Genomic DNA, 144,179 nt, shown 5'->3' with positions numbered 1-144,179 from the left:
ATTATCATTTGACACAATTTTCAGTGAGGAGTCTATGAATTAGAGAGGTGAATGCATTGAAGGGAACTACAAATCCTATCATATAGCCCTTACCAATGATGTTATAGAGGGAACTACAAATCCTATCATATAGCCCTTACCAATGATGTTATAGAGGGAGAGCCTTAATTTATTTTGATATAAAGAGCATGAAGACTTGGAGCTAAGGGAGGATGCTATTTCAAGAGACCTTAAGATATAACCAAGAGGAGGAGCCTCTGGGGGAGAACTGTCACCTTTAACTTTGAGCCTACGCAATAGAATTGAGTTGCAACCTCTCATTAGCCAACAACCATAGAGAAGAAGTTCTACTGACACTAGAAGGATTCACAAAACAAGATCTTCTAGAGCATCAATAATTAATGACATAGAAAGAGTTTAAAGAAAGTGTTCGTCGACACTATCTTAGTCAAATGTAACTTGGTAGAGGTAGTCAAACTGTAATGCAAAGAAATGCAACATGTTTGGAAAAAGTCAAATTGCAATGCAGAGATGCCTGGGAAGTATATATTTGCTGCTGGTAGTAGCCAAAAGGTAGGGCAAAAAAGAAAATTTAACTCTACGGGACCGTAAAGGCTTCAACAAGCAAAGCAAGAAAGTAGAAGTCACCTAAGCTGAAGCTGTTGGGTTAAGCTTGATCCTAATGTGCACCCTGTCACCCAATTTCTAGTGTTTGATCCTTTTCTCATTTTTGAAAGCACCCGTAAGCTTGAGTCCACCTTGCCACCCACTTTCGAGTGTGATCCTTTTCTACTTAGTGCCATAGAATCACGCCCATCCAGTCCCATGGGTCCAGTCTGCCACCAACCCATTGGGCCTATAAAGCTAAACTCACACGCCCATAATTAAATTGCCATTTGACTTGCACACTACACTTAACAGAGTTCGCACACAAACTCCTCTTAAAACATGTCTTTTTATGATAACAAAACATACTATTTTTTTTAACATAATATCTATAAGTTTCATGTGTTGAGACAACATAGTATTTTTTCACATAATATCTATAAGTTTCATGTGTTGAGACAACATACTATATTTTCACATAACCTTTGTAAGTTTCATGTGTTGAGACAATAATCATGATATATCACTGAGAGTAATAGATCATAGTGTCACATTATAATATATCCATGACCATGATCCTTAGACCAGATGATACACATTGTTGAGCCCGACCATTCTTAGATTTTTGTTCAGACCAGTGCTTGCATGGACAAGCCCACATGTCTCAAATCCATCGCTTCACCCATGGCCACTTTGAAACAGAGCCACTTTCTTGTCCACACACCAATCGTGCCAAGAGCACGCCTAGTTTGGTCAAAAAGGTCAAGGTCTTGGATGTGATTGCCTTCATGTGATGAACCTGCGTAATGTAAGATCCCTCTTATAGGTATTTCTAGTATTTGTAAATAAACTTTAGTTTAAAAAAATATTATAGTGAGAGAGTGTTTAAAATATGTCTAGAATTCTCTAAACTTGAGTTGAAAAATTTATTTGGTGAGGTAGATAAATAAGTTTGTGAAAATTGACCTTAGAAGAAAAAATAAATTAAATAACCATGGATTTTAGATAAAAAATTATGTGTGAAGGAGAAAAATGTGCACATGTGCAAAATATGCACATATTCACATTGGTGGCACATGTATCTATGCCAAATGTGCATAAAATTATGTGTCAAGGAGAAGACCTAAATGTGTAAAGATGTGCAAAAGATACACATGTACAGTGACATATGTATCTATGCCACATTGTGCACATTGGTGATGACACATGTATCTATGCCAAAATGTGCATAAAAATTATGTAAACTTGTAGCACTTTTATTATTATAAAAAAGAAAATTAATATGAGGTAAAATCAAGGTGCAAAACGTGCATATTGTATTTTATTAAGAAATTGACCCATGTGAATTTTGCCATGCATGTGCGTGTGTATAAATATTTATACATATAAACATGGGCTAAAAATTAATAAATAAATAAAGCCTATAAAATAAATTAAAATGGGTATGGTCAAGTAGAAAATATTTAATGTGTAAACTTTGGTAAAAAATTGCTAAGGTTGAAGCCTAGAAACATGAGAAATTAAAAGATGTGTTGGGAATGGTTAAAAAGGGGCTAAAGGTCAATTTATTAAAATATTAAATTAATTCATGTAGAGATAATAAAGAAAGGGGCTAAAGATGTGTTGGGACTAGTTAAAAAGGGAATGAAGTTCAATTTCTTCAAATATTAAATTAATGCATGGAGAGATTATAAGGAAAGCTTCAAGTAGCTCAACTATGCTTACATCATGAGATAAAATTTGGGCTAAATAACTAAAGAATGGTCTATAACAAAAGCCATGCAACTGTATGCTTTTTTTAAAACGTGAATGAAGGAGGTAGTTAAGCTAAATTTTTATATAAATAGGACTCTTCCTCCTTTGAATTTCCTATGCCTACTAGTAGAGAGTTTAGGACGCCTTTATTATGCTACTTTGCCTAGTTTTTGTCAAAATGAAGTACATGCATAGTACAAGTACATAATGTAAGTGCCTCTTTACGAGTCTACATCATATTTAGCTATTTCCAAGGATTTGTTTCCAAGAAAAAAAACTCATGCAAAAGAAGAGGAGAAGAGAGTACCCTACATCACTACTGCAACAAGTCATATTCAAATTGGAGCCCTCTTACAAGTAAGAATTGGTTTATGCTTTCAAATTATTATAAATTTACACAATTTGTACCTTTTCTTCTTGTTTTCTATTATTTTCAAATAAATTCTATTGTCTTGAAATTTTGACCCTCTATAATTATTTACAGGAAAATAAATTAATGCATTTGTGGAATTGGGGTCTCATATCACAATGTCATGGTGTTGGCTATTTCGTTTGCTCTCCCCTCACTCTGACTAGAACAATCCTTATGTAAGGAAAGGTGAATGATTTCTCAAGCTGTTTTTCCTTAATAATTCTCACAAGTAGGGCACATTAAGCAGCTCCCTGAGGTTCAACAAGATGTCCTGACTCCTCAATTACTAAGGCAACTTCTCTAGCCTTTGCGACTACTAATCTTAACTACTCATTCAAAGTTTCTTGTTATAAAATATTTGATCTCGTTAGTTGTTTTAGAAAGTACCGCGAGCTCGGGTCCACACCCTACCAACCACTTTCTAGTATTTGACCATTTTTTTTTACTTAAACCAGTTCCATAGGCTTAGCCTAATCATATGGGTCTATTGACCATTGGACTATGGAGCCGATGAACTCACGCATCCATAAAATTGAAATTTCCTTTCTTCTCACATGCACTATTTAAACAAAGTTCAGACATGCACTCCTTTGAAAATAGTCCTTTCATAAAAAACATAATATCATACAAATCTTTTCATATCATGCATAATTCCATATTTTTAATCACATATCATGCATGATTCCATATGTTTAATCACATAACTCAAGGTAACACATCAGTGTCACACCATCAACATAAATCTCTTTGCACCATGATTGTGATCCTTAATAAGATGACATATACTGCTGAGCACAATCACTCTTGGATCTTGGCGAGACTAGTGCATGGAGGAGCTCACATATGTCTCACATACACCAAAACCATGAAATCCCATCTAGCATCTATCTAGGGTGAAATGTCTTAATTTTATAGAGGATAATTTATTCAAATAATTGACCCAATAGAAAAGAATATTAAAACTATCCACATGCAAAAATAGATAAGGAAAATCCATAAATTGACTAATTGTTCATGATGTACCTTGTCAACCTAGCTTGGCTATAACTACTCTACACAAGAAGCACCATTGGGGAGTAGAACTAGTGCTAGAGTGTAATAGAGACACTCTATTGATCCATTATTTGTTTTTTCTTACCCATGGGTTGCAAAACTTGTGGTGGAGTGATTGTGTGTTGAGTTTAGGGTGTGATTGAGTGATTAAGAGTGAAGCATGTGTGATTTGATTGAGCTTTTCCTAACCCATAACCCTTCTTTTGTATTTTTTGTTGTTTTTGCTTCATTGGTGGAGATGGATGGTTGAGTTGAGCTCCCTCTTGCAAGATTGAGGTTAGCAATCTCGCTTGTTAGGACTTTTTGTTGACATCATAAGCATTAAATTAGGTTAAATAGGCTAAACTAAGACTTTTTCCATTATGTTCAAAGGGTAAAAATTGGCCCATCCTTTCAATTGATTCACGGATGTTTACATGCTAGAATAACTATCTTGGAACCATTGCTAAGCTAGGTACCAACTATTTTTTTAAAAAAATCTAGGAAAATAACTCGATGTAGTGTGGAGTTCGTTTTTTGGAATTGTTTCAACTAGAATCATTTCTAGTGGGATCCTTTTTATTTTCAAGGATAATCATTTTCTAATGAAATCGTTTTGAGGAGAATCGTCGATCCTATTGAGATAAAATTCCATAGGCATTAAAAAATAAAAAAACTAGCCTATGCCAGATATCCTTAGACTTTGACCTGCAAAATCTTGAAGAAAAATCATAAAAATATAAAACCTTCTAAAAATAACAAAAACATTAGAAAATCAAGGAAAATTATAAAAAATACCAAAAATTACTAAAAAAGCCATAAAAATAAAAAAACACAAAAACCCAAAACATTAAAAAAACTAAGAAAAATCATAAAAAGAATCCCTGTAAGTGATTTACAAGTTGAGTTGCTTATACTAAGACAAGCATAAGACTTTAGTTTAGTTGCCTATGTGAGATGCAATAGGCATAAGAGTCAAGTCCAACTGAGTCAAGAGGAGCGATGGAGAAAATACATAAAAGTTGCAGTTGAACACTTTTAGTGAACCTCGACATTTGAAGCCCAAGACCCTCTACTCCATAGCTTTTCTTGCACTGCATGCTTGTTTGGAACTTCTTTTCAAAGAATTTAGGTGTCACACCTAACTTACACAAGCATTAGGCACTCTTATATCCTTTGATCTCCCAAGCACTTGTAAAAAAATGCCACATCACTCATGCACTGAACACGCAGGCTACAAAACCTCAACATTGAAAGCCCATGGACCCTCATTGAGTGTCTTGCACAGCATGACAGAATTATATGGGGCATAACTAGGGCACTAACATTACATGGTGCGGTATTAGGCACAAAAACTTGGAGACCCAAGCATCAACACTTTAAAAAATCCCAAAGGTAAATTCTTGGATCGTACGATCCAACTCTGAAACAATCCTACTTCATGAATTGTCGATCCAACTTTGAAATGATCCTACTTCATGAATTGCTGATCCACCTCTAGGATCACTAACTTTTAAGATCACTCGCTTCGTAGGATTTTTGAAAGTCTAGAATTATCATCACGGATTGACAATCCTATCCCTCAGATTGCCAACAATCCCAACTTCTTGAATCGCTTCTTGGATTGGATGACCCAATCGGTGTGATCGTTTGATTTAGCTCCAAGGATCACTAATCTGACCTTATCCCATGTCATCACTTGTGTATAAAAGGTAGCCTACAATGACCCAACCTTATATTTTAATACTCAGAGTTCTTGAAGCATGAACAACCTTGTTGTCTACCTAGGGTACATAACCACAAACAACCACCATGCATCCCAACTGTAATTCGTGTACTCAAGGTAGACAAAGAGCGATGTCATTGCTTTACTATTGTTAGGGTATTCTTTTGTTCACACGGTGCACCTAGAAGTCTTGTTGGGAAAGCGTAGATATTTATAGGATTTGTGTGTGCAAACATTGAGGTCCCCTGAGCTATTATGGTGGTAAGAAATATTACTTTGCACATAATCTTAACAATAGGGCAACACAAAAAAGGCCTTATTTCCCTTAGTGGCTATATGAACAGATGACTACACAGAGTTGAATCGTCTACCTCAAGGATTAGTGGTGTGTAGGATTATCGTGTGATGGATCGGTCCGATACTTGGATCGCCTACACAATGGGATCACTGACAGAGTAGAATCGCTCTGAAAAATAGAATCGTGGACAGAGTGGAATTGTTAAGTTGGGTAGGATTGCCATGATCCTAGTGCACAATTGTTAGCAATTCCAGAAAATAGAACATTGATTAAGCAAGTGTAGCCACATTTTTGAAGACTGGGGGGGGATGCATCAATTGTGGGGGGGATGCATGATGCTCACATTGAGGCAACAATTTTTGTGCATGAAAAGTGTGATGCCTTGCAATAACTGGTGAATGCAAGTATTATATGCCATTGCTTACACTTGATTCAGTAAAGCTCTACAGAGCTAAGTGCAATGCAAATACTTTTGAGGAGTCAAGATATCTTATTGAGCCTTGGGGAGTTGCTCGATGTGACTTGCTTGTGAGAATTATTAAGGGAACACCTAATGGAATTATGCAATTTTTTATTGCTCACAATAGGCTAGGGTGGATGAAAGACACCCACTGTGCGAATATCTGCATAGATAATTAGATGAGAGAGAGAGAGAGAGAGAGAGAGAGAGAGAGAGAGAGAGAGAGAGAGAGAGAGAGAGAGATGACAAAGCTCAGTATTGGGTTATGTTCTGCTATAAGATGGGCATAATGCTTTTCTTCTTCCATTTTCTCTACTGGGTTATCTTTTGCTACAAGATAGGCATGATACTTTTCTTTTTCATGTTCCATTTTCTTGAAGCATTAAGCTTCTTTATACTTGAGTCTCTTTCATTTACAAATTAAAGCTTTGTCAAGATCAAGACTAATACCACTGTTGATATCTTCTTCATTCAATCTTTTATCTAATTCAATAAGCATAGCCACTGTATCTTCATAAGATGTGTCACGAGGCTAGTTAGAAGAACAGATAAAATTTGAGAAAAAATATGATACCTTTTGTATGCTCTTAAGAAGCACAACCACCTTGTCATCATCAATAACAACTCCTAAGCTAGAGAGTTATTGTGTGACTGATCCAATATTGCCCAGGTGTTCACCGAGTTCATCACTCTCATGTATTGTCATCAACAATAACTCCTAACCTAGAGAGGAGTTGTGTGACTGATCCAATATTACCGAGGTGTTTATTGAGTTCATCACTCTCATGCATCTTTATATCAAAGAAATTTTAATTCAAAAATACTTTTGGATTGACAATCCTATTCCCAAATAGATTTTCCATTTTTACCCATACCTCATGTTGATTTTGTAAGATTGAGGTGATGTATCAAATTGTTAGCAAGATTGAGGCCAATAAGAGTAGTCACACGATTGTTACAATCTTCCCATGGAGGGTTGTTAATGAGGGAGCTTGGGGGAGGGAGCTTTTCTTGGCTACCTCTCTCTCTCTCTCTACTTTGAACAAACTCTCTCTAGCTCCTCCCTTTCTCTCTCTATCTATTACCATCTCTCTCTCTCTCTTTTATCACACTCCCTTCTCTCTCTCTCTTTCTCTCTCTTCTCTCACACTCTCATCTCTCTCTTCTCTCTATCTCCTGCATCTCTTTCTCTTAATCTTCTCTCTTCTCTCACTCTCTTTGTCTACTACCATCTCTATCTCTCTCTTCCTCTCTCTCCCCAACCATCTCTCACTATATCTCTCTCTCTTTTCTCTCTCTCCTTCTATCTCTTTCTCTCTCTCCTACCATTTCTCTACCTTCTCTATATTTCTCTTGTCTCATTATCCCTTTTGTCTCTCTCTCTCTCTCTCTCTCTCTCTCTCTCTCTCTCTCTCTCTCTCTCTCTCTCTCTCTCTCTCTCTCTCTCTCTCCTATCTTCTACCATCTCTCTCTCTCTCTCACTCGCTCTACCTCCTACCATCTCTCTCTTCTCTCTCTATCTCTCTTCTCTCACTCTCCCTTCTCTCTTTTCTATCTCTCTTCTCTTAATATCTCTCTCTTGCTAACTCTCTCCCTTCTACCATCTCTCTCTTTCTCTCTCCCTCCTACCATCGCTCTCTTTATCTCTCCCTCCTACCATCTCTCTCTCTCTCTCTCTCTCTCTCTCTCTCTCTCTCTCTCTCTCTCTCTCTCTCTCCTCTCTCACTCACTCCCTCTCTTACTCTCTCAGCTCTATAGCTTTCTTCTTCTTCTTCTCTCTCTCTTCTCTCTCTACCTCTCTCTATCTCTATCTCATCCCTATATCAGTATTCTCTCTCTCACTCTCTTCCTCGCTCTTCCTTCTCTATCCCTCTCTCTCTATGTCCTACCATCTCTCTCTCTCTCTCTCTCTCTCTCTCTCTCTCTCTCTCTCTCTCTCTCTCTCTCTTTTCTTGTCTCACTCTCCCTTCTATCTTTTTTCTCTCTCAGCCTCTTTCTTCTCTCACTCTCCCTTCTATCTTTTTTTCTCTCTCAGCCTCTTTCTTCTCTTACTTTCCCTTCTCTCCTCTCTCTCTCTCTTTTTCTCTCCCCTTACCATCTCTCTCCCGCTTCTATATCTATGTTCTCTCACTCTCCCTTCTCTATATATATATTCTCTCTCTCTCTCTCTCTCTCTCTCTCTCTCTCTCTCTCTCTCTCTCTCTCTCTCTCGTATAACTTTCCCTTCTCTATATCTATCTTCTCTCTCTCTCTCTCTCTCTCTCTCTCTCTCTCTCTCTCTCTCTCCCTCTCTCTCTCTCTCTCTCTCTCTCTCTCTCTCTCTCACCCTCCTTCTCTATATCTCTCTCTCTCTCTCTCTCTCTCTCTCTCTCTCTCTCTCTCTCTCTCTCTCTCTCTCTCTCTCTCTCTCTCTCTCTCTCTTCTTTGTCTCTCCTACCATCTCTTCTCTCACTCTCACTCTCTCTTCTTTATCTCTCCTACCATCTCTCTCTCTCTCTCTCTCTCTCTCTCTCTCTCTCTCTCTCTCTCACACACACACACACACACACACACACACACACACACACACACACACAAATCAACATATTATACTCGTTTATGCAAACAAGTTATGTATGACATTTTCTCTTGCAATTTTACTTTTTTACCCTCACCTCAAGAGACTGCATTATCTTGGCAAAGCAAATTCATTTAAATGATTTTCACATGAAAGAGGAAAAAGATAGAGTGAGTGTTCAAGAGTGGTCAATACTATTATTACAAAAACCACATGAATTGACAATGATTGTTACCCCCCCTCCTCCCGCATCCATAGAAGGAAGGAGTAGAGTCACCATGTCCACAATTATGAATGACCTTTTTACACTTGCCTTCTTTTCTACTACACCATGCAGAGAGACATAGAGATACTGTTCTATGATACCACTAAATTGGAGAGAGATCAAGACAAAGGAAGTTCACTTATGCAATAAAAAACATGAAACTTTTGAATGCTGCCAAATTTCAATTAAGTAAAAACTATCTTATAAACTCAATTTATCTAGAGCAAATTTAACTATTTCTTCATCTGAATCTACACATATTACATGCAATCCTCTTAAACGAGCCTCCTCTACAAATCTCCACCACTAGCATATAGGTCTACTAAAGCTCCTCTTGTCCAAAATCTCCACCACACCAACGTATAGGTCAAGCACTAAGTTTCCTCCTGTGCAAAATCTCCACCACCAACATATAGTTCAAGCACTAAATTCGTCTTTGTTATATGAAGGTATTTAAAATCAATGTCCATGTCTCTTTATCTCGTTACATCCCTCCTACAAATATCACCATCATGTTAGTGTGAATATAGTGCAATCAAATAAATACAGTGCCATCAAATGATATATTCCTATAATGGGTACTTTTAAATTCCTTTCATACCTCGCAAAACCCTTTCATATATTGACTTTTTCAAAAGGGTAGGATGTCTAGTATTATACACATAATCTAGCTTAGGATGCTCAAATTTGTGTTCTCTTAGGAGCTTGTAAAATGGACACACATGAGAGTGTAGGCCTGCTCAAGTGACACATGGTTGTAGTGGCTACAACATCGATTATTAAAGCATGCAAACAACATGAAAATATTATAGATCCACAAATTCTCCCCACTTCACTATTGCAATGTACACTAAGGAGGCTCCCTAGTTTGTATCTTTTTGCATTTTCCTTGGAGCACAGGTTTGGCACTTGATACATTGACCCAATGACAACAAGTGCATCATTGCCATCAAGTATAGTGGATGCAAGGTTAAATAAATACTGCTCGTCTCTCTCTCTATAATGTAATTTGTAAACACTTGTAATTAAGGTGAAATGATGCAATCTATTACCTTTAAAAGTACTCATCACTAATCTCGTTCCATGTAGGGGTTGCGTTTGTATTAATATTAAACACGGGCCCACTAGTGGGTAGCTATGTTTGAATCAATTCCCCAAATTATGTAGGTGTCTGTGATAGTAACAATACCTTAAAGGGGTTCATGGAGGTTAATGTATTACTATTTACTTCCGTATTTCTAATGGCCCGTCCCATTTTTACAGGGTTGCTAACCAGTGTCTTTATATAATCTTAAAGTAAAGAAAAGCCACTTTATATTGCTTAAAACTCAATTATTATTAAAATAGATATTATTGTGTGTATTTAGAAGCAAGTTTACTATTTATTTCTCAGAATGGATTAAGAGATGGATGTTGCTATACCATCCTAGCAACAATTTCACTACCAATGTATAGTGTATACTAGCCTTCCTCTGTGAACACTTAACTTTTAGTGGATTTCCTAACATTATATGAAACCATTGTACATTAATAAACATTCTCAATTGTACCTAGTTGGTTCGACATGCACACACCTACCTCTACATCGATGGGTATATTTTGTAGATGAGAGGCTGGGACACTTGGAATGTAGATTAGACATCATATAAAAAATTTAGAGAAAAAATTATCAATTATCAAGATCTTACTTGTTGAGATTGATTACCTTCTACAATATCAAGAACTTACTTGTTGAGATTGATTACCTTCTACAATATCAAGAACTATTGATTCCTTTACTTCGCTCGTTTTGTGCCTCTTCCTAGACTTGTTGTTTGGGGTCTTCTTTCTTGGCCTCCGCATAATTTTCTCTTCCTCGTCCTCTTTTTTGTGGGTGGTTTATTTTTTAGGCCTTACTTCTTGGTGTCATTGCGAAGGCACACAATCTTTATCTTCATCATCGACCTTGCTCTTTATATGTGTGTGCTTATCTTCATCATCGACCTTGCTCTTTATATGTGTCTACTTACTTGATACTTCTATGCTACTTTTGGATGTCTTTGAAGTGACTTTTTCTTGAGGCAAAATAGGTGCGTTCTTTATCCCATCCTTTAATAATTGAAGAATTTTTTGATCCTTGTATTATTCCCTAAGAAAAACTTATAAAATGTCACCTTTTCATAATTTTTCCATAAAATAGTATAGTAAATGAGATGAAATCTTAACAGATCTTTTATAGGCCAAATGATAAAGCTTTTCATTGCATCATAAAGATACACAATCTCTTTCTTTATTGGAAACAAAAGTGGCACATTTTTTTCCTCACAGAAAGTCAAGAACAACCACATGATCGTGAGAAATTGCAACACCATGAACCAATCCCTTCTTGCCTTTGTTTGTAGAACCATGCTTTTGTCCACTTCTACTTTATTATGAATAAAACCCACAACACAATCCCTTTCTAACATTTGACGCATTTGTGTAATTGACATCATTGAAAAAACTTATCATTTCATATTCTTAATAAAAAACCCTTATCTAAAAAGGAAACCTTTAAAACGTTTTTTTAAAAACAATCAACCATGTGATAACAATATATTATTATAATGTAATATATTTATTATATTATCAATATAAACATATACCAACTTTTAATAAATACTAATCATACATATTAAATTTTATAATATATTTAGTATATTATTAATATAAACATATACCAACTTTTAATAAATACTAATCATAAAAATATACTCTTGACTAAAAGCGTATAAATATATACCACCTTTTATAATCAACCATGTGATAAAAAATATATTGTTATAAATATAATAAATTTAATAATTTAATAAATATGTTAATGTTTCATATTTATCATATTATTAATATAAAAATACATCAGCTTTTAATAATTACTAATTATAAAAGTACACTCTTGATTAAAAGAGTATAAATATATAACAACTTTTAATAAGTACTAATCATAAAAGTATACTCTTGATTAATTACTTTTTATATGAATCTATTTCTTATTTAAATAATTACTTAACATATATTTAATACATATATTTATGCTATATATATAATATTTATATCAATGATATATATATATATATATATATGCATGTATGTATATATGTGTATATATATATATATATATGTATATATATATATATGTATGTATATATATATATATATATGTATGTATGTATATATATATATATATGTATGTATGTATCTATATATATATATATATGTATGTATGTATGTATATATATGTATGTATGTATGTATGTATGTATATGTATATATATGTATGTATGTATGTATATATATATATATATGTATGTTTGTATGTATATATATATATATATATATATATATATATATATATATATGTCTATATGTATATATATATATATATATGTCTATATGTATATATATATATATATATGTATGTATGTATATATATATGTATGTATATATATATCTATATATGTATGTATATATATATATATATATTATTAAATAATAATAATAATATATAAACTTAAATAAGAAATATATAAATAAAATGGGAGAGGCCGAGGGGTAGCAACGAGTAGTGGGATAGCCACAAGAGGGACTGAAGGAGGGGGGGTAGCCCTAACCCCTTCGAATATGATCGTCGGTACCATATTCAGGGCCCCCCAAAACGACCATATTCAAAGGGAGTATGGTTGTTGGGGCGACGACCATACTCGGGGGTATGGTCGTTGGTGATCATATGTAAGGCCTGCGAATAAGGTTGCCACAATGAGCATATTAGGAGGGGTTAGGGCTAGGCCCTAACCCTAAATCTATCCCTCTCCCCTCCCTCTCCCTTGTCCCCTCTGTTGCCTCGCCTATCCCTCCCCCCCTCCACCTTGCCTATCGCCCCTCCCTCTCGGTCGGTCGCCTCTCCCTTCGTCATCACCCCTCCCTCTTGGCCACCCCTCCCTCTTAGTCGGTCGCCCCCCACCCCTCACCCCTCTCTTGACTGGTCGTCCCTCCCTCTTGGACACCCCTCCTGCCCCTCGCCCTTCCCTCTTGATTGTCGGTCATCCCTCCCTCTAGGGCCTCTCTCTTGTCGCCCTTCCCTCTCGATTGTCCCTCCCTCCCGTTGCCCCTCCCTTGTAACTGCCCCTCATGTTGCCTCTCCCTCTCTCCCTTCCTTCCTCCTTACTCTTCTCGTCCTTGAAGGAAGAGATGGAGGGAGGAGGGAAGAGAGAGATAGAGGGAGAGAGTGTAGTTTTTCCAAATTCAATACACTCTAAAATCTAGGTCTCTCTCTCTCTCTCTCTCTCTCTCTCTCTCTCTCTCTCTCTCTCTCTCTCTCTCCTTCCTCCCTCCATCTCTTCCCTCCCCCTCTCTCTCTCTCTTTCTAAATTTTTTAAAAGTTATATTAAAAATAAATAATAATTTATATTTATAATTAAAATAATAAATACACCAAAGTTATCTATGCATTTAATATTAAATATTTGTATTAAAAATAATTTTTAGACTCTTATAACGATGACACCACTTATAATGATTGAAAAGATGTTTATGTTATATATTGTCAGTTATATTATATTATTTTATACATCTCAAATTTTTTTCCTCTTTCTTACTTTCTTTCTATATTTGTTTAGATCCATTTTTTTAAACTTACATTATTTTTCTATTTTTCACTCTGCACTTCTAAGTCGTATGTTACTTTACAAACATACACATCTCTTTCTGTCCTTTTTAAAATTTGTTCTTTTGTTTATTAGTTCGTATGGTACTTTACAAATATACACATCTCCTCTCCTCTTTTTTTTGATTTGTGCTTTTGTTTATTGAGATGGAGAACACAATATTTCAAATTTTTTTTATGCAAGTTTAGAATATGATCCTATTGTTAGGACTATGTAAGGGCGTTTTTATATTCCCAAACTTGACCATTATGTTAGAATTTTATCTAACCAATCTAGTTTATAGTTAAAGGTATTTGCAATCAAATCGAAAGGAGGATGGTGTAGATCATCTTACACTAATCCAATTAGTGAGACCTATTAAGAGAGGAGCTATACTATATCTTTGACAAGGATATAATAGAATACCTTATGATTCCATTAGTAGGGGAGTCAAGTAGCAATACAATGTGCATGCCAAAGTAACCGATTATTGATCTCATAATAGAAGAATCTCCTATATTCTCTAACACATATATAGAGACACCCTATCAAAAGAGTGTGGTGAAATACTTACTCTTTATGGAATCTCAAGCAGGTGTTCTTCATAAAATGTTATTAGCGTGCACACTTATTGAACAAGTGGATGAGATTTTACAAATTTACAATGGTAATATAGCTTTTGAGTTACCTAGGATACTTGATCCTTCATCCTTGCTAGGATACTTGCTCCATTCCTTGCTAATGCAAGGAATGGAGCAAGCACACGATTTGCATTGTTGGCTGAAACTTGTGGGAGAGTCATGTAAAGTTGCTTGGAATAGTTTGAAAGAGGAGTTGTGGCGGTTTGTTTGAGTGCACTTATGCCTTGTGTGGAAGCAAGACTATGAACCACACACCCATTAGAATATCATGGATTGGTAAGCTTTATACCTTAGTTCAATTTTAATAAATATTGATTGATAAGAGTAGTTTATTGGAACTTTATATTTTTTAAAATAATAGGAAAGCTCACACAAAAGCTTTCCTTGCTTGGCTTAACATTAGATGGATATTGCTCTCTAGCTTGCTTCTACTCTGTAAAGTGAGTGAGATCTGTATGCAGGAGCATGTGTGATGCTATAATGTACTATTGTATGCCTGATGACCTATATATGGGCAGACTAATGATACATCAAGGGGAACATTTGCATGAGGTGTGAAGAGGCACATCAAGTCAAGCACTACAAAAGATAAGAATACTTGTATAGGCAATGTCAGAGGTTGCTACAATTGGTCTAAGGAAGATTCAAATAGATATCACAAAACAACTAATATTGGATGTAGATGTTAGAAATCATATGATTGTTGGGTTAAATATTAACATGGAGTTGTCACAATTATAGAGACACATGCATCCCCTGGTTCAATATCAAAGGTAAGTTTAACTCCATATGCATTTTAATTTCATGATTGTGATTCTCAATACAATTTTAAATAAATTTATAAGTTATCCATTTCTCTTAGATTTAAAAGGATGGTATGTGCTTCTAGAAACAACGGTAGAATGTAAGATCCATAGTTTAGTATTTTAGATTTGAAGAGATGACAATACACTTTGAGTTCTTCCATGGTAGCCATTTTTTAAGCCATAAGTCAAAGAGGTGTTAACCATAGGGCCCACCTTAGATTTAGACTTAGTGAACCGTATGCGTCAAACAAGAGATGGTGATTTAAAAAAAGGCTTAGGTTTGCTTTAATCACGTCAGGCATGTGCAATGATAGATAGCAATGGCTGCTCATGTGTGTGATCCCAAGGTACACTATGATCTTGTAGAACTCCTATATTTTGTTCACTTTCTTATAATTGTTATTTGATGGCATGTAGCTTGTAAGAGATTTTGACAATTGCTTCTTGTAAAATGAAAGAAGTAAATATAGATGCACAAGTTTTATTTTGGGAGATGAACAATGATGTTGTGGTACACAAAGGTTTTCCCAAACCGGTTTTTGATGACTTTATAGCCGATGGTGGTAGGAGCTCATTGGAGGGCAATAAGGATAGTCTACAACAATGGACTAGAAAATAAATTGGAAGGTTATGCGCGATCATGTCTTTTTCATTGGGAACAAAGCTTAAATATCCATACAATTTAATAAATAGTCAAGAATTTTCAAGATGAGCACAAGCAACTTTGTCTTCAATGCATTATATTGAGTGAAGAAGAGGCACTTTCATAGTATAGGTAGTATAGATAGTACAAGTACATTAGATCATGGTGGTGAACGTGAAAGCCATTCGATGGACTTTTTTATAATACAATTATCTTTTAACTATAATTGTGTATGTTTATTCACCTTGTCAATTGTACATTGTTCACTATTTTTAGGAAAGTGGAATTTTTAATTTTAAGCTTTATAAATGTTTAATGACATGCAAGTGCATACAAAGAGTAAAAAGGATATACAATCACATGAAAATACATGCAATCACTATCAAAGGCATGCAATCATCACTTGTTGCAAGGGTATGAAATGACATGCAACACTATACAAATGTTGCAAAGAGTATTAAAGAGCATGCAATCACATGCAAAGGCATATGACATGCAACACTAGGATATGCAATCACATGTAAGGCTATCAAGCACATGCAAAGATAAAGAAAGGGGAGAAACATCCATGCAAGGATATGTAAGCGCATCCAAGGGATAATAATGGGCAAGCAATGCCATGTAATGTAATGCAATGACATTAAAAGGATAATAAAGGTCAAGTAATGTCATGTAAATGCAAAGGACATGCAAGCGCATGCAAAGAGTATTAAAGGGCATATAATCACATGTAAAGGCATGCAATGACATGCGATGCTATATGTAATCATGTGCAAATATTAAAAAAGGAGAAAAACAGTCACGCATGCAAAGGATAATAAAGAGTATGCAATACCATGCATGGAAATGCAAGTGCATGTGCAAAGGATAATAAAGAGTATGCAATACCATGCATGGAAATGCAAGTGCATGTGCAAAGGATAATAAAGAATATGCATTACCATGCATGAAAAGGACATGTAGAACATGTAAGCACATGCAAAGGAATACAATTGAGTGCCTAAGGTCTTGAGAATGGGGAATGAAATGAGAGAGAGAGAGAGAGAGAGAGAGAGAGAGAGAGAGAATGACATGCAAATACATGTAAAGGAATAATAAAAGCAAACATAGTAAGAGAGGGAGATAGAGATGGTAGACGATATATATATATATATACATATATATATATAGTAAGAGAGAGAGAATTACATGCAAATACATGTAAAGGAATAATAAAAGCAAACATAGTAATAGAGGGAGATAGAGATGGTAGACAATATATATATATATATATATATATATATATATATATATATATATATATATATATATATAGAGAGAGAGAGAGAGAGAGAGAGAGAGAGAGAGAGAGAGAGAGAGAGAGAGAGAGAGAGATATGCAAGGAGAGGGAGGAAGAGAGAGAAACCTTTGACAAGGTGGGGCAGAGAGAAATAGAGGGAGAGTAAGATGACACACAATACTCATATTATTTCCCAACTTTGTAAATTGGTAGGCATTTGGGTCATCTTAGGAAAGATACTAGGCAAATAAATTTTCCTTTGGATGCTTGGTGTGGTAAGAAAATGCAAAACCACATGTCAGCTCATGTATAATGTAAACATTTAAGGCAATGAAAAGTGGTGGTAATAATAAGACATAGAAAATGATCTTATCCACAAATAGGTGAAGATAAAAAAGGAAGTCTTAGAGTTAAGGACCAAAAATGTGAAGATGAAAAAGGAAGAGTGAAGTATAGCATATGCATGAAATAGGTAAAGATGAAAAAAAAAGAGTTAAGTGTAGTACATACACTAAATGGCAATTGAAAAAGAAAGGGTTAAGTGTAATATATACAGAGAATGTCAAATGAAAAAGAAAGATTTGAGTGTAGTATATACACAAAATAGGTGAAGATGAAAAAGAAAGAGTTTAGTGTAGTATATACATGGAATGTCAAATGAAAATAGTTTTTGCCCATGAAGATGGTATATGTAGTACAACCATCCAAAAAGAAGCTTTGTTATTTCATGTATCATTATAAGAACATAAGCAAGATATTTTAAAGAAAAAGTGTTTAAAAAAGGAACAAAAAATTGTTGAGAAACATGTTAACTTCATAATTGATGGGAAGAGAAACATAATTATAAGTGTGATGCAAACATTGTACCAACGTAACAAAGAAAAGACATGTCATTAGAGGCTTTTTGAAGATGAATGTTCATTTAACATAATTATGAGTGTGATGCAAATATTGTACCAATGTAACAAAGAAAAGACATGTCATTAGAGGCTTTTGAAGATGAATGTTCATTTAACATGTATATATGCAAACACCACATATGCCCCTCACTAATGACTACTCTTCTTACATAAACCCTAAAGTTAGTAAATAATTTCTTGAAGCTTAGCATATAGGTTATATTAAAAGACATTCAAGGAGAAAATCAATGCAAGCCCTTGTACTTAATTTTATTAGATGAAAGCTCAGATAGGAGACATGAATAACTTTTAATTCCATATATTTCCTTTTTAATATATAGTGAAAAAGGAAAATGTACAATAAAATTTGTGAAATTAATAGGTGTAGAAGATGGAAAAGTAGATACATTGTTTAAAGCGGTGAAAGAAATATTGCTTAATATGCAACTATTACTTCAAAAGTTGGTATCAAATAGTCCATGGTTGGAGTCAAATATTTTAGTTTAAAGTTTATGCTGTGAAATAGATTTCTTCTTATGAGTGTTGCATGCTCTTCAAGTCAAGAGCTTACCTTAGTCATTCATTACTTTGCCGTAGAGCCATAAATGCAACTTCCTGTATGGATACGCTAGCTTGTCCCCGTCACCTCCTCACTTTGTTGTCACATTGGAATGCTACTTTACTAAGGGGGTGAAGATAGAGCTTAATTTTCCTAGATGGAGGTAAGAAGGAGATAGCCTTTGTGGTGGTTCTCTCTGATAAAAAGGTGCATGGAGAAGAAGTTAATGAGAGGGAGAATCCTACAAACAAACAAGCTAATGAGAGGGAGAAGCCTACAAACAAACCTATCCAGCAAGCATCCATCAAATAAACAAGATTTGATCGAAACACAAGCAAGAGCATAGGGAGGATAATGAGAGATGACAAGTATTCTATTGTAAGGGAATGGATGTGTAATGCTCAGTGTAAAAATGACTTATATACAAGTGACTAGCTTTCATGCTCTGCTAGGAAAAACTTAAAAATAGTCTGAGTTCACTAGTCTTAGTCAAAAGCAAGTACGTACTTGAAGTTAATGGCTTCCCTATTTGGCATTAAGGTCATGGCAAAGAACGACTACTTTATAAACATGCCCGTTCGAGTGAGTAGATGGTGGCAAAGCACCTTATGGTAGGTCGGGCGAGTGAAATCATGTTAACCTATGAAGTGGTTATTAACATAGCCACCTTCCTAATGGTGATGATAGTGTCCTTGTATCCTCATATAACCTAGGTCAGTGTGATGAAGCTACTACCAATAGGAGAGGTGTAGGTGGTCTAGGATATGCTATGAAGTTGGCATGCAAGGATAAATGGTTGGTTTGGGACTGATCCACAACCTTAGATTTAGGGCATGTTGGTGATAATTTTGGGGTAGTAGCCTTGGTGGTAGGCAACTTGTTGAGATGACATGAAAGGTATATGCAATGAAAAATTTCATCATGCCTATTGGTGATAATCTTTGGGTAGTAGGCAGCTTGTCGAGGTGGCATGAAAGGTATATACAATGTAGAAGTTCTTCATGCAAGGCCTCCATGGGTTGTGGAAGTAGCTAGGACCCTTCAAAATCAAGCGGTTAGTAGAAAAAACCCACGCCTTTTAATTGTTAGTGAAATTAGTGTTAGCACCAATAAATTATTTCATAATTAGTACCTTTTGATTATTGACAGAATTAGCGCGCTAGGAGCACCATTGAATGATTTACATGGTTCGAACCTTCTTGGTGTGACAATAAATTATTTCTAGAACTCACATCTTGATGCTTAGAAATTGGGTTTCTTCATGACTAATACCTTAGCCAGGGTGAGGTTGTATTTGTGTTGCATTAAAGTCAAAGTAGATCTTGTATTCTTTGATACTCAAGTGTTTATCCAGGCGATGGGTTATACCATGGTGTAACCACTGTTGAAATTTGAGCAAAATGATGAGCTATGGTGGATCAAACACTAGAATCAGCATAATTAACAAAGTGATTAGCAAGTGATTAAGACGTAATTAGTGAATAATTAGCACATAGATTAATGTAGGCATGGATACTCAAAAACCAGCAAATTCTCATTAGGGCTATGCCTCAATTTATAGTGTTTACATCAAGCATCAAATCCCCTTGATTTCTCCATGATTTATTCCCTGAATTTCTCCACCTTTTGCCTGATTCTCTCCACCTCTTCTCTTTTCCCTGAATATCTCCCAGAATATCTCCACACTCCTAAATTCCCTCATGCTACCCATTATTCTCTCCCAGTAGATTCTTCTAACCTTTTCACAGGTTCTTTCACAATTACATCTTCTCTTTTACAGCCTCTATCCAAGAGCTTGTTCCCACACACACCCTATTCACTTGTATATTTCAACACCTCCCCTCAAGTGAATAATCCTAACACACCTGGACCCTGTATCAAGTTTCCCTCTTACTTGATAGCCCGCGACCAGTGCCTCAAGTCCCTAAACTCCATAGTCCTTGACACTCTCTCTCTCTATGTGTCCAAGGCTACTATAAGTGCCCGTGACCTTGACTAAAGTGTTCACACATACATCTACCACTTGGCCTACATCATCGGTGGCTCAGAGGTGGTTTTACTTTATTGGGGCAGGTTACATTGGGTTGTGGGTTCTCTCTCTCTCTCTCTCTCAGAAAAGATGATCCGACTCCACTTCTCTTGGAGCCTCCATGAAGTTTGCCGATGTCGTTCCTTCTTCACTGGGTTTGCTGTAGCAGTCTCTCGCCATGTGTCCTGGCTTTCCACATTTGTGGCAAGTGAAGGTCCTCCCTCCTACTCTGCCTCTTCCTCGTCCTCGTCCTCGAGAGAATCCTCCTCGTGTGAAGAATGCTTTTTCCTCTCCTGCTGTTGAGTCGAGCTCTTTCTTCTCTTTGCCTCTGCTCTCTTGCTCCAGTAGAGCTGCTTCTATCTTGTGTATCTTCAGTTCAGGCACATTCTTTAGTGTTGCTACAATGTTTTCATAATCTCCTTTATCCACACTCTTCAAAAGTACAGCTAATGCTTCATCATCTTCTACCTTTTTGCCAATAGCTGCCAGCTGTTGCTTAATGCTTTTATATTTGTTCAAGTGTGTGATTAAGGGTTCACTTTCCTTCATGTCCAATTTGTAAAACTGCATTAATAGATTTATCTTGGAATTTTTTGCTTGTGTACCAAATAATTTATTGAGTTCATCCCATGCATCTTTTGCCCACTGTATCCCTGTGATATGGTGAATGATCTCATCATTTAAACTGAGTGCAATAAGCCCCAATGCTTTTTCATTCCTACACTTCCACTCATTTTCCCCTCTCTCTGGGCATTCATCTCTCCCTTCAACTAATCCCCACAGATTTTTCCTCATCAGCAAATACATGGTTTTTGTTTGCCATGTATAAAACTGTTCTCCATTAAATTTGGCTATTTCCTGTGCTGAGTTCATGGTGATGTGAAGGGGGTCTTACCTCTTGATCCAAATTCAAGATTCAAGGGCAGTGTCTACCCTTTTACAACTCAATCTGGTGTTTAATAGACGATTACAATAATTTTATCAGCATAAAATCACCAGAAATTACATTAAATTGAGAGTAACCAATTTGTACGGGATGGTTGGAGTATCAAACCAACTCCGATTTGCAATCTGAAGCTTTAGGGATCTGTATCAGATACCTAATGGTTAATTTGAACCCTCAATTGCACCAAAGTACAGTGATTAGCACTGATTAATCACTGATTAGCAAATTAATGCTCTGGTTTATGTGCAGAAAACAGAGTATGCGGGGAGCCCAGATCTGGTGCCTTCCACTTCAAATGAGCTCAAATGCTTTGAAAGGCATCAATAGCAATGAGTCTAGTAGAGGATTAAGCCAAGAAACACAAGATTTGACCAAATAATGAAAGCTTAATCTCTGTTTTACCAAAGTCACCTGCAGATTTGATGAAGAGCTTTGATCTCTCTGTAGACTTGATGAAATTGATTTCTGTCTTCACCAGCTTGTAGAGCATGCTTGATTACCCCTTGGGCTAGGAGGAATTAGCTCAATTTGATTGGAGGAGCTCAAGATCTGCAAAATACCCAGAAAATGCAGCGCTGGAAAAAACGCGTAGATCTCCTGAATGCGCCGGCGGTTTGCTACGATTTCTTGATAGGCTTGAAGCCAAAGACCTTAGCTAGCTTGTGTAAGAATCTTATGCCCTAATTTTGAGTGTGCTAGATGCTAGAGACCCTCCACTGGCTGGGGGTGAAGGGGAAGAGTGAAAACTCACTAAAAACTGATTTTTTTTGCTAATTATCTTACTAATCCTGATTAATTCACTAATGGGCTCATAAATCTGGTTGATTCTAGGCATGGCTCTGATACCATGTTGAAATTTGAGCAAAATGATGAGCTATGGTGGATCAAACACTAGAATCAGCATAATTAACAAAGTGATTAGCAAGTGATTAAGACGTAATTAGTGAATAATTAGCACATAGATTAATGTAGGCATGGATACTCAAAAACCAGCAAATTCTCATTAGGGCTATGCCTCAATTTATAGTGTTTACATCAAGCATCAAATCCCCTTGATTTCTCCATGATTTATTCCCTGAATTTCTCCACCTTTTGCTTGATTCTCTCCACCTCTTCTCTTTTCCCTGAATATCTCCCAGAATATCTCCACACTCCTAAATTCCCTCATGCTACCCATTATTCTCTCCCAGTAGATTCTTCTAACCTTTTCACAGGTTCTTTCACAATTACATCTTCTCTTTTACAGCCTCTATCCAAGAGCTTGTTCCCACACACACCCTATTCACTTGTATATTTCAACAACCACTTCATGTTTCACCTGCCTAACTATCGTATAAGAGGGCACTTTTTGCCATCATACCTACTCAAACGGATACTTATCTTTTTTAAGAATATGCTAGAATATTTAAAATAGCCTTACCTTAATCTTAATGTCAAATAAGGAAAGTCTAAGGACTTTGTGTACATACTTGCTTAATATTAGTAATAGTAGCTGAACCATTTTGAAGTTTGGGCGACCTAGTGTGAAAACTAGTCACTTATATATAAGTCACTTTTGACACTAAACAATATACATCCATTCCCTTGCAATAAAATATTTGTGAGCTCTTCTCTCCTCTACTCTTGCTTGCATGTATGCTATTGAATGGATGCATACTACATAGGTTTGTTTGTAGGTTGCTCCCTCATTAGCTTCTTCTTTCCCACTTTTCTTGTGAGAGAGAACCACCACAAAGGCCAAACTCCATTTGCTGCCATCTAGACAAAGAGAGATCTTACTTTACCCCCTTAGGAAAGGAGCATTTTGGTGTGACAATGGAGGACAAATGAACTGGGGAGTTGCATTTTGGCTCGAAGGCAAGACTTAATGACACATGATTTGGTAAGACTAAGGTAAGCCCTTGACTTGAACATATTTAGTGTCATCGAGAGGGACTAGCCTAGGGAAAGAGGCAAGATTCAAGCCACTATAGAGCATCATGGATTGTTAATCCTATTTTGGATTAACAAAGATTCTCCTCCATTTGAGGACATTAATAAGTGTTATGTAAAGGCACTATAAAGGTTGTACATTATGAGATACTGGCCAGCCTAGGCTTTAGTTAGTAAGTTTTGGGCGCCCAAGTGTGAATACGGGCCAGTTGTATATAAGGCAATTTCTCATAATGGCCTTTGTGCTCTGATGAGAGCTCTTATCTTGTCTTGTGTATGAGAGAGAGAGAGAGAGAGAGAGAGAGAGAGAGAGAGAGTGAGTGAGAGAGTGTACTCTAGTGCATGTGCCTCTTCCATGCTTGTGTGTGGGAGAGTGAGAGGACAATTGCCTTGCATTGTGGTGTAAGTGACTTCGCGGTGATAGAGTGGAGGATTGGAGCTTCTACAAGCAAGCTTAGAGAGCCTTAAGGGACATGATCTTGGAACATTGGTAAGTACCCTACGACAACGGTTGTTGTCTATTACTTCTTCCATTTGTGAGAATGTGTGGAGTTCTTTTGGGAGCTGCAGTAGGCTATAACATTTTTGGCATTGCTGTGCTGGAAACCACCATTGTTTCTTCCATCTTCTTAGAGCTCCAGCTCCTACTATGCAAGATTCAATATTGCCTTTGCATTCTAGAAGTGCATTGTGAAAAACTGTGTGGATAAGGTGTGTGTGGAAGTGAACGAATTAGCTTAGTTGTGAAAATTTGTGTGTATTGAAGTGTGTGTGAGTACTTAGTAATGCTTGGAGGAAAGCTACACTTGGAATTTCTTTCAATTTTGTTGTTTTCATCACCAATTTCACTATCGTGAGTTAGTAGTTGGTGAGAGCCTTTGGTTGTGTTAGTAATTTGCATTACATTCCTTTTGCTAAGACACAATCATTTTGGATACATTGGGCAGGGAAAACACAATCTAAATCACTGGAAAAATCATTCTATTGGCTTGACTAGAAAATGCGTGAAAGTGCAGGAAGACATTTCACGACGTGAAACTCATTGAATTTCATGACGTGAAACTCTACCCACCATTAGTGCCAGAAATCTCGGGATTGCCTTACTAAAGTTAGTGCAACTTATCCTGACACAAGGAAATAGAAAAGTCTTATCTCATGAAAGTGCAAGAAATATTTTCATGACGTGAAACACAGTCTGCTATATCACAAAAAATTGCCATTTCATGACATGAAAAGGGTTGTTCACACAGATTGAAGAATTGTCATACCAAAGGTAAAAGAGGGCCATACGTGTACTATAGTAGGCATCCTGACTCAGATTGATGCAATTCTAAATGGGAATTTTGAAGAAGCGTGAAACACAAGTTGTTCACGACGTGAAATACATTTCATGATGTGAGACATAGCCTGCTATTTCACGACGTGAAACCCAGTCTGTTGTTTCACGACATGAAACGTTAGTCTGACAGAAGCTCGAGCAAAAGAGTTGGAGTAGGGAGTTTGCCTGTCTGAACTTTTTTCTCTCATGCACTTGAGGTTAGGAAAACTTATTGGAGATAATCCTACCCCTGACGACAGTGCATCTAACCACCCAGGATCTTCCTAGTAGAAAAGAGTTGGTTCAGGTCTCTCGGCAAAAGCACTCAATTGAGTGTTGCAGCTTGGAGAAATCTGATCACTGTAGAGACCAGTAGTGAAGAATCCATGGAAGAAGGGCTAAGGTTCTCCGAAATTGGAGAGGAAGTGAATCCCACTATTACTGCCATCTGTTCTACCACCATAAGCACCACAGGCCAAGATCAACCCGGTGTTGATTAAAGAACCCTTGGAAGAGGGGGAAGCTATGCGCAAAGCAGAAGTGAATAACAACTACTACGAGGAACCAACTGAGATTACATCGGAGTATTATGTCTTACAAAATAGCACGCCAGTACCAGTGTTTCAAACCACGGTATAGTGGAAGGGAAAAGACATAAACTTGACTATGAGAAGGGGACCCATGCAATGTTATCATTGTAATGGACCTCATCAAGTAGCAAAGTGTCCTCTAAAAAATGTGGCTAATGCTGGTCAAACTCAGCCGATAGTAGTGTAGACCAACACCATGCCAATTCTTTCATGTGTTAAGTGTGGTGTTGATTATCTGATCAAGGACTGCCCATATTGCACCAATGTCAATGCTTCTACATCTAACCATGCCACCATCAGAACTATAAGTGTGCAGCCTAGAAATATCACAGTAGTAAATGTCCTGACATGTGCACAATCTAAACAAGTGGACAAAGGAAAATATTATGGAACCCAGGCTCAAGAAATGCTCGCACAAGAGCATTTTATGAAACAAAAAAAGATCTAGAAAAAAAATTCAGACAAGCTCAAGAGAAAGTCAAGGCTAGGGAAGCCAAAACAAAACAGAGACTCCAAGGGAGAACGCTACATGTAAACATGGCATCACTCATTTTGCTTGAAGAGGATGACTAGGACATTGAACTTGCATGCCTGAGTGTACATGTGGGTTGTTTTAGGGTGTCCAGTTTATGCTGGGGACTGGGACAATGCTTGGAGAGAAAATTTGGGTGGGCAAGGTATTTCAAACAAGATCAAGCAGCTAATAAAAAATACACATGCACTCAAATTAACCTAGTATAACTTAAATTAATATAAATTAGTCTTATTAATCAAAATCAATAAAAAATATGATGAAATGATTAAAAATAATCTTTCCATACTTAGAGTGATCCAATTTTTTTTTCCATAGATGCACCATTACAAGTACACTAGTCCCTATAGGTTTTAAATGATTTACATCAAAAATGCAATTTTACTAATTAGATTCTTAATATTTGTAGGCCTTCTAATAGCCTGGAAGAATTTTAGGAAAAAGATCATTAAAAATCTAACCATTGGATTTGCAATTTTCACTAACCACCACAGTCTACTAGTGTTACCACTCTTTTGATCTATGAGATTAAGCATTTTAAGTGGTAGTTATTGTGGGTACAAAAGTGGCATATATTATAACACTTTAAAGACCTTGAATATTTAAAGAAAATAAACAAATAGCTTAAAATTTTCTCAAAAAATCAATTTAAGCTCTATATTATGTGAAGATCTAAGGTCCAAAGTGAGAATCTCATATGAGTTCATATGAGTTTATATGTAAAAGATATTAGCATTTTATGGAATCAGTCCAAATTTGGGACATGGCATATACATTGACTTTATACCTAAGGAAATGAGGACTTATGACTATCTAAAGATTAATCAAATTATGCAACTATATTCCCAACTTTGCATGTGATGTTCCAACAAAAAAACTTGAAAGGAAATTCCTTCGTTAGCTAGGAGAGATTAGCCACTAAAGGTAAACAAATGCCTATTTTTTTTATTGTTTGCAGGGTGCCTAAGTGGAAAACCCTAATCCTGCAACAACCACCCATATCTCTACCAAGAATAATCAAACAAAGAGCATTGCATTGATTGATATACGGGATCAAGTCATAACTCGATTTCCTATGAAACTTGGGTAGCTCTAAACAGACCAACCCTAATGCCCAGGTTCACAGTGTGCATCTATCTATTACGCAAACCATGGGGTTTTTTGATGTTAACATCTCCATCATCATAAATAATCCCTTGGTTGGGAAGGTATTTGTTATGTCTGCACACGAACAATGGAAGAGGAGACAATTCTGGGAAGATCCTGGATTTACGGCACCAATTGTATCATCCAATGGGAGAAACGGATAGCATAACTCAACGATGGCACAATGACACCATGAACGTCCCGTTATAGAGTTACTTGAATAAGAAAAAGCAAGAAATTACATGCGACAAGCAGCCGCCAATGCCTAGAAAAGCGAAAGGATCCACAGAACCTGCAACCACCTCTAACCAACATCACCACTCACGGACTGCATCAAAAACACTATATGTATCCAGCAAGACAATAGTGGGATCCCAAATCCCAGCTTGAAGCCTAAGGATACTATGATTATGACAACACCTCAGGGGTGTTAGGGTAGAGAAACACTGATACATGTAAGAGCCAAGGGAACCAAACTATAGAGAGAAAGAAGCAACCCAACCAAGCCCGAGCACAATTGAACATTCACAAGAGATGGGTAAGAAAGGACTTACTAGCAGCACATGGATACTATCAAGGACCCATGAAAGTATGGGTATCAAAAAACAATAGGAGATTCAATGAGGTGTTTACCTCCAAAAAAAAGAAAGATAGCCAATCAGGGCCCAGATAGATCAAGTGTCAAGGTTACACCAAAATTGGTTTGGAGGAAGAAAACCAATCACCCCAGTAAACAAGAGAGTGCAACACTTCCACTGTCGCCCTACAAAAGATCAAGCATAGCCAAGTTTTGGACAAAGGTATTGCTGAAGTAAATGCACATCCACACGAAACACAATATGTTAATAAAGACTTGGTAGATGTACTCCTCCACTGGATGAAAGAGTTCTCACTCAGAACTAAAGCGTCTACAACAACACATATCCACAAGCTCCAAAGTACCAACTTGGTTCCCATGGAAATAAGAAATAGCAGGGAAGGTGACAACAAGTACCTAGATACCAAGAAAATTACTTCAATTTTCAAAAGGTACAAGGTCAAGGGTTAATAATTTCATGCCGTGAAATGTCTAACCCATTCCACGCCGTGAAACAGGTTCATACGTTTCACGTGCTCAATTCTCCCCCCTCAATGCATATTTTTTTGGCTTTGGAATGTTTGAGCATATAGGACTATTTAGGGTATCCCCATTTGTATGCATAAGGGGAAATAAAAGTTTCATGATGTGAAAACCTAACCTGCACTTTCACGCCGTGAAAGGCTTCACAGTGTTTCACGTTGTGAAAATGATAGGATTTCACAAAGTGAAACGGTAAAAAACATACACCGTGAAATGGTAAAAAACATACAATGAATCGTCGATTACCACATGGCATGCCCAATTAAAAAACATACACCATGAAACGGTAAAAAACATACACCGTGAAATGGTAAAAAACATACAATGAATTGTCGATTGCCACATGGCATGCCCAATTAAGAGGGCCGTCGAGCCGACGACTGGGGCATAAATACGTTTTACTTTCCCTTTTCATGCATTTCACTCCTCACTCTCTTCTCCGAGAATCTTCTACTATCGGTTGAGTCCATCGATTGTGCTCTGTCAACCCAACACTTTGCCGCATTCACTTCTTAGGTAGGAGCGCAGTGCTCTCCTCTGTGTATGCTTCACTCGTCTATTGTCATGCTTCCCCTCTATGAATGATTGAAATCCTATTACTTGTTTTTCGATGTTAAATGCTTGAATTTTCTTCTCTTCTTTCTTCTTTTTTACCTTTTTTTAAAAATCTTAACTTGCATTACCTAATATCATACTTCATCTCATAAACAAAAAAAAAACATAAGAGATTTCATGACGCTAAATAACAGCTTGCTATTTCACGACCTGAAATTCAAATCTTGCACATTCACAGAAAAAACCAATTTCACGGCAAAAATCAATTTCATGGAATAAACCAATCCACCTAATATTAAGACACACTAAAACTAACAAACAAGCACCACTTTTACGTCGCGAATTGCATTTTGCAAGTTCACATGCATAACTTTCACACCGTGAACTGCATTCTGCTGGTTCACGGACTAACACTTTCACGGACTAACACTTTCACGAACTAACACTTTCATGCAAAAAACTTTCACGACGTGAATTGCATTCTGCGGACTCACAATTTCACGACGTGAGCACCAAGAGCTCCCAACAGTCAGCAGGATTGATGATCTCTTGATAATGTTACAGATGGCTACAACAGAAGACTTTGACCTAGAATTTGAAGTGACCCCAACAAATACTCAAGCCAGCGCCACCAGGTCACCAGCGAGCGAAGAAAAAGAGAGGAAATAGGGGCACAAAGCTCACATATCTTGGCCCTTATGCCAAGGATCTAAAAGGAACCATGCTCCAAGAGCACATCCACACTAATCTAGGCAAGATTCTCTTACAATAACACAACCCAGAGTTCCTGAAAATCTTGGAAGACATAGATGTCTAGTATAAGCTAGAGAAGGTGGGATTGGGCAAGATGGCAGAGGTACTGCCCAAGAGTTTCAACCAATAACTTTGTGCGGAAACCTCAAGTACTATAAAAAGAATACCAAATGCGGGACAATAATAAAGCCCGATGGAAGCACATAGTAGGTGCATATCATAGAGGATATGATTAGAGAGGCACAACAATTGCCACCCCCCAGAGAAATCACATATCCTTCACATTGATCAGCTCCCATTAGAGGATATGTTGAAGAAAATTTCATACAACTCTAACGGGGCAGAATATGAGAATATCTAGGAAGAGGTTGATGAAAGATCGTGTCAAGCAATGTCTATCATACTGTAGGTAAAGCCAGTGGACAAGTACAGCCATATACCACTCCACAGAATAGCAAGGTGTATGAGGAAAAAGCTGAAGATTGGGCATGGTTCATCCATAAAGAAATGGAGCACTATCTCAAGTCCCATCAGTCAAAGGTGTGCAACCCCTTTGACCTCCTAACAAAAATTCTTAGCCATGCTGGCAACATTCCAATTCCTACGAGCCATTAGGAAAAGGCTGCCCCCCACAAGCCCAACAACAATAGGAGGTAATGGCGGTTCCAGAGCACAACTAGCAGAGGATCTGTAGATGGGGCAAGCTGTACTTAAAGATATTGAAGAACTCCTTAAAGAATTGTCCAAAGATGTCATAGAAGGCATGCAACCAAATAGGCCAAAGCATATGCGAGGGCGCATGAAAGAAACCAAGTGGAAGCCAGTCACCAAGAAATAGATTGAGGAGGAAGCCCGAAGCCTAGGAGAAGAGGTTGTAAAGGACATAGCATCATATCAAGTAGCTCTGGAAGAACATCAAGCACAAGTAAAGGTAACCACCCCACTTGAACCAGAAGAGTTATAATCGAAAAAAGAGGCCAAAGAATCTCTAGTTCAAACACTGCCTTCTAGCCCATCAACCTTGGTAATTTATCCCCTTTACAAGATACAATCATTTCAGATCAACCGAAATGGGTGTACCACAAGAATCGTAGGGGCATACTTTACCACAAGAAGATGTAGGCAAGGCTAACTAAGAAGCAACATCAGTACCTTCATAACCTGCTTAGGAAGAATAGGACAAAGAAGCTCACAAGCATAAATGGCATGAGGAAAGTCCCAGCCCCAACAAGCAAAGAAGACTGGACTTTGAAAGTAACCAAGGAGCCAGATCCTTCCTAAAATATTTGGATATGCCAGAAGATGCAGGTACATTCCTTGAAGAAAGCATGGAAGGTATGGACAAGCTACTACAGCTACAGTTTCAAGAAACAGATGGCTTAGCTTCTACCAGCACAGATGTGTGGTCACACGAACAAAAGGTGTGGCATTGCCATCTCATGAGACTACGCATTTGCTACACGACCGTCATGCAAAATTATGGAAGTAGGTCAGAGACAAAACAAACCAAGTGCAAGCTCTAAAAGACCAACTAGCTGTAGTAGAATACACCCACAAAGAAGTCATTATTGGAAGTTTGAAGATTGTTAAGGATCAAGAAGAAAGGTTGACAACATTGGAGGAACATAACAAGTTCCTAAGCAAGACAATAGTTAGGAGAACCAAAGAGAACAATGAGCTCACGACTCAGGTAGAGAAAGCTCAAGAATAGATTCAGAAGGAGGTGGCACACAACAAAGAGAAAGAAGAGCAGCACACACGGCAGTTGAGGGACGCTCATGCCACCTTCCAAGCCAAAACAGAGGGGTACACCGGGCAAATCAATGAACAAAAGGCTGCTTCTGAACATAAGGTGTCTAGCCTCCAAAAGAACGTGAACAGCTCAACAAAGCACACACCGAAAAGCTAAAAGACCTCAATGAAGCTATCAGTACCAAGACAAAGAAAATGGAGTAGATGCTGGTTAGCCACCAACAAGTTCTTGAGCATTCCAACTAACAATCACCAACAGCTAGACACTAGCATAGGAACAACCAGACATTAGCACAGGAATTCCTAAAGCAATTTGAGGAGGCTCAAGCTCAAGCCATCGCCCACCACTGGATTGCCAAAGAAGAAGCCGACATAAGATACACAGAGCTAGCAACTGCTTGGGAAGTACGCGAAGCAACAATTTCCACACTCTCCTCTCAACAATGACAAAGACACTAGAATCTAGGAACTGGAATGAAGGCTCACCATCCAAGAACACCCTCAAAGGAGTGACCAAACCAACGAGCTACATCAACTCATCAAGTGTGCTTCAGAGATAGGCTCTTTACCAGTGACTCCTCGGGCCCCTCCTCAAACTCTTACTTTGTTTTCATCTACACTAACACTCTCTCTTCTTCAATATGAACTTAATCTAACAGACTCAGTTTAGGAGATTTATCCCTCATACATCAGAATACGGAGAGGGGCGCTGACCCTACATTAGTAATGGGAATATTAGAAGGTGATGTAGTTCCTACTACTAACTCGGGCTGACATCTTTTTTTTCCAATTACACCCCATCGTGCTCAACCTTTGTAGTTGGTGTCGGGTGTTACAACATTCTGCCATTCTGGATGATAGTGTCGACAAACTCAACCTGTTCATGCCAAATGACATGCCATCCACACCAGCCAACTACGAGGTTGTTGTTTGCAGCTACCAGTGGACAATTAACCAGGGGTGGGTTGAGGTTTATGATACCCATCAAGATCTAAATCTATCTAGATCTACCTTATATCCCACCATGGGTATTATAAAACTATATAAAAAGATACATAAACATCTGGAGGCAATACTCACTAATGTCATCTATGATTTTGAGCGTGAACATATGGAATATCCAAATATAGCCCCAGAAAAGCTCACAGACCTCCATGAGTTCATGACAACTGTGAAATCCCCCCACCAACCTCCACCCAGTTCAAGAGAAGGTCAAGAGGAAACTCCAAGATCCTCAACTTGTGTCACTTACCACGTGTTTACAGCCATCTTAAGTAAACTACTAAATCCTTATCCTAGTATATCTCATACTAACAAAACTGAGGGAGACTGTGTATTCTATGGATACTCTTTTTCCTCTGTTGATTTTCCCACTAACACTCTCAACCCCGAGGATTTTCTGGCAACAAATCTATCTCTACCCAGGCAGGCAGCTTGACGAGGTACGTAATCTACCCACGCAGGCAGCTCGACTCACGAGGTATGTAATCTACCCCCTCGAGATGATTTACAAGATTTCACTAATGAAAATGTCTTGGAGTCTTTATCACCTGCAGAATACGAGGGCCTCATACGAGCCATGAACCCCCTCTTAAATCCCAAGCTGATGTTTAAGGTGCTGATGCAGATTACACCATTGAGCCTACAAGAAGAATTTTTCTAGAAGCCTACTCTAATATAGAATCAAGGCGGCAACCAAATGTTCCATACCCTCTCTGAGCCTCGATGCCAGACTTAGAAGAGTTTCTACCAATGAGAGGAGAGGGCACAAAATTGGATACATGCATGTTAAATTCGAAGATATGATAGACACCGGGTTCTAGACATCACACTTAACATTCCGAAGAACCCTCAAAAACTTTAATCATGCCATAACTTCTACAGACATGAGTTTGGTGACTAGGTCTTTTGACCTAGGTAAGAGGTTATGAGGGCAAAACCTACATCAGGTAGGGGGGATGTTAATCGCATTTTGGATTAACAAAGATGCTCCTCCATTTGAGGACATTAACAAGTGTTATGTAAAGGCACTATAAAGGTTGTACATTATGAGATACTAGCCAGCCTAGGCTTTAGTTATGGGTGCCTAAGTGTGAATAAGGGCCAGTTGTATATAAGGAAATTTCTTAATGGAAAGACAGAATCCCCCTTTGTGCTATGAGAGCTCTTATCTTGTCTTGTGTATGAGAGAGAGAGAGAGAGAGAGAGAGAGAGAGAGAGAGAGAGAGAGTGTACTCTAGTGCATGTGCCTCTTCCATGCTTGTGTGTGGGAGAGTGAGAGGACGATTGCCTTGCATTGTGGTGTGAGTGACTCTGCACAAAGTGAAGGTGGAGACTCGAGGATTGGAGCTTCTACAAGCGAGCTTGGAGAGCCTCAAGGGACGTGAGCTCGGAACATTGTAAAGTACCCTATGACGGTTGTTGTCTATTGCTTCTTCCATTTGTGTGTGGGACTGTTTTTTTTGGAGGTGTAGATAGGTTGCATGTATTAGAATCAAGGATCAAAATACACCAAAAAAAACTTTTAATACTTGATATGGGCATTTTGAGTACATTATGATGCCATTTAGCTTACAAATGCTCTTGCTATATTCAATTGCCTCGTGGAAGAGATCTTGAGAGGACACTTGGATGAATTTTTCTTGGTCTTCTTTGATGATATTATAGTATATAAGTAGTGCTTTTGATCAATCATGAGATGCATGTATGCAAAGTCCTAGAGATTTTAAGGAAGCATATTCTCTTTGCTAAAAAGAGTAAATGTACCTTTTCACAAACCATGTTGAGTACTTGGGGTTAGTGATACCAAAATATGGAATATCTTTAGATCCTCAAGATCTAAGCAGTAATGGAATTAACTAACCTTGTTCTTAAGTTACTAGACTTTGGTAAGCCTTTTAAAGTGGTTATATTGATGCTAGTAGGGGGAGTTCTTTTGTAAGAAAGTCATGCAATAGCGTACGAGTCTAGTAAGCTCAAACCACATGAACGAAATTATGATATTCATGATTTGGAGCTGCAGTAGTAGTCTATGCCTTGAGATTACGGAGACACTATCTCCTAGGGTTGAGATTCACCTTGATGTGCCAATTATAAGAGCTTGAAAGGGATCTTTACATAGGATAGCCTCAATGAATCCAGAGAAGATGGATGTAGAATCTTTAAGAGTTTGACTTTGAGATCAAGCATAGGCTAGGGATAGAAAATGTGGTTGCATATGCTCTCATCCCACAAATAAAATGGAAATGCATAAGCATAGATTTCATTACTAGGTTACCTCCAATAAGTTTAGGAGATGACTCTATCTTTATAGCAATAGATAAATTGACCAAAGTTACCCATCTTATTTCCACGAAGAAGACTTACACTACACTAGATGTTGCCAAGGTCTTCTTATAAGAGATATTCAGGTTACATGGGTTACCTAGAAGAATTTTAAGTGATAGAGATACATAGCTCACTTCTAGTTTTTGAGCTACTTTCTTTGAGGTAATAGAGGGACTTCTTGAGGTATCAACTTTACCTATCACCCAGAGACTAGAAGCTAAATAGTAAAACCAAGTGATTGAAGATATACTTTGATCCTATTGTGAACAGGAGACCAAAAGATGGATGAGTGACTTGCATCTAATAGAGCTTACATATAATGCCTCTTATCAGGGATGAGCCATTTCAAGGTGCTCTCTGGACATGATTTCCTCACACTATTGACTTGGTTAGACTTTTTGTGATTATGGTTGAGGTATCAAAACAAATGCTAGATGAGATGTATCATCAGATATAAATCATCAAAGGCTACCCAAGATAGACAAAAATGGTATGATTACCCCATAAAGTCTAACCGGATATATGAAGAGGGAGACATGATATTTTTCCATGTAAAACCTAAGAGGAGATCAATATCCTTAGGAAAATACAAAAAGCTATCTCCCAGATATTGTGGACCATATGTTTGATAGTGAAATTACACTCACATGCATTAAATTTATACAATTGTACACCATCAATGCACCCTATTCCCATGCACCCCTAGGTCTCATATGCAACACTGGTGTGTAAGAAACCTTAGCATGGTCATGTGTAGAACCCACCAACTGTAGTTGAAAGGAGTTTTGGAAATAATAAGGGTAATATGCATTAGGCAATTCCTTGCTCAAAACCTTAACAAAAATTAAAAGGATGAGACCTTAGCTTGAGTAGCCTTTGAATAAATGAGCTTTGAGAATTTGGGATGCATAAAGAAGGTGAAAGGCTGAGGGAGGACATGACTCAAAGTTGCATGAGCGAGGCCATGTGAATATTATATTCACATGTATGGGACACTTTAACGTAAGGCTATAAATTAATCCATTGGACTTAAGCTTCTTCACTTTTTCACCTTGCAAAATTTGTGAGCTTCTTCCTACATGCTTGTGAGCTTGCTTTGCCTCAAGCTTGAGAGTTTTCTCTTCCTCTACTCCACACAAGGTAATCACTATGCCCTTCTCCCAAGCAATGCTAAATTTATAGAAGTTTAATCAGGAATCAAGATTTTGCTTAGTTGCCTAATTTTCTTCTTAATTCTTGCCAAAAAAGGTGGAAATTTAATTCTCTCCATTCTCTTGTTTTTGAGTTGATTTTAGTCCACAAATGTCTTGTACATGAACTCACTAGTCTAGCAAAAGTACCAATTTGATTAATCTAATCATTTGAATGATGTAATTAGCATTTCTAAGCTCCCATGGGCTATTTGTTTCTAGTGCTAGCTTTCCCCTTCCTTGGTTACCTTATTCACTTGATTTTATGGCTATGTGATGGTATACGAGTCTTGTACTAACCTAACGTTAGTGTATAGGCTTGATAAACACATCAAATGGTGCATTATTGGAGTAATTTGAGCATCACAAAATAAGCTTTTCTCTTCAAAAATTAGTAAGTACCCATTAAATCCGAACGTGTTTAGTAAAGACTTAGTACTTGCTTACATAGGTTAATGATAAGCTTAGACATTGGATTAATGTGAGTTTGAATGCTTGAATGCTTGGATTAATACAAGCTTGAATGCTTGGGTTATGAAAAGCTTGAATGCTTGAATTAAGAAAAGCTTGGCATCGTAACATGGTTTACCTACCTATTGAGTGTCATTGGTATGGTAACATGGTTTACCTACCCATTGGATGCAATTGTTGAGAATGGTAACATGGTTTACCTATCCATTGGATGCAAGTGTTGAGAGTCATTGGTATTGTAACACCGTTGGATGCAAATCTTAAGTGTTATTGGTATGGTAACATGGTTTATCCATTGGATGTAATGTGTTGTGAATCATTAGTATAATGATATAGCTCACCTAACAGTTACAACTGTTGAGAGTCCATGGAGCAAAGGCAAGGTTTGTCTAATGGTTCCATTTTGTGTTAAGGAAGGATGTCTCACAAGACAAGCTTTAGAAGGTAACATAGCTAAATTTCCTTTCTTTAAGGTTATACATTAAGTAGAAGTAGGTATACCTCTTATTGCTTAAGGATGGATTAATGTTTGTCAAGGTCTCTAGTGTTTGTGATTGAAAGGTAAGGGTTGTCTCTCTCATCTTCTTAAATATGCTCTCTCTCCATAAAGCAATGCTTGCCAACTGATTTAGAGAAACAAGCAAGAGGTTTGATGGTAGGTTTTGCTTCTCATAAAAGCATGCACTTTTGAAACTTTATGGTTAAGATGAGTAAACATAGAGTAATTAGGAAAAAAGACCATAGCAATTAGGGAAATAAGTAACCCTAGAGAATTAGGGAAAAAGAGAGTGTGACATTGGGGGGTACTAGCATAAATTCCAAGGAATGAATTTAAAGTTCCAATAGTCCCACAAATGAAAGTACAATTGGATGATGCTCAATAGTGCCCAAATGCTCAAGGGATAGCATGAAAGTTGAAGCCTAAAACAAAAAATTCAAAGTACTTAATAATATAAGGGCAAAAAGTGAAGGATTCATACAACTGTCAAGTCTAGAAACTCAAACAACGATGGATACCTAGGCAATTTTCGGATGCACAAAGGCCTCAAGATGGGGGTCAAATGAATTTCAAAAGAATATCATGTGCTTGAGTACCCCCTCAATTCAAACTTCATGGCTACAAGCAAATCAAATCAAGGAGTAAAAACAAGAAATAACAATAGCTTGTTGACCCTAAGGCAAATGTGGGTGCCAAGGGTGGTGCCAACATTAAAAAAAGGAAGTAGTCAAGGACACATTAGTAAGCCCAATGGAGGAATCAAAGCATCGACTCTCTCAAAATGCAATGGAAAATAAGTGTTCCGAACACTTTAAAGCTAGCCTCGTAAGATCAATTACTATCTTGAACCTCAACAGTCTTGCTTGACATAAGGTCTAAATTGTAGGGGTGGATTCAAGTTCCACAAGAAGCGACACTCTAAATTTCTCCTAGCAATAAACCAATTTGAGCCCCATATTTTGCATTTGAATCAAATTGGCAAGCAAGGATGTAGGGATGAAAACTTACCAATGGCCTAGAGACTCAATAGAAAGATATTCCAGTAGTTATTAAGGAAAAAAAAAACAAACCCAATCGCCCGTCAAGAAAAAAGAAAAACAGAGAGCCATTGACGCCGGTTTGGCGATGGTGTGCTGCTCGACGGCCTGAGCTCCTTCTCTCTCGCCCCTCTGCAAACTGCTACCCTGCCCAGAGGCTTGCAGCCCCTGTGTGCTTTCTTCCTTACTTTCCACAGCCCCCCCCTCAGGTGCATGGGCACCGAGTGGAGGGGAGCCCCTACACTGCTCAGAGAACAGGGATCCAGCTTTGGGAGTAAGGCTTCTCAGCCTGCAAAGTTCACTCAAGCTGCCTTTCAGCAGTTCTTACAGTGGCCCCCGGCCATGGATGGCGACAGAGAAACCATGCTGAAGTATGAGCAGGTGTTAGAAGACTTCATGGACACCAAAAAATAGCTGGAAGATTCCAGAGCCCGAGTGGAAGAGCTAAATCTGATGTTGCTGCAAAAACAAGTCAAAGAAGGGGCTCAAATCAACAAGCAAGTTCCAGCTAAGGTAATGGACACATCAGGTAAACCCCCTTCCACTAATCCTGTGGTTTGTCTTCCTCCTGAGCTGGTTCATTCGTTGGAAATTGATTACACAGCCCGTTGTTTAGTTGGGTTAATGTTTGGGCCAAGACCACCAGTAGATTTCCTTAGGGGGTGGGTCAAAGATAACTGGATTTCCATTGGTATCGAGATTGAGATCATCCAAGCCCTCCCAAATGGATACTACCTCTTTCTATTCAAGGACCCAAATATGGCCCTTAAGGTCCTAGGTTCAGGGCAATGGATGTACAGGAACATCCCATTCTATTTTTTCAGTTGGTCAAAGAACTTTAACCCTCAAGGTCCTAAACCCTCAGCTTGCCCAGTGTGGGTGGAGCTTCCTAACCTGCCCTTTTACTTGTACCCGTGGGCTAAAAAAAATTGTCTCCCCTATAGGAAAAGTGCTAGGCATGAGACCCAAGAATGATTACAACCCGGCTTGGCATCCTCAGGTCCTTGTGGAAGTGGATCTAGATAGGCCCCTTATTAGTGATGAGATTGAAATCAATTGCGGTGAGTACAACATCCAGCAAAGCATTCTATACAAACACCTACCCAACGCATGCTTCCATTGTGGAAGTGGATCTAGATAGGCCCCTTATTGGTGATGAGATTGAAATCAATTGCGGTGAGTACAACATCCAGCAAAGCATTCTATACAAACACCTACCCAACGCATGCTTCCATTGTGGAAAGCAAGGACATGTTATCAGAGAGTGTCCTTCAAAATATCCCAATTTGAATGCCACTAGTGCCCCTAATCTTCCCCTAGCCATCAACCAAGCTCAGCATACTGGAATGAATAAAAATACTACGGTGCCTTCTCCCCTTGTTCCCTCTACATCAAAAGAAAAGGGAGAAAAGTTTACTGTGCCCAATAGGAAGAAGACCTTTAGATAGAATAGGGCGGGAAACCAGAGGGCATTTGCCAACTCCTTTGCCTTATTAGATAGCATATCTGACCCGGATGATTCGGTTGGCTCCCAAGAGATCAGTCAATCCACGTCGTTGGATAGATCTAGAATTCTGGCCGAAACTAATCAAATGGACCATGACCAAGTGCTCCTGCCCTGCACTATGACAGCTGGCCCGTTGGGAGATGAGCAAGATAGGGTTGAGCAGTCTCTGTTTGATACAGAAAATGGCTTGCCTAAAGAAATGGAGATAGTCAAGGAATTGAAAAGAATGCATGCTCAGGTGGGTTCCACCACACCTCAAGCTACATCCAAAGTGGGACCTAAAAAGGTCAACTCCCAGAAAAAGAGCAAATGAGATGCACCACTTTGAATGTCAACTGACCTGTCAAAAGTCCAACTTGTGAAACAATGGCTAAGGAAACAAGGAAGATTTGACTTTATAGCTCTAACGGAAGTCAAAGTTAGCAGAGATGAGCTTGAAAAAAGGCTGCTCAACATCTCTAAAGAGCACATCTAGATCTACACAGCACACTGTCAGGGATCTGGAGGAGTGGCTGTGGGGATGCATGTGGACCATCAGAATGATCTGAAAGACGTGAGGATTGATACATTTGATCAATGGGCTGCATTTGAAATGACAACCTTCTCCTTCATTGGGATTTATGCTGGAGGTCCTCAGGTGAGCAAAATCAGAACTTGGGGTACACTGAGAAGTGTCCCGGATCCTATCATTCTAATGGGAGACTTCAATATGGTAGAATCCAGAAATGACAGATTAAGAGGGCTGGGACAAGTCATTAAAGGGGCAGAGCTCCTAGCTTGGCAGCGCACTGCGGATCACTTTGAGCTATGTGACGTGGGGAATAGGGGAGACTTCACGTGGCAGAACTATGCCCATGGGGAATTGACCAGGAAAGCAAGATTGGATAGAGAATACATTAGCAAAACCCTCGAGAACTCCTACATCAGATGTGAATGTAGAACTGACATTTCTACTTGCCTCTCTGATAATTACCCTGTGATATTAGTGTTGGACAACCATGACAAAAAGGTCTCTAATCAATGGTTCCACACGGATCCTGCCCTGTTCAAAATGCCTATTGTTCAGGAGGAAGTCAAAAGAATCTGGACTGAATTCTTCAGCTGTGGCATTACCCCGACGAGGGCTTGGAGTCTGGCCATCAAATCCACCCAATCTCTTTTGATCTGCATTAGGAAAGAGGTAACCAGAATCAGGAAAAATAGAAGAGATCTGCTATATCTGAAACTAAAAGAACTGGAAACTGCAGCCAATAAGGAAGATGCGGCTATTCAAGAAGCCGTTCTTGGCACAAGGGCTGAAATTAGGAGAGAAGAGGAGGTAACCCAGAAGCAGGCCCTTCTTTTCTTTAGAGATTGGTGGGCTGGAAAAGCTGAACTTCCCATGCCTGAGATGTTCAAAACGCTAAAAGTTAAACAATGTAAGGATGCAATCTCTACACTGCATGATCCCAACTATCTAGATAGCACCTCTGAGGAAGGGAAAAGATCAAGAGTCTTCCAATACTTTAACAATATATTTAGTAAAGGGGGAGAGGTGACCAATGACCAACTCAAATGCTTAGCTCTCATAGGGCAGGCCAGGAAGCTAACCATACCTGACACACTTGCTAAAGAGCTAGAAAACAATATCTCCAAGGAAGACATAGACTGCCTAAAGGTGAGGAAAAGCCCAGGGATTGATGGCATGCCCGCTGAATTCTACAAGACGTTCAAGGATCTCTTGCTGTCTCCCTTACTGGCAGTGTGGCAGGAGGCTGTCTCTTTCGGGGCGTTGCCTCGCCCGATCAATGAAGGGTGGATAAAACTTATCCATAAGAAAGGGGAGAAGAATGACTTGAGCAATTGGAGACCGATTACCATGTTAAACTGTGCCTACAAAATATTTGCCAAGGCCCTTGTGCTGAGACTGTCTAGTCATCTAAAGAATTGGATCAGATAGGAGCAGAAGGGATTCATCAAAGGAAGGTACATTTTGGATGCCATTATCACCTTGTGGGAGGGTATGGAGTATGTAGAAGAATCTGAACAGGACTAAATCTTCTTCAAAATTGACTTTGACAAAGCCTATGATAGGCTCGATTGGCATTATGTTCTAGAATCCCTTAAACACATGGGTGCAGGTCAGCACTTCATCCAGATGGTGAGTACTCTTTTTGGGAATGCTACGGCTAGGGTGAACGTCAATGGTGTGCTCTCTGATGCGTTCTCCCTGACCAAATCCATCAGACAAGGCTGCCCACTAGCACCCCTCCTCTATGCTATTGCTGCAGATGGTGATTAAAGATAGGATGGACAAAGGAGAAATGATTTGTATCTCTCTGCCCAACAATAAACAGCTATGCACCCAAATGTTTGCTGATGATACTAATGCCATGGTTGGCAATACTGAGATAAGCATAAAGTGCTTTGGGAGTGCTTGGACATCTATTGCAGGGCTTCTGGATTCAAAAAAATAGGTATCAGGTCCCTTATTGACAAGCCGCCTGATTGGCTGATTCAAGCTGGCTGCAAAGTCCTGGAAGAGGGAGTAATTTTCAGATTATTGGGCATTCCCATGGGATTCAAGGTCACCCTGAAGCAAAGATGGATGTGGGTGCTAAACAAGGTGGAAGAGAAACTTACCAGATGGCAGAAAATGCATCTAAACTTGGGGGGTAGAAAGATGGTGATTAACCACTTCATTATCCCATCTATCATCTACTTTCTTAGCTGCTGGAGACCGCTAGACTCTGATCTACTGCAGTTCATAAGGCTTTGCAGGAACTATCTATGGGGGGGAGGACCCCTGGATTAGGAAAATCCCTAAAGTCAGGTGGGAATGGTGCTGTTTGGATACAGGTAAAGGGGGCCTTGGAATCAAAGACATGTTCAATTTGGCTAATAGAATGGCTGCCAAGTGGGTGCTGAGAAGCTTTCTCTACCCCTCTGAAGACTGGGCCTGGTTGATCACTAGGAAGCTGGAACAATTCCAACTTAAACAATTCCCCAAGTGGAAGAAGCTCCCCCCGCTCACAATTATGGCGAGCAAATACTTGGTGAAACCGGCTGGCAGCCAGTTGGTCCATTCGCTTTGGTCCGCCTGGAATGCTATCAAGACTGACCTTATCCTTTCTAAGAAGCCTAGCTACACATGGGGGGTACACGGGAGAGACTCTATCTGGTGGCCAAGCATTCCCCTCCCCCCAATTGATAATGCCCAAGCTGAAGCGGCTTTGAGATTGCACAGGAAAGGAATATGCTGTTGGTGGGATATTTGGGACGGAGACATCAATGCTTGGATGTCCAGAGCTGATATGATCAGAGATTATAATGTCTCATATGCAGAATTAGACCTTATTGGGATAAGAATCAGATTATGGCACCAATCGGACACTTGGCTGCTTTCGATTAAAGATATGCCAGCGCACAAAGCTTTCCAATGGAAGAATAAAAAAGGACTTCTCCCTATTCCCCCAAACAGAGGACGGATCCTATCCATTGTACACTAAACAAGAGATGGGGAATCCTTCTGGACAGAGTGCAATGGTATTTTCTGTTTGACAAGCTATGGAATAAGTATGTGGAACCAAAAAAAGCATGCCTAGCTTGGTTGGTCATGTGCAAAGCTATTTGGACCCAGCTTAAAGCCTTCAGAATTAACATAGGGGATGGGAAGTGCCACAGATGCAAGGAGGTGGAGGATGACCTGCACATTTTCATGCATTGCCCTATTGTCGAAGATGCCATGGTGGCCGAACCTCCTCATGGCGATCATACGGAGTCTTCTTGGCTAGCCGAGAGGAACTCAGCTTCCCGCCGGTGTCTCCTTGCCCTAAATCTTCCTTGACCGTCGGATTCCCGTCACGCAAGTGAACTAAAGGTGAACTTAGGAGGGGTGAACTCAAGGTATACCATGGGGATTTTTGGGACTTAGAAAATTTTGGAAGGGTTGAGCTCAATGCAAAAGAGGATTCTAACTTTGAGCCATCCGCTCAAGCTTTCAACATCTAACCACTAGAGTGTTTTTAAATTTAAATCTTGATATTTTGGTCCCTAGTTCACTTTTTTACGGGAACATGTTTTCCTAGTTCACTTTCTTGTCGGAAAAGGTCTCCCTAATTCACCCACAGGATTAAATGACACATTATAAATCAAGAAGGATCTAAGACTGAAAAGAGACGTCGCGATCTTGCCTGATCTAGACCGTCGGATTCCCGTCTGGCAAGTGAACTAGGGGTGAACTCAGGGTGCATTCGGGAGGGGTGAACTCAGGGTGCATTCGGGAGGGGTGAACTAAGGGTGAACTCAGGGTATACCATGGGGATTATTAGGACTTAGAAAATTTTGGAAGGGTTGAGCTCAATGCAAAAGAGATTCGAACTTGGAACCATCCGCTCAAGCTTTCAACATCCAACCACTATGCTATACTTTCTAGCAGGTTGTAGAGAGTGTTTTTAAATTTAAATCTTGATATTTTGGTCCTAGTTCACTTTCTTACTGGAAAATGTTTTCTTAGTTCATTTTCTTGTCGGAAAAGGTTTCCCTAGTTCACCTCGCAAGTTCACCTTTAGTTTACCCCGCACTCGTAGTTCACTTGGGAATCCAACGGTGTTGATCAAATCCCGATCGCGACGCCTGTTTCCAACCATAGAACCCTCCTGATTCATGATGTGTCACTTAGTCATGAGGCTAGTTCACCTCGTGTGAGTTGGGGTTGTGAGGCGCGCACTCAAAGCCCTTCCTTGCCAGAAAAGCAATAGCCGACTTAAGTAGAGAGCAGCAGAGCCGACCAGGGCCTAAATTTGATGCCTGTTTTTCCTGTCAAGGGCCATTTTGCCTGTCAAAAAAGGTAGTTGAAAAAAATTCCTGTCAAATGACAAGCCCGAGAAAAAAATTTGCTTGTCACCTCGACAAGCTATTCCAAATACTACCAGTCAATTGAAATTTGACATGCTGCTTAGTATTATTATTAAAGTTAGTAATTATTACTAAATTTCTAATGGCCATGTGTGGGCGCTCGGCGGCGGGCGCTGTGAAGGGTGGCCGGACCCCGGTCAAGGTATGGAACTTGGAACTTTGGAAGCCTGAAGGGTTCACGAATCAAGGGTTTGGAAATTGGGAATTTGCAGCATGCAGCCTGCAGGAGTCTGGACTCTGCATGTAACAGGAGCCGGCTGCCGCCCGCCTCGATTCGCGAATCGCACTGCAGTCTGCGCACCGGTGGCTCCCTGAGGCTGGGCGAACAGGTAACAGGTCGTAACTTGTAGGTACTAGGACTGCAGTTTGTAAGTTGCTACCCCGTAACCCCTGTCTCTAGGTCGGCAGTGGCGGGCAGGAGAGGGCGAGCAGCGCAGCAGAGCCCTGGCCCCTCACTGCCGCTGCTAGAGTACGATGTCATTCAAAATCTAACGTAAGGTCTACTACCTTTAATCCTGCACAGAAGGGTGATGGCTTCTAGTGAGCAACTTCAAAGGTGGCCATATAAGTACGCCACTAAAAGAGGGCAGTTAAGGATGGCCCCGCAGCGACTGCCATGGAGTCCGCGAGGGGGGAACCGAACCATAATCAACAGATGAAAAGAAGCGCATGTGTTTTTCATATAATTTTCTAATCCATACTACCTTGACAAGGCCTAACACAGAGAATTACCTGAGCGCCAGGGTTCTAAGCATGTTAAGAAGAGCGAAGTTTATTGAAATTACTGGTTTTAAGAAAGGATCCAACAACTCCTTGCCTGTTGAGGGGCATTGTAGCCGTTGGGAGGTTTGAAGGCATCAGTGTCCAAGGGCATGTCCAACATTGTCCATGGTTGGTGCTAGCTTGCGCCTGTAGGGGCTTGTCACGCCACCCTCACAAAGTGCGATAACGCAATGTAGCAGCAGCAGCACGGCCAGTGGCCACCAACACAAGTAAAGGCTTCTTCATAGCCCTGCAAAAAAAAAGAGAAAAAAAAGACAGCATTAGAACTTGCTTACAGTAATCCAAAAACTAAGCAAAGGGTGGGCACTGGGGCACTGGGCCGATGCACGAGTAGCCATTTTTTTATTGTTTTGTTTTTTCTTGGCAGATGGCACGTAGGGAGCCAGCAGGCGACAGCAATGGTGTCACAGCACACAGCGATGGATGGCTTGGGCGGGGAGCACACAGAGATGCACAAGAAACCTGAGCTGCTGAATCTGAGCGTTGCATCCTCCTGTTGAATAGGCTCAGTAGTTGGCAGCAACAAGCGTGTTCGTGACTAAAGTCTAAAGCTTTCTACGCAAGGAGTCTTTGGAAATTTTAAGAGTAAGTGATGCTATCTTTTTGTGATTCATTCTTCTTGTTTGAGCTCTATGCTTTTGTTGCAAACAAATGTTGAAGAAAATTACTGCACTCATTACTATAATCATATGTAGAATGCATTTTATGTATAGTTTTTTGGGATATTTAATGGTTACCTCGCTCATGTATGCTATGGTTCAATGTGTTGCAGACTAGGTTAGTTCTGCCTATTGCTAGTTGACAATGGATCCTGGCAAGAGAGTAGCGAGTTCACTCTCTTCTTCAAGGAAGAAGAGAAAGTCTCAGCCCAAGCTTGATGCTTTTTTAACTAAGCAGTCAAGCGGTGCAGGCCAGCCTAGCAATGCATGTAATGATGTACAAAGAAATGTGGCTAATGCACAAAGTGATGTGGCCAATGCTCAAGGCCATGATACTATCATGAGTGGCAGCAGGAGTGGTGCTGATGTAAATGATCATGTGGCTATTGAGATTAACAAGTCTACTCAAGCTCCAGAAGCTTCCAAGAAGACTAAAAGGAAATGGCGTAATCAATGGACTCTCATCCATCCATGGGCTTACTTATGTAAGTCCATGTTGAATGAGGAAAGAATAAAATGTACTTATTGTCAGGACACCAAAAAGGTGAATATGTATACATCCCAAGAGGGTTCCTCAAGCATAATGATCTCAGCATTGCATGATCATGCTTTGACACTTCCTCATAAGGATGCTGTGCGTATTTTGAATGCAAGAAAACGCATCAATGATGTTGGTAAAGGGCCTCTTGACCATGGCATAGAGAGCATTGTCCACACGGAACAAGCTCGAATTTTGACATGTATGAAGGTCGTTTATTTCTGTGCTTGTGAAGATCTTCCTTTAGAGAAGTATCCTAGCCAATGCAAGCTATTGCGTGAGCTTGGTACACCAAATGTTCCTGCTTCTGATGAGTATGGTTCATATGTGAACCCAATGTCTGGAAGAGAAATGTTGTTAGCCATTAGAGATCATGTAAAAAAGCAGATGCTAGCAGACATGCGTGCAAGTCCTTTTTACTCATTGCTTATTGATGAAAGTACAGACCGCACTATGGAGAAGCATTTGATCATTTATGTCTTGTATGTTGGTAACTCCGGAAAGGGGCGTGCAAAGTGTTCCTTTGTTGAGTTGTTACCTGTGGAGAATGCAAATGCAAAGGACATTTATGATGCAATGCGTACATTTATAGAGGACACTGGGCTAGAACTTCAAAAGCTCATTGCCATTGCAACTGATGGAGCATCTGTTATGATTGGGCACAAGACAGGTGTAGTTGCACGTTTTCAAGAAGTTATGCCTCATATCATGGGTGTACATTGTATTGCCCATAGACAGTCTCTTGCAGCAAAGGATGGTTTTGTCTCACATCCACATGTTTATGCCTTTGTTGATAAGGTTGCCAATAAGGTGTACGGCTGGTTGGGAAAGTCCGCTAAGAGACATGCAGAATTATGGAAGATCATGAGTGAATATGATATGACGGATATGAAAGCATTACAAATTCACTCAGTACGATGGCTTTCAAGAGGGAAAGTGATGGAAAGGCTTGTTGACATACTGCCTGCTGTTCTTGAGCAGTGGCAACGCCATGACAAAAAGTGGTATGGATATGCCACTATGTATGTGGTGCAGTTCATGATACACCTTTCTGCCGATGTACTCATAGAGTTGAATAAGTTGAATGTAGAATTCCAAAGGCAAGAAATGGATGTCACCACAATTGGTGCGATGATTGATTTGACATTTGAGAAGCTCACAAGAAGGTATCTTAGTAGCGATATCCGTAATTTTGGTACTGGATCAAAGCATTTGACTACTTTCTTGGGGATGGCGAAAGAGGGCACATTAGTGTATTCAAATGCAAGTGGAAAGACTTATACACATGCTTTGAAATTCAAGCCTATTCCTAATGACAAAAAGAAGAAAAATGCTAAAGAAATTAGTGAGTCTGCAGGAGAAGATGAGGAATTGGACTTAGACATGTTACTTGAGGATAGTGCAAAAGAGACCGGATCTCGTGAAGAATGCATATATATGGCACAAGCATATGTACAGAACATTTTGGATGCACTTACTCGTCGTTTTGAGGATCTCTCAGTGTACAATGCTTTCAAAATATTTAGTCCCTCATCATATCCATCGGATGCAATTGATCGAGAGAAAAGAACGCAAGAATGGTTGGAAAAATTAATAAATCGGCTTAATGTGGACAGTCATACTATTGACATACGAAAATGTATGAGTGAAAGAGAAGATTTTGTTGGCATGTTATATAGGGTTGCACAAAATAAGAGTATACATGATGCATGGGAAGTATGCAGCGCAACCAAGACTTGGTGGGATTTATATCCCGGAATGATGCATTTATGGCAATTAAGTTTGGTTGTTCCAGCAAGTACCGCTGCATGTGAGCGCGGTTTCTCTCGCCAAAATTTCATCAAAAGTACCTCAAGATCTGCCTTACGACTAGACACTTTGGATGCTTTGATGTTTCTATCTATTGATGCACGTGGGAGTTCTTTGATTGACTGGGACGATGTGTTTGATATTTGGGGTAAAGCAAAAAAGAGGAGAGCTATGCCATTAGAGTGATTTTTGGATTGCACAGCTTTGATGATTGTTCAGATTTTCAGTCTTTTGTCCGAGGTTTATTGTGATCTAGTGGTTTTTTATTTGATATCTTTTGATGATTAGGGATTTTGCACTGGCAAGATATGCATGAATGTGATTTTAAAGAGAGCCGGACCAGCCGGTCCGTAGGTTATTCTCTATTTTATGTGTCTTCTTTTTATGGTATCTGTGTTGATATAAATTTACCTGTCATTTGACAATAACTTTTTTATTGAAACCTGTCAAGCGAAAGGCGAAAAAAAAAATTGCCTGTCATAAAAAATTTCATAGGCACCCGTCAAATTTAGGCCCTGCCTCTCATCCTCGTCCTCGCAACACCTTTCGTCTCGTCATCCTCGGCCGCTGCCTCAATCTCGTCCTCCTCCACGGCCGATACAGAGGGGGGGGGCCGTGGAGGAGGACGAGATTGAGGCAGCGGCCGAGGATGACGAGACGAAAGGTGTTGCGAGGACGAGGATGAGAGGCAGGGCCTAAATTTGACGGGTGCCTATGAAATTTTTTATGACAGGCAATTTTTTTTTTCGCCTTTCGCTTGACAGGTTTCAATAAAAAAGTTATTGTCAAATGACAGGTAAATTTATATCAACACAGATACCATAAAAAGAAGACACATAAAATAGAGAATAACCTACGGACCGGCTGGTCCGGCTCTCTTTAAAATCACATTCATGCATATCTTGCCAGTGCAAAATCCCTAATCATCAAAAGATATCAAATAAAAAACCACTAGATCACAATAAACCTCGGACAAAAGACTGAAAATCTGAACAATCATCAAAGCTGTGCAATCCAAAAATCACTCTAATGGCATAGCTCTCCTCTTTTTTGCTTTACCCCAAATATCAAACACATCGTCCCAGTCAATCAAAGAACTCCCACGTGCATCAATAGATAGAAACATCAAAGCATCCAAAGTGTCTAGTCGTAAGGCAGATCTTGAGGTACTTTTGATGAAATTTTGGCGAGAGAAACCGCGCTCACATGCAGCGGTACTTGCTGGAACAACCAAACTTAATTGCCATAAATGCATCATTCCGGGATATAAATCCCACCAAGTCTTGGTTGCGCTGCATACTTCCCATGCATCATGTATACTCTTATTTTGTGCAACCCTATATAACATGCCAACAAAATCTTCTCTTTCACTCATACATTTTCGTATGTCAATAGTATGACTGTCCACATTAAGCCGATTTATTAATTTTTCCAACCATTCTTGCGTTCTTTTCTCTCGATCAATTGCATCCGATGGATATGATGAGGGACTAAATATTTTGAAAGCATTGTACACTGAGAGATCCTCAAAACGACGAGTAAGTGCATCCAAAATGTTCTGTACATATGCTTGTGCCATATATATGCATTCTTCACGAGATCCGGTCTCTTTTGCACTATCCTCAAGTAACATGTCTAAGTCCAATTCCTCATCTTCTCCTGCAGACTCACTAATTTCTTTAGCATTTTTCTTCTTTTTGTCATTAGGAATAGGCTTGAATTTCAAAGCATGTGTATAAGTCTTTCCACTTGCATTTGAATACACTAATGTGCCCTCTTTCGCCATCCCCAAGAAAGTAGTCAAATGCTTTGATCCAGTACCAAAATTACGGATATCGCTACTAAGATACCTTCTTGTGAGCTTCTCAAATGTCAAATCAATCATCGCACCAATTGTGGTGACATCCATTTCTTGCCTTTGGAATTCTACATTCAACTTATTCAACTCTATGAGTACATCGGCAGAAAGGTGTATCATGAACTGCACCACATACATAGTGGCATATCCATACCACTTTTTGTCATGGCGTTGCCACTGCTCAAGAACAGCAGGCAGTATGTCAACAAGCCTTTCCATCACTTTCCCTCTTGAAAGCCATCGTACTGAGTGAATTTGTAATGCTTTCATATCCGTCATATCATATTCACTCATGATCTTCCATAATTCTGCATGTCTCTTAGCGGACTTTCCCAACCAGCCGTACACCTTATTGGCAACCTTATCAACAAAGGCATAAACATGTGGATGTGAGACAAAACCATCCTTTGCTGCAAGAGACTGTCTATGGGCAATACAATGTACACCCATGATATGAGGCATAACTTCTTGAAAACGTGCAACTACACCTGTCTTGTGCCCAATCATAACAGATGCTCCATCAGTTGCAATGGCAATGAGCTTTTGAAGTTCTAGCCCAGTGTCCTCTATAAATGTACGCATTGCATCATAAATGTCCTTTGCATTTGCATTCTCCACAGGTAACAACTCAACAAAGGAACACTTTGCACGCCCCTTTCCGGAGTTACCAACATACAAGACATAAATGATCAAATGCTTCTCCATAGTGCGGTCTGTACTTTCATCAATAAGCAATGAGTAAAAAGGACTTGCACGCATGTCTGCTAGCATCTGCTTTTTTACATGATCTCTAATGGCTAACAACATTTCTCTTCCAGACATTGGGTTCACATATGAACCATACTCATCAGAAGCAGGAACATTTGGTGTACCAAGCTCACGCAATAGCTTGCATTGGCTAGGATACTTCTCTAAAGGAAGATCTTCACAAGCACAGAAATAAACGACCTTCATACATGTCAAAATTCGAGCTTGTTCCGTGTGGACAATGCTCTCTATGCCATGGTCAAGAGGCCCTTTACCAACATCATTGATGCGTTTTCTTGCATTCAAAATACGCACAGCATCCTTATGAGGAAGTGTCAAAGCATGATCATGCAATGCTGAGATCATTATGCTTGAGGAACCCTCTTGGGATGTATACATATTCACCTTTTTGGTGTCCTGACAATAAGTACATTTTATTCTTTCCTCATTCAACATGGACTTACATAAGTAAGCCCATGGATGGATGAGAGTCCATTGATTACGCCATTTCCTTTTAGTCTTCTTGGAAGCTTCTGGAGCTTGAGTAGACTTGTTAATCTCAATAGCCACATGATCATTTACATCAGCACCACTCCTGCTGCCACTCATGATAGTATCATGGCCTTGAGCATTGGCCACATCACTTTGTGCATTAGCCACATTTCTTTGTACATCATTACATGCATTGCTAGGCTGGCCTGCACCGCTTGACTGCTTAGTTAAAAAAGCATCAAGCTTGGGCTGAGACTTTCTCTTCTTCCTTGAAGAAGAGAGTGAACTCGCTACTCTCTTGCCAGGATCCATTGTCAACTAGCAATAGGCAGAACTAACCTAGTCTGCAACACATTGAACCATAGCATACATGAGCGAGGTAACCATTAAATATCCCAAAAAACTATACATAAAATGCATTCTACATATGATTATAGTAATGAGTGCAGTAATTTTCTTCAACATTTGTTTGCAACAAAAGCATAGAGCTCAAACAAGAAGAATGAATCACAAAAAGATAGCATCACTTACTCTTAAAATTTCCAAAGACTCCTTGCGTAGAAAGCTTTAGACTTTAGTCACGAACACGCTTGTTGCTGCCAACTACTGGGCCTATTCAGCAGGAGGATGCAACGCTCAGATTCAGCAGCTCAGGTTTCTTGTGCGTCTCTGTGTGCTCCCCGCCCAAGCCATCCATCGCTATGTGCTGTGACACCATTGCTGTCGCCTGCTGGCTCCCTACGTGCCATCTGCCAAGAAAAAACAAAACAATAAAAAAATGGCTGCTCGTGCATCGGCCCAGTGCCCCAGTGCCCACCCTTTGCTTAGTTTTTGGATTACTGTAAGCAAGTTCTAATGCTGTCTTTTTTTTCTCTTTTTTTTTTTGCAGGGCTATGAAGAAGCCTTTACTTGTGTTGGTGGCCACTGGCCGTGCTGCTACTGCTACATTGCGTTATCGCACTTTGTGAGGGTGGCGTGACAAGCCCCTACAGGCGCAAGCTAGCACCAACCATGGACAATGTTGGACATGCCCTTGGACACTGATGCCTTCAAACCTCCCAACGGCTCAAATGCCCCTCAACAGGCAAGGAGTTGTTGGATCCTTTCTTAAAACCAGTAATTTCAATAAACTTCGCTCTTCTTAACATGCTTAGAACCCTGGCGCTCAGGTAATTCTCTGTGTTAGGCCTTGTCAAGGTAGTATGGATTAGAAAATTATATGAAAAACACATGCGCTTCTTTTCATCTGTTGATTATGGTTCGGTCCCCCCCTCGCGGACTCCATGGCAGTTGCTGCGGGGCCATCCTTAACTGCCCTCTTTTAGTGGCGTACTTATATGGCCACCTTTGAAGTTGCTCACTAGAAGCCATCACCCTTCTGTGCAGGATTAAAGGTAGTAGACCTTACGTTAGATTTTGAATGACATCGTACTCTAGTAGCGGCGGCAGTGAGGGGCCATGGCTCTGCTGCGCTGCTCGCCCTCTCTGCCCGCCACCGTCGACCTAGAGACAGGGGTTACGGGGTAGCAACTTACAAACTGCAGTCCTAGTACCTACAAGTTACGACCTGTTACCTGTTCGCCCAGCCTCAGGGAGCCACCGGTGCGCAGACTGCAGTGCGATTCGCGAATCGAGGCGGGCGGCAGCCGGCTCCTGTTACATGCAGAGTCCAGACTCCTGCAGGCTGCATGCTGCAAATTCCCAATTTCCAAACCCTTGATTCGTGAACCCTTCAGGCTTCCAAAGTTCCAAGTTCCATACCTTGACGGGGGTCCGGCCACCCTTCACAGCGCCCGCCGCCGAGCGCCCACACATGGCCATTAGAAATTTAGTAATAATTACTAACTTTAATAATAATACTAAGCAGCATGTCAAATTTCAATTGACTGGTAGTATTTGGAATAGCTTGTCGAGGTGACAGGCAAATTTTTTTCTCGGGCTTGTCATTTGACAGGAATTTTTTTCAACTACCTTTTTTGACAGGCAAAATGGCCCTTGACAGGAAAAACAGGCGTCAAATTTAGGCCCTGATGAGAGGCCTTAGTAAATGCATTACAAATAAGTTGTCAATTAATTAATAGGTAATGTGCAGCCGTGACGGCACTAGGATATGTCTAATAATGTTCGATTATGTCCCTAGGTTGATTAGTTTGTAAAGAATAATGTCGTAGAGCGCTAGACTAAGGTGAAAGTGAGTTTGGATCTAAGACAAGTATGAAACATCCATCATTATCTTATTCTCTACTTTCTAATGGACCACACATTGTATTATCTTAAACTATGAACTAATCTCTTGTACTTTCTAATGGACCACACATTGTAACTATGAACTAATCTCTTATCTTCCCTCTCCTTAATCCTCCATGCTATGCTCTAATGGTTAATGCTCTTTGTGATTTGTGAGTTGCATTGCAATTGTGTGTGTCTTTGAGCACTTATTTGCTAAACTCCCCCCAGTTTCCCTTCAGGCTTCTCCTCCCCCCAGTTTCCCTCCTCCCCCCTGCCTCCCCTATTCATACCCACAGAGCTTGATCCTTCTTGGCACTTTAGTCAAGTTCTATGCACCGACTAATTCATCAGGTCTCTGACCCAGTGGAGATGACGATTGCACAATCACCAATTGCCCACGACCCTCCCACAGAGCTTGATCCTTCTTGGCACTTTAGTCAAGTTCTATGCACCGACTAATTCATCAGGTCTCTGACCCAGTGGAGATGACGATTGCACAATCACCAGTTGCCGCCCTACATCTAGAGTCCCTTGGCGACCAGCCCCTTGTCATGGGAGTGCTAGTGGACTATAACTTCTTCAGGTGCCCATGGTGGACAAGAGTGAGTTCTTGGAGACGGTGGTGTTGGAATAATCAGAGTCTCAGTATAGCATGAAATGATTATTGAGGGAGACTTGCCTAATGCTCCTATCACTGTATTTGGCAAATTATTTAAGACAATCTAAATCTATCTATAGTTCATAGCTCACTCCTATTGGGAACTTCCATAATGCTCCTCTCAATACACATCACCCCTATTGGGAACTGAGACTTGCTTAATACTAACCCTTTATATATATACTTGGATAATTGTCCAAATCTATATTTAACGATTGGTCAAATCTAGTGAGAGGAGCATTAGGCAAGTCCCCAATAAGGGTTAACATTAGGAAAGTCTCCGATAGGGGTGAGTTCTAGCAAGAGGAGCATTAGGCAAGTCCCCAATAAGAGTGAGCTATGAATTGTAGATAAATTTAGATTGTCCAAATCTGTATTGAATGGTTAGCCAAATATAGTGATAGGAGCATTAGGCAAGTCCCCAATAGGAGTGAGGTATGGATTATAGGTAGATTTGGACAATTGTCCAAATCTACATTTAATGGTTAGCCAAAACTATTGAGAAGAGCATTATGCAAGTCCCTAATAGGAGTGAGCTATAAATTGTATATAGATTTAGACAATCCTACATTGAGTGATTGGTCAAATATAGTGATAGGAGCATTAGCCACATTTGTGGTCAGGGTTAGCATTAGGAAATTCTCTAATGGGGGTGACGTCTAGTCAAAGGAGCATTAGGCAAGTCCCCAATACAAGTGAGCTATGAATCATAAATAGATTCGGACAATTGTCCAAATCTGTATTGAATGGTTGGCCAAATCTATTGAGAAGAGTAGTAGGCAAGTTCTTAATAGGAGTGAGATATTAATTATTCATAAATTTTGACAATCACCTAAATCTAGATTGAATGGTTGGTCAAATCTAGTAAGAGGAGCATTGGGTGAGTCCCTAGTAGGAGTGAGCTATGAATTGTATATAGATTTGGACAATTGTATAAATCTATATTGAATAATTGGTTAAATCCAGTGAGAGGAACATTAGACAAATCCCCAATAAGAGTCAACCTTAGGAAAGTCTCCAATAGAGGTGAGGTCTAGTGATAAGAGTATTTTGAAAGTCTCCAATAGGAATGAGCTATAGTTAGATTTGTCCAAATCTATATTGAATGGTTGGCCAAATCTAGTGATATAAGCATTAGGCTCACATCTAGCATATCTTGTGCATTTTGGCACAACCCTTGGGACAGCATCCCTCTGATTATTTTTTCTATGTAAATGTTAAATGATTAAAAATTATAGGGATCTACAAAATTTATGGGACTAAGATGACATCAAACTTTGAATAGGTTTAAAATGTCAAAGATGAAGACATCATCCACCACCATTGCTGCTAAAACTTCTAAGGGAAGCTAAAGGCTTGAGATTTTTAATGACGTTAATGATAAGAAGGCATGGACTTAGTACCTTGACTTCTACAATGAAGAGGGGAGGCCAATGAAACATGTGTAATTGTTTACATTATAGCCCAAGAAAGAGATACAAAAAGCTTGGTGTAGTACAAGAATTATCTGAGGGGATTGTAGGAAAATAAGGAATTTCATGCATTCTTGTGGATATTAGAGACTTTAATAACTCATACTTGTTGGATGCATTTTCATATGATGATGCAAAGATGGAGACCGATGGTGCTCAATCTATGTTAACAATGGGTTGGTGTATAGAGGAGAGGATGATGATCCTATGATAAAACAATCCATAGATGGATTTTACAAGGTCTAGCCAATCTTTCAAAGGATGAGACTAGAGGTAAAATAAAAATAGTGAATTAGAAACCACAAACATCATCTACTTTTGTGACAAACACAACCAAAGGTTCTGCCATTGTTCCATTTGGTGATACTACTATTGTGGTGGACTATAATCAAATAAAGAAGCTTCTTGCAAAAAAAGAGTAGTGAAGGCCATTTTGGGTTGGTCACTTATGAGCAATACTACCCATTGGGATTACAAGAGACTTTCCACATACTGGTGAGAAATTATGTACAAGCTCCTGCAATATATGTCTATAGAAAATTGAGCAAGAAGCATGTCAAAAAATTAGCTGTCGACTATGGCAGACCTTTAGAGACAGTGAGGAGAGATCGTCTTTACAAATACAAGTATTGGATACGTTTTGGTCAATACTCCATTTATGTAGCCAAGGTTTTGACAGCGTGTGTGACTGATGAAGCCATGAGTCAAAGAAAGAAGTATTATATGGAAAGGGTGGTGAGGATAGTGTAAAATTTCCCTCAAAAGGAGAGTGTGGAGTTATCTCGAGTGGAAAACCTAGAATCTCAAAATATAATGTGGCAATCTCCATATCATGATAATTTAAAGCAAGTAAGGGATCAATGGATTACATTCAATAGACTTGCAAAGCCTCACCAAACAAGGAGTTGCAAAGGGAAGTGAACAACGTGCAGAATGGGGTGTAAGTAATTATCAACCTTTCAAAACTAAAAATACCTCAATATATTCTTGGTTTTCATTGATAAAGTAGTTTATAACATTGCCTAATGTTGAGAATGTTGTCTATCAATTTATCGAGCTAGCATGAGTTGCATTTGGTGATAGTGTTGCAACCAAGGATGCACACATGAGAATTTTGAGACATAAATGAGGATGCACACATGAGAATTTTGAGACATAAATGAGGATTATGAATGCATACAGAGATGGATCATTACCCTATCATGCTGAGCATAGTAATGATATCAATAAGGGTGGGAGACAACCAACTGCTAGCATGTTTAGGTGTTTACAAGGTTTAGATGAGGAGAATATTACGTTTATTCAAGAAGAAATATTGGATTCCAAGATTACCCTAGTTAGGGGAAAGCATGATATAGACAAAATGGATATGGCAGAATGAGAACATCAAATGAAGGAGGATAAGGTGTTGTAGGAATAGGTTGTGAAGGAGTTCAAGGAAAAGTCAAATGACAAGTTTGACAGATCATGATGGGGGCAGTGTGTGACTTACTACAACATCCAACTAGAATACTATGAAAAGATAGTTGGATCAGCTCAAATATAGCTAAAAAAGAATCTTGCTCATACAGATCATGAAGATGCATTGCCTCCATCGGCACAAGCATACATTAATAAGTGAATTATAAACTAATAGTTTGCATTCTGATAAGTATCCTTAAGAGTGTATACTAGGTTGGACTAGACATGAAAGGGATGGAGTTCATGTGCGCAACACATTCAAGGAAGCAATTACCATTGGCACGATGGTGATTGATTTAATTCATGGGGTTCGTAGCATGACATGGAGCTCAAACAGGTTTGAGATGATGTTGCATGGATTATTAAAACTAGCTGTTAAACCTGCACAATTTGTCCTCATTGCATTTGTAACATTTAAGCAATTTGTAGCCTTGAAGAGAGTGCTTTAGAGAAGATAACCGGGAAATACAAGCTGACAATTGGTAGCATGGGTATTAACCCTCCTAATACAGATCATGTAGACGGATCAATCAATACTTTTTTGGTGCATGTATTAGTGAGCAAAGAGAAGGAATTCATGGACAATCGTCAGACTACCAAGATTTAGAGCATAGACTACATATTTTGGATATTGCTGACAATAGTGATAGTGACAGTGGTGGGGTGACTTAGATGCATATGAAGAGCAAGCCAGTGCACACATACTATTATTAAAGATGAAAGATGTTATTTCTATAATTATACGATCTTTTTGTAGGGAGGATGAGTATATTTTTGATGTATTCGCATTGGGAAGTTTATGTAGAATGGCTTTTGCAAACAAAGCGAAGACAGTGGCAATGGTTCCAAGTTTACAAGAATTATGTGAGATTGAATCAATGTGTTCAAGCTTTGTCGAGGGGAATCTTGAAATCAGTTCACCACAAAGCAAGGAGAGGATTCTATGTTTACAAATGAGCAATTTTTGATAGATGATCCCACACTAGAGCATATAGCTACACTTACAAAGGAGTATGAAGGGGAAATGTTAGACTTTGTTGATCAACTTCTTCTTGATGAGACAAACACAACAAGTGTTTAAAAGGCATACTTAGTTTTTATTTTATTGGTAGAATAGTTTTTTCCATTGTAATATGTAAGTAAATGCGTTATGAATATCATCAGTTAGATTTGTATGTATGGTACACTTATAATCTTGACTTCGTAGTAGAAGAACTTCTATTTCATTTTGTCAAATGCAAAGACACTCTTATTGAGATAACTTGACTGTATCATTATTTGTTTATAATAACAAAGTGACTACATCATAATTTGTTCATTGTTGTAAAGTGAAACACATGCCATGTTCATTAGATCAATTCGACCATGTATTCTTGACACCCCAAACAAATATTTGGACACTTGTTCAAATTTAATCCTTGCATATAGTTGATCGTTTGGGTATGTCAATAAGGCCATATAAAGTTTATAGTCATACATAAGATTTAGACAATTGGCCAAATCCATTGCATTAACACACATGACATAGATTTAAAGTTACCAAATCTAGAAATTCACATTCATCTTTAAGATTTGACCACCACTGACATTACTACCCTTAACATAGATTTGGACAAGTAATTGAATCTAGCTATTAACACCCATGTACAAGATGTCTACTGTCATCTAGTAAGATTTGGACAACTGACCAAATCCAATATTCAAATCTATCTAAATATGTGGACAACTAACTATATGACCAAATTTAATTCTATGTACTTATAGATATTTCGAGTATTTAAGAGTAATAAAAGCACGTGTTTGTGATTTTTTAATTGAGTTTTAATCTATTGACTAAATGTCTTCTATCTTTTTCTTTCTTATAACACCCATGCAGCACAAGACATCATCTAGTGACATTTGGGTAACTAACCAAATCCAACATTCAAAACCATTCAATATATGTGCACAACTGATTTTATGTAGTGAAAATATAAGCAATATTTATGATTTTTTGATTGAGTTTTGATCGGTTAACAACATGGGTTTCATCTTTTTTTTTTTGACAGATAAACTATATCATAGATGTGTTAACGAAGATAATGACAATACAGGAATGGATACAAGGGATGTGACATGCCAAATATTTGTTATATTGGATTTGAATAGATTATTGTTTGAACGTTACTTCACAAAGTCAAATAAGCATGCAAGCTTACGTTGTGGAAAACAATGGATTGCACTTTGTCCATGATACCTAGAGTTTTTAGCCAATCTATTCATAAAGTTCCATGTTGGGATATGGTCCATGACTTTCCAATAAGTGATGCATATGGTGAAAACTTTAGAATTGCATGTAGGGAGACAATTATTATTTTTTATTGTGTGGGGATAGGAGAAGTGCTATGTGTATGATCGTGAGAAGATATTTAGGCTAGAAAAGATGGGTATGGAGACTATGTTCAAACCACTCAAAAAGGTTTGGTATCAATGTAATACACAATGCTGTGTAATAAGGACAGTTCTCATTGATGATAGTCCACCAAAGAATTATATTTTTTCACCCAAATTTAACATTAATGTATATAATAACACATTGAAAGACTTACACGAATAGTTGTGCCATTTGGATATGGATAGTGACATCCGTACAATGGTTTCTTTTGATAAATATGGATAGTTGTCAATCTAATAAGGACATACCTTGTATGAATACTTTTGACATGTGATTATAGAGTGGAAGGAGATGTACAAGGATGAATCCAAGGGATATACAGCCTTAGCATGTGATGAAAATGATGTAATCAGTTTATGCCAAGGTGTTATTAAACATGTAGCATGTGATTTTGAAGTTGACCTTTTCAAGAACAATACACTCTCCTCCATCAACTCTAATTACTGCACAATTAAAGATATTGAAAAAAATACCATCAATGTCAAAACTAAATTAAATGGTTGCAATGCACTATGTCGAACAACAGATAGGTCATAAGAAAAGGTTCATCACAGGAGTTGCAGCTAAGAGTTTCATGTCACAACTCTAAGCATACCACAAGTGCAAACACTAATTGGGTTCTTTTATATTGTTTAATCTAGTGTAAACACTAATGATCATGAATTTTTGTTGTTCTCAACGATAAAGATATTTGAAGCTTCTTCACTTTGCGTTTACGATAGCAATGGTAACCATTTACAACCATCTCATTGGCGAGTTCAAAATGGTAAAGCCTTTTATATTAATGAGGTTACCTTCATGGTTAAGAACTCGACAATTGTGAGTACTGATCAAGGGCTATTCATCCAATCAAGTGTTCATCTTGGTCGAGCTTTGTTACACCACTGTGGATCTAAATTTATTCATTTTGGCTAGAATTTATTGTGTGTTCCATGCACCCCAGATCAAGAAAGTACTCTATTCTTGAGAATCCAATAGTTGACATCGAAGAAGATCGAGTCTATATAGTGGATGATATTCGAGATAGAAATGTGACAAGTTATATACATAGTTGTAAGGGTTTCAATGAAAAAGGAAATGTGAGATATATGTTTTATATATCTTTTTCACCTTGGCATAAACAAACTCACACGTCGATTAATAACCTTGAATATAGATATGTTTATGTTGAATCTATATGTAATCTTAAGGCGAGAGATGAGCTCTTTGCTAACTATGAGTTTTAATTGTAATGTGTTATTAATATTAAGTTTCTATTATTTATCGTTATATTTTATTTAATCTATTTTATAAAATGAGCATTGATCCATTATAGTCATGGTAATTTATAAGTATTATTGTTAAGACCTTATCTTTAATGATCGGTCTATGATTCGCAAACATCATTTTTTTCTATCTCTATTATTATCTTTAGCTTACTTTTAAATAAATACGATAATTGATACCATATTGATAGTATGCAAATGAACACAAGGATACCATCGAGTTGACACTTAATGATGAGTAAAGTTCGTGGATGTAATGTTGAGTTCATGAAAGTGAAGATATTTGTAAATTAAAGATATTGGTAGTTATATAAATGGACATAAGGATATTATCAAGTTGACACACTAAAAAATGAGTAATGTTCATGGATATAATATTGAGTTTATGATATTTGTAAACTTTGAGCTTAGAGTAGAACATGTTATCCTGTGTAAAGGGTTTGTCATTAATTAATGACTTTGAATTGATCAAAAAATCATTTTCTATATTTTCTCGATATATGGTTGAGATAACATGATGAATGTGATCACAAAATTCGTAGCATAAAATGTGCATTTAAATAAAACATTCCTATGAGATTGTTCTTAAATATAATATACTATGAGTAATGTTAAGTTTATGAAAGTGAAGATATTTGCAAACTTTGAGTTTGGAGTATGCCATGTTATTCTTGTAGAGGGTTTGCCATTAATTCATGACTTTGAATCGATAAAAATTTTATTTTCTATATTTTTTGATGTATGGTTGAAGTAACATGATGAATGCGATCACAAAATTCGTGGTATACAATATGCATTTGAAAAAAGTATTCCTACAAGATTGTCATGAAATATAAATAGACTTTGAGTATTGTAAGTCTCAATATCACAAATATGCAATTTGGAGAAAATAAGTTAATACATTTATATACTTAGATGAATCTAGGAACATGCCCAAATTCACCTTTTAGGAACGCGCATGTTATATACTCATGGTAGTCAACCCACAAGACTATCCACTCCACGCTGCTGCGCTCGATGAAGACGTCTCCCCACACAACGCTCTGCAGCCTGCGCCCAATGCAGACGCCTTTAACTATCAACTCCATTATGCATAGTTTGGACTAGATACTACATCCCCACTAACGTCATCAGTGCTTAATAGTGGGTGTAGAACTCTGTATCAAGATACGCTCTCACACGCGCGCGCACACACACACACACCCCCCCACACCCACATAAGAGCATATATTAATACATTTAATTGATCTATTTATTGACTATTTTATCCTAAATATATAAGAATAAAAATTGAGATTTTTTTGAATTCCCTAATATGGACATTAAAGCACTATTGTATTCAAGGCCTAAATTTGACGGGTGCCTATGGAATTTTTTATGACAGGCAATTTTTTTTTCCCCCTTTCGCTTGACAGGTTTCAACAAAAAAGTTCTTGTCAAATGACAAGTAAATTTATATAAACACAGATACCATAAAAAGAAAACACATAAAATAGAGAATAACCTATGGACCGGCTCTCTTTAAAATCACATTCATGCATATCTTGCCAGTGCAAAATCCCTAATCATCAAATAAAAAACCACTAGATCACAATAAACCTCGGACAAAAGACAGAAAATGTGAACAATCATCAAAGTTGTGCAATCCAAAAATCACTTTAATGGCATAGCTCGCCTCTTTTTTGCTTTACCCCAAATTTTTTATGACAGGCAAATTTTTTTCTCGGGCTTGTCGTTTGACAGGAATTTTTTTCAACTACCTTTTTTGACAGGCAAAATGGCCCTTGATAGGAAAAACATGCGTCAAATTTAGGCCTTGATTGTATTGGCCTCGATTCACCCGATCCTTGCTAATTTGATAATTAATTGATTTAATCTTTGCTAATAAGCAACATATGTGCTATCTAGTTCCAAATTACAACTACATATGCTTTGCTTATTATCAATCATATGCTAGCATGGTACTTGAAATCCGTTTGCGCTATAGATAACAACATACACACTACTTAGCCTCAATACAGTACTGCTATGTGCTAGTTATAACAATAGCATGGGTAGCAAGATGATCCTTAATATCTATTTAGCAACATATGTTCTAGTTGCTCCTTGAAAATTACTACTCAGCAGATATTCTGGGCTAGTTATGTCGATGAAAATAAATTTTACATAGCATCAGGTCTCCATGGCAGCATGTGAATACAGCTAGTTAACAGTTGGTCTAGCAACACGGATACTAGATGGCTCTCATAGCTAGTCGGCAACTGACATGATGATGAGCCTGTCAAGGGCCAAAGCAACAAGGATGCTAGCAGATATTTTAGCTAACAAACAGAGTAAAGGCATGGTAGCCATTGAGATCAACATATGATACTCAACATCAAACTCGTATGGTATGCAGGTAAAATGTTGAAGTTTCTATAGCCTCTATAGACCATGCTTATGATGCCCATGACTCAAAATCATTAAAACTCCATGAGACCACATTTTTAATTGACATCATGAACTGAATTTTTTGTGACATTCAACCGTGTCAATTTCCCTAAGACTTGAGGAATCCAGACCTTTTAAATTCAAAGCAGTAGGGAATGGCTCGCCCACCATTCGCATCTAGAAATGGCAGAGGCAGACAGCCATTCTCGACCATCATGTGCAGAGGCATCATGTGTGGAGTGCTTGTAAGATTCCAAGCATTTTTTTGGGCCACACGTGAAGTGCTTGAAAGATTCCAGACATCCTATCAGTTCATCAGGCAGTGAATTCCCACTTCCATACTATTTCCATCATGTGGTGACTCTTTTCCCTCATACGAGCCCCCATAATCATGATGCTCGATTGAAGGGAGATTGGGTGCCCATGGCATTGCCAAGCTGTATTGCCCTGCAATACAATGAAGATTTAGAACGTAAGTCACTATCCACATCATAACCTGTGGTCTAGGGAATGGACATTTTCCTACCTAGAAAATAGGGAGTTGCGTTAGCGACAACCCAATTTCTGAGGGAGGAAAAGCTTCCGCATGTCCATTCCCGGCCTTCATGGTGTTCAGATCAAGAAAAGGTTGAAATTTCATCACTTGCAAAATTTCAGCTTTGATGTGTCATGTGAAATGCTGCAACCTCAACACATCAGCTTAGAGGAACAAATGCCAGCACTGCTGAGGTGTCAAGATCCTGCCAAAATTCTAGATCTTACTAAACCAATGCTCTCTATTAAGGCTTCTCAATTAGGTGGGGAATCTAACACCTAGCTTTAAAGTACACTTGGTGCTTGACAAGCTTCCACACTAGTGATGACCTATAAGCCACCAAGAGAGCTCTACTGACAAACAAAAAAGAACTTGCGTCCATCAAGATGTCGAAAACCTGATCACATGTGGCTGCACAGTACCAACACAAGCCAATATACTTTTCTTGCCTCTTATAATAGCATAAGCATTATTACAGAAATAGCTGTCATTATTGTACAACAAGACTGAACTGGCATCATATTCCATTTGAATCAATCTTTTGGAATCCCATGCTACTGTCTGAGATCAAATGAACTGGCATGATATTCCATTTGGATCCACTGTTAAGAATTTGTAAAACTTATACAAAAAAAACACATCAATTGATGCCTATTTATAGGGGCAAAGGTCCGAAACATCACCTCCCATTGAACATAGAAGCTTTCAGGTATCTTTCACCCCACTGTTCCTTTTGAATCATTACACAATTGTAGCCTTGTAACTGTCCATTGATCACACCACAAGGATGAAGTCCTATTTTACCATGGCCCTGTTCTAGTCCTCCTTAAGACCTTATCTTCTTTTTTAACTTCTTGAGTTGTGGCTATTACCTGAATAATGTTGGATGGATTAGTACAACACAAACATAACAAGCTTCTAAAAACAATTTTGTGGTACTACAGTGTCAGCTTTGTGAGTAAGCTCTCTCTCTCTCTCTCTCTCTCTCTCTCTCTCTCTCTTATACCACACATCCCAGACTTCACCATCCCTCCTCCTCCCATACTAGATGACCACGCATTACTTTCTTTCACGATCTCATGCCCCACCTTACCGTCCACGCCCACGCCCACGCCCACACCCACACCCACACCCCCTGCTACCACCTTCACCCAGATTCATTTCCATCAAGATCTTGACCACATCTATGAGGACCACCTCTCCTGCCACATTTCAGCTCTCGACTTATCCCTCCCTATCTCAACCATTACATCCCAGCTTTCCTCCATCATCCATGACTCCACCCATGCCAGCTTCCCCTACACCACATGCTCCACAGCAAGTTTGCCAGTGGGATCCCAACCCTAGGATGGATGGTATGATGAAGAGTGCAAAACCACCAAGCTTCGCCTCTTTACGTGAGAGGGAACACGGGCTGATTTCAGCACATAAGATACAACGCATCTTCCATACATTCACTCGCCGAAAGAAACAGGCATTTCTCACCAGATAAGAACAAGAGTTATACTAGCTCTTTTTAAGCGAGGACAACTCATCAGAAGCTTGGCGCATTCTTGAAGAAAAAAGAGCACCTACACCTATCACAAATCCTAGCCTTTGGGAAGCCTATGCACGATGACTGTATGATGTGCCAAACCAACCTATACCACAAATGTCACACATCCCTCGGCCTACATCATCTTATCTCTTTGATTCCCCCAATGTCACTAGGGCTCTTAAAAAGCTGAATAATGGGAGAGCAAAAGATCATGAGGATCTACGTGCGGAACATTTTGCATGACGTATTGGCTCCCATTCTTGCCAGTCTTTTTAACAGAGCACTCTGTGAAGGCTTCCCATCCTCCTGGACTACCAACACCATTGTCCCCATCCATAAAGCAAGAGACCCCACAGACCCAGGTAACTATAGGACTATCATGATTGGTCACACAATGTCCAAAATCCATGGGGCAATAATTGATGAGCTCTATGGCGGAGGATGGGAAATAGAGCATCAGGCCAGGCGGGCTTCAGGAGAAACTTCTCCACACTGGACCATATCTTTACTTTACCGACTATCATAGAGGAGGTGACGTCCTCAAAGAGACATGCGTATTGCTGCTTTGTGGATTTCCGCAAAGCCTTTAACTCCGTCCCTCGATCCCATCTGATAGGCCGCTTGCAGGAGCTCTAGTTCTCACATGAGATGATATGGGGTGTGATGGCACTATATGAGGCAGTACTCGGCCGAGTTCGTGCACCCGGTGGGACCTCGAGAGATATATGTAGCACTATTTGGGTTAAGCAGGGCTGCCCACTCTCACCTACACTCTTTGGCCTATACATTGATGAGAACGCAGTATTTGTGGATAGTTTCGGACGTAGAGAATCACCATTGGCTCAGACAGCAGTGCCTATATTGCTATATGCTGACGACATTGTCTTGATCTCAAATTTAGCCGAGGGTTTACAGAAACACTTAAATGCATTCCTTACGGTCAATTTGGGCAAAACCAAGGTTATGGTCTTCAACACATCTTATGTAGTCGCCTCACGATTTTCTTTCATATACAGAGATGCCCCAGTGGAGATTTTACAGAAGTATGTGTATCTAGGAGTCACTTTTACAGGCCCTTTGTTTTGCATGACCACTGCTACCACTGACCGACTTGCGAGGGGGCATGCCTCCCTAGCCCGTATGGAGAGATAGTGTTTCCAGGGCCCAGGCACATTTCTAAGAACCTCGCACTAAGTGCTGGCTCTTTGATACTCTAGTACAACCATTGGCTATGTATGGTGCAGCCTTTTGGGGGCTAGGCCTAGGGAAGGATCACTGGAGGAGCATAGAGAGGCTATAGGTTATGATGTCACGCACGATTAGGAGTAAGCCATCTGTACCACATGACATTCTACATGTAGAGTTTGGGGTGGCCCCATTGGTTACAGATGCCCTTTTTCAGACTCACTTATATTCAGCATGTATACACGCTTGACAGAGATCACCTCCCATGACTAGCACTACAGTCCTCTATACAATTATACTGCGAGAGGGAGAGGGAGCGATTGAGACGGGCTGGACTACCCCCCTCCTCAGCGACACGGCCACCACCATTACCGACACATGCATGGTACTTTGAGGTAGTCGAGTGGTTTCATGTACATGGCATACAAATGGACCGCCTCCTCCCGTTTCAATATAGCCTGGATTCCCCTACCTTGATCTCTCACGACAGGAGATCAACCAGATCATCCGGTTAGATCTACTCGGGCTACACATACACTAGACATGTGTGTCTCTGTCAGAGATTGGTAAGAAGTGTGAGTTCTACAGAGATCACTTCTTGAGACTCTCCGAGGATGGATTCTTTGAGATCCCGGGATACATACAGATACACATCACATGCTATGCATATCATGATCGGCTAGCTCAGGGTTTCCTCCCACCACCTCAGAGTAGAGACTAGTAGAGCTGAGGATATCTCACATGAGGAGAGGACATGCACAATATGCACCACAAGAGCAGTAGAGGATGAGGCCCATTATATGTTCAGTTGCCCGGCTTACTACGAGATACGGGGGGGATTCCACTACCTCTTCCGAGAGGGATTCAGACCACTCACACGGGTGATACAGTTTGAGGATCAAAGGTGCTTGGGCATGTACTTGATGGAGCTCAAATGACACATGAATGTAGTGTTGAGGCAGCATGCCGAGAGAGAGCCCCGGTTGCGACAGGACACCTCCGAGAGAGCCATCAAAGATTTCTTTGTGGTACACACATCCACATCGGAATCCACTGCCCACAAGAGCTCCTCTACTACGACATCAGAGCCCACCACCTGTACCCACGCCCTAGAGGAGTTCTTAGTGAGAGAGCTCGATCCATTCTGCGAGCCAAACGTCCCCGACCCATAGCATCAAGTCCCTCCACCACACAGAGAGATTCGTGAGGTTCTCTACCGACATGACACGCTCCCATCACAAGCCTGACATTCACTCCACCATCAGATCGGTTCTGGCCGAGGCGGGTATCGTCATTAGTTGATCACAACATATCTCACTCTACACACGATCATCTGTTGATCACATGTACTGTCAGATGTTTTCATTTTACTTTTTCTTTCAATTTTCCATGGCTTAGTATATCCATGGTACCATTGTATTACTTTTCGTCTCATAGGCCCTTGGGGTCTTCCGTAGACGTTAATATAACTTTCTTTCTTTCTTTCTCTCTCATGTATACACATGATCATTATGATGCTGAGATAGACAAACAGCTTGTCCCTTTTGAGTTTTTTTTTCTCTTTTAGTCTTTTACATGGTTCAATATTCCATGGACTTGTTGTACTACTCTTGGTCTCATGGACCCATCAAGTCTTTTGAAGATGTTAATAATTACCACTGGACAGCTTCCAATCCTCTGAGAGGATCATCGTTGTGATCTATATCATCACCATCATCATCATCGTGTTCTCCTACAGGCTGTTGTACAGCTGATTCTGTTGCTGCTGTACGATCAAACCCTAACCCTAACTGTACAGGCGTATGGACATGATGTGCAGACGTGTACGGACAGGCTGTACAGACTGGTCGGCACAAACCCTTTTGGAAGATTTGGCCACCCCAAAATTAGGAAAACAAGTTATATTAGTTCTAATGTTTAAAGCATCCTTCTTATGGCCTTCATCATTGACATGGCCATGTGAAGAGTGGAGGTTACCCATACGTACCTCTTGTACAGGATGTATCATTTGCACTTGGTGTACCTTTTTATTCCATGTGTACTTGCTATTCCTGCTTTTGGGATATGGCTTTAAGCCGTTCCCTTGGGGCTGATTTCTATGCCTCTTGGGCAGACTGCCTTGGCTCTTGGCTGCCTTGTTTGCGCTACACGCCACGTGGAGTTTACTGGATATCTTTTTGGCTGCTGCCATCCCTTGGCCGCCACCTGAGTTTTGTCAAAACTCTGTGGGAGTTTGGAGATTGTTCTTGGCTGCCTTTCTCTTGGCCAACGCCGCCCGAGCCTCGACAGGACCTCATGAGATATTTGCAGATTGAAGACATGCTTATATGTTTCATGGATAATTGATCGATTTCATGGGTTCACAAGTGTCCTATGATATGTGGATATCTTTTGGGACTTTATACTTATTCTGGATAACATGACATAAATTCCAAGGCCATTCCAATCCTAGTGTGGTTTCCAGTCTTTATGTGTGCCTATGGTTTTAAGTGGATAAATTGTGTGCCTTTATTTTAAGTGTTTAATTGCATTAATAGTCATGTTTGAATCCTCGGATCGATAACATTGGTATCAGAGCACAGGTTTCCTTTTAACCAAGGAAAACGGTCAGCCCAGCCAATGGGTGGCTCTAGTGGAACGAAGACCACTTTGCCGCTCGGGCAGCACTAGTGCAGCCAGCTCCAATGCTTATCAGCCCCTCGGCTCTGAGACTGCCACCGTCATCTAGTCATCCTTCTAGCACGTGTAAGCGCTTTTTGGGGTCTTGTGACAGCCATCAAGTTGGGGATTAGAGGCATTTCCAGCCAGCAAAGCATCTTGCATACAGAGGTACATAAATTTTGGGGCTTTCCTTTGCATACATAATTTTTGGCAAATTCAAAGCCTGTGTGCTGCATTTTTGGGGATTCTTGTTCAAAGGGGTGAATTGGTGTAGTGGTGTAAGCCCAGCGGGGCGTGCAGTGACAGACTCAACCACGTATCCAAAAGATAATGATAGAGAGAGAGAGAGGGGAGAGAGAGAAGGGAATAGGGATCTGCACACTACACCACACTGAGCGGGGAACAGGCCCCGCCTCCTTTCAGGAATTTATTTAGGAACAATCCATGGGCACACTAGCCAGGATCAACACAATCAATGAATACAAAACAAACAGATATGCTGATGTAGGATATCCAAGTCGGTGTTGGTGTCGAGGCACAAGATCTCTGATGCCGAGTGCACCACAAGAATGACCCACAAGTATCTCTCATCGGGCTAGTACCAGGTCCAATATCCAAATCCAAATCCTATGAATCCAAATCCAAATTTCAAGTCCAATTTCCAAGTCTAAGTTCTAGATCCAAGTCCAACTTCCAATCCAATGTCCAAGTCTAAGTCCAGATCCAAGTCCAAGTTCCGAATCCAAATCCAAGTCCAAATCCAAATCCAAGTTCAAGTTCAAGTTCTAGGTCCAAATCCAAATCCAAGTCCAAGAATACTCGCTCATCCCATGAGTAATCTCCACAACTCCTACAGCCTTGTCGATGAAGAAAACCATGGAAAAGCTCTTTCTAGCAAGAAAATTGATATATAGAACCTATTTTAAGGTGATAAAAACCTCCAAAAAGCAGTTTTTAGGGTTTTTGGAGCAATTTTAGGGTTTCTAAAATTTTCAGTCCGTACAGTTCTGTACGTGTCTCCACACATGTCCGTACAGTTCCGTACGGAGCCGTGCAGTTGTACAGACAGATGATGACATGGCACTACAACCGATGAAAGCACTCTACATCAGAGGGCAACAAAGAAAAATTCCATGATTTTATTCATGATCAAGTAGATGATGATGGAGAAGATGATCTCCACGCTTCAACAAGACGGCAACGCGATGAAGAGGTTCTTCTTCAACTTGATGCTCAAGAGAGGCTTATGCTTCTTTTATACTTGAGGAAGCCTTGCTTTTTGCCAAAAAGTGATGCTTTTGCTTTTTACTTTGCTTTTGGTCTTTTTACTCAACTTTAGCCAAAAGTTCTTGTTTTTGATGGAGAGGAACGAATGAAGGACGATGTCTGTAGAGTGAGCTTGCGCTGCTGATTTTCCTGCCCCCGCCTGCCCTCTGCTGCCCCCGCCTGCCCCTCTGCAGCCCCCCGCCTGCCCTCCTCCTGCCCCCGCCTGTCCTCCCCTCCCCTCCTGCTACTCCAGCCAGCCCTTTTGCAGCCCCCTGCCTGCCCTCTGCTGTCTTCGCCTGCCCATCTTCAGCCCCCGCCAGCCCTTCTGCTGCCCCCGCCTCCCCCTTTGCAGTCCCCGCCTGCCCCTCTGCTGTCCCCACCTGCCCCACTGCCTTTGCTACCCCAGCTGCTCCCGCCCTTCTACTCCTGCCTTTGCTCCCCTCTTCTGCACCCGCCTCTCTATCAGCAGCACTTTTACCTAGATTCAAGTCGGCCGCCCATTTTTTTGATTGGCTTTATGGCTTCTTCTGCCCCCACAGCCAATCTTTTGTCACCCCCATTGGCCGGGAGAATCATCAATTTTTCACAAGACGAGCTCACCTCTCTTCAGCACGACATTGACCTTGAGGTCCAGACTACCCTTGTTGCGAGAGTTTATGGTTCCCACCCTTCTCGTTCACAGGCCCGTAAATGGCTTCGAGCAGCTCTCCCTTCGGTGCTGATTGTGCACTTTCAGGATACTCGTTTACTTGGTCGAGGCTTCTTCCACGTGGACTTTCATTCTTCTGAAGCTACTTCTCAGGCTTTGGCTAGCAGCCCCTTTCCTCTTGGTCCTAGGAAGATTTTCTTCTTTCAGTACCAGGTGGGCTTTGATCCAGTGGTGGAGGATGAGCGCCTTACCCCGGTCTCATTACGGTTCCCTGCTCTTCCTCGGTCCTATTGGAAGCTTTTAGCTTCCATAGGAGCATCCTTTGGCCAAGTTCTAGAGGTACCAATCCTCCCGAGCTCTCCCGCCTCAGCTTCCGCGGCCGTTACCGCCACTCTTGATGGTGTACCCCGGGTCCTTGTGCTTGTTCCTGATCCATCGATTACTGATGATCATGTTATGCTTCAGAGACCTGACGGATCTCATTTTCGCCAGAGGATGGAGATTGCAGGCAGACCTGACCAGTGTCGGATTTGTCGTCGACGACAGGGTCACATTGCTAGAGATTGTCCCAGATCGAGGGGCAATGCTAGGAGGCGGCGTGGTCCTGCCCATCAGAGGCCTTCTGTAGTTGCCGAGACTCCAGCTGCTCCTTTGCCACAGCAGACCACACAGCGTTGGGTTGTGGTTAGGGATGGCGGACCCCCGTACCTGCCCCTTCACCCACACTCCCTGTGGAGCACCCTAACCCCTATGAAGCTCTTGCCTCACAGGATGTTGATTCTTTTTTGGAGGATGAGGCCTTGCAGGCACATGATCTGGATCCCTCCCAGGAGGATGTTGCATTACAGTTACAGGATGATTGCACCCTTGAGGATGATGTTGCACATTTGCATTGTCATGGTACCTTTCCAGTTCTGAGGACTAGCCCTGGCTTTTCCCCGGAGTGGGAGAGAGAAGTAAGGTTTACATCGTCAGATTTTCCCTCCCTTACCTATGCGAGACGTACTTCCGCCTCTAAACGGGGTCCTTCGTCGACCACGAGATCTGGTCGTTCCTACTCTGAGTCTTTATGAGGATTGTCTCTTGGAACATTCAGGGTCTTGGGGGTTTTTTTCCGCGTCGACGGAAACAAATTGTAAAAACCCAGCTTCATTGTGCAGTCACAGGCGGGACCTATGGATATATTGCTCTTGCAAGAGCATAAACTGGATGCTAGTCAGTGTGGGAGATCAGGCAAGCTTCTCTCAGGACACACCTTTTGGTCACCGGCTGTTGGTACCAAGGGTGGTGTTTGTATCTCTGTTTTAGCTTTGATCTTGCCTTGCATCATTGGACATGGTGTCATTTTGCCTGCGAGAGCGCAGTGGATCCTTCTTATGCAGGGTACTACACGCATTGGTATTCTCAACCTCTATGCTCCTAACCATAGAGGTGAGAGGATTGCCTTTTGGAAATCTCTCACTACATTGATGCCTCTTGCCGACCATTGGATTATTGGTGGGGATTTTAACATAATTAAGATGCCAACGGATAAAAGAGGTGGACATGAGGGCTTGGTGCATCCTCTTGAAAGAGCGTCTTGGGAGAGGTTTATACTCTCCATTCATGGTAGAGATTGTTGGCATGAGGATGACATTTTGAGGAGTCCATCCACTCTTCTTTATTCATGGTCTAACAGGAGAAGAGATGTAGGATGTATCTATGCACGGTTCGACAGATTTTATGTGGATGATTGGGTGCTTGACAGAGGTGGACATACTTTGATTGCTACAGGCACCTCCAAATCGGATCATTGCCCAGTGGTTTTATGTATTAGAGATCCGAATTGCCATGGATCAACACCCCATGTACGCATCCCTAATCATTTGTTTTCAGATGCAGAACTATCGCGTCGTATGCTTGATATTTGGAGATCTCATGACTTCTTACAGGCCTCTCAAAGCCTGGCCTCTGCTCTCTGTGATATTAGTGACTTTTATCACACATGTGCCCTGTCTAAGAGGCAAGAGGCCTTGGACTTAGAAAGGGCTATTAGACGTAGATTGGCTGCCTTGCAGAAAGAGCACGAGAAACATCCTCATGCTCAATGAGTTGCAGATTCTTTATGTACTATTAGAGCAGAACTTCATCACTCTCTTGAGCAGCGCGCGGAGTATCGTTTCCATGCCCAGGAATCCTTTTGGACACAGATGGGTGGCAGATGTAACAAACATTTCTTTGCTTCTCACGGCCCATCTCATGCCAGAGATAGTGTCAGACAGTTGCAAGATTCACATGGCACTCTTCACTCAGATCCTCTCATGGTTAGACAGATTGCCACCGATTTCTACTGCCAGCTTCTTAGTGCTAAGCCGTATTCTGATCTGAGACACAGGGCACAGAGGAAGGTTTGGAATGCATTGCCACATTTGATAACCGAGGAGATGTGTGCCGCTCTGGATGCCCCTTTTTCTATGCAGGAGTTCAGTCATGCTCTTCATGCCTTACCTCATGGTAAGTGTCCAGGGGAGGATGGCCTCTCCCCTGTTTTTTTCACTACTTTTTGGGATGAGATTGGGGCTGAGATAACATCGGCTTTGCAGGAGATGTGGGACACACGTTCTATGCCTTCTTCTCTCACTGAGGGGCTTATTGGTTTTTGGGTTAGTGACTCACCGAGAGTTGATTGGGGTGCAGAGCTTGGTTTTACTTGGATCAACAGAGGATGTACCGCTAGATATTTGGGATGCCAAGTTGGGATTGATATTTCTCCTGCACAACAGTTTGCTCCGGTACTTATGAGTATCCGGAAGAAGCTCCTCCTTTGGAGCTCCAGGAGATTAGATTTAGCCTCCAGAGCTTTGGTGGCTAATCAGGTTTTGCTTGCCTCAGCTTGGTTTATTGCCTCTTGTTGGTGCTTCTCTCGTGCGTGCATTGGCCAATTGCGGAGATTGATCCGCAATTTTCTCTGGTCGGGCTTGGATGGCACCTCAGACACTCGTGCCAGGGTTGCTTGGCTCACAGTTATTCAGCCCAAAAGAGAGGGGGGCTTGAATATTATCGATCCGGATGTTCAATGCAGGGCGTTGCTTTGCAAACTTGTGGTCAGAGGTTTCCTACCAGGCGCTGAGCCTTGGAAGGATTTTTTCTTGTCTCAGATTTCTAGATGTACACCCAGGGTCGGGAGAGACTAGATGCCCAACACACGTTTTTTGTTCACAGAGGCTGATATTAGGGCACCATCTTCCCCTCTTATTGCAACCATTGTCAGAGCATGGAGAAGCATGAGATATTTTTTGCGACAAAGGCTTCCTAGGTCTTTGGATGAGGCTGACCGACAACCTATTATGTGGAACGAGTTCATTAGGGATGAGGCTGGTCGGTTACTTGGTGCATCTCGTTATATGCAATGGTCACGATGGGAGAGATGCGTATACACAGTTCTTGCTTGGAAGACCTTTAAGAGTCTTCCGGAGGATCGGAGAGTTGCATCCACTCAGCATCTTAGGGGCTCTCGCATTCGTATTGATCAGATTGATGCAGCTATTCCGCATGAGTGGCTTTCTAGGACCTTTCACGGAGACTATCATCCGAGTTGGTTGGGAGTTTTTTCGAGGATAGACATACCTCTGCAGGTCATTGCTCTGCCAGGCCAGGAGGATACAGATTTCCTCATGTATTCTATCATGCCTGGTGGGAGATTGAGGAGAAGTAGTATGGAGGAGATCATACCAAACACTAGGCTTAGTCCAGTGAGGATTGTTGGTCGCTCGGGGAAGCACTGGTTCATTGACCCTTCTCCTCATATAGTGACTCATGGCTCTTAGTGTTTGTGGCTATATGGTGGCAGTCCTATCAAATATCTTCAGTGGGATCCAGGAGAGTGGGAGTGGATTGATGCCTTCGATCCTTTGAAAAGCCTTCCTTTTTTCAGTTTCACTGTTCGGAATGCCAGGCTTCTCCTCACTCGACAGATGGCATAGGATCCCTACTCTCAGGCCTCATTGGGAGAGCTGTGATATTTCTCCAGTGATACAGCGCAGATATTGGCATAGACTTTGGCACTCATACAGAAGGAGCCAGATCTCTCATTTCTTTTGGTTATTCTTACATGCTGGTCTCCCCACCAATCAGTGGAGATTAGTTTTCGGTGTAGCACCTTCCTGTCCTAGATGTGCGGCAGATTCTGAGTCCGTATAACATTGTCTATGGGGGTGCAGTATTGCACAACAGATTTGGGGTCCTGTAGCCCAACTTATGGGCAAATTGAGTGGCCGAGCCATGCATGTGACTTGGGGGCCAGTTGCTTGGCTCTCCCAGTCCGGTCCGCAACTTTTTTATGAGGGCAGTGGTACAGATTCTGTTTTTTTCATTCGTAGAGGTATTGCCCAGCATGGTTTATTGCAGGATATTCCTCACTCTGATTATACACCCCCTAGACAGAGGATTGACACCAGTTGGGAGATTATTGCCAGTATTACAGCATGGCAGATCTGGAGAGCTAGATGCACGGAGGCTATTGAGGGTGTCCAGATTTTTGGGTCTCAGTGCATTAGTACTATATGGGGTGATATCATCCACACTCTTATCGCTACTTGGGCTCGCAATTAGGGGCCCTCTCGTTCTGCGCAGGCGAAGCGTGTGATATTTATGCGGGAATGGGACCATGGCATCTTCTTTTCCTCTAGTACCATAGGTCTTACATGCATAGTAGCAGGGGAACCCCGTTTCCCCCCATTGGGAACGATGGAACGCGTTCCCCCATCGCGTGGACCAGTGGAACGCTGGAAACGAATGGTGGAACGTTGAGGTGGTCGAAATGAGGTGGAACGGCACGGAACGGCGGTCGAACGGGAGATGGAACGGGCGAGGGAATGCGAGCCTGCCGTTCCCCCACGTGGGAACGTGCTGATACGTGGATTTTTTTTAAAAAAATTAGAAGCCGCCAAGCGCTTTTCGGAAATTCGCACCGGTCCCGTACGCCTTTCGCCCGTCGCTTTTCGGAGTTCATGCCTGTACCAGTGTAGTCGCCGTTGCTGTCCACGACTCCACGAGTTCACTGCCCATACTGTCCTGCCCGTACGGCAGCTGTTCTGACATTCTGTACTACATAGTACAGTCGCCCCAGCCACCACTGGCAGCCAGGCCCCCAGCCCTTGCACTATGCAGACTTGCAGTGTACACTGTACACTGTACACACAGTGACTACATTCATCTAAAAGGCAAGGCAGTAAGAAGCTTTTCTCTTTCTTCTCTCTCTCTTTTTTTGTTTGAACTTTGAACTTTTGGTGTTTTAAAAATTACCTATGGTGAATCACAATCTGGACTGCACACTGCACAGTGCACAGTCTCTCCCCATTAAACAGAAGAAAAAAAAAGGACTCATTTCTCTGTAATGGTTAACTTTGAAAGCCTATTCAACTTTTTGCCCGAATTTGCAGACATCATGGCTTACTCGGGTTCAAAGCGATCGGCTTCGAATGCTACTTGGTGGGACGAGGTTGAAAGGCTAGAAAGGTATTCATCTAAGGGAGGTGCAACACGATGGAAATGCAAGCAATGTAACAAAGAGAAGTCAGGAGGAGCAAACCGTGTGAGAGCACATCTATGCCATGTGAACAATGAAAAAGCACAAGTGAACAAATGCCCAGGGACAACACCTGAAATGCGTAGAGAGCTTTTGGCAAAGTACCCAAGTGAAGAGGAGAAAGCATGTGCACGAAAGAAACCGGCAATTGATGCATCTTACTTCAGTAGACAAGGGGAAGATGTACACTTGGGAGATGGACAACAGTATGGAGGACTTGGGAGCTTTGCATTTTCCCAAGATTCGCAGTCTATGGGTGCAAGTTCCGGCAAGCAGCAAACCTTGGGAGCAGCTTGGGATCCCCGCAAGAAAGAGAGAGTAGATGCAGCTGTTGCAAGGTTCTTTTATCATGATCATGTAGCATTCAATGTTGCCAGGTCTCCATATTTCATTGAAATGGTCCAGGAGATTGCACGGTATGGCCCAACATACAAGCCTCCTTAATATGAGACACTACGCACCACCTTGTTGCAAAAGGAGAAAGCTGCAATTGAATGTGCTTTAGAGTCTGTGCATGAAAGTTGGGCAAAGAATGGTGTGTCACTTATTGCAGATGGTTGGAGTGACACTCGAAAAAGGTCCATTCATGGCATGGTTGCTTATTCTCGAGGAAGAATGCAATTCATTTCCTCACATGATGCTTCTGGGACTGGAAAAACTGCAGATCAGCTTGTGGAAGAGTGGGCCGAAGGTATTGAGAAAGTTGGACCAGAGAATGTTATTCAGTTCTTAGCTGATGGTGAGGCAACAAATAGAGCAACTGGTCTTAAGCTTGAAGACAGGTATCCGCATATCACATTCAGTCCATGCTTTGCTCATTGTTTGAGCAACTTATTGAAGGATGTTGGCAGCTTGCCATGGGTTGATCCACACCACAAGACTTCACATTTTGGGATGAAGTCAATACTATCAATGCTATGATGAAGCCGATCATGCGCTTGATGCGGATTGCAGATGGACGGGAGCCATGCATTGGCAAGGTTTATGAGGGGGCTGACCGAATGATCGAGAAAATAGGGAAAATGGGCTTGTCTGATGAGAAATATGCAGAGGTTCGAGAATTATGTGAAGCACGATGGAATGGTTATCATTCTCCTATGCATGCTGCAGCGTACCCGAGTTCCAAGAATGTGGACAAGAGGCCGATGATGAGGTGATGGATGGTTGGGAGACAGTGCTTTCTAGGCAGGTTCGTGATGCAGATAAACGAAGGTTGGTGAAAGACCAACTTGGATTTTATCGCAGCAAGTTGGGAAGGTTTGGATCGGCTGATGCACAGAGAGATAGGTTTAAGATTGGGGCTGCTTTATGGTGGGAGGATTATGGGGCTCGTACACCACAGCTTCAATCATTGGTAGTAAGGATCTTGTCTCAAGGTGCAAGCTCCTCTCCGATTGAGCAGCTATGGAGTGTGTTCGGCCATGTTGCATCCAAGAAGAGGAACAAATTTGGGACAAAACAAGTCAATGACTTGATTTTTGTAAGTGCTAATTTGCGCTTGCTTGGTGATATGGCATCTCCCAAACCAGAGAAGTTTATATTGCTTGATGAGGAGTCCTCGGATGATGAGGAGACACATGGACTTGCAGATCCTGGTCAGGATGGGATTGAAGATTTGGATGCTGCAGATGTTGGTCTTGATGATATGGCTTTCTTGGATGACATAGATGATAGTCTCCTTGATGGCATCACTGGCAGTAGCCATGCATGATATCTCTTTACTATTTGCATGTCACCTTGAGGCTTGGACTTTGGACTTGGATTGTTTCTTTTATCTAGGCTGTGCCATGTGGGCCACATTTTGTGCTTTTTGTCACTTATGTCATTTTGGCTATTGACTGGCTGCAAGTGCAAGGACTGAACTGCTCTCTCTCTCTCTCTCTCTCTCTCTCTCTCCCCCCCGCCTGCTGCCTATCTTTCTCTCTCTTCGCAACAGCCCCCTCTGGCCTCTCTCTCTCTCTGGGAAGCGCTGCAGACACGCACAGAGCTCTTCCTATGGCCAAGGGTTAATTAATTTTTAACCCGAAACCAGCCTTTTTCAGCCCAAGACAAGATGGAGAGGATCGACATTGAAGACCTGATAAAGGCAGCCATCCACTCCACCACTTTCCCTTTCTCTCGGGCTGCCCTTATCTCGGGCATAACTTCTTTCATGTGGGCAAGTTGCGAGAGTGTGAGGTCATATCCAAGAAATATTCCCGTCTTCTTGAGTGTAGGACGTCTCTTCAAGAAGTCCTTCTTCGCTTCCATGGAGGGGAAACGAATGATAAGTGCTCTCTCCTTAGAAGATTCGCCACTACCTTCTCTCTTCTTTCCCACTCTCCATGCCTTTGTGTGCGTGGCTTCAATGCCCATCATAGAGAAGAGCTCCTTGGTTTCCCCTTCCGCATCATCACGGTCTTTTAGACCGGACACTCGTACATGTAAGGCCCGGGTCTTCCTCCTTTGCTCCTCTTCAAGGGTCATGTTGATGATGGTGGGAGTGGGGATGGGTGGCGATTCTTTACCTTTCCCTTTCTTGGCGACCTCGATCCATTTCTCCGCCTCGTCCATCTTCTTTTGTGTCTTTGTGATCACCTCCACCCATGAAGATGTCTTCTCTTTATGTTGCTCCTCCTCCTCTCGAATGATCCTCATTTGTTCCTTGATGGTATTCAGCTCTTCAATAAAGGAAGGCTGAAATTTTCCATCCTCAAGCTTGCTTTTTGAAGTGGCTTCCAACTCCTTTTTGAGGGCTGAGATTTCAGCCGCTTGACTTTTAGCATGCAATTTGGCCTCCACTAGTTCCTCCTTTAAGGCTGAAATCTCAGCCTCTTGCTTGGAAGATCTCTCTTCGAGCTCTTGGATTTTGTCAAATTCCTTCTCGAGTTTGGAGAGGCGGTTTATGATTGCGGTAACAGAAGAGTCGACCATCTTCTTGTTTTCTTTGATAATTGTGCCGAGCTTGTCCTCCACCTTCACGAGCTCCTCTTTAAACCCGGTTTTGGCCATGACTTTTTGCAGAACTTCCCACAGCCAATGGACTGAAAATTAATCCATGACACCAGCGCAAAACAGTAGCAACAGGGAGGGGCGGGGGAATTTCAAGTCATGTAGGGGAAAGGGAAAGAAAGGAGATTTAGCAGAGAGAGAGAGTGATGTTGCTGCCTTGGGGGCCTGAGGAAGGGTGGGTGGGAAAAGGGAGGACGAGGAGGCGGAGGCAGGCAACGGGAGAGAGAGCGGACAGGGAGCGAAGGGGGGTGAAGGGCAGGCAGCGGGGACAGGCAGCGAAGGGGGGGACGCAGGCAGGCAGCGGCGGGAGAGAGAGCCAAGGGGGGCGCAGAAGGGGGGAGAGAAAGAGAGAGAGAGAGTGAGAGATTGACTCTGAGTGACTTGGGCAATGAGCGAAACACAACTAGAGAAGACCAGCACGACCAGCCCACAAGCGCCCACCGCCAAAGAGAGAGAGCCACACACACGGAAGAAACATGAAAAAAAAACTTGATGTTGACGTGCGTGGGTTTTTTTAACCTACAAATCCCAAAGACCCACGTTCACTAACGTTTCCAAACGTTAGTGAACGTTTCAATCGTTCCGAACGTTTGGATCAGATCCAAACGGCGTTTGGATGCAGCCTTGCTGACTAGTATGTGGAGAACATGGATGAAGCTTATAGGAGAGTTAAGTTGGCACTCCAAAAAACTCAACAAAAGCAAAAGAACGCAGCAGACCATCACAAGCGTGCATTAGAGTTTGCATTGGGTGACTGGGTTCTTGCGTTTTGAGAAAGCTAGGCTCAAGAAGATGAAGGGTAAAGAGCGCTTAGTCCCTAAGTTGAGCATACGCTATTATGGACCTTTTCAGGTATTGGAAAAGATCGGTAAAGTGGCCTATCGTTTGAAGCTACCATATCATTGCAGGATTCACAATGCATTCCATGTGAGTCTACCTAGACCTTTTGGAGGGGATGTGCTTGAGGATGTATCAGATGAGGCTCAGCCGGAAGTGGAGGAACTTGATGAGGTTCTTATTCCCGGGCAGATACTGGCACATAAGGAAAGAAAGGTACGAGGTAAAGTTTCCCATCGCTATCTTGTGAAGTTCAAGAACTATTCACCAATGGATGCGAAGTGGATGGAGGAGGGTGACTTAGCAGAATCACCACAGGTTTTGTAGCTTTATCTTGATGCCTTTGAGTTGGAGCAGACTCTTGCTACGGCTCATTTGGGTTCAGCACAGCATAGGTCTGGAGCATTGCATGATGCTCAAGAGGGGGGTAGAGCCTCCGATCCCTTGATACAGACAGGCTCAGATGTCATCTAAGGTCGCTTGGTGCAGCTTCTGTCTCACCCGAAGGTACTGTCAGCTGATAGTACATCTACTTAAGGGACTTCTATGATATATGTGTACTAGTCACATTGGATATTGTGGTTATGTATGGTTCATAGTGGTATACAACTTGGACTATTACTACACCATTGGCTTGGAGTGAATGTTGCTACATATGTATGGCTCAGAGAGATTGGGACGCTGATCTTGCTATATTGTACTTTTCACTTTTAGTCGGATCACATGGCTGATATCAGTGTGGTTCCGCTTTGGATGTCTTGCTATATCACTAGAATGCAATTGAGGACGCTTGACATTTTTCAAGAGGGGGGTATGTGATGGCCCTGTGAATTTGTGCAGCGTACGTGTGAGCATGGTGGACAATGGACAGTGTGTAGGACACAAGTGCGTAGGACATTGGTTATATGTTCACACCTGGGGACACTTATTAAAGGTTCTTTTTATCACCCCATCTGGAGGGGGGTAAATGTTTTGAGGGGATAAAGGTTTTAAAAACCTTTTAACAATAAGAATACCTCTTTTTAAAAGTGAATCGTGACTTGTTAGGGGAGCGCACGTTATTTTTGGAGGGGGGGCTTCTTTTGGCGGAAGTTGGCTGCACATGGGAGCTCTCTCTCTTTGGCTGGAGTCGGCTGTTGCAGGAAGTGCAGGTCTACACTGCACATGGCCTTCTCTCTCTAGGCGATTGGCACACTGGTCGGTCAGCAACAGAAGAGTCGGGCAGTTTGCAGGTGGCGGTCAGGAGCTGAATAGCAGGAAGCGTGGGCTGGATTGCAGAGAAGCGTGGACCGGACAGAACTCTTTGCTTTTTGGCTATTGGCTGGCTGCAAGTGCAAGGACTGAACTGCTCTCTCTCTCTCTCTCTCTCTCTCTCTACTAGATGCTTACAGGCGGGATCAGCTTGCTGCAGCCCGCACGGAGATTAGATCAATATAGGAGAGGAGAGTGGAGCACAGGTACCATGCCAGAGCTTCCTTCTGGACCTAGGCCAGCGACAGAGTCACAAGAGATTTCTTCGAGATAGCCGGCCCCTACAGGAGGAGAGACGGCATTCGCAGGTTGCATGGCCAGCAATGGAGCTATTGTTTCTGATGCCCCCCATGTGAGAGCCATTGCCACGGATTTTTTCCAATCTCTTCTCACGGGTGCCCCATTATCCCCACAGGTGATGGATGCGCGCAAGAGGGTTTGGCGGCACACGAGAGAGGTGGTTCCCCCCTCTCTTCGGTCCTTTTGATTGTTGACTCCATTTATTGCTGAGGAGCTAGCGGAGGCATTGACGGCACTTCCCAGGGGCAAATGCCCGGGGGCGGACGGGCTTCTAGTCTTTCTTTCTTTCTTCGTCAGGGACCTCATGGAAGGCGGCCTTCGAGCTGCCGTCAATGAGATTATGCTCACACGTGCCATGCCAGAGAGGCTCTCACACGGTTTGATACACTTGATTCCTAAGGAGGGTGGTGACAGATTAGAGATCCGGCAATGGAGATCCATAACTCTTCTAGAGACCTATAAGATCTTGGCAAGGCCATCAGCAAGAGACTTCAGCCTTTCCTCCCTGACTTGATTCATGACACTCAGACAGGCTTTGTTCAGGATTGGAGCATTCTGGACAACATCTTCACCTTTTGGGAGGTGACAGCTTCGGCCAGGATGTGGCAGCAAGACCTCATAGTGCTACTCCTAGACTTTGAGAAAGCTTATGATGACAGGGTGGATTGGAGCTTTCTAGAGGGCACGATGAGCCGGATAGGATTCCCCGTGGAGTGGATTCGTGGGGTTTTAGGACTTTGCTGAGCCTCGCATAGCCAAGTTCTCATTCAAGAAGCCCGTGGGCGACAGATTCCCCTTTTCCCGCTCGGTACGGCAGGGCTGTCCTCTAGCACCTTACCTCTTCCTATTCGTCGTTGAGGCCATGAGTACTTTTCTCTCAACCCAGGAGACCGGGCTTTAGGGATTGCAGAGCTGCCCGACTCAAAGTTTGCAGATGACACAGCAACTTACCTTTTAGGAGGTGTGGGGAATCTCCAGAGATTCGCGGAGGCGATCGAGATCTTTTGTCGCACATCAAGAGCATAGATCAATTGGCACAAGTCGTGTGGTTTTTGGGTAGGCTCTCCACCCGCCCGGACTTGGCGGCCAATTGAGGCTTTCCAGTGGATCCCTAGGGGCACTCCAGTTCGCTATCTTGGATGCCAAGTGGGCATTGATATCTCTCCTGAGTAGCGACTCGCCCCTCTTCTTCTGAGTATTCGGAAGTAGCTTTTATACTGGAGTCTCTCCCTAGCAGGTAGAAAGAAAGAAAGAAAAGAAAAGATATATTAACGTGTACGGAAGGCCAGATTGGCCTATGAGACAAATCTATATACAACAAGTCCATATCATGAGTATCATGGAGAAAAATTGAAATGAAAAGCTAATCATATGCAGCTCACTATGCAGTCACTGTCTAGCATGCTATAGATGTACAATCATGATAGGTGGTATACTACTAATTCCACCCACTGAGATGGTGGGGTGTAGTACATCATACATGGGGCATGGGGCGAGGAGGACCCTCACATCTGTTGTGCCCTAGTGTAGCCTCTGGACTCTCCTCCATAGCTCTACGGTATCGTGCCTGGTGGCGAACCAGGTTCTTCTTGCCACCATGTGGTACATCACTTCGTGCTAGGTCTTCTCTTGAGGATGTATTGGCCAAGTACAACGGTTGATCTGCAACTTCTTATGGGCCGGCAGTGACGGAAGGCCTGCCAGGGCCAAGGTAGCATGGAGAGTGATCATTCAGCCATGACGTAGAGGGGGACTAGGCATCATCGACCCTGCTATTAAAAGCCGTGCCCCGTTGATCAAGCTGATTGTTAGAGGGCTCCTTCCCAGTGGTGAGTCTTGGAAGGACTTCGTCTTGGCCCGGATTTCAGCCAGCACCCCAAGTCTAGGGGCCCCTTGGACGCAGAGTACCAAATGGCTCTTATTGGGAGGAGACTCCGGATACCCCCTTCTTTGCATATACTGCATGGCTAGGCTGCAAGATCCAGATGCCAGAGATTGATGGCGCCCACAATGGCAGTAAGAGGGCCTCTCATAGCGTTTTCTCTCAGATTTTTGGAAGAGGCTTTGGGATAGTTTTCGGCCTAGAAAGATCACCCTCTTTCTTTGGCTGATGGCACACAGGAGCTTGGCAGTCGGCACTTGGCTGGCAGTTGGAGGTCCGCCAGCAGCTTGCTCGAGGTGCAGCCACCCTCAGGAATCTTAGGGACATTGCCTTTGGGATTGCCCGAAGGCTCAGCAGGTTATTCTCTGCATCTTCATTATGGACCATAGTCACAGGGGACGGAAGGGACGACTGCTTGGAACGGAGGGACGCCGAAACGGAATGGACAGGCGACGGGAACGGCAGGGGACGGACGGACGTCCCCTAAGAGGCGTTTCTCACAGGGGACGGCGATGGGGACGCCTCAAGGACGGGGACGGCTCTGTGAGGGGACGGCAAGGAGCCGTTTGCGTGTTTTTCTGCCGTTGCGCCTGCCGTTTGTAGCCGTTGTAGTCGCGTTTCCAGCCGTTTCCAGTCGCCGCTTGCTTGGGCCTTGGGCCTTGGCCCTTGAGCCTTTGAGGCTTGGCCCTCTCTCTCTCTCTCTCTCTTGCCCTTGAGGCTTGCCTCTCTCTCTTGCCTATCTATATAAGAACAAGCCTCTACAAGGCTACAAGCACACACAACTCTCAAGCTTTCAAGCTTCTTCTAGCTTCCAACTTCCAAGTTCCAAGCCTCTCACACAAGGCCCGCGGGCCGCCGCCCTACTATCTAGACTCTCTCTCTCTCTCTCTCTCTCTCTCACCTCTCCCTCAAGCCTCTTGAGTCTTGAGTCTTCCAACTTCCAAGCCTCTAGGCTCTAGCCTCTCTCTCTCTCTCTCTCTCTCCTCAAGGCTCACAAGTCAAGCCATCTTCAACCAGGCATCCTCCTCACGTGCCATTAATATGACTCAAAAGCTTACCATTTTAGTGTAAATTTGTGCTCATTTTGATGTACTTCCAAAGTAGAATAAGTGTAGAGTAGAAAAATTTTAAAAAAAAGTATTTTTTGAGTGCCGCTCCCTCCCTCGTCCCCGTTCCCTACTTATGGCCGTCCCCGTCCCCCGTCCCTTGTGACTATGCTATGGACAAGGCCTCAACCCAGATTGTTACTTGGGGCACTATCGCTTGGGCCACTGAGGTTGTGGTGGTCAGGGCTTACAAGGAGGAGGGCTAGCCCTTCACGTCTCTCACCACCGCATTTCAGCACTACCAGTCATAGCCCCACCTACAGACCACTGGCAACCAGGCTCATGCTAGAGATGGGAGATTTGCAGCAGCGTTGCAGCCCGGCACATATGGCGAGCTTGATGCAACGAAGCCATTGAGGGTACCCACACTCCGCCAGCAGAGTCTATCAGGAGAATTTGGCTTGATATCATACATACCCTCCGCGGTCAATGGGGGAAGTTGCAAGGTGGATCTGACTGCATGCGGAAGCAGTGGGAAGCCTTCTTGAGGCTCTCGCGGTCTGGCCCTTTTCTCACTAATGGTGACCCCACTTGGCATTATAGACCACCTTTGTGGTAGTTCTTTCCCCCTCCCCCCCCCCCCCCCCCCCCCCCTCCCCCAATATGAGATAACCTTCTCCTCATAGAGGAGCCAGCCGGAGGAGAGGCGTCTCTTTCCCCTCTTTTGATTACTTGATCCCTGCCCTGTACATGAGGCGAGTTTGTATCTAGCCCTTCGTGGTTGTTTTTAGCCCTTCGTGGCTGTTTTTCCAGTAACTAATATAAGGATCTTTTTCCAAAAACAAAAAAACAAAAAAGAGCTGGGCGCAGGCAGGGGAGCAGCGAGAGAGCGGGTGGGCAGCGCGGGGGTGGGGGGGGGGGGTGTGGGCGCAGGCCAAGCGAACAGCGAGGGGGAGAGATGGGGCTCTGCAGGGGGGAGGGCATGGGCGGGACAGAGGGGCGCAGGCGGGGCAATGAGGGATGTGGGAGGGGGGGGGATCGGCGGGGGGTGCGCTGGCGAGGACCCATGTGTTGCTCTCCTACCACAAGAACCTGTAACCAAAAGATACCAGAACGTATTCTCTGTAGGTGGCCAATGGTATGATGGTAGGAACTGGTTCTTATGGACACCTACTGCCTTGAATGCTACATCAGTGTGTATAGGAAGATCCCCCCTGTGATGAGAGCTTCAAAACACCTTTAATGCACGTAAGAAAAAAATGGAAGTAGATGCCATAAGACCTAGAATGTGTTAACAACACCAGGAATGTGTAAGGTACACTGGGAATGTGCTAACTGCACTGAGAATATACTTGATTTAAGATGTCATGACCGAAATGCACCAAGGTCTTAACTGTACTTTTCTTCTCCGGAAGATGAGAACCTGGCTGTTCCGAAATGTGTGCTTTACTAGCACACATTTCGGAACAGCACCAAGAACAAGAGTGCCTAGGCTGCTCCCACTTCACTAATTTCCCCTTGCAAACAAGAATCCCCAAAATTCACACGAGATTTGCCTTTGATTTTCCCAAGAAACTGATATATGCAAAAAGGCCCAAAATTGTGTTTACCTCTGTGTGAACAACATGCTGATCTCGACTACTAGTAAACCCTTCCTCTTCTCCTAGGTGGATGCATGTGAAAGCGCCCCTTCTCTGACCTTATGGCTACATTTGAAGACACCAAAACAAGATGTCGACGCCACCTAGCTGGCGAATGTATGCTGCTACAGAAGTGGGCTGAGCCACCTGACTGGTGAAGGCGGAAATGTGGAGCAGTGGCGGTCTCAGAGGCAGAGGAGCTAGCAGAGATGGGCTGAACATGATGCTGTATGACCAAACCTAACCCAAATTTCACATGCGTGCTGTACGGACATGTATGAACAGCTGTACGGACTGGGCAGGAACCCTAAAACTGCTTTCTGGAAGATTTGGTCGCAAAAAAATAATCCAATGCTTTCCTGCTGACTCTATGTCGTTTCTTCAAGCTGACAATGAGGTTGTCAGGAGAGCCCTAACCATGATTCAATGGTTTTCAGATGCCTCTGGGTCTAGATGCAACATTGCCAAATCCAGAACAATTAGCCTAACTGAGGATGAAGCATTTGATCTACACAGATGGGGCTGTCAAGTGATCAACAAGGGAAACATCTTCAGACACTTGGGATGTCATGTAGTAGGGGGGTTTTCCAACAAGCAGCTGATGGAATGGCCACTTCAGAAAATTAGCTTCAAAATTAGTAAGTGGAACACTGTCCTTTTACCTTTTCATGTAAGGGTCGCTGTGATTAATACCATTTTGCTAGCTTATCTGCACTTCTTTTGTCGTCTTCTAGACCTTCAAAAAATTTCATTGGCTCAAACTGCTCGCATCTATAAAGCAGTTTTTATGGAGTAATAATGTAAAACAGAAGACATGTCATAGAATTGTGTGGGAGAGTCTGTCTTCCAAAGGGTTTGGAAGGATTGGAGATAATTCATTTGCAGACTCACTCTGGAACAAGAGTAACTACAATGCTTGCTAGATGCATTCAACAAGAAGAAAGAAGAAGGCTGGGTAGTGATGATTAAAGAAGTAATTTGTAAATCTTCTGTAATAGGTCATGGAAAATGGAAGGCCTCACTTGGGCTGACAAGTTGTTTTCTTTTGCACCTTGAAATGTAAAGCTGCCCCTTTTATTACCTTCCTGCCTAGTAGTTGGAAATCTGTACTGGGAAACTTGGAATGCAATGGGTCAACCACGGTCACTCATAATTTCCTACTGGTTAATCACATCCGATGGTCTCATGTGTTCAATCCCCCTCTTGTTAACCTGGATCTCAAATGTGCTAGAAGGTTAAATAATAAAGGGTTGACCCACCTAAGGGAGCTTTGGGATGGTCCTCTGCTTGGATGGAGAGATGAGTACAAATGGCAGTGATGTTTGGGTTATCTAGATCAGATAGAGAATTTGTAGGTCTTATCCTGGAGAAATTCCAGCAGCTCCATGTTTCAACAGCTGTAAATAATCTGACATCAGCTAAGGATTGGTCTTGGATGGGAGGTATACCATTGCTGAGACGTTAAACTAAAGCTCTGTGCAGTACCTTGATCAAAACTGATCTGGATATTAGGCATATAAACAGAGAGTGGAAGCTCAGATGGGATACTGATACTTGGTGCAGAAAAGATGGAAAAACCTCTGGGAGATGCCTCTATCTTTAAAAGCCAAAACTTTTCCGTGGAAGGTAATGATGGGTGCCCTACCAATTCAGCATAAGCTACAACAAAGGAGTATCTCATCTAGGAAATGTTCCAGATGCAGGACAGCCAAAGAAGACTCCTGATATGATTTCTAGTGCTGCCCTTCCCTTTCCCCCCCCCCCCCCCCCCCCCCCCCCCCGACTTGCCTTAGGCCCAAGATCCTCCTGTAGTTATTGTTTTTCACCGCCCGCACGCGCTTTTTCATCCACATGTAGGCGATGCCACCAAGGAAGCACCTTGTGGGGTTTTGAACCCAGGACCTCCTGGTCCTTGAAAAACACCTTTACCACTTGAGCTATCACCTCCTTGGCCTGGTGCTTCCCTGCTTCAAGGGTTTTGTGTGTGAGAAGTCACAGCAGGTGTCATGTCCAAGCACAACCCAGGCCATCAGGACGACCAAGCAACGCACCACCAGGAAGCCACCACCACAAGCACAACCCCCCCCCCCCTCCTTTTTTGGGCAATGCAGAAAACCCTCCACTGCACTCCCAACTCCCAGTGTGTTTACCGGCTGGAGGAGATGACTATGGCAAGGTGCAAGTCTAGCCTATATACAGCTCTTCGACTTCCCATGTTTACACATATGGGATAATCCAACACACCTTCCAACCATTTCATGCTCGAATTGCCTCCAACACGATCACCCGAAGACAGGAGTGAGGGCTGCCCAAGACCACAAGCCCGAGCTTTGATACCATGTGAGAAGTCACAGTGTGAACCACCACGTCCAAGCACAACCTAGGCCATCAGGACAACCAGGCAACACACCACCAGCAGGTTACCACCACGAGCACAACCACCACCACCCCGCACTGCAGCAAACCCTCCACTGGGCTCCCATCTCCTGGTGTGCTGCCCCCCAAAAAATACTGGCCGGGGTAGATGACTATGACAAGGTGCAACTCTAGCCTATATATGGCTCTTCGACTTCCATGTTTCCGCATATGGGATAATCCAACACACCGTCCAGCCATTTCATGCTCAAATTGCCTCCAACATCGTGGAGCCAATTGAGAAGAAAGGCTAAATCTATTCTGGATATCACAATCACTTGGTCCTATTGGCTTTTTGGGAAGTCTGCTGATCCAGCTGAGGAGAATAACATAAGACTCGGTATGCTTAGGTACACTGTTCTTTAAGAAATATGGTGATCTAGGAATCAGTTGTTGTATACTGGAGAGGGAATGCAGCAGGTCAAACCCAAGTGCAAGAGGAACTGTCATGTAAATATATGGAACTGCTCTATGAGATGACTCGAAGCAGCTAATATGTAATGTGGCCCTTTCTTTATGTATACCTACATATTCCAAAAAAAAAAGCTATGTACACAAACACCCATCATGGAACATCTATTACCACAGGTAGTCTAAAACATACATGCTACTTCACGCTTTTCATAATGCATGCAAAATTGCACTTTCGCACCAGTTCAAATGAAATGGCATTTTAACTCCCTTTCTGTTTTACAGCTGAGTATCTCTCATCTAAATCAATCATGTGACAATGGCTTAGCATATGCAATTTTCCCTGAAAAGCCCTAGCTTTATTGAGTGGCTAAAAGTCTATTTAAAATATCACAACTTTACTGAGCAGCGAGAACTATTGTAACTATGAAAGATAAAAAAAGAAATGAGATTTGGGATTTTGCAAAATTTTACATGCAATAAAATTTTACCTTTTTCATTTCTTTTTCTGCCTTCTCCTGTTGCAAAGAACAAAAAAGTCAATGAGCTCCAAGCACTTGCAGCATGAATCATGATATCTATCATAGCAATGGGTTTCAACATGTATAAGCAATAAAACACTTCTTGCACAGATATACAAAGCAAAAAGGCATTGGAAGAAGATGTTCAGACATAAATTCACAAAAAAAGCAGTTTACCATGTAAGGAATTGCTTTACGCTTCAGAAACTATTAAAAATATCGCCCCTGAGAACAAGAGAGGAAAGGGGAAAGGGTGTGTGTGTGTGTGTGAGAGAGAGAGAGAGAAAGAAAGAAAGAAAGAAAGATTTTATTAACGTCTTCCAAAAGACCGAACTCGGCCTATGAGACAAATCGGAGTACCTGTATGGGGTACATAGTTGCCACACGTTTTTTGAAACGCGTTTTTGAAACGTGTTTGAAACGTTTCAAAAACGTTTCAAACAAATTTCCAAAAGTTTTTTAAAAGTTTTTTTCAAATTTTTTTTCAGGTGTTTTTTCCAGGTTTTTTTTAGGGGGGTGTCCATAAATTTATGTTTGGTACAGTTTAATGCTAAAATCTACATTCAACTTTCATATACATGAATCATGATACATCATGAATGATGAATCCATGATTCAAATTCCATACTGAATCCTGATTCTTAATACATCATACATGATTACAATTTACATCATACAATGATCATACATGTAACATGAATCATGATACATCATACATGATACATGGCAGTCTTCAGGAATCAGGAATTAGATCATAGATGGCAAAAACCCATATAATTATTAATAGCATAACCAGTTTGAAGTTACAAGTTACAACTTACAACATACTAAGCAACATACTAAGCACTAGTGAATAGTGTCAAATGATAAATCTGAAATCTGAAATACAGATGTCTGTACCGAAAGACCAAATACAAAAACTCTGAAAAAACAAATGGTCTCCAATGTCTGGAGTCTGGACTCTCAACTCTAGACTCAAGTGTCAAGAGTCAAGAAGGCACGGTGGGCAATGAAGATCTGTGGGCTACAGGAATGGAGCTAGACCCACCTGCTTGACTCTGCAAATCATCCTCTGTCCTAGCTCTTTTGGACACATCACCTACAGAATCTGTATCCTGTACATCATCATCAATAGGCTGAATTCCCTTTGCTGCTTCATGTTCTCTCTTCCATTGCTGAAGAGACGCTACAACCTCTCTTGGTACTTGACTGCAAGGGCCAATGCCTTCCCCTCTTACTCCTGTAAAATGGGCCTTTACCCTAATAATAGACCCACCTGACACTTTGGCACAAAAATTGCATTTCCACCTTTCTGTGCCTGAACCCCCATATCTGCTCACAGGAGTTACGTGGTTCCACATGGCATCCTTAGCCCGAGGCATGATGAATGAATGAAGAAATTTGGGCAACCTGGCAAGAAATGCCCAAATTTCAAATCTGAAATTTGGTCCAAAATCAGAAAAAATCAGCATTTAGGGTTATTAAAAACCTGAGAAGCAGGGTGCGTAGGGGCCGGAGGAGTAGGCTTGGTGCGTAGGCAAGGTGTGCATGCACCAATGTAGGCAACCTGGCAAAAAATGCCCAAATTTCAAATCTGAAATTTGGTCCAAAATCAGAAAAAATCAGGATTTAGGGTTAGTACAAACCTGTTACCTACGGTGCGTAGGGGCCGGGGGAGAAGGACTGGTGCGTAGGTAGGGGTGCAAGCAAACCTGGAAGACTTCAAAGGCTGGAAACGTCTCTTTCAAGCGTCACTTTCAAAACTGAAATGCCAGGAGATACTGCATCGTACGTTTTCTATCATAAAAAAAAACTGGCCCAGCAAAAAAACGCGTTTCAAACGTTTGAAACGTTTGCACATTTCAAACGAGTAGCCTAAAGTTTGAAACGCGTTTTTTTGCAACTATGATGGGGTATCCTCTATCATCCCAACAAAATGAAAAAGTACTGAACAAAAAAAGCTGAATCTGGGTGTGCAGGGGATGGAGCTCTACTACTAGGAGAATGCAAAGCTATATGCATGGAGTATACAATCATGATATGCAACCTAGCTAGCTCCATCCTGTACCATACTGGGGGTATAAAATGGTATACATCAGTGAAGGGGGTGTCCACAGCTCCCGGGTGTGCTCTGAAGCGAGCCAGTCGCTCCGCACCCTCTCTGTGAAACTGAGCTCTGATCTCTGTCATCTCTCTCTGGTATAGGCGTGGTGTCCGAAAGCCAGGTGTCCTCTGTCTCCTGCGGGCTCTAAGTGTCTCTGCTCTCTGGAGAGTAATTCCCTGCCATGTAGGGGCTGGGAGGGGGATGGATCTCTGAAAAAATGTAGTAATCTTTGTCTGTCGCCCCCCCTCTGGAGCTGTCTGAGCCTGTAATAATGTCTCTCTGTGGCGCTGTATGTCTAGAATGTATCTCCCCAGTATGCGCTGGTCTGCTGCCTCAAAGATCTGGCGTAGGGAATGTGGCTCTCTGAATAAAATGGGATATCGCTCTCTGATGGCTGTATATGCTCTACATCTGCATACATAATGCTCCTCACTCTCCACCTCCTCTCTGCACAATCTGCATACCCTCTCCTCTCGGGGGATCCGTGCTGCTCTGCCAGTCTCAATCTCCAATCGGTGTGATGAAACTCTGAGCTGACCAATAGCCACTCGGGAGCCGTGTGGTAAAAAGCCCTCCATGTATCTAGGCCTCTCTATAAATCCATCATCAGTGATACTCATGAAGTGATCTCTGTAGTATAGCATCTTCGGTGGAAGAGGCTGTGTAGGCGATATCCATGTCTCTCGTGTATAGAGCTGCCATAGATCCTGTCTCAATACTCTGTTCCTCTCACTATGAGAGAGACGGATATGTGGTGCATCCCTGTCATACTGGAATGGTGGTAGATGATCCATGTCTAGGCCATGCTGTGAGAACCAATGTGTGACCTGTGCATACCATGATCCTCTGTCTCCTACCTCAGCCAGCTGTCTAGATGCCTCAAAAGCTCTGTATGACAATCTGTCCTGTGGCATCTCTCTGAATCTGTCTAGCAGGCATATAGTCTGAAATATGGCCTCTACCATCATAGGAGGCGCAGCAAACTCTGCTCGGATAATGTCATGAGGTACTGACGGTTTGCTGCGTATCATGCGTGCCATCATGAGGGCCTGTGGTCTCTCTATCTGTGTCCACCAATGGGTAGCAAGGCCTGGCGCCCATACCGCTGCTCCATACATCAATGCCGGTGTGACTAATGTGTCAAATAGCCACCCCTTCGTCCGGGGCTCCTGAAAATGCGCTTAGTGGCACTGTCTCTCTAGCATAGCCACTGCTGCATATCCCCGTGTCAATCTAGCTCTGGCTGCTGAACCCATGGTGAAGCGTGTGGCTGCTGCAGAGAAGGTAACCCCTAGGTACACGTATGATGTCACCACCTCCACCTGGCATCTTGCGAGAGTGAATGTCAGCTGACTCCTGCCCTGTCTCGATGCTGTAGACCACCTGGAGACTCAGACACTAATACAATATCATCAGCATAGAGCATAATATGTACTGAGGTACCTGCTAAATCAACTCCATCTCCGCCTCCTCGTGTAATGAAGTCAGCCACCTCATCAATGTATAACCCAAATAGCGTGGGAGAAAGTGGGCATCCTTGCTTCACACCAATGGTGCTAGCAATAGTCTCGGACATACCTCCTGGACATCTGACTCGCCCAAAAACCTGCTCATATAATGCATAGATGCCCCATGTCATATCTGCTGGTATACTAAGAGACTGCAGGCGCTGAAAGAGCCTCTCTCGTGGTACTGTGTCAAATGCCTTGCGGAAATCCACAAAGCAGCAATAGAGCTTTCTCTTCCTCACTCTGGCCTGATCAATCATACATCTCAAAGTGAATACATGGTCAGTGGTAGAGAAAGCTCTCTTGAAGCCTGCCTGCCCTGATGAGCGTAAACCTGCTCGCTCAGCATATAAGCTAAGCTCTTGCTCCAGCACTGCACCATAGAGTTTGGCCAGTACGTGGCCAACCATAACCGTCCTGTAGTTGCTCGGATCGAGCATATCCCCTGTTTTGTGAATCGGCACAATGGTGTGCATCGTCCACTCCGCAGGCAAACCCTCTGCTAGTGCCCTGAGAGAGAGAGAGAAGAAAGAAAGATATATTAACGTCTACGAGAGGCCAAAGTGGCCTATGAGACAAAAGTATCAATACATCTGAAAACTCAAGGAAACTAAATGTCCCAAGTAGAAAATGAAAAGTATAATAAACTGAAAAACAACTAGCTATAACATGTGGCCGAAGAGGAACTAGTGGCCTGATACAATTGCCAGAAAAAGGCAAAGTGTGGAACTAGAAAAATGGTAGGCTATGGGAAGCAACTGAGATAGACTCATCCCATAATGTCTCGCATAGGTCGATCCAGCATAGACAGGCTGAAGCGCCGAGGTCGTGCTGCACGACGTCGTGCCGATATCGCCTGTATCCTCTAATAATGTCTCGGCTGGGTCGTGGCCCAACGGGTCATGGACGCCGTGCTCTACATAGCTCTCCAGCTCTGTCTAGGGTGACTCCTCGAGGTGGTTGTGTGGGCCCAGTCGACTCATGGTCAACGGTGTGCAGGGTTGCTGCTGCTTTGAAGAAGTCGGTAAGGGTGCGCTGGCCTGTCTCTCGGACATGTCCCCCCTGTCTAGAGCATAGGATGTGGTCTTGGTGTCTACGTAGCTCGAGGAGAAAAAGCCCAAGGCAACACTGGTCTGAGTAGTCCATCACTCTGGACAATGGCCCAAATCCATCTCGGAAGAGGCAATGAAAGCGCCCCCCGATCTCGTAGTACACTGGGCACTGACATATGTAGTGCTGCTTAGTCTCTGGCTTCAGCTGACAAAGTTGGCAAATCCGATCCTCAGGGGCAAGGGAGACGGCTCCATATTGACCGGTCTCTATCCTCAATTGATGTGAAGACGTGCGGATCTGGCCAATAGCACATCAGACTCCATGAGAGAGGTGAATGTCCATGTACCTCGGGCGGACAACAAAACCACCAAGGGATAAGTGGAGAAGATGCTCTCGGTAGAAAGCCATCTTCGTCCCTAATGGCTCGACCGGTGTGATCCATGTGCGTGCTATGTAGCTGAATGATATCCATCCTGATGATCTTGTTGAGCTCACTCCGGCTCAACTCCAGGGAGGGGGAGTCCAGGCTATACTGTAAAGGTGGAAGGCGTCCCATATGCATGCCATGTAGTTGTAACCATGTGATAGTCTGGGCATACCAACACTCCGTGTCGCCCTGTGATGCGAGCTATCTGGACAACTCTAGCGTGAGTATAGAGTATCTGTGCCTAGAGAGGCTCCATAGCCTATGTATGAAAGTGACCATCTGGAAGAGGGCCTCGGCTACGATCGGTGGGGCTCCCATCTCTGCCCGGACTATCTCATGTGGTTATTGATGATTTACTCCTGATCATGCGGGATATCAATCACTAGTGGTCTCTCTATCTGCTCCCACCCATCATAAAACTCCCCTCCACTCGAGGTTGGTTGTTCTGTTGTAAATTCACTCCTCCGACTGTGATAGAGACTCGGCCCCTAGATGGGAGCGTCGTACAAAAGCGCAGGTGTAACCAACGTCGTATAGAGTATCTGTGCCTAGAGAGGCTCCATAGCCTATGTATGAAAGTGACCATCTGGAAGAGGGCCTCGGCTACGATCGGTGGGGCTCCCATCTCTGCCCGGACTATCTCATGTGGTTATTGATGATTTACTCCTGATCATGCGGGATATCAATCACTAGTGGTCTCTCTATCTGCTCCCACCCATCATAAAACTCCCCTCCACTCGAGGTTGGTTGTTCTGTTGTAAATTCACTCCTCCGACTGTGATAGAGACTCGGCCCCTAGATGGGAGCGTCGTACAAAAGCGCAGGTGTAACCAACGTGTCAAATAACCAAAGCTTCGACTGAGGCTCATGAAACTGGATGTGTGCACATTGGCTCTCTAGGGCTCCGAGAGAGAGAGAGAGAGAGAGAGATATTAAGCGCCTACTAAAGACCCGTTACATCCCGACGAGCCAAGGATTAGGGCCAGGGGAATGTGCAAACCTAGGATTAGGGTAGAGCTTCATCACCTCTCTTGAGCAGCGTGTGGAGTACCGTTACCATGCCCAAGAATCCTTTGGACCCAGATGGGTGGTAGATGCAACAAACATTTCTTTGCTACTCACGGCCCATCTCATGCTAGAGATAGTGTCAAGCAGTTGTTGTAGGATTCACATGGCACTCTTCATTCAAATCCTCTTATGGTTAGACAGATTGCCACTGGTTTCTATCGCCAGCTTATTAGTGTTGAGTCTCACTCTAACTTGAGACACAAGGCACAGAGTAAGGTTTGGAATGCATTGCCACATTTGATTACTGAGGAGATGTGTGCCATTCTAGATGCCCCTTTTTCTATGCAGGAGTTCAGTCATGCTCTTCATGCCTTACCTCATGGTAAGTGTCCAGGGGAGGATGGCCTCTCCCCTGCTTTTCTCATTATTTTTTGGGATGAGATTGGGGCTGAGACCACATCGGCTCTCCAAGAGAGGTGGGACACAGGTTCTATGCCTTCTTCTCTCACTGAGGGGCTTATCTATCTTATCCCTACGAGTGGGAATAAGACATTGATTGGCCAATGGAGACCTATCACCTTACTTGGGACTGCATATAAGATTCTTGCTAAGGCAATGAGCATTAGATTGCAACCAATTTTGCAGGATGTCATTCATGATACTCAGAATTGATTATGACACGGAAGGAGCATCTTTGATAACATTTTCTCGTTTTGGGAGGCCGTGGAATGGGCCAAAGCAAGTAATCAGCCCTTAGACATTTTGCTCTTGGATTTTGAGAAGGCCTATGATAGAGTGGATTGGGACTTCCTTGAGGTACTCTTAGCCATATGGGTTTCTCTCAGAGATGGATCAAGGGAGTTTCATGCATGTATCATGATGCCCACACTAGTGTCTTGCGGTGATAGAGAAGAGCCGTTTTAGATTTCTTGCTCAATACGGCAGGGTTGCCCTTTAGCCCCATTATTATATATCATAGTTGCAGAGGCCATGAGCATCTTCCTCTGCTCCACTGCTGGTATTTTTGGATTGAGGTTGCCTCTTCATAGTCAAGAGGAGCTGGTTGACTCTGAGTTAGCTCATGACACAGCCATGTTCTTGGAGGCCTCACACATATGCTTATGTTCCTTCCGAGTAGCACTGGAAGAGTTTTGTTTGGCAGTAGGGGCACTCATTAATTGGCACAAATCTGTTGGTTTTTGGATTAGGGACTCATAGTTGCTTGGGGTGCAGAGCTTGGGTTTACTTGGATCAGTAGAGGATGCACTGGTAGATATTTGGGAGGCTAGGTTGCGGTTGATACTTCTCTTGCAGAGCAGTTTGCTCCAGTACTCATGAGTATCCGGAAGAAGCTTCTTCATTGGAGCTCCAAGAGAGTAGATTTAGCCTCTAGAGCTTTGGTGGCTAATCAGGTATTGCTTGCCTCGGCTTGGTTTATTGCCTCTTGTTGGTGCTTCTCTCGTGCATGCATTGGTCAATTGCGGAGATTGATCCGCAATTTTCTTTGGTCAGGTTTGGATGGCACCACAGACACTCGTGCCAAGGTAGCTTGGCTCAGAGTTATTCAGCCCAAATGAGAGGGAGGGCTGAACATTATTGATCCGGATGTTCAGTGTAGGATGTTGCTCTGCAAACTTGTGGTCATAGGTTTTCTACCAAGCACTGAGCCTTGGAAGGATTTTTTCTTGTCTTAGATTTCCGGATGTACACCTTGTGTTGGGAGAGATTGGCTGCCCAACACACGGTTTTTGTTCACAGAGGTTGATATCATGGCACAATCTTCCCCTCTTATTGCAGCACTTGTCAGAGCATGGAGAAGCATGAGACCATTTTTGCGACAAAGGCTTCCTAGGTCTTTGGATGAGGCTAACCAACAACCTATTATGTGGAACGAGTTCATCAGGGATAAGGCCGGTCGGCCACTTGGTGCATCTCATTACATGCAGTGGTCAGGATGGGGAGATGTGCACACACAATTCTTGCTTGGAAGACCTTTAAGAGTCTTCCGGTGGATCAGAGAGCTGCATCCATTCAGCATCTTAAGGGCTCTCGCATACTAATTGATCAGATTGATGCAGCTATGCCGCATGAGTGGCTCTCTGGGACCTTTCATGGAGACTATCATCCGAGTTGGCTAGGAGTCTTTTCGAGGATAGGCATACCTTTGCAGGTCATTGCACTCCCAGACCAGGAGGCTACAGATTGCATCATCTATTCTATCATGCTTGGAGGGAGATTGAGGAGATGTAGCATGGAGGGGATCATCCCAGATACTAGGCTTAGTCCAATGAGGATTGTTGGCTGTTCGGTGAAGCATTGGTTCATTGATCCTTCTCCTCAGATAGTGACTCATGACTCTTGGTGTTTGTGGCTATATGGTGGCAGCCCTATCAGATATCTTTAGTGGGATCCAAGAGAGTGGGAGTGGATTGATGCCTTCAATCCATTGAAAAGCCTTACCTTTTTCAATTTCACGGTCCGGAATGCCAGGCTTCTCCTCACTCGACAGATGCATACGATCCCTACTCTCAGGCCTCATTGGGAGAGTTATGATATCTCTCCAGTGATACAGCACAGATATTGGCATAGGCTTTGGCATTCATACAGAAGGAGCTAGATCTCTCATTTCTTTTGGTTATTTTTACAATGTGATCTCCCCACCAGTCAGTAGAGATCAGTTTTCGGTGTAGCACCTACCTACCCGAGATATGCGGTAGATTCTGAGAATGTGCAGCATTGTTCATGGGGATACAGCATTGCACAACATATTTGGGGTTCTATAGCCCAACTTATGGGCGAATTGAGTGGCAACGCCATGCATGTGACTTGGGGGGTAGTTGCTTGGCTTTCCCAATCCGGTCCGCCGCTTTTCTATGAGGGCAGTGGTACAGACTCTACTATTTTTATTCATAGAGGTATTGCCTAGCATGGTTTATTGCAAGATGTCTCTCACTTTGATTATACACCCCCCAGACAGAGGATTGACACCAGTTGGGAGATTGTTGCCAGTATTACAGCATGGCAGATCTGGAGAGCTAGATGCACGGAGGCTATTGAGGGTGTCCATATTTTTGGGTCTCAATGCATTAGTATTGTATGGGGTGATATCATCCATACTCTCATGGCTATTTGGGCTCATATTCAGGGGTCCTCTCGTTCCACGCAAGCAAAGCGCATTGTATTTATGTGGGAGTGGGACCATGGCATTTTCTTTTCCTCTAGTCCCACAGGTCTCTCATGGCATCATGATGCTCCTCAGTGGTTGAAATCACCTTACATATTCGGGTGATTCTATTCTATTCCGGCTTATAGCCGTGATTGTTGTATGCTTTTTTTCATACTTATAATAAGTCTCCTTCCTAGGAAAAAAAAAACACCATTAGGATTAGTGCTTGGGATGTGTGTCAACCTAGGATTAGGATCAAGGACTTAGCTAGGGCGTGGGGACTTGGAGTATTCACACATGGGCGAAGGGCGCTACCAAAAAGAGGTCTAGATTGGGTAAGAACTTATAATTAATAGCCTAGGGCCAATAATGGCTAAAAGCTTATAAATAAAGCAGAAAAGCTAATAAATAAAGCAAGGTCCAATAATAGATGGGTTATTACTATGTAATTGACCTTGGGATCACTTATTAGACACAAGAGGTCAAGTCGTCACGCAATGGCCTAGGGCTACCAAGGAAGGCCTGGCTACCACCTTCCATGCCACTCCTAGCGTTTTTCTAAGCCTCTGCTGCAAGTAGGCCACCTCCTTGGGGCTGTCCCGAGTCCTCTTCCAAAGCCTGCCTCTTCTAGCGGTCTTCCTTCTACATCAACCCGACTCCTCCATTGTGCTCGTCGATTCCACCATCCTCCGCAACAAATTACATGTATCATAAGGTATTCACTGCTCATATCAATAGCATTTTGACATAAAGTATCATGGAAGAACTCTTTTCTTCCCTTGGGTCCTCTATCTTGGCCACCATCATGCCAAAAAGGATTTCAATCATTAGTACTACAAGCACCATCACAAAGCATCTTCTCCTTGCAAGTACTCGTCCCACACTTGCCCATCAAGTGTCGGAATCTTGGAAATGACGCCGAAACAGGATCTTCATCAGCATCCAGGGGGGGATTTTTCCTCAATCTTTAGTTTTTTATGTTTGAGTCTAGGGTTCTCTACCTAGGTTGTCCCCCAAAATTTGAGTTATATATTTTGGATCCTTTTGGATTTTGTAACGCCTTGTTTCTATAAAAGGCTTCTCTCAATCATTCCCTTTTCTCCCCTACTTTATGCGCGCGCGCGGCTCATATATACTAACGTTCAAGGGTCCTCTCTTATCCCACCACATTTATGTGGACGGAGGGGATGCAAGGTGGGGGAAGCCCGGTTGGCGGGCATGCACCGTTGTCACATTTATCGTTGTGGCATCTTGAGACCTATGCGTCTTGGCCGCTTGACCCAACATTATTTAGGGTCAAAAGATAAGGCCTTGGCGCCTATAAAAGCATGTACTTTGGTCCTTCATTTAAACATTATGAGTGTTGAAAATACAAGTGAATAGGGTGTGTGCGGGAACAAGCCCTTGGTTAGAGGCTGTAAAAGAGAAGATGTAAATGTAAAAGAACCTGTGAAAATGTGAGAAGAATCTACTGGGAGAGAATAAAGGGTAGCATGAGAAGATTTAGGAAGTGTGGAGTTATTCAGGGAGATATTCTGGGAAAAGTGAAGAGGTGGAGAGAATCAGGGAAAAGAGGTGGAGTGAATCATGGAGAAATCAATGGGATTTGATGCTTGATGTAAACTCTATAAATTGAGGCATAGCCCTAATGAGAATTTGCTGGTTTTTGAGTATCCATGCCTACATTAATCTATTTGCTAATTACCCACTAATTACGTCTTAATTATTTGCTAATCACTTTGTTAATGATGTTGATTCTAGTGTTTGATCCACCATAGCTCATCACAATGCTCAAATTTCAACATGGTATCAGAGCCATGCCTAGAATCCATCAGATTTATGAGTCCATTATCTAATTAATTAGGATTAGTAGATAATTAGGAAATAATCAAAATTTTAGTTATTTTTCACTTCACCCCTTCACCCCCAGCCAGTGGAGGAGCTCTAGCACCTTGCATACTCAATCATTGGCCAAACCCTTCTAGCCCAAGGTAGCTAACCCAAAGGAGCTCCAGCCTATGCAAGAAATGCAGCAAACCGCCAGCGCATCTGGGAGAATTTACGATTTTAGTCAGCGCTGTTTTTTCTGAGTAATTTGCAGATCTCTTCTTCATCAAATCAAATGCTTCTAATTTCTCCTAGCCCAAGGTGTATTCAAGCATGCTCTACAAGCTGGTGAAGACAGAATTCAATTTCACCAAGTCTACAGTGAGATCCAAGCTCTTCATCAAATCTGCAGGTGACTTTGGTAAAACAGAGATTAAGCTTTCAATATTTGGTCAAATCTTGTGTTTCTTGGCTTAATCCTCTACTAGACTCGTTGCTATTGATGCCTTTGAAAGCATTTGAGCTCATTTGAAGTCTAAGGCACCAGATCTGGACTCCCCGCATACTCTGTTTTTTGCACACAAAACAGAGCGTTAATTTGCTAATCAATGATTAATCAATGCTAATCACTGTATTTTGGTGCAATTGAGGGTTCAAATTAACCATTAGGTATCTAATATAGATCCCTATAACTTCAGATTGCAATTCGGAGTTGGTTTGATACTCCAACCATTCCGTACAAATTGGTTACCCTTGATTTAGTGTAATTTCTGGTGATTTTATGCTGATAAATTTGTTGTAATCATCTATTAAACACCAAATTGAGTTGTAAAAGGGTAGACACTGTCCTTGAATCTTGAAATTGGATCGAGAGGTAAGACCCCCTTCACATCACCATGAGTTCAGCACAGGAAATAGCCAAATTTAATGGGGAGCAGTTTTATACATGGCAGACAAAAACCATGTATTTGCTGATGAGGAAAAATCTGTGGGGATTAGTTGAAGGGAGAGATGAACCCCAGAGAGAGGGGAAAATGAGTGAAAGAGCAGGAATGAAAAAGCATTGGGACTTATTGCACTCAGTTTAAATAATGAAATCATTCATCACATCACACGGATACAATGGGCAAAAGATGCATGGGATGAACTCAATAAATTATTTGGTACACAAGCAAAAAAATTCAAAGATAAATCTGTTAATGCAATTCTACAAATTGGACATGAAGGAAAGTGAACCTTTAATCACACACTTGAACAAATATAAAAGCATTAAGCAACAGCTGGCAGCTATTGACAAAAAGGTAGAAGATGATGAAGCATTAGCTGTACTTCTGAAAAGTGTGGACAAAGGTGATTATGAAAACATTGTAGCAACACTAAAGAATGTACCTGAATTGAAGCTACACGAGATAGAAGCAGCTCTACTAGAGCAAGAGAGCAGAGGCAAAGAGAAGAAATGGCTCGACTCAACAGCAGGAGAAGAAAAAGCATTCTTCACCCGAGGAGGATTCTCTCGAGGACGAGGACAAGGAAGAAGCAGAGGAGGAGGAAGGACCTTCACTTGCCACAAATATGGAAAGCCAGGACACATGGCGAGAGACTGGTACAGCAAACCCAGTGGAGAAGGAACGACATCGACAAACTTCATGGAGGCTCCAAAGGAAGTGGAGTCGGATCATCTTTTCTGAGAGAGAGAGAGAGAGAGAGAGAGAGAGAGAGAGAGAGAGAGACCCCACAACCCAATGTAACCTGCCCCAACAAAGTAAAACCACCTCTTAGCCACCGATGATGTAGGCCAAGTGGTAGATGTATGTGTGAGCACTTTAGTCAAGGTCGCGGACACTTATAGTAGCCTTGGACACATAGAGAGAGAGAGTGTCAAGGACTATGGAGTTTAGGGACTTGAGGCACTGGTCGCGGGCTATCAAGTAAGAGGGAAACTTGGTATAGGGTCCAGGTGTGCTAGGATTATTCACTTGAGGGGAGGTGTTGAAAATACAAGTGAATAGAGTGTGTGCGGGAACAAGCCCTTGGTTAGAGGCTGTAAAAGAGAAGATGTAATTATGAAAGAACCTGTGAAAAGGTGAGAAGAATCTACTGGGAGAGAATAAAGGGTAACATGAGAAGATTTAGGAAGTGTGGAGTTATTCAGGGAGATATTCTGGGAAAGTGAAGAGGTGGAGAGAATCACGGAAAAGAGGTGGAGTGAATCATGGAGAAATCAATGGGATTTGATGCTTGATGTAAACTCTATAAATTGAGGCATAGCCCTGATGAGAATTTGCTGGTTTTTGAGTATCCATGCCTACATTAATCTATTTGCTAATTACCCACTAATTACGTCTTAATTATTTACTAATCACTTTGTTAATGATGTTGATTCTAGTGTTTGATCCACCATAGCTCATCACAATGCTCAAATTTCAACAATGAGTACCATTCAAGTTGTGCAATCTCTCTTCTATACATCTCCACCATGATGATGATATTTCATCCTCCATAGCTGCATGTGAGATTCCCTCTGATATCAAATAGGAAACTATGACTACCTTGACCTCTTAAGGTGGACTGTGAACAACTTCTGCAGAATTTGGGGCAGATTTAGGGTCTGTGCAGAGAGTTCTTTAGTCGCCTAGAATCTATGTGGCATGGTGTAAGGAGGGCAGAACAGCCTATGTGTAGGCGCTTGAAGTGAGAGAAGAAGGAGGTGGCCTGTTGAATGCTTTTTGCTGACTGTACATGCGGCTGATGAAGGTGTGGATACCCAGGATGCGTGTGCAGCCAGCATACGTGGGGTTGACTTCCTCATATGGGTCGGGCGTGGTACATATGGAAAGCGCAACAGGCTGAGCAGTGCACTGCACAGGGCAGCTGGTACAGTGATTCGCTTATGCTCACAGCCAAGTGACGGTAGTGGTTGGGCGACCTAACTCATGTGCATGGGTGTTAAACGCCAGCGCAAGGTGGAGTTGGGAATTACGCCAACTGGGCAGTCCGCGGGACAGCACGCGAATGTTCAGGAGCACTCCATACACTATAAATTTAGCCTTGCTCTTCTTATTTGCCTATGCTTGCAAGCTCTGCATGCTTGATATGCAACATAACTACGCCTTGGGTTGCCAACATATCTCGCCTCAACCCTCTCATCTACCCTAAAATCCTTTCTCTCACCTTTCACTTCTTTCCAGCCCGCAACCCGTTACTTTTCTGTCACTACTTTTCTCCAAGCTGACATGTACATTTAGTGTGCATTGGAGATACATGGAGTCAGAGGGCAGTAATTTTGTGAGGTCGTCCAACAGTAACAACGTGGAGTCGGTCGGTGACGACGACTTTGAGCAAGTGAAGCCACCAGGATGGCTAGGATTTTACTTGCCACCAGTAGTACGGCTGGAAGATAAACAGGAGCTCGTTATCCACGATCCTTTGAGGGAGGATAGCATCGGGCCCAAGGTTGATGGGTGCTCCATAACTTCGCCAACCCATGACCGTGGGGTTGTCAACTCGTGTCACGAGGCTTTGGCTAAGTGGGATTCAAGTTTGAATTCGGTGGATCCAAGAGTGGCTCAATAGTCTTGACTTCAGAGACCCTAACTCGTGACGCTTGTTTTCAAGTACTTTTTTGTGAAACCCCTAATTAATTTTTCGAGGTCTTAGCCGAACCGTGATGGAACATGATTTTTTGCATGCTCTTTCTTTTCCACATAAGTGCATAGTTCTTTTTAACATGGTAGGGAAATTACACCAGGCTTTACCATGAACCCTCCAGATGGCCACTGGGTAGCAAGGGGTAGGCTGTCTTCTTAGGTGTTGACTTAACCTAGGACGGAATGCCAAGTTAGGCAGACTATGGTGAAGGTCATAATCTAGCATGCCTAGGCCGAGGTTTCCGGATGACTTATAGACAACCAATGGAGCTGACTCCAAGAGCCAGGAACACCGATTAGGGTATGAACGTGATGGTATCTTTCATCCTTGACTTTGCATATATTGGATTGACCCTCAAATTGACCTAAGGTTTGACCTTGGTGTTCACAAGGAAATTTGCTTGGTTCAAGGCTAGGTTGTAGGGAAGAAAGTTGGCCATTCCACCTATGATCATGCTTAACGAAGGTTTTATGCGGGGTGTGCTCTAGTGGTATGGGACACCAGAGTATATTCTCATGTAGGATCTCCCAAGACTTCGCGGGTTTCTTGTCTGGGACACTCTATGCTTTGGCATAGTTAACCCATGGCAACTGTGAGGAGCAGTGTTGTCTGTGAGGGACAACAAGATAAGGAACTTTCTTGGTTGTCTGAGCATGGCATATTACCTCTAGGGTGATTCCTCACACTCTCTCGTGATGGCCAAATAAAAGATCGATGCATTGGATTTGTACATGACTTCTCGGTCTTAGACTAAATGTCTAAACCAATTGACGGTTCGACCATTTGATACTCCAAGGTGGACGCAGTTCCACAGGGTTATTTTCATTATGGGACTTTGAAGTCATGTGGATTTTCCACCTGTTCAATGGGGTGTAAATGTCAGAGGTGGAATATGTTATAACCATTGTCTTTCAAGATCTTTGTTAATGTTATTGCATGGACCTTTGGTGGGAAGAAAGCGGCTATTAGCCATACGTCGTCTTCAAGTTGTTCGAGGACATGGGACATATGCAAAAGTTGATGGGGAGTTTTATGCTTGCCCTAAAGTAGATTTGAGTACCTACTAGTTTTGTGTGAAAACACAATCTCCATTTATTCTTATAGATGAGGATTGTACAGGGGAGATCTTGTACTGGAACTACATGGCACTGGGACTTGGTTGTGCATTCAGTGGACTAGTGTTTACCAACAACTAATGTAGGATGCCATTTGGCATCGTAGTTGAGTTATGCTATGGATCTATGCTAGGGTTGTTACGGTAGAGCTTGTTGCACTTTGTGACTAGATGTCCTATTGGGATTCAGCTCTTGGATGAGAGTTAGATTGATGGTAGGCAATTGGAGCTTTGTAGCAAGGTCTACAAGAGGAGGCCTAGGTAAGAGACAATAGACTTGAGTAGATGCTATGGACAGATGTTCGGATCCGAGGATTAGCTTACATAGGACTGTCTCATTATGCTTCACAAGGACGTGAATTGAACAACGGGAAAGCATGTTACGTCTCGACAAGCCTAGGATTAGGTCTAGGGGTGTGCACTAACCCAGGACTAGGGTTAGGGTTAACCCAAGATTAGGATTAAGGACTTAGCTAGGGCGTGGAGACCTGGAGGGTTCACAAGTGGGCTAGAGGCGCTCGCAAAAAGAGGTCTAGATTGCTAAGAGCTTATAATTAATAGCCTAGGGCTAGTAATGGCTAAATGCTTATAAATAAAGCAAGACAACTAATAAATAAAGCAAGGATCAATTATTACTATATAAGTGACCTTGCAGTCACTTATTAGACACAAGAGTTCAAGTAGTCACAAAGTGGCCTGGGGCTACCAAGGAAGTGTGTAGGATCTCGTGGCCATGGAGCTGTAGGGTGGGTGGTTCAGCCTAGTGGTATGGGATGCTAGGTTGGAGCCATCGGTACTACGCAAGCTTGCGATAGTTGCAATCTATCATGGTCATGCAATGTGTATGAGGATGTCGGGTCTATGAAACCTTGTCAGGGTTTGAATTCTAGGTGAGACAATCCTTGGGCGTGGTCTATGGAGACCTTACACCAAGGGCCTATGAGACCAAAGTGATACAATAATGTCCATGGCATATCTCATCATGTAACGGAAAATAAAATAGAACAAATCAAAACTATCTCACTCAAGTGATACAAAACTATCCACAGAAATCTCATCATGTAATACAAGGAACATGAAACATCAAAGAAGCATCAGCCCCCAATATGGTATACTACTCTCCATAATATCAAGCATGGGGCGGCTAATGAGTATGGCAGAGAGGTCTCCTTCAGCTACATCATGTGGCAAGGTAGCTTGATGGCGACAAAGCATGTCTTGGCTTTGGAGCTTATGAGGAGATTGTGGCCGATGTTCAGGGATGCAGGGGCATTGCGCAAACTGGAATGCCAAGGTAACTCCTCTTAGGCGAGGTGGGTCCCCAAGATCCACTGTATGGGTGTCCTCCTCTTTCTGGGTCTGGAAGCAACTAGTGATGGTTGGATGGTGAGGGAGGGGTCGGGGTGACTGGGGCCAAAGCTCTCTCAAGAAAGTGTCCTTGTGTCTGCGGAGCTCGAGCAGGAAGAGCCCTAGGCAGCGCTAGTCTAGGAAGTCATTGATCATGGAAAGTGGGCCAAATCTCTCATGGAACAAACAGTGAAACCTCTCGGAGATCTCATATTATATTGGGTAACGACATGTGCAATTCTCCTCTGTGTCTCCACCTCCGTGAGGCATGATGAACAAATCCTCTCGTCTCTGGGTCTCCGTATGAGCTCCTTGGCTCTGAAGATGCACTCACCTCTCCCGAGGCGGTAGTATGAGACCCGTATCTTGCCAATTGCAATCTGCATGGCATGGGAAATGTGAACACTCAGGTAACCCGGCCGCTTGATGAATCCACCCTCAATGAGCCTACGGTAGTGATCTCTATAAAAGTGCATCTTCGGTGGCAGATCTGAAGGTGTGATCCATGTGCAGTGGTTGTAACCAATCCGGGACCCGGAAAAATAGACAAACACTTCAAATACCAAATAGAGCTATGACACACTGCGGAAGAACCACAATTATATAACGACACCACACTGAGCCCGAACGACCGGCCCCTGTCAAAATACGCAGCGGAGATGATGACCAGATCTGGGAACACGAGCAAAACGCAATGCAGAAAATAACAGCACAAGAGAGAGAGAGAGAGAGACGTGTAACTCTGCTCTATATACACAAAAGAATCCCGGAATGATACAATGGTGACAAGGGGGCTGGGGGCCATTTTATATGGCCTCCCAACAGCAGTCGGCCTGCTGTAGGGCAGCCGACAGGACACAAAAAACCCCACGACTGCTGAAATGCACAGTCGGACAGCAGCAAGGGGGGTCGGCCAGCATCAGGGAGGTCCACGACCTATGCAGAGCAGTCGGCCACCTCCAGAGTCTCCACAAATGCAGTCGGCCACGTTCAAGGTCCTCCTGCCACTACAAGACTGCCTCCTATGCCACAGAAAAATGGGGGAAAAATACGGAGAGTGGGGAAAAATGAGAAAACACCTAATAAGGGCGGGCACACCCACAAGACCTGGTGTATATGTATAGACAGGAGATGACTTCTAACAGCCCCCTGTAGGAACTTCTTTATTCAATAGAAGCTTTTACAAGAACTCAAGGTGCGGGTGCGAAAAGCACTAGATTTTTCACAAAGCATCAACAAGATTTAGACCAAGCTTTCTTAGCAAAAGACAAGTCCAGTCGTTGCCACAAATCAGACCAAAAACAGTCTTGTTCTGTGCGAGATGACTTAGAGGACAGCTCACAACTGTACGGCTGCTGTATTGAAAGAGGGAGATACTGTTGTACGACCAGTTCTTGCACAGCCTATCGAACCAGAGAGAGATACTCAAATGTCGGTCTGCTGACAACTCTTCCCACCTAACCACACATGTGGCTATATTGGTATGGCCTGTCTACTGAGCTGCTGTTGTCCAGATACTACTGTATAACTGTTGTATGGCTGGTCGCAGCCAGCTAGACTTGGAGCTGGTTGGGAGATGATGTACACGGCTGGCGACTAGCTGCTGAACAGAGGAGAGAGAGAAGGTGTTGTACAGCCAGCCTTATGACCAACAGGAAGGCGGCCAGAGAGGTAAACTGCTAGCAACTGTCGGCCTGTGTATGGCTAGCACAAGAAAACCACCAGAGGGCGACAGTTGTATGGCTAGCGCTGAGAAGAGAGAGAGAGAGAGAGAGAGCAACTGCGGTCGGCTAAGGGTGTATGCGCATGATGATAAAAACAGCCCTCCTTGCTTTTAAATAGAGTCGACCAGCTTCTTTAGGGCTTGTGCTTTTCTTTTCTACCAAAAGTGGCTCAGCTTGCTAAAAATAATTGCTTTTGTGCTTTTCCAAACTTGCTCCCCACGCAGTAGCTAGGCGCCTCCTTCTGTCCACTTGTACATGCCCAATCATATCTCCAACCAGCTTTAATGATGTGCTCCCCAAGCAGTAGCTAGGCCCCTCCTCCTGTCCACTTGCACATGCCCAATCATGTCCAACCAGCTTTAATGATGTGTGTGAACACACTAACTTATAAGCCTTATAAGTCACTTTAATGATTAAATTCCCATGTTGCTCACGTTGTGTAGCCATGTTTCAAGCTAATCTTTGCCAATGAATGCTTCAGCTTTCTTCTGTCACTCTGTGGAAAAATCCTCGTTCTCACCTTGGTTCTATTCAGTGTGTGGGCTTGCCCCAAAACACTCATCAAGACTGGCGAAGGGACCAAATGGTGACATCCCCTCCTTGTCACTTTAATGATTAAATTCCCATGCTGCTCACGTTGTGTAGCCATGTTTCAAGCTAATCTTTGCCAATGAATGCTTCAGCTTTCTTCTGTCACTCTGTGGAAAATCCTCGTTCTCACCTTGGTTCTATTCAGTGTGTGGGCTTGCCCCAAAACACTCATCAAGACTGGCGAAGGGACCAAATGGTGACATCCCCTCCATCTCATAAGACACTTGTCTGCAACTGTATAAGCCTGATACCACTAGAATACTCTTTTAAGTGTAGCAAATGCACTGCCAATCAGTAGCATTTCATAATTCTAGGCATCCATATCCATAATCCGAAGCCAGATACGGGCAGAAGAGCCAACCCTATCGAGAAACAAACTTTACCCCTATGATCCATACGCATTCCCAAGCGTAACATGCTTCAAACGTTCATGTCTTCACAGGTTTTTGCGCCCTGTACAAGAGTACAACTACTTCACTAGGGCATCAACCCTTCCACGAAGCCAAATATGCTCACCAGGGTTTCCCCTTCCACGAGACTTTACTCACTAGGGTCACCAATCCTTCCATGAGTTCCAATACTCACTAGGGTCACCAACCCTTCCATGAGTTCAGATACTAACTCACTAGAGTCCCCAACTCTTACATGAGTTCACAAGGTCACCAACCCTCAGTCACTCACTAGGGTCACCAACCCTTCAATGAGTTTACATACTTAGTATGGTGACCCTTCCATGAGTTCACATAACTCACTAGGGTCACCAACCCATCCATGAGTTCATGAAATACTCATTGGACAGAGTCACCAACTCTTCTTACTCATTAGAGTCATCAACTCTTGTATGAGTTCAGCTATTCACTCACCAGAGTTACTAACTCATGAATGAGTTCAGAAAAGATAAGAATGAATCACACGCATAGAGATCCTGGTTCTCCATAAGTATGTTTGCGATTTGATAGTTTTACAGGCATTTCGGCCGTCAATAGTTTTTCAAGCATTTCCGCCGATGATAGAAATCCATAGAAAAATTCTCGATCCATGAGATATTCATGAATTCCATAAATTCACTCCATCCCAAATAAAGGGAGAGAAAAACATACTCCATGCCAGTAAGGGGAGCCATAGAGCTATATATATACCCCAAGAATCACTTAGTCAAAGATAACCATATAGATGCACCAAACCATCGTATATGTATAAGTCCTCGAGCAAAGATATGCCAAAACCTTATTCCATAGTCGTTGAACATATCCATATGAAATCCTTATAAACCAAGCTTTTCAACCATTAACACTGTTTACCTGAAAAACAACACACAATTCTCCTTGTACGGGTATACAAGGGTTAAGTGTCCAAAAACACTTACAATAAATTGCAAAAAGCACCAACTTTGTCAAACTCAAAGTATACTTAGCTTTTCTTTGCCAGGTTCGACATGAAGTCGAAAGAAATATCTTGTCACCATATCCATAAGATATCCTGAGATATATCTCCATATAACTTGCTTATAAGCTTGATTTATAATCCATATGGAAAGCGTGCTGAACAAGGGCACATAAAGCCAACTCCATAAAATCTGTGAATCCATAAATCCTTAAACCAAGCTCTCTACTGCTCATGCTCTTGACACATGACTACTTCCATAAGCTCAATAGCAAAACTATTGCTTAGTGTGATCCCCACTTCTAATCTTTTCTCTTCCTCGTTGTTGGAAGGAAGCCTCTACTTCCGAGGAAGCCACTGTATCCGATCGGGGACCCTGAACAATAGACAAACACTTCAAATACCAAACAGAGCTATGAAACATAGCGGAAGAACCACAATAATATAACGACACCGCACAAAGCTAGAACAGCCAGCCCCCCATAGGAACTTCCTTATTCAGTAGAAGCTTTTACACAAGAACTCAAGGTGCAGGTGCGAAAAGCACCAAATTTTCCACAAAGCATCAACAAGATTTAGACCAAGATTTCTTAGCAAAATACAAGTCCAGTCATTGCCACAAATTAGCCCAAAAACAGTCTTGTTCTGTGCGAGATGACTCTGAGGACAGCTCACAGCTGTACGGCTGCTGTATTGAGAGAGAGAGATACTGCTGTATGACCAGTTCTTGCTGCAGCTTGTCGAACCAGAGAGAGATACTCAATTGTCGGTCTGTTGACAACTCTTCCTGCCTAACCACGTGTGGCTTTATTGGTATGGCCTGTCTACTGAGCTGCTGTCGTCCGGACTCCGGATACTAGTGTACGACTGTTGTATGGCTGTTCACACAGCCAGCAGCCGGCCAACCTTGGAGCTGGTTGGGAGATGCTGTACACAGCTGGCGACCAGCTGCTGAACAGAGGAGAGAGAGAGAAGGTGCTGTGCGGCCAGCCTTATGACCAACAGGAAGGCGGCCAGAGAGGTAAACTGCCAGCAACTATCGGCCTGTGTACAGCTAGCACAAGAAACCCACTAGAGGGCGACAGATGTACGGCCAGTGTTGAGAGGAGAGAGAGAGAGAGAGAGCAACTGCAGTCGGCTAAGGGTGTATGTGCATGATGATAAAAACAGCCCTCCTTGCTTTTAAATAGAGTCAACCAACTTCTTTAGGGCTTGTGCTTTTCTTTTCTGCCAAAAGTGGCTCAACTTGCTAAAAATAACTGCTTTTGTGCTTTTCCAAACTTGCTCCCCAAGCACTAGCTAGGCGCCTCTGTCTGTCCACTTGTACATGCCCAATCATATGCCCAGCCAGCTTTAATGATGTGTGTGAACGCACTGACTTATAAGCCTTATAAGTCACTTTAATGATTAAATTCCCATGTTGCTCACGTTGTGTAGCTATCTTTTTTGCCAGTGAATGCTTCAGCTTTCTTCTGTGGAAAATCCCCATTCTCACCTTGGTTCTGTTCAGTGTGTGGGCTTGCCCTAAAACACTGATCAAGACTGGTGAAGGGACCAAATGGTGACAGTGGGTGTAGAGGCTAAGAAGATCTAACTGGATAGCCCTGTTGGTGTTCTCCTGAGAGAGCTGGAGAAGAGGGAAGTCCTAATTGTACTAAAGGGGTGGGAGAAGCTTATATCCTAAGAACCAAGTGGTGGGGACTCGGGAGGTGGTCCATGCGGAGCCCATATCCTGAGAACCAAGTGGAAACTTGGGCATAACATACTCCACAATGGCCCTCAAGTGCTAGCTACCTTGAGGACTCCAATGCAAGCCTCGAGTACCTGTGGGGATCCATGTGACTGATGCGATGGTGGTATGTGACTATTTGGAAGAGTGCATCCGGCTGCAACAAACTCTACCCGGATAATCTAGTGTGGGACTGATGGTTTGTTGCACATCATACGAGAGAACATCGTGACTTGGGGCTTCTCAACTCGCTACCAATCCTCATGGATAAATTTGGGCCCCAGAAGGTTACTCCATACATCAAGGCTGTTGTGACGAGGGTGTCAAAAAGCCAACCCTACATCGTAGGCTCTTGGAAATGTGCCTAGAAGCACTGCCGCTCAAGTAAGTTCAAGGTTGCATATCCCAGTGTCACTCTGGCATGTGCTACGCAAACCATGGTGGAGCATGGGCCACTAAGAGTGACACCAAGGTAGACATAGGATGAGAAAATCTCCACAGGATCCCCTCTGTGTGTGAAGCTCAATCTGGATGTGAAGAGGCGAGAGGTATTGAAGACCATTACCTTGATTTTACCAAGGTTAACAATGAGGTCCCACTGAAAAATCCTATAAGGCATCCACATGTCTCTAAAGCCCCTCGCCTAAATCTGAAAGGCGGATGATGTCATCTACATAAAGTAGTAGGGGGCCTACCAGTGTAGGACAGCCCCGCCGAACCTGTGAATGAAGCTCGAGATCTCATCAATGTAGAGTCCAAATAGAGTGGGTGATAAAGGGTGGCCCTATTTCACCCAATAGTGCTAGAAATCTCTTGTGATGCACCTCTTGGGGATGTCACTCGTCCAGTGACCGACTCATAGAGGGCGATGATGCTCCAAATGATGTCAGATGGGACTCCTATCTCCTGTAGACATTGTAGGAGGCGGCCTCAAGGCAGTATCAAAAGCTTCGCAGAAATCCACAAAGCAACAGTAAATCCACTAATGGCATGGAGGGTGAAGATGTGGTCAAGGGTAGAGCAGCTCCTCCAAAAGCCTGCCTATCCTGAGACTCTACATCCCTGTCTCTATGTGAATGACTAAGCTCTACCCCTAGCGGAGGCCTGCCCGGGCCAAGGTGGCCTCAAGAGTGATCATTCGGCCGCAACGCAGAGGGGGCCTGGGCATCATCAACCCCTCCATTCAGAGCTGTGCCCTTTTGGGCAAGTTGATTGTTCAAGGACTTCCTCCTGGCTAGGATCTCCACCCGCACCCCTATCCTGGGAGACCCTTGGCCTCAAAGCACAAGATGGATTTTCACAGAGATGCAGGCTTGTGGCTTTAGCCCAAGATTTGCAGCCAGTCTCTTGCGTGCTTGGGATCATCTAAGGCCAACTCTTCAGCAGTCAGCTCCAATAAATAGCCTCCGAGGCGCGTCTCCGATAGCTTTCATCTAGAACCCCCTTGTCCGTCTGCTTAGTGGTCACATGCTTGGTGCTCGCCCGCATGTACCATGGGGAGCTTTGAGCATGGATCCCGTTAGGTTACTTGGAGATTGGCTTACATTCAAACAACTGCCCCCAAAGGCCCAGGACAGGAGCCTTACTCGGATCTAGGGCACGGACAAACTCAACCTCGACATCGACTCTTCTATCTCTCTGGAGTGGGTGGCCCTGATACCGGACCCTCCTCCCCCGCACTGGCTAGGAGTGTTCACCAGGCATGATATACGCTTAGCAGTTCATGGCGCGGATGAGAGCTCTGCCTTACCTTCTCTATTGGACCTCATGGCAGATTGGAGAGAGTAGAGCCCTCCTTGGAGGATTTCAGGGGATGCACCTTGCAGAGGGTGAGAGTGATTGGTTTCCATGCACAAGTGGCACATTGACCCTCCACCGGCCAAGGTGGCCAGCCTCTCACGTGTCTCCAATAGGACCTAGGGGAGTGAACAGGGCATGATCCAGAGGACAGAGAGTCAAAGTGGTGCTTCAAAAGGGTCAACTAGCTCATCAGGGCAACAAAGATACACACAATCTCCAAGGCGACCAGAAAGTGGGTAGCTGTAGAAGCGAGGTGGTTGATTGGAAAGGCAAGCTACACCTAATTAGGGGAGTTGTGGCTGCTGCACACGAAAGGTCGACAATAGGGCTGCCACTCGGTAACTAGCAGGGCATTCAACCGTGCAGCCAACAGGGCAGCTGAAAGGGTGCCTAAAAAGGGAGCAATTCACACCATTATCTCATACAAGTATTTAAAATTTTAAAAACCCCTAATAAGTGTCATGACTCAACGCAAAATGAAAGAAAGAATTCTTTGTATCCTTTGTAATAATTATACTTTCTTCTATGTTTTTCATGTTTTCCTTTGAATTTAGATAAGCAAGAAAATCCATTCATTTGGATAGATTCGTGCATAGGAGCTGGCTACTGGTGAGTGGCCATAGGTCATGGTGGGTCCACGCAGTGGGCTAGAACATGGATAGTGCACACTTCCACCTATATGACCTGATTGGGCGCTTATGGCCAGAACTCAAGCATACCAGGGTCAAGCTCGCACACAGAAAGGATTGATGCCTGGGAGTGTGGGCTAGATCCGCCAGAACAGACAGTTACAATCGATAAGATAGCATGACCAATTAAAGTCTATGTTAGAGTGATTGCTTGATTTTCATTTTACATGAGTTAGATGCATCAGAAAAAACCATTATTGTTTTGTGAATGTGGACGGAAAGAGCTTTCATTTGACTCCCATATTGGGGTCCCTAAAATCTAGGACCGGGCCCTAAAAAATAGGGACCTCGGTTTGCCCTAAGAAGGCTAACCCTAAAAAATAGAGATTTCCTAAAATTTAGGAATCACTTACTATATTTAGTAATTTTTGCATCCTAACTGTGCTTGCTAAATCTAGAGGAGGTTTCTATTTTTTGGCAGTTGACACCTCACCACAAAAAGTTCTAGAAGAATGGACACGTGTCCCAACACTTGTCACTTGAGCTCCAAGTGTTCTAGAAGAATGGACAAGTGTCCCAACACTTGTCACTTGAGTTTCCAAGTGTCCCTCCACTTGTCCCACCTTCTAACATGTGGCTAGACACTTGTCTTTTTCAGCCTTACTTTCCCTCTTAAGCCTTGAAGCTCTCTTTTCCTATAAATACAACCCTTTTCCTCTCATTCTACACACAACTCCCTTGCTGTAAATCAGTCCCTACTCACCCTAAAGCAACCCACACCACTTGGGTACAACCCCTACCTCTCCATCAACGCTTCCACATGATGTAAATACTCCATCTTCCACCTTTTCCCTGAAAGAGTGCACAGAGCGAAAGCAAGATGAGCACTAGAGTGTGCTGATCTGAGAAGTGCAAGAGAGAGAGATGTGAAGCAACTATGCTGAATATACTGCAATGAAAGCAATCCCAAGCAAGAGACATAAAGGTCTCATAAGTGAGGGATACAAAAGATGACCAAGCTATATTAAAAGTGAAGAGGCTAGCCCACCTATATATAGGTCATGAAGGGCTGGCCAACTGGAGCACAAGACCTGGCCGACTGGAAAAATACCAGAAAAATGGAAAAAAAATAGGGAAGGCCAACCTACAACCAAGGGCCACAATACATGGGCAGAATATAGGGATGAATATGCTAACACCCCCTCTCAGCACCAGATGCTGAACAAACTCCGAAAAGCCGAAGAAGTTGTCCTCTATCAAAGACAAAAGAATGCAGCAACAACAATAGGTACCAGGAAAGCTCCACAAGCAATCTCCACAGCAACTCAGCTACAAAAGCAACAGAACAAGCTGCAAGGTACACTGCTCCTCTAGAAGAAAACAACCATGTAGGCTGCGTGGTGCTGCTCCAAATATCGGTGCCAAACCCAAATGTAAACACAGTGCCACAGAAATCCCTAGAAGCCTGTAGCTCCAAGAAGATAATACCCTCATAAGAAATAGAGTCCATCTGCTCCAACTCTGTACTAAGAGTAGCCCAATGCTATACAATAGTACCCTCCTTGAAGGTCGGCATCGCTAGATATAAGAACTCAACTGCCCCCTCTGAAAACTGATGTCAAGACTCCACAAGCCAACCAAATCCAAATCCCAATCCTTCAATCCCTAGAAGTATCATTGTGCCCCAAGCACGATCATGGACACACCTGACCACAATCCAAAATCCTAACACAGAGTAAAAGAAATAGGAACATTCACAGTAGTGGTAACTGAAGTAGTAGTAGCCTCCTCAATAGCATCATATAGCATAGAAGCAGGCTTCTCCATAGAAGGCAAAGGGACCAGCAACACATCCTCGTCACTGGTTGACGAAGAAAGAGTCGGAAGCGAAGAAATAGGAGACAAATCCCCCTCAGAAGCTGTGAGCAAAGATAGCCCACTGTCTTTCTCAAAAACATTACCAGAGATATCATCCTGGCAAGGAGAAGTATGCACAAAAACTGAAGGCAAGGCAACAGGAGAAACAAACTCCTCAGATGCAATGAGCAAAATAGCCCACTATCCTTCCCTGCAGGAACATCTCCAAAAGAAGTACCCATAAGATCACTGGTTGCATAGCACCCAGAAGCAGAAACCATCTGCCAATCACTGGCGTCACCATACAAGTCACAAAGCAACTGCCACACAGAGAAAGTAGAAGCATCATCAGGAGCATAGGTGAAGTATCGAAGAACTAAATCTTGACAATTCAGGAGGAGAATGGCATAGATCTGTCCATCAGTCTTAATCCACCAACACATTCTCCGCAAAGACAAGGTCCGGCAAGCACCGATTCTTGTACGAGAGAAACTCCATCAAACCATACTCCCTGAGAATAGAAGTAACCTGTAACTTCCATGATTGAAAATTACCACTATCCAACTTGTCTGGCTCATCTAGGAAATAACAAGAAAGTGGTACGGGAGCCAAATCTGAAGCTATCATCATTGATCCAACTAATAGGACCAAACCTCATAAGATAAAAAACTGTCCAAATCAGAAAACGCTGATGTAGGTCCCTTCCTCCCACCAAAACGCAGCCCTAAGAGGCTGGACAACACCCAAAAATTCTCTTGTAGCAAAAATGCAAAAGCTTTTATCGACCGTACCTCCAACCTTGAGGCCACCAGAAGAGAGAAGCAAAAAATGCAAATTTGATATAGAGAGAAAAGGCGGCCACACAAGGCCTGGGAGTATGCTGTAAGAGGGTGAAAGAGGGAAAGGCATCAACTATGACTATAGCTCGGGCTCTTCTCAAGAAATAAAACGCACAATCTCAGAGGAAGAAGTATCCACCACAGGTACCAAGGTTGCCACCAAAGCCAGAATCACCACAAGACCCCCTCTACAATAGGTAATGTCCACTAGAGAGGAAAACGCAGCCAAACAAGGGCCTGCAGACCTGAAAATACAGGCCGACCAGTTCCACACTCCTAGTAGAGAAAAAAGCTGATGAAAAAGTACATTCAAGCTGAAAGCGATGAAGCCCAAGTGAAGGCAGAGCAACCAGCAGCAACTGTCCAGAAAACGCAGCAAACCAGAGGGCTGCAAATCTGAGAAAAACGCAGAGGTGAAGGGGCTATAGATAGGGTAAAAACTGGGGCAATAGAGAGAACTCAAAACCGGGAGCTCTAATACCATGAAAGAGTGCACAAAGCGGAAGCAAGATGAGCACTAGAGTGTGCTGATCTGAGAAGTGCAAGAGAGAGAGAGAGAGAGAGAGAGAGAGAGAGAGAGAGAGAGATGAAGCGACTATGTTGAATATATTGCAATGAAAGTAATCCCGAGCAAGAGACATAAAGGTCTCATAAGCGAGGGATACAAAAGACGACCAAGCTATATCAAAAGTGAAGAGGCTAGCCAAACTATGTATAGGTCATGAAGGGCTAGCCGACTAGAAAAATACCCAAAAAATGGGAAAAAATTAGGGGTGGCCAACCCACAACCAAGGGCCATAAAAGGGATCAAATATGGACACAATACATGGGCAGAATATGGGGATGAATATGCTAACATTCCCATGCTGTCCATTATTACAGCAAGTCTGTAAATGAGGTTTCAGCTCTCTTATTACTCCAATTTCAGCTTTATAAAGTCTCTTTTCCCTTCATCTTTGGATCAAGTACAAAGTTGCAGCCATTGTACAACTCTACATCAACAAGAAGGCTGATTACACTCTCTCCCATTCGGGCTTCTCACTATCTATGTATTGTAAGAAAATGCATTTGCATACTTGCTTGTTTTTGTATCAAGGTTGATGTGTACGTAATGTACGGTACGTATTTGTACGTTGTTCCGTACAGATAAAATTTTTGTGTACGTAAAAATACGTACCATTGTAAAAAATATCAATCTATATGGCATTTCATATCAAAATAAACATAAAAAGATCCAAAGACCTACAAGACAATCTAATAAGGTCTTTGCTAATACACATTTGATTAGCAATCACAAAACCCTTGCCGCACATTGTAAAACTTGTTACTTCAGAAATCAAACATCAGATACCAAAACCAGTTTTCAATCAGAGATCAATCTTCAATCACCAATCACACATCAGATACCAAAACCAGTTTTCAATCAGAGATCGATCTTCAATCACCAATCACCACTCTTAGCTCTATATAAACTGATGAATCAGTGTTTACACAACAAAAGTCTCGACTCTCATCCATGTTAAAAGACTGCAAATGCATCAAAACAAACTGAATACAATACACATACTACATAGCAAGCTGCAACACTACATCATAGAAATGTCCTCAAAAGGCCCATAAGGGCTAGTCCAGAGTCTAGACTCCACAATGAAACGTGATCTAAGAGTCAAAACTCCTCATCAGATGATGATGATGACGATGCACCAGAAGAGAGCAAGTCCCCATCTGTCAGGACATTGCCCTCGTCGTCATACTCAGGCTCTGCCATCACGGGCACATGTGATGATGTGAAAGATGTATCATGAGATCCATGTGCTACATCATCATCCCCTGGCTCACTCTGAGTATGAATGAGAGTGACAGCCTCATTCGCCCGAGTCCGCCCCCCACGAATGCTCCTCCGTCTAGCGCTCTCTGAATCTGCAGCCTCCTCACGCAAAGGTATCGCCAAAGCCCGTGCGCGTGACCTTGTGACACGGCGATCGATGCTCTCCAACTCTCTATGAAGGAGTCGTATAATATCTGCCTGCTCGTCTTTGACACGCTACTCCACGTCGTCCTCAGTAGAGGTTGGCACCATGTTCACACGGGTCGGATCTGCCTCTGGAAAAGCAAAATCCGACAAGTCAGAACCACAAGAAATGACTTAATTATATTGCAATGTGTCAAAAGACGTACGACAGTTAAATATACCTGCTTGGGAGCTGTGTGACACAAAGAAAGAGAGAGAGAGAGCTTAGAGCATACTCCAAAGGAAGAAAGAGAGAGAGAGAGAGGGAGAGCTTAGAGCATACTCCAAAGGAGGAAAGAGAGAGAGAGAGAGAGGGAGAGGGACTCGGGAGGGAGCGAGAGAGAGACGAGATTAATCATGTAGTATTGGCCGCTCGCGGTTGAGAGAGAGAGAGAGAGAGAGAGAGAGAGAGAGAGAGAGAGTACAGTACGAGACAGAGATGCATCATGAGGGACCAAGGCCATGAGCGAGAGAGAGCGTGAGAATTACCTGGTTGCAATGTGCATAGTGTGCAGAGACAGAGCGAAATAGAGCACTGCAGGCGAAATTCCGAAATAAGCCCAAATTCGTACGTTGAAGGTCAAAAAGGGGGTTTTTTTTTTTAAAAAAAAAACGTACGGATCGATCCGTACGTACGTACGGCTCCAACCTTGTTTTGTATGTTCATTAGCATAGACTTTTGCATGGTCTATGAGAGTGAAGATTACTTCTTCTTCACTCTCAGGTTAATTGTAACTGAACTCAATCCTAAAGTACTTGGATTGAGTAGAAATAAATTCTCATCTTGGGGAGGTTTGCCCATCTTCAACCCTCAATCTGGCTCCATCATATGTCTCTCAACTTTACTTCCAATATGTATTGCTATCTAATGCACATGTGTTGTAATTAATTTCAGCATTGAGTTATTTGGAGTTAGTTTTGTTATTCATTTATTTTAAGTGTGGGATAACTATCTAAAATAAACGGAATATTAATTGTTAAGCATACCATGTTGTACGGGGCGCCTACAACAAGTGTTTGTTCCTATGCTAAACCGTGCAGACTCCATAATCCATGGAGGCTCAAAAATGGGAGCTTTCCTTGCAATCGATGCGATGCTCCATTCTTGCAAAGGCGTGCTGAAAAGTTTCTGGTAAATTATACCCTTGTAGTATGAAAACCACTTCGCAAGAGCTAGACATACTATACCAAATGGCCACATGTTATGTGCCTGAAGGATTGATAACTATTGGGACAATGAAAAGTGATTAAACAAAGCCTATATAAGTGAGTCGCTGAGAGAACTCCCATGGGACAGAACCAGCCACACTCGGATGGTGGCTTCGCTGAGAGAACTCCCATGGGACAGAACCAGCCACACACTCGGATGGTGGGCTTCAAAGGTATAGGTTTGGGGAATGGGTCCAGTCAGGGCTTCGTGTATGGATTCGGGACAAGAATTGGGAGCCTATTTCACCCAGCAAGCCCCCTTTCTTATTCAATGAGAATCTAGACGTAAACATTCTTAAGAGGTTCAACCAAGTCCCCTTTTTCAAGACACGACAGAAGGCATCATATTACCTTTTCCCTTTGTAAAGGCATGACTTTTCATCGGTCAATGCCCGACGTGACAATATCTTGGTCAAGCCAAGATACAACATGCCGCTCCAGCCAATGAAAGATAAATATAAGAACATTTCAAACATCCATATAGAGAAGCCCAATGTCTCACTTTTGGAAGTGCTCATGTTGGTGCCGCAGCCTCAGGATATTGTCACCATTTGCCTCCCTGAACAACAAGGTATCCTCAAATAAATGAAAAGATAGATTCTTCCCGTATCTTTTTATGCATTTGGACACCAGTTTGACTGGTGAATTACCCTCGGGATGTCCAGTAGTTGGGCTTTGCTGATATGATCAGTAGTCCTATGAGATAGATTGATATTTCCAGAGGGATGAGAGCTTTGTTGATATGATCAGTAGCACGTCTGGCAATGCTAGTGTGACTAGTAGGCCTGGAGGTGTGACCAATATGACTGGGAACACTGGAGCTCGGGGTCATCTAGTATGATTAGACCCCTGAGTGAGATACATGGCTTGAGAACGGGGGATTTCCAATGTATATTTGCATATGCACTTCATTTTATGTATGTGCGAAGATAAAAGATTTACTAGATGCATGACTTGTTTTTGTGTCCTGCATGCTTGCCTATGTTCGGTCTTGTAGCGTTGGGGATGCCCAGAACTACTGGCTACGAGACTGTCTGGATGTCGTCGTTTGTTAATTTGCGATTGGCTTTTTGTAGGCACCAAAACTAGCCGTCGAAAAGCTCAAAAAAAATGATGACTAAGGCTTAGTTACATTTTATATTCACACCCCCATTAATAATGGGTGTGAACACTCCAAGGGACACCCAAGTTTAAGTCATTTACAAAGGCTGATGGTATTTTGAAATAAAACTTAGAAGGGCATCGATGGCCACATAAGAACATCGGGAGCCCTCTCACGCATATAGCATGGTGGTCGACGTGGGGGGAAGAAGGGATGACTGGCTGGCGAGGAATCGGGCTTGCTCTCTGCTGGACTTCCTCACACTCACCGGCGGACTGATGCGCGTGATGCTATCCTTCCCTCCTCTCATGGGCTGGACTGAACCGACTGCACCCAAAATGTTCGACTCTGACTTTTCTCTCTCTCTCTCAGCTGACTAAGCGAAGAAGAAACGTTCGATGTTCTTTTTCTCTCTCCTGCAGCCGACTGAAGCGTACGATGCTCTCTCTCTCTCACAGGCCAGCCAATTGAGGTATTCGAAGCTATCGCCTTTCTTCTCTCACACGGGCTGAATGAAGGACATCATTATGGCTCCCTGGCTGGACTGAATCACAAACGTCAATCCTTCCTTCCTTTTTTTGGGGGACTGAATCACAAACGTCAATCCTTCCTTCTTTTTTTGGGGGACTGAACCAGTGGGCAGGCCCCATCGTGCTATCATCTTCTGTTTCATACAGAGCTGCACCCTAAAGGAGAGAAAACAGCTGGTCACACCCTTTACTTCTTTCCTACACGGCAGTTTACAGTGCTGGACTGCATACTGGCTGTATAAATAGTGGGACAGCAGAGCATCCCTTTCATCAACACTTACACACTACAAACAGGGAAAGACAGCTGATTGACATCACCAATTTGTCTCACACACAAATAGATGGTGAACCCTTCATAAGATTCAGATGTAGAAACTGCTGAAGCCTCTTCATCAAATAACTCACTTTTGATACAGGAGAAGTATCCAAAAGGAAGGTATGTGTTGGAAAGAGCTACTGCACATATATGTTTCCATTTATGTTTGAAGACTAGATGAGCCTGGTTCTCAAGGAGCATCTAGTTTATATATACCTAGATGAATCTAGGAACATGCCCAAATTCACCTTTTAGGAACGTGCATGTTATATACTCATGGTAGTTAACCCACAAGACTATATAACTATCAACTCCATTATGCATAGTATGGACTAGATACTACGACATCCCCACTAACGTCATCAAGTCCCAATAGTGGATGTAGAACTCTGTATCAAGATATGCTCTCTCTCTCTCTCTCTCTCTCACACACACACACACATAAGAGCATATATTCACACAAAGTCCTTCGTACTGAGTTTTTGTCAAACCTCCGGAGATGCAGGGCAGACTCAGCCATAATGAAGCCTAGCACTAAGGGAAGTACCAAATAGAAAGACTTAGTATAGCAAATAAGTATTTGATAGGGCAAATGCACCGCTAAAGATAGAAAGAATAAGCACAATATCAACTGGCCGCAACTCGGACGAAAACTTCACAATGTGAAATCTGCATGTCTGCTAATACGGCTGAATTATATACCTAGATGAATCCAAGAACATATGCCCAAATTCACCTTTTAGGAACGTGCATGTTATATACTCATGGTAGTCAACCCACAAGACTATATAACTATCAACTCCATTATGCATAGTATGGACTAGATACTACGACATCCCCACTAACGTCATCAGTGCCCAATAGTGGGTGTAGAACTCTGTATCAAGATATGCTCTCACACACGCACTCCACACCCACATACACACACACACACACACACACACACATAAGAGCATCTAGTTTAGTGTGAGACTGGGAGTGCTTATGAGATCCACATAGTAGACAATGTGAGACTTGGCTTCTCTTGTGAGATCCACACTAGGCTAGTGTGAAGCTGGAAACACCCCTTGCCTTGGGTTTGGGCAGTGGAACTTGTTTTATATTGTTATCTGTGATACTTGGAGATCCGGTGCAAGAGTACCCTCTACATGTATCTATAAATACTCCCTGTAATAAAGTTTTATTTATAGGGGGGGGAGGGGGGGCGGCCCGTTTCGGACCCATTGTGTTGTCAACTCCTCCAAATCTTTTATACTCATTAAGTGAGTGTCGGTGAGTGTGGTTGTAACTGGTGAAGCTATCTATACTTAGTGTCTTTAATGTGAAGTTTAATATTCTTAGAAATTTGGATTGTACTACCCACCTCGGTTTCGGATACCTTCCAACCTCTAGCTGATTTCGACCTCGTACTCATGTTTCACCTCATCAGCCCCTCCCCTTTTCTTACAAGCACAGCCCCATAAGCAACTAGCAAAGTTTGTCTACTTTCCTCGGTATAAAATTTAGACACACTTGCTCTTTCGTCCAACGTGCTCAGTTTGCCTGAACAGTTGTCTCCATTGGTGCTAAAACTGAAATCCAGAACTAGATTTCACATATCAAATTTGTTTCTTTTATGTGTATGTCTCTGTGTGTGTTTTTTGTTTTGTTTTGTTTTGTGTGTGTGTGTTGGGGGGGGGGGGGGGGGGGGGGGGGGTAATTCAGCACCCAAAAATATGCTTGCTAAGCTTTAACACCTATTTTTTAGAGCACTTAAAAATGAAAAAGAGTATTTTCAATATGATGATTCTACAGAAAAAAGCAACATACATACATTACCAACCATTCTGAAGGTTAGCTAAAAGAAAAAAAGCTACATACATGCATTACCAATCATTCTGAAGGTTAGCTAAAAGATTTTTTGTACATACAACCTGCTTCTGCTTTAGCTTTGTGTTCTCTGCTCTCAATTCTGTGAGTTCGTTTTCCAGTTCCACTGTGTACGCCTGAAAACAGCCAGTCATCATCTTGCCTTTAGTACTCCGCATGCATGAGCCAATATGTCCTTGAAAACCTACATTGCATTACCTAATTATTCTACAAATCAAAACATGGAGCTATTTTTTTTGAAAAAACAAGAGAGGAAGAAGAAATGCCTCCATCACATGTTTTGATTTGCACGAAAAAGTTGCTTTCTAAGGGTCTTTACAAGCAGATTCCCCACCCATTGGATGGGAGAGGTGATCTCCCCTTTTCTTTTTTTCTTTTTCCGGAGAAAAGATCCTTCGATTAGTTACAATCAAACAACCATAGGCTACATGTACAAGCTCAAAACCCTCAAATGAGGTGAAGAAAATCTGGGGGAGGGTAGTCCCTCCATGCCTGGCCACTCTCGAAAGGAACTAACTCATGCAACGGAGTTGTGTGTGTGTGTGTGTGTGTGTTGGGGGGGGGAAGCCAAACAGGCGACCTGTAGTGCGAAATGATCTTGCAATCCCGATTAGAAAGAAAATGTCCCTAGCGCCGTGTGGGTAAGAAAGCCTCTCGCCACCTACGCATGTGATTTGAACTTCCCTGGAGCTTCCCACACTAGCCACGGAGGGTATAGGATCAACCCTAAAACTCAGGTTAAACACAATGTTAGTAGAGGGTGCACGCAAGCTCACCATCCAACCACAATCCGTGCCCACACACCTCCCCCAAGGGCCGATCCAAGAGATAGGGCTCACTCCCACACAAATCCATGCCAGTCAGCCCTGGTGTACAATACCACCAGTGCCTGCCCGTACATGCCCTCGGCAAGACTCTTTGTGATCCGCATATCCACAACACGAGTATGACAACTCTCGGTCTAGGCACATACCAACTCTCAAGCCATAATAATAATAACCCATAAGTCACTTATACAGTGAATATTGCTGCTATAAAATAACCATCTAGTCATAAATAGCCAATATCCATGGATTTATTAAATTTTTAATAATGAACCCTAGCCAGATGGTTGATGAAGCCGAAGTCATCAAGACCAAACAGATTCTCCTCCACAGATGGAAGCATGGTTCCAGTCTTGTGGACAAAGACAATTCTACATGAAGTTCAAGGATTGATGCACTCATGAAGCCATATGGCTAGATGAAGAGTTCTTCCAAACGTACCTGTAGATATTCTCGGACTACTTGGAAGCCATGAACCTGCTGCCAAGCTAAGCAAGAGAGAATCTCACATTGTTAGAATATTGTGCATCTCAGTGTAGGTTCTACCTATTTATTGAGCTTTATCATATTTTCCCTCCATTTGTAGGTCGTCATTTGTGAGCCAGCTATATGGGTAGTCGGCCAACTTCCCTACATCACTATAAAAGGGGCCTCCTCATATTCACTTTAATCATCCATTCCTTGCACATTGTACATTTCCCCTTGCTCTCGCTCTATATCGAAGTAAGTTTTCTCAACCACATCTATCTCCTCTTCCACCACTACTGTATGTTGCTCATGTGCATGAGCATGGTTGGGTTCCCCAATGTCTTTCCCTGTTTCTTCTCATTTCCGCTCATGATCTGACAAATCATTGGTAAAGAAGAGAGGTTGGGGTGTCGCCATGGGTAAGAGAGATGGAAAAGAGAAGAAAGAAGCAAGGGTTTTAACTCAGTTGTTGCTGCAAAAAGAAAAGGTGTTCCATGTGGATGAGTTTGTTCCAGACTTGGATACAGCTTTTGCACAGGTTCGAAAGGCTATTGAGACATCTCAAGCCAAGCTGCGGATAAGCATAGAATGAAGGTCTCATTTGAAGAAGGGAATTGGGTCTTGTTGAGATTCGAGAAAGCAAGACTTAAGAAGTCTAAAGCCAAGGAGCACAAGGACCCAAAGCTTGCTCCTAGGTATTATGGTCCATGGACCTTTTCAAATTACAAAGAAGATCAACAATGTATGTTATCAGTTGGACTTTCCAGATCATTGAAGGATACATTATGCCTTCCATTTGAGTTTATTGAAACCATATACAAGACCACCGCTAGAGGAGTCCGTATTAGAGGATCCACCAGAGGTGGAAGAGCAAGAAGAGATTTTGTAACCAAAACAGATTGTGTTTCATTCTATGAGGAAAAGAAGAAAAAAAGTGGTTAGAAAGTTCCTCTCGAAATTCAAGAATTCTTCGCCATCGGATGCGAAATGGATGCCAAAGGAGTACTTCCAAGACTATCCAGAGATACTTCGATCCTATGAGAAAGCGGTTGGTCCAAATGTATTTGAAGTACAGATATAGACGTCTTGAGAACACGACAGATTCAAGAGGAAGGGATTGTATCTCTAGTCCTCTTCATTGTATATATATACTCGAATGTAATTGATCATTATTTTGCTTATGTAATGGTTAATTGGACATGCTCTAGTTTGGGTCGGTTGCATACAAGATGATGCAAGAAGCGAGATTTGTATCTGGGTGGCAATGATGACAGATAACCCAATTGGGCGGCCTTTGTGCCACATGCCTTGGATTTCACAGTAGGGCGGTCATAGTGACCAGATAGCCTAGATGACTGTGTTAGATTTGATAGTCGGGCGGTCAATGTGACCAGATGGCCCAGATGACTATTTGACAATCGGGCGGTCCCAGAGACCAAATGGCCCAAATGACTGTATTGGTGAACACTCGGGCGGTCATAGTGACCAGATGGCCCAAATGAGTGATTATGATTAACTGAGCGGTTTCTTTGGAGAGCCAGATAGCTCAGGAGCGGTTTCCAATGAGATCAGATGCTCACCCATGACAGGACAATCTATGAACAGGAGGATCTTTACATTTGCATTGCATACTGATGTATGTTTGAATTTCTTTGACTTTTAGGTGCTGGTTTTTATGCGTGGACAATGCTTGGATTTATGGCATGTGATAGTCCACTGGCTCCAGGCTACCTCGCCTGGAATACCCAATAAACGCGAATGATGCGTACTTGATTGCTGACTACATTGTATCTAATTTTTGCAGGAGGTAAGAATGGATTTCTTTTATCTAACTCATGTGACAGGTCATGAAGAAAAACCGTAAAAGTCATTGGTCAAAGATAACGCATTGAGATGTTACCAAATGAGCAGATGACATCACAGATATGGGAGATGTCTAGATGCACAAGTTCACCAGATGGGGCTAGTACTTGGAACATATGGATATGCTTGATACACTTGTACTCCGTAGTTGAGAGGAGGAAATGTAATTATTTGGCCTTCCTAGCACTTATCATATGATGGAACCCTTGCCACGACACTAGACTCGTGGAAGAAGGCATAGGAACATGGACCATAAGGTTTGCATATGAAGAAGCATCAGTTTCGGTCAAAAAGCAAAAAAAAAAAAAAAAGTCAAACTGAGTTGACCGCGAGCCAAAAGCATCATTGGCAAGAGGGGATTCAGCAGGACCAAAAAGCAAAAGTTGCTTTTTCAAAAAGCAACTCTAGGGCCATAAAGCAAGGCCTTAAAGTTGGAAAAGTAAAGCACAAAAGTACTTGGAAAAAAGCTGGCCTTATTCAAATATTTGATTGTAAAAAGTGAAAAAGAGGAAAACAAAAAACAAAAAGTAAAACAAAAGCATGGCTAGCTTTTAGGCGAAAAGCAAGAACCCCCCCCCCCCCCCCCCACACCCCCCGCAGGCGGCAGTATAAAACAAGCATGAACCTCTCTTCATCATCATCATCAAAGCGTGGAGCTTATTTCATTGCCGCCTGCTGCTATTCAGAATGCCGCTACCGACTTCCATCATCAACCGGCCATACGCTGTACAGATCTGTACAATTGTACGGAACTGTGCCGTACTCTGTCTATGCCAATTGCCGCTGCCGCACTGCTGTTCCGCACCGTCTGGCGGCTGCCATGCTGCCACGTGGACCTGGTCTGGTCCGTACACCTCTGTACGGTCTTTTTGGGCTGTTTCTACTCCACCTACTCTGCTGCTAAACATCATAAACTTCATCATCTACACTTATCACTTGTGTACCTTGTTTATAAGCTTGGGGTACGTTGGATTTGGTACTAGCCCAGTGAGAGATCTTGTGGGCCATCCCCGTGCTGTGCTCAGGCAACAGGATCTCGTGCCCCGACATTGACTACGATATTGTTCTATCTGCTCCCCAACTGTTTTATCCCACGTTGATCACTGAGATGAGTCTTTTTTTTTAATGGTTTTAACGTATATGATGTGCGCTTATAATATTCTGTCCATGCTTCTTCTTCTTCTTTTAATGGCCACTGCTTTTCTTTCAAAAAAAACAGGCCATTTTTTATAAAGATGGGCGCCCCTTTACTTAGGCCCCAAAAAAAACAGACTTGGCTTTTTTTAGAAAGCCCGCCCACAGTAGCATAGCACTTGCTTTTCCTCCTCCTAGCGGCCTGTTCACACAACGACCAATCCCACCCACATCTCACATTCATGCACATACCCTTCTGGATGTTATGAACCCGCCAAAGATAGGGGTTGGCTGCCTGTGCACGCCTCCTTTCACCTCTGCACACAGATTTCTGCAGCCCGCATGCTCTACTTATGTGCTCTCCCCCCACGCAAGCCCTACTACAGGCCAACTCCCCTTTCCTCTCCCCTGCCGCCTGATCCTAGCCCCCTCTTCTCTGTTGTGCATCAAGCCAGGGTATGGCTGCCCTATATGAGGCCGGCATCAATACTTTCCACGCATCATAACCCTCAACCCGCCCACATATCAATTTTGAGGTGGTTGTGTGTTGTGTCTTCAGGATTTACAAGGACAAAGCACACATAGAACACAAGATGGGGAGTTTTTACTTGCCCAAAAGGTAGACTAACAGTTGAGACTTTCATTAGTTTTGTTAGTCAGTCAAAATATTTCGTCTTTATGACCGTTGGGGTTTTACATCAGTTAAGTCGTAGAGGGACTAGTGTGAAAACTGGTCAATAGACCCTCTCTTGTTCTGGACACTGTGAAATTTGTCCCATAGGATCTCTCATTAAAGTATGAAAGCTTGTCACTCCTCTACAACCTAGAAAAGTGATCCACTAAACCAGGTTTCACAAGTGGATCAAAGAAGCCCTTAGGCAGAAATACTTAGCATTATTGATGGAAAATGCAGCCATGAAGCATGAAAGTAAGCCAAAAAAACAAGCCAAGTTCACAAATCGGCCACTAGCACGCTAGGTATCTTGATTGAAGACCAGGTGCTCGCACCAAAAGATAAAAGCACAGCCCAAAGAAGCTTTTGCAGATTTGGGGGCTTTAAGACACAATATGGACCTTGATTCATGACTACATGTTTTCACAGAATTCAGATATCAGTGTAAATGGGCAGGAAGCACTCTGATGGACAGGGCAAATAATCATCCATAGCAGGCAGGATGATGTATTAATGACAAAAAATTACCACAAAGTTGTTTTCAAAGAGTCACACAAAACTTTCACCATTCCTTTCATGAATTGGTGTGAACATATCTGTATGTACCAACAGATTGGCGGATTCCCCTCCAGAAGCATTAGGACTTGAACAAATGTGCGTGCAACACACCATCTAATGAATGTAGAAACTGCATCTAATAAGGATTTTGGCAAGCAAGTACCTTCAGCAGCCTGACAGTATAATAAGGATCATCACTTTGGTGCTCTTAAGAGAGTCGAGACACCGAGGGTGCGACCCCTTTCTGCTTCCTGCTGGCACTCGTGCCACACTCTTGTTGCCTGTGGGCTTCCAACACCTATTTGCAACTGTAATTGCAACTTTAGTATAGTCTATATGACCCTTTTTTAATATAAAAGTGTAAGGTGCAAGTAAAGGCTGAGTAAACTAAACATGTGCCTCGGCCCTGAGTGTGCTCTCTCGCCCAGAACTTCACACTACTGCAAATTGAGGGCATTGGGAACTTTCTCCTGATTGCTGAGTTTCAGGCTGCTTCTCACCAGAATCTGGGGGCTGAAAAAATGAGTGGAGCAGGGAGGAATTTCCTTTTATAGGGCAAGTTTTCCTCCTATTATACTTGGCTGCTGTTTACCTCCTTTCTTGGGCGCATAATTGCTCTATATGTTCCCTGCCCATCATTCTTACAGGCCAAATGCCTATGAGTCGTGGATTACATCTTCACAAGCATCTTCACAAGCATGCACCTAGTCTACTCGTGCAGTCCCTCACCTTAGTTCACTCGGTGATGACCGCTTGTCCATTTCTCGGTGAAGGTCACCAATGCCATGAACTCTGCCAACCCTAAACCTAGTGTGCTGAATAGCCTGCATGAGGCTGATGCATGTGACACTTGGTAACTTACTGTTATGGTTGAGCCTGCACTTGGTCCTGGTTCATCTTTCTTATGATGACAAGAAGAAGCTACCTCCTAGTCTCAGTGCATAAATTTCCAGAATACATACTCTCTTTATAAGAGGGACATATATACAAAATGCACAGAAGTACCCATCAAGCAATATATACATGGATGGTTGGAAAGCATGTTAAAGTTATTAAATCGAAAAAACACTTGCAGAAAAAAGGTTATAGACCTGTTTGCGAGCCCGAGACCGAGCCGCTGATTCCCTGTTCTTGAGCATACGACGCTGCCGCCTTTCTACAACCATCTCTACTGGCCCTTCTGCTAATCTTTTCCTCAAACGCCCATTCAGTCCAGACTGGAAAACTGGGGATTGCGGCAGGTTCCCTTGACTTGTGCCTGTACCATCTGATGACTGAGTAAGAGGCGAATCCGCTTTACAAGTAGGAACAGCTAAGCTCAACATATTGTTGAACCCACCATAACTTGCACCCATGTTTAGGCTTGCTGCTATCCCTCCTCCAACAGGTGAGCCTAGCCCGCCCAAACCTGTGGGTGCAACAAGGCCGCCATTGCCAGCCTGCTTTCCTGAGTTTCCGAGACCTGAAGTCAGTGATTGTCGTTGTGGGATTCCTGCATTCTGATATGAACCTATTAACAGATCTGCAGGCTGGAGGGATACTGGTGTAGCATCTATTTGCAGACCTTCGTGGTGGTCAACCAGTCTACCTGGCAGTACACTTGTCGTAGATGGCAAAATGATGGTGCTTGGTAGCACATCGTAACTGGCTCGGAACTGATTTTGTCCGCTTTTGTCCATTCCTGGAGATGTCCCAAATGGTAAAAAACCACCTAGTGCTGCATTTCTCTCCGTGTCTTCCTCTAATACAATCCCTGCTTTCACCAGGAAATCCTCCAATGTCACCTCCCTAAACGTCAACTCTCTCCATTTTGGCAGTAATTGCGGTGAATCTGCTATGTCAATAGGTCCCTGATACACGCTTTTCCAAACTTCATCCACCGTCTTCCGGCCTATAGCACCTCTGACAGACAGTGACCCCTGCTTTTGCAAGCTTGCTTGCTTAAAAATACCTGTCCCAGCAACGTCTGCAGTTCCCGTAGCAGCCGCCATGGCCTGGCCTTCTTCTGCTGTCCATATGTTTTTGAGAAGCTCCTCCATATTCATCGACCCAAAGCTTTTCCCAGGCTCACCGAGCGTGTTCTGAAACTCTTCCAAAGTTAGGGAGTAGATGGATTTTTGGCTTGTGAGCGGCATCTCACCAACCTTACTTACGGAGGACAAAGGATGGGGCTGTCCTGATGATTTGCCACCAAATGGGCTTACAGAGTTCACGGAGGCCATAGAGTACGCCTGCCCCAAGTAAGGAGATTGCATCTGGAAGACCATTATGTTTACTCGGTTCTGAAACAAAACCAGATTTCCTTTGGATTGTAAAGCTATGCCCACCTTCAGCTTATGAACAACCTTTGGATCTTTCACAGAGATGAAGACAGCAGGAAGCAGTTTTTTAGCATCACAGGAAGGCTTCCTAAAGGGAGGTTCGTGTTTGGCTGCACATGGAAACCAATGTCTGTGTGTATGTTAGAAAAACATGTTCACAGAAATGATACTTCCGCGTGATGACATCCATGACGGATTGGAAAAACCTGTGAAACCAAACTGCCACATTTTTGCAGCTGAAAGCGTGATCAGCACTCAACAGTTTTCATGTAAAACACTTGTAAGCATTAGCATTTTCCAGGTAAACCTGAGACTTAGGCAAGACCCTAATGGTCTCTTTATGCAGGCGAAAAGATTATGGGCCACCTTGACAATTTTGAAACCCTTGGAGGGCCTTTAGCATTTCCAGGTAAAATCCTTGACATCCTGCAAGCAAGCCCTAAAGGAAAACCCGCAGTGGCAGCACAGCCAGCGACCACTAAATAAATACATTACACTCTCAGAAGAAATCCCTACTGAACCCTTAGCATTCTTTAGATAAAAAGCCAAAACAGCCATGGTTTCATTTAAAACCCTAATGAATTCTTGATATTTTACCAGAGTCTCCATTACCGGACCACTCCTCGAGATTTTTTGTTTAAAGCCCTAATGAGCCCTTAACATTTCCCAGGTAAGAACCTAGTGATCCCTTGACATTACTCAAAAAAAGGCAGAGAAAAAAACCATTTTGGATTTTGATAATTTTTGCCTTTTTTGAATATTGACATGAAAAAAGCAGCATCAAATTGTGGAAAATGTCAGAAATTGGGGAGAAATGGCAGGAAAATAAATTTTAAAATTTGATTTAGAAAAAAAAAACCAAGCAGCAGGGGTTGGATAGAGCCAAAAGGACGAGGAGGCGGGGGAAGGGGAGGCATAGGAAAGAAAAAAAAAATTGCAGGAAAGCAAGACAGAAATGGAGCAAATAATCCATACCTGACGCGGCAGACAAAGAGAGGGGAACCTAAATTTTTAGTTCTGGAAAAGCCTAATGTGCCATAGCAAGCAGCAATTGGCTAAGAGAGAAAAGATGTCGAGCTAATCCGCCATAGCCAGCGCAAGCTGTTTAATTTCTTGAAAATTATGCAGACGGAGGAGAGATGAAAAACCCCGACTGATCCTAATACGCCACAGACAGCAAGCTCTGAAAATCTTCAAATCTGCTTTACAATCGATCCTCGCAAGCATCAATGATGAAGAAGAAGAAGCTTGCACGATCTTTACACGCTATTCACTAATTGTAGTTAACGTTTTCTAAAATAATTTTCAGTAGTTCTATAAAATAACCTCTAAAACCATAAATATTGTATGGCTATCCTCAAATATAAGGAAAGCAAATACATGGTTTTTGAATTGCCACCCCCCTCCTTTGGAGATTGTAAAATTGCACTTGCTTAGAAATTAGAGAAAAAAAATGAAAATGTCAAATCTAGATATTGTCATGCCAATGAAGTAACATTCTCCCAAGTGTTGTCTACATCTGTACAATCCCTCCATCTCATCAACCACTCAAGAATAATCCCATTCCTAAGGGTGCAATCCTTAAGATCCACAATAGCCATTGGTCCATAGGGAACATAGACAAATACATCCTCAATTCTCACGGTCAAAAACCAAGTTATATCCTTCACCCAGCACCTCTTTTAGTCTACTAACATGAATGACAGGATGCACACATACTCAATCTAGGAGACATAACCTATAAGTAATCTTGTTATTCTTTTACAAGATCATATAAGATCCAACAAATCTCGGAGAAAACTTATAGAGTTTTCTAGTCCACATTACCGAAGAGTCTTTTATTCTCAAGTAAACCCATTCTAAGACTCTAGTTCAGATTGCTCTCTCAAGTAAACCCATTGGCCTTCTTCTAGGACTCTAGCTATTAGCCTAAAACTGCATTTTACCCTGCATACTCTTTATGCTATCTCTTGCAAAGTGTAGCATCTCTTGTTGTTGTTTCAAGAAATCAACCGTAGCACCAACTTGGACTTTCTCTAAGCTAATCATCCACAAGGCCCTAGGTTGATATCCATACATTAGCATAAAAAGGCTCATCTTAGTAGAAGAATGCTTAGCACTATTATAAGCAAACTCTACTAACGAAAGATACTCTTCCCCCAATCAAACTACCTTAGAGAGATATATGCATGTAGCATGTCTTCCATGGTCTGATTCACGTGTTTAGTCTACCACCATTAGACTCACGATAATTAGATGATATATGGATGTAGCATGTCTTCCATGATCTGATTCGCATGTTCAGTCTGCCCATCAGACTCAAGATGATCAGATGAACTCATACTTAACTTAGTGTTCTTGAACACCTCCAGAAATGGCCAGTGAACTTAAGATCTCGATCCATTGATAATATGAACTCGCAAACCACAAAAAGGCTGAACAACTTCTCAACAAACAAATGAGCAAATTGCATAGGTGATGTTTTCTCTTTTATAGGGATGAACCTAGCCAATTTGGTGAATCGGTCAACAATCACCCAAATGACATTATTCCCCCTCGTTGTAATCCATAAAAATATTTTGCTATCTCTTTTCAGGTATTTCCAACAACAGCATTAAAAACCACCACATCTCAAGTGTTTAGCTTTATTGACTTGGCATTGCTAGTGATTTCAAACATATTGTTCAACATTAGGCTATACATTTGGCCACCATAAGAAATCTCTTCTTACCAAATGCTCAATCCTCAATACCCTTGGATGCCTGAAGGCGTGTCTCATGACACATAAACATGAGACCTTTCCCTTTGAGAAGGTCAATCTATTCTAAATAGAATACTCCTGTTAGACATTGAGACGTACTATGTTTTACGTCATGTAATTAATTTAAGTATTCTGAGTCATGGGCCGGGCTTGTCGGCACCATATGTAAAGGATAAAGGGATTGGGTGATCGCCGATGAGAGGCGCACCTTGAATATCAACAGGATAAGGGTTAGGATCGGCCGACCATGTATGGGCGCCCATGTGTGAACGGCTAAGTCACCTATAAGAGTCAAATGTAACCCTAAAACTCTCATTCTCAATGTGTTGAATACAAAGTGTGCTCTTGCCTTATCTTCTCGGTCCCCTTCTCGTGCGTATGTGTGTGTGTGTGTGAGAGAGAGAGAGAGAGATCGAGCACTGTGTGGCGGCACGGCGGTGGCTAGGCGGTAGAGCGGCGACGACGATGGCTCCTTCTTCACTGCGACGCAAGAACCCTTCACGAACGGCGGTTTGAGCGGTGAGTGACACACCTTTGCTTTCTGTTTGAGCTTGCTAGTTTCTGGTTGTATGCTTACAGCCATCCGTGGCTCGCATACGGTGTTCGGCAAGTCCCCAGCTTCGACTCGTGCGGTAAAAACGCACATTTTTGGCGCCGCTGCCGGGGAAATGTCCTGCACCAAGCTCCAATTTGCAGCTCGGGCTTCTTCGTGAAGTGAAATTTATACTGTAGGAAAGGCGATTGTGTGTATGTTGATGTTTTTTGGTGTTCTGTAATTTGTTTCTGCAATTCTGGTTTCTCTGGTCATTTTCTTATTCCGCGCTCTGTTTTCTGGTTTTCTGTGTTGCGCGCGTGTGTGAGAACGCGGACGGCGCCGCGGCCAAGTCCAAACCCTAGAAAACAAACCCTAGAAAACTTTTTTCAAATTTTTTTAAAAAAACCCAAAAAAAAAAAGAAAAGGTAAAATTAAATTTGAAATTCAAAAAAAATAAAAAATAAAAAACGGAAAACGAAAAACGAAACGTGGTGAGGAAAGATATTTTTTATTTGGAGAAAAAAATTTTGAAAAGAAAAAACCCCCAATTGACCTCGACCCCGGCCTCGGTCTTTTGGTATATAGATATAGGAGAGTGAGCCTCCATAGCTTTCTTTCAAGTGAGAGAAAAGGGAAGTGGAGCTCTATATGTAGTCCACCCCCCAAGGAGTGGAGTGAGCATGTGGGATAAAGCCTTCACCCTTCCCCCATAAGCAAATAGACTGTTCTGAGGACCACAGGAGCTCCGGATAGGTGAACACAGTGCTGTAAAGCACGCTAGGACCCTTTAAACGATACGCTCGTCTCGAGCTATCACACGCCCTAGTCCAGGATCGTCGACCATAGTAAGGGGATAAAAAATGGGTTGAAAACACTATAAAAACAAGTAAAAATGGGGGACGAAACACCCGAGAATACCACTTGGGTGGGCTTCAAGGGTAGTTACCAACGCCCGTAGGGTACCCACGTCACATGCATCTACGCTCTGAGCCACTAGAAAGCGTTTCAGTTTACACAGGCTCACACCATCCCTCCACGTTAGCATCTTGGCCTTCAGCTGGAACCCAAGGAAGTGCAACCCAAGATCCATGAATAGCGGATAGTGACTCGTCCTCTGACTCAGAAGCCATGGAAGGGCACCCTACCAAGAACCCTGAGGAGGCAAGCCAAAACATGCCAGTTTGGGCCCCACAACCCGGATCTAGCATGTTTAGTCGTCTAATAGAGACCTTTAGTAGAGCTACACGCTCTGAACATGCGACAAGCGAAGTAAACGAAGAAGGAGGGGTAGTAGATTCGCCATTCACATCTCATGTAGACCCTACCTTCCCAAAGAGTGTCCATGTGGATATTATACCCACTTCGTTTAATGAAGGCCCTACGGAGCTACCACCTTTTGACGCGCTTCCTAAAGTAGAGGTCCCTAGAAGTCAATCCATAAGAAGTGACATTGCGTCCACTTCAAGAGAACCGCTTGGCACTCCAAGTCTAGATGGGATATTTCTCAATGAAAATTGGGAATATGATCTACACACGGAGACTCTGACTGACCTATACACGGGTTACACATACCATGTAGGTTGGTTAGAAGTCATACGATCTACATCTAGTGCCACTAATCTAGAGGAGCAACAACCAATGATATGTGAGGTTATTCATAGAATTATCCAATTTGAGAGGCAGAATAGGGGAGTAAACCTAGTTTCCACTGGCCCTATGAAATTTTTGGATACGGGCAAGGCCAAACAACCAACCCTGTCACAATTGGAGACTCCCTCGGTGAGTCCCATAGACCCTTCGTATGTTGTTTCGCCTGGAGTCTCAATGCAGGTTGAGCCCACGAGCAGTAACTTTAGCTTTCCAACCTTGGCTCAAATTTCCATTAGGCAATCCACAATGCCTACTCCAATAATGAGCATGACGGAAAGTGCACCTGTTACCACTGTAGTTAGTATGACACCGCTACCTAGTGGAATAGTACCTACAACAGTGCGTGCCAGTGTCTATCGACCATATGTACCTATCGCTACTCATGCTCATGTAGCTCCTACGCCTCTTGTTATGCCAATGGCATATGCTCCACGACCGCCTTATCACGACCCTTATCCAATAGGAGCTAGGCCTAGTCACCTATCATATCCTACGTCAGCTGCATACATATCAAGACCAATGCCAACTCCTATCAACCAGGCTATCCCAGAAGCGCCTCCACCAACTATGCCTGCTCACCTAGGTGATCTTGCAGCGTTTGCTTAGACGATCGGACGATCTATTGCGGAAAACATGCGGGGCATGCCTGAGAGAGAACCTAGAAGCAAGGCGGTACAAGTGGCTAAGCTCACTCAAAACTTCAGTGGTAACGAAGATATTAGGAAGCACATTGAAGTTTTTGAACACGTGTGTGATTCCTTGGAAGAGCACAATGAGCTACATAAATGTAAAGCCTTAGGCTTAACCTTGAGTGGTAAAGCTGGAGATTGGTATCGAACTTTAAGGGTTGAAGAGCGTACTCACTATCCCACTCTCAAGAGATTGTTTTTGAAGGAATACATACGTGAGGGTGTGCTTTGGGGAGTAGCATCTCAACTCCAAAAAGCTGAATGTGAGGAAGGGGAGTCAATGAGAGACTTTATTAGTCGATTAAAGCATCTAAATTCTCGCTGCACTCCCGATGAGCGCTTCAATAACAACCAACTGCTTAATAGATTCATCTGGGGATTGCGCCATGAGGACATATACAATGGCCTAGTCATTAGAGGTCTTACGACGTGGGAAGCAGTCACTACCAATGCAATCCAGTTAGAAGACAACTTGATGATTGCAGGTAAAAAGGTGTCTTCGGAGGCAAAATCTGTTAGTTCGCAAGTATCTGGGCATGAGCCAATGACGGTAAAACCTATTGCCAAGGAGCCCAAGATATCCGAAATGTCTGTACTGACCTTACTAAGGCTCTCCAAGAATACTTTAGGGGTAATCGAGCTCCTCAAAATAGCTATATGTACCCAAGAAGCGAGCAACAATGGTGTTCGGTTTGCTTAGGACCACATAGTACGAGTGAATGTCCCACATTCAAAGTTAAATTCAATGGGAATTGCAATGCATGTGGTGAGTATGGCCATCAATCTAAGGATTGCCTAAGCGTATGTTGGCAAATCAGGCACCACTAGCCTGGTCAAACACACCTCAAGTACCCGCGCTGATGCCTGCACCACCTGTCGAGCAACCGTCACAGCACATAGTTCCAAGGAACCCGAATGTAGTCCAGTCTGTGCCGTTACCACCGCCAGTGCTAGGACCACAACCTCCACATCCAAGGGTTACCCCTATAAACCAGATGGGTTGTGAGTCACATAGTGCGTGTGGAGATTATGAAGAGGAGATAGACCCCACTGTTTCATATGGGATTGATACGTTTGAAATGACTCCCCAGTACTACATGGAGGATCATTTCAGGCAAGTCAAGCAGGTATATCAAGCGGCTGCTCTCGCCTCCACAAGAGGGCAAAACCTTAATACCTTGGCAAGGAGACCACCTCTTCAATGCTACGATTGTGGTGGACCGCATCGTGTAGCGGAGTGCCCTAATAGGCTACAAAAGATCACTACTCAAATGCAACCAAATCAAGGGAGCACATCGGGAATGCCGGTACTTACATGTAATCGTTGTGGCATAGATCATTTGATTGCTCAATGTCCACATAATCCTAGTGCACCCAAGATTACGCCATTGAATTTGGTTGAGGTCAATAACGAGGCACGAGGAACCACACCTGTTGTACCCGCGAATGTAGTTACACGGTCAATGCTTCAAAATCAAAACATTCTCGAAGAGAGGGATACTGCATCAATTGCTCGAGCAAAGAAAAAGAAAACGCGGCGGAAGAGATCGCTTAATGCCACGAGCTCCAAGCCTAGTTCAAAGACTAACATAGGGACAGGAGACGACCCCGTGTATATGAATGATCCTGAAGATGATTCCGATTCAATAGAAACCATGGGGACCAAAGCCACTACCTTAAGGGAGGAACCCACTCGGGAGCTCAACGAAGGAGAATCAAGCGAATACATAAATCAGGGGAAACAAAAGGAAACTTCCTCGGCCCCACAACCAAGTCAGCTAATGCCCTCTCGGCCACCCAAACTGACTGAGACTCCCCAAGACAAGCCATGTGGGCCAAAAACCCTCAAGAAAAAGATTGGAACTTACCCAAACCTAGTTGAGGAGATTGAACAAGTGCAACACTTAAGGGGTTTGGTGGAAGAAACACAAAGAGAACTGGAGCCAGCAGACCCTAGAAGAATCAAAATTCCAGACACAGTGTTTCCTACACAAGTTCAGCCTCGCAGGAGTCATAAACCGTTAGCTATACCTAGCATCATTCGGGAAGAAAGTGAGGATAGGACATCAGGAAGTGGGCAACCACCCTTCTTGCTTGAAAGAATGTTTAGTGAGGGAATGCCTGACCCCATCGAAGAGGAAGTGATTCCATCTTCACCAGTCCCTAGTCAAGGGGCGATATCTCGAAAAGTACCGTTGAATGTGTCCAAGCTAATGGATTTCATGTCCTCTGAAATCAGAACCACGATCATATCCAAGTTATACGAAGATCCTGAGCTATTCTTAGCTCTTCGGGCATTTCTCAATGGAGAACTGAAGGCGGGGTTACCGCAATTTGCAAATATGGATAGACCCGACACGCTTCAAGATGAAGGGGAACATTGGGATCTACAACCCAACCTAGATGAAGACTCGGTCGTGGAAATACATGTTAACAAGTTGGGACAGTACTTTGAGGTGACGAATCTAATGCAACCCTCCCCATTACTACCAAGGGATTAACTCTAAAGGGAATCCTTGATGGTGGTGCTGGAGTGAGCATTGTGACTAAAAACTGTTGGGAATCTATGGGAAGACCTCACCTCGAAGTCACAAACATAGTGGTTAAGATGGCAAACGGAACTATTGCTAAACCTATTGGGATGTTAAGGGACCTCAAGATCAAGGTTCTGGGATACAAAGTAAGACATACCTTCATTGTAATGGATTTCTCCAAGCATCCTATGTCATATCAAATGATCTTAGGACTTCCTTTCATGAGGGAAGCACAAATGGTGCATGACTGGTCGAAAAACCATGTCTACCTACAATTCCAGGACTCTGGCATTCGAGTTGATCTTGAGAATGGTCGCGCGCATCCTTTAGGAAGCAAGGTTATCATCGATAATCGATCGGATACCACTATGGGAAGACCTCACCTCGAAGTCACAAACATAGTGGTTAAGATGGCAAACGGAACTATTGCTAAACCTATTGGGATGTTAAGGGACCTCAAGATCAAGGTTCTGGGATACAAAGTAAGACATACCTTCATTGTAATGGATTTCTCCAAGCATCCTATGTCATATCAAATGATCTTAGGACGTCCTTTCATGAGGGAAGCAGAAATGGTGCATGACTGGTCGAAAAACCATGTCTACCTACAATTCCAGGACTCTGTCATTCGAGTTGATCTTGAGAATGGTCGCACGCATCCTTTAGGAAGCAAGGTTATCATCGATAATCGATCGGATACCACTATTCACTCCGCCCCATTAAGGTATTGCTATACATGCAAAAAAGAGACTGATGATGGGAAAGATTCTCCTTATATGGATGTCCTACCGGGTATGACTAAGTCGGATAACGTGGATTGGGTACACCTAGCGGCAACCATAGACACATGGGAAAATAGAGGCACAAGTTGGGTAACACCTGAGGGGCAAGATATGCCACCGTTAGTGCCAATAAACATGATAGGTATTATGCACTTGACTCCTGATGGCGAGAAAGTGGCAAACTCCCTTGACACTGACAACAGTAGCGAAGACTCTGACCAATGCAACTCTGAGTCGTCTGAATCTCAAGAAGAAACTGACTCTGAGCCTGATGGGGGGGATGAATCAAATATTCACCCAAGTGTGGAAGCAAGGTGCTCAAGGCCTAGGACGGTGACCTCCTGCAGTTCATCCGAAAGTGAGGGGGACACAAGTGAAGATCGACCAAGTGAGTCTGAATCTGATAGAAACGAAAAATCAAAAACTTGGTAAGAAGAAAACGAGACATAAGCAACAACGCTATCGAGCTAATGTACGAACTACAATAAATAAAGAGAGATCCACTGCAGAATGGCTTAGTTATGTAGGAGCTATTGACGCTCAACAGAAGTTAGCGAATAATTGGGGACAATACCTCCAAAGTGTCATGTGGTGTATTCCGCAACCTCACGACGTCGCCCAATTAGAAATCGAAGAGAAACCGAAACTAAGTCGTACTGCGAGAAGGCGGCAAAACTCAGCAAAACAAAAGGATGCGGAATTAAAAGAAAAAAACTTGGCACAACAAGAACCAGTAGACTTACACCCCGCACCCGAGAATTTCAAATCATTTACCACAGGGGAACGTAAAGTGGTCTACACAAAAGCCCATACCAATGGGAGTAGCGGTGTCTATGATGGCCCAGCGGTAGTTAAGGAGATAGAACTAGCAGATCCAGGTGAGGAGTCTAACCCAATTTTTATTGCTCAAGACCTCACCCAGATGGAGGAAGCTACACTTAAGACACTTCTTAAGGAATTCAAAGACATATTTGCTGGAGATATCATGATATGAAGGGTGTTCCACCCTCTGTAGTGCAACACACAATACCAATGATTAGCACTACTAAACCAGTCCAGCAACGTCCCTACCCAATGAATCCTACGTATTCAAAGATTGTGCAAGAGGAAATTGAAAAGCTTATAAAATGTGGATTCATACACCCTATTGAGCACTCAGAATGGGTTTCTCCGCCGCCGATAGTCATCGTACCAAAGAAGAATGGGAAACTTAGAGTGTGCGTTGATCTCAAAAAGGTTAATGCAGCCACCAGAAGGGATCATTACCCCTTGCCGTATTCTGAACATGTGCTTGAAAGAGTTGCAGGCAAGGAGGCATATAGCTTTTTAGATGGGTACTCTGGTTACAATCAGATCACAATTGCAGTAGAGGACCAAGCTAAAACATCATTTATCACGGAGTTTGGAGTGTTTGCCTTTCGCATCATGGCCTTTGGCTTGACCAATGCACCTGCAACATTCCAACGATTGATAAACACAGCCTTTAAGGAATATCTAAGGGACTTTTGTGAAGCTTTCTTAGATGATCTTTGTGTTCATTCTTCTTGGGATGAGCCCTTGATGTGTTTACGAAAAATATTTGAAAGGTGTAGATTATATCGCATCTCATTGAATCCTTTCAACATGCCAATTCTGGGTTAAACACGGAGTTATCTTAGGGCATATAGTGTCCAAAAATGGGATTTCCACTGACGAGAGTAAAATCAAGGTCATTCTGGAATTTCCCCCACCCACCAACTATAAGGGAGTCCAACGCTTTATGGGCCATGTTGGTTATTATCGAAGGTTTATTCTATTCTTTGCTGAGATAGCTCGACCATTGTATAAGCTTCTCATCGAGTTTATTTAGACCGAAGATTGTGACCGTGCATATGAGCTATTAAAGAAAGCCTTGGCGAGTGCTCCAATCTTGCGAATGCCTAACTGGGATTTAATCTTCCATGTGCATATTGATGCATCAAACTTTGCTATTGGGTGTGTGTTAACTCAACCTGGAGAACACAAACTAGACTACCCCATTAGCTTTGCCAGTCGCTAGTTGAACGATGCTGAGATGAACTACACCACTACGGAGCGAGAAGGGTTGGCAATGATATATGCAGTAAGGAAATTTCGTTATTACCTCCTTGCCACCAAGTTTGTTTTCTATGTGGATCATCAAGCATTGTTGTATCTGGTAAACAAACCATGCTCCACAGGAAGAATCACACGATGGCTATTGATTCTTCTTGAGTTTGATTTCACTGTTGTTGTGAGACCTAGCAAAAAACATGTCATGGTTGATCATTTATCTCGCATACCTAATGGTGAAGCTCCTACGGGAGTTGATGATGACTTACCTGACACTTCCCTGTTCATGGTGGAGACAATGCCTGAATGGAGTGAGAAGATTGTTAACTTTTTGGTTAATGGCTTTCCACCCAAGGAGCTTCGTAAAGATCTAGCTCGAAAGCTGATCAAGGAATGTGAACCCTATTGCCTGATAGCCGGGACTCTTTATAAAAGAGGAAAAGATGACGTTCTTAGGCGTTGTGCCCGAGAGGATGAGTATCTATACATTTTGCAAGAGGCACATATGGGCGTAGCCGGTGGTCACTTCTCAGGAGACTTAACTGCGCGAAAGATCTTACAATCAGGGTATTGGTGGCCCACTATGTTCCAAGATGCATCACTTTTTGTAAAGGGTTGCGATGAATGCCAACGATACAAGAAACCCCAGCGGAAGGATCAGATGCCCCTACACCCAATTAAAGTAAACCAACTAGACTTTGTAGGTCCAATTAGCCCAGCGGCCCGCAACACACAATCTCGCTATATTATTGTGGCCACTGACTATATGACCAAATGGGCTGAAGCAAAAGCGACACGT

General features: G+C 42.6%; 3 protein-coding genes across 11 annotated transcripts; 1 reads left to right on the top strand and 2 right to left on the bottom strand.

Annotated features, from left to right (window-relative positions):
- Nucleotides 1-45,786: 45,786 nt before the first annotated feature.
- On the top strand, nt 45,787-48,174 carry LOC147628187 (uncharacterized). Its single transcript, XM_086814082.1, has one exon. The coding sequence runs from the start codon at nt 45,787-45,789 to the stop codon at nt 48,172-48,174; it is 2,388 nt and encodes a 795-aa protein (XP_086670208.1).
- An 835-nt stretch (nt 48,175-49,009) lies between these two features.
- LOC147628186 (uncharacterized) lies at nt 49,010-51,831 on the bottom strand. The gene is made up of 2 exons (XM_086814081.1): nt 51,617-51,831; nt 49,010-51,429 (listed from the first exon to the last, which is right to left on the bottom strand). Exon 2 carries the CDS (start codon nt 51,395-51,397, stop codon nt 49,010-49,012), a length of 2,388 nt encoding a protein of 795 aa, XP_086670207.1. The 5' UTR covers nt 51,398-51,429; nt 51,617-51,831.
- A 9,652-nt stretch (nt 51,832-61,483) lies between these two features.
- On the bottom strand, nt 61,484-133,695 carry LOC147628185 (ABSCISIC ACID-INSENSITIVE 5-like protein 5). Of its 9 annotated transcripts, XR_015268060.1 has the most exons (6): nt 131,130-133,695; nt 124,563-124,634; nt 89,698-89,724; nt 64,253-64,441; nt 63,561-63,980; nt 62,750-63,481 (listed from the first exon to the last, which is right to left on the bottom strand). XR_015268060.1 is itself a non-coding variant. In XM_086813232.1 (5 exons), the coding sequence occupies exons 2-5, from the start codon at nt 132,303-132,305 to the stop codon at nt 64,370-64,372; spliced, it is 1,347 nt and encodes a 448-aa protein (XP_086669358.1). In that variant the 5' UTR covers nt 132,306-132,469; nt 133,335-133,664; the 3' UTR covers nt 63,997-64,369. The 9 variants fall into 9 exon arrangements, 4 of the variants coding, with proteins under 4 accessions (XP_086669358.1, XP_086669356.1, XP_086669355.1 ...); XR_015268062.1 differs by lacking the exons at nt 62,750-63,481; nt 63,561-63,980 and adding an exon at nt 61,484-61,654; XR_015268061.1 differs by lacking the exon at nt 63,561-63,980.
- Between the last annotated feature and the right edge of the window lie 10,484 nt (nt 133,696-144,179).

Source organism: Cibotium barometz, chromosome 19, assembly GCF_041138505.1.
Source record: "Cibotium barometz isolate CiBa-2024 chromosome 19, ASM4113850v1, whole genome shotgun sequence".
Classification (NCBI taxonomy): domain Eukaryota; kingdom Viridiplantae; phylum Streptophyta; class Polypodiopsida; order Cyatheales; family Cibotiaceae; genus Cibotium; species Cibotium barometz.
Note: the sequence above shows the minus strand (reverse complement) of the source record. Positions and strands in the feature narration are given on the sequence as shown.

Bases quoted from the DNA above. Each gene is read 5' to 3' on its own strand.
- LOC147628187 (XM_086814082.1), top strand. From the start codon at position 45,787: ATGGATCCTGGCAAGAGAGTAGCGAGTTCACTCTCTTCTTCAAGGAAG.
- LOC147628185 (XM_086813232.1), bottom strand. From the start codon at position 132,305: ATGGTCTTCCAGATGCAATCTCCTTACTTGGGGCAGGCGTACTCTATG. The intron at 124,635-131,129 runs GTCTATAACCTT...GGCTGTTTTCAG, and splicing joins GGTCTCGGGCTCGCAAACAG to GCGTACACAGTGGAACTGGA. The intron at 89,725-124,562 runs GTTGTATGTACA...TCTTTGCAACAG, and splicing joins CAAAGCTAAAGCAGAAGCAG to GAGAAGGCAGAAAAAGAAAT.
- LOC147628186 (XM_086814081.1), bottom strand. From the start codon at position 51,397: ATGGATCCTGGCAAGAGAGTAGCGAGTTCACTCTCTTCTTCAAGGAAG.